The sequence below is a fragment of the Taudactylus pleione genome, unplaced genomic scaffold (assembly GCF_031769625.1).
Source record: "Taudactylus pleione unplaced genomic scaffold, aTauple2 ptg000796l, whole genome shotgun sequence".
Lineage (NCBI taxonomy): Eukaryota > Metazoa > Chordata > Amphibia > Anura > Myobatrachidae > Taudactylus > Taudactylus pleione.
The window spans coordinates 989,959-1,134,137 of NW_028285198.1; the positions used below are offsets into that span (position 1 = coordinate 989,959).

The 144,179-nt window shown below is 48.0% G+C and overlaps 1 protein-coding gene across 2 annotated transcripts; it reads left to right on the forward strand.

Annotated features, from left to right (window-relative positions):
- Nucleotides 1-49,410: 49,410 nt before the first annotated feature.
- Nucleotides 49,411-114,676, forward strand: DDHD1 (DDHD domain containing 1). Of its 2 annotated transcripts, XM_088457963.1 has the most exons (13): nucleotides 49,421-50,315; nucleotides 68,243-68,416; nucleotides 70,312-70,413; nucleotides 73,927-74,055; nucleotides 75,673-75,820; nucleotides 79,977-80,086; nucleotides 83,807-83,913; nucleotides 85,710-85,972; nucleotides 90,849-90,921; nucleotides 92,102-92,251; nucleotides 93,768-94,011; nucleotides 96,552-96,740; nucleotides 113,868-114,676. In XM_088457963.1, exons 1-13 carry the CDS (start codon nucleotides 49,664-49,666, stop codon nucleotides 114,050-114,052), a joined length of 2,526 nt encoding a protein of 841 aa, XP_088314089.1. In that variant the 5' UTR covers nucleotides 49,421-49,663; the 3' UTR covers nucleotides 114,053-114,676. The 2 variants fall into 2 exon arrangements, with proteins under 2 accessions (XP_088314088.1, XP_088314089.1); XM_088457962.1 differs by lacking the exon at nucleotides 70,312-70,413 and having other exon boundaries at nucleotides 49,411-50,315.
- The last annotated feature ends 29,503 nt before the right edge of the window (nucleotides 114,677-144,179 follow it).

A 144,179-nucleotide genomic window follows, 5' to 3' on the forward strand; every position in this document is an offset into this window, starting at 1 on the left:
GAACTTGCTGAAAACTGTGCCAAGCCCCATAGGGCTGCATACAAAATTGAGCAGGTTCAGCTTGAAAGAGGGCCGTGCGAGGCGCGGTGCCGTTGCCGGCATTTGAACTCCCTGGCAATGGCAAAACGCACACAATTTTCACCCCTCGTGGTTAATTGGATTGCCCCCATAGAGTGCATGGTCTGGAGCGTGGCCAATAAGGGAGGGGATTATTGATACCACCTATTGGGATGGTGGTCACGGGATGTATTTATCAGACCGGCGGACGGCATGCTGCCGGTCTGAATCCCAACGCTGAAAGTCCGACACGGGGCGTAAGAAAGGCATCAAAATACTGAAGCCTGTATTGATCCTGATGGCAGAATCCAGAAGGGCGCCAGCCCAAACGAGGTAAGTCCAGGTTAGCTGATTTTTGGGGGGGAGGTTAGGGTTAGGCACCCCTAGGGGGGAGGGTTAGGCACCACTGGAGGGGGGCATTGGGCACTAAGGGGGTAGGGTTAGGTTTAGGCACGAAGGGCAGAGAATTAGGTTAAGGCACTAATGGAGAGGGTTAGGGTGCGGGGTTGGGAGGGTTAGGCTACAAGGGAGGGTTAGGGGGAGTAGGGGAAGTATACGGGATACCGACCATAGGGATGCCGCTGTCGGTATTGAGGAGGCATCTCGACAGCCGGCATCACATACTGAATCCGGTGGTCACAATCGGTGCACAGCAGATGTAAGAGTGAAGCTGCATACACACACAACGATTTTTTGAACGATTATCGTTAAACGATATCGTTTAACGATAATCGTTTGAAAAAATCATTCGCTTTCTGAGTCAAACGATGAACGATTATTGTTCATGCGCGTTCACGTTTGTAGTTCAGTCAGACTTGTCAACTGAACGATTTTCATTAAGGGAATATGCAAAAATAGTTTGTAGTTCATAAAAATCGTTCATTACACTTTAAAAAATCGGACATAATCTATATATCTGTTTGTTATTACCCAGTTTTTGTTCCCAGTCAGCCCCATTCTGGGTCCTCAGCCAACCCCCTTCTGTGTTCCCAACCAGCCCCCATTCTGTGTTCCCAGCCAGCCAGGGGTTTGGTATAAGAGATAGACAGTAATTAACTACATGTGAATTTTTTTCTTTTGATGTAATGTACAATGTTTTGACTCCTGTTTTCTATCTATACTGTTTTGGTGTTCAGAAAAAGAGAAGTGAAGCGCCGTGTACAATTCAGTAAATCATTTATTAACACATAGTATTCCTATAATAGCATAAGGATAAATATAACAAGATGTGATCATACAGACTTTATCAATTACTAAGAACTTATGTAGACATATATAAAAACCATTAAAAATATGTCAGAGCGGTAAATTCTTATAGGATAGTTTGGAATACAGGTCACTGGTAGAATGCGCTGTTAGTATAGCGGGCCGCAATAAATTGAACCAATATAATCCTGTAAAATGGTATTTAAAAATAAAAATTAAAATGCAAGTCAGTGATTAGCTGCACTGTAGAACATAAATGAGTCCACGATATATTATGGCAATATTGCTGAGTAGAAATGGACATCCAAATGTTTACAAAAATAGTTACTGATTGATCATAGTAAATGTCACTATATCAGAGAGTGTAAGAGTGAACAATACTGGTTACTGGAGAGTAATACTTGTGGGGATGAGATGTCAGTAGAAGAATTAATATTCCCAGCAGAAGGTCCGTTTAATGCCTCTCCAAAGGGCTGTTAGAAATTAGCCGATAGATGTATGTCGGCGTTCAGATGAAAGGACCATCTCTACACTGTAAGGAGACGTTCCGTCGTATGGCTCGGACACCTCCGCTCCAGTTCAGTGCGCACTCCCCTATGGTCTGGCACTCTCTGTCCCGCAAGGCACCGATGCTCGGCTGTTTGCCGGTAAAGTAGATATGCGGCTCGCAGATGCCTGGGTGTACGAATAGGCCTGTGGCCGGCGTGTACTCTGCAATAAGCGGTGAGCAGTGGATGATCTTAATGCAGCATGTGGTGGATCTTTGACGCATTTCTCCGGGTAAAGACAAAACTCCCGGTTTCCTCAGAAGGTGTTCCCAGCCAGCCAGCCCCCCTTCTGTGTCCCCAGTCAGCCAGCCCCCCTTCTGTGTCCCGTCAGCCAGCCTCCCATCTGTGTCCCCAGCCAGCCAGCCCAGCTTCTGTGTCCCCAGTCAGCCAGCCCTCTTCTGTGTCCTCTGCCAGCCAGCCCCCCTTCTGTGTTCCCAGCCAGTCAGCCCCCCTTCTGTGTTCCCAGCCAGTCAGCCCCCCTTCTGTGTTCCCAGCCAGTCAGCCCCCCTTCTGTGTCCCCAGCCAGTCAGCCGCCCTTCTGTGTCCCCAGTCAGCCAGCCCCCCTTCTGTGTTCCCAACCAGTCAACCCCCCTTCAGTGTTCCCAGTCAGCCAGCCCCTCTTCTGTGTTCCCAGCAAGTCAGCCCCCCTTCTGTGTCCTCTGCCAGCCTCCCTTCTGTGTCCTCTGCCAGCCCCCCTTCTGTGTCCTCTGCCAGCTCCCCTTCTGTCTCTCCACAGACCACACTAACCTTCTACTTGGCAGCATGGTTCCTCTCTTTCAGTAGTGTGGTGTAACGCCATGACTTCACACGCCGGGTCTCAAATACAAAAAACTTTATTGCATGGCGGAAAAACTATGGCCGGGCTGCAGGGAGGGCAGGTGGCGGGCAGGGAAGAGGACGGGCAGCGGGATTGTGGACAGGCCTTCCCCTCTGTACAGGCCTGGGACTCCAGTCCTGGAAGTCCCCCCCTGATGGCGGCCCTGCATGCAAGACCCCTGGCACAGCTGATTAGGTCTTTGCTCTATATAATGAGGCCCCAGTGCTCAGAGTAAGTGTTATAGTTTTATTGCTATAACCAGACTCTGATATATATATATATATATATATATATACACGCACACGACTTAAACTCGACAAGCAACTCTGAGGGTGTTTATTGCAATAATTAGAACATCAATGTAACATTTATATCCTTTATATAATTCTATAGCATAGCTATACTAAATGCAGGGGTGAAGCCACAGCTGTCAGGAAGGGGAGGGGGGAACATATGATGGCCATTGGACAGCACAGACAGCCAGGGAGACGGGGGGGGAGCATGGGGCAGAGGGGCAAACAGTGGACCTCATAAACAGGCCCACCAAGAGCCGCGGTGGGCCCGGGTAACAGGGGGTGTGGCCTAATCGCTGAAGGCTGTGCGCTGGGGAGGGGAGGGGGCGATCTGGGCCCCCTCAGCCCGGCGCAAAGCCAGGGGGAGTGCGGTCAGTGTGATCGCTCCCCCCCACAGGCATAGGAGACTGCTGTATCTGCTGCTCAGCAGCCACGAGCAGCCTTCCACTGCAACTCAGCACACGCTGTGTGCTGGGCTGCTGGGAGGGAGAGGTGCGCGGCGCCGGGCCCCTCAGGAAGCCCAGGTGATCTGTACCCGCTCCCCCCCCCCTCTCGGCGCCCCTGCTCATAAATGCCAGGGAGACTCTGGGCCAAGTGGCTGCAACACAGTGATGACATCATAACTCTCCAGCCATCAAGGAGGAAACACTGGAGAGATGAATAAGGAGAATTTATTAACAGTTTCTTATATAGCGCAGCATATTCCGTTGCACTTTACAATTGTAAACATTAATAGAACAAAACTGGTTAAATAACAGACAGATATATAGGTAGGAAGGCCCTGCTCGCAAGCCTACAATCTATAGGATGAGAGCTACAAGAAAATGTCTGCCATTCTCCAGGAGCCGGTGCTGACTTACTGTTGATGTGTGCTCCGTTACAATGGACATAACAATATATCAGTCTGTGTGGACTGCGACATGTTTGTGGAACTTGCTAACGGGGTTGAGAGATCCCGAGACAGCCTCATTAAACCTTACTCTAAATGCTAATGGCGTCCTACAGCTATTGTCACGGCGGCAAGGAGTGAAGACAAACCTCCAAGTGTGTGTAGAGGCACCTAACTGGGTGGGTGATACTGGACAGTTTTCTTTAGGACTAATGGAGCTTTAAAGTCCTGTACTCAGATTTATCCACGACCCCATCACAATCTCCAAAACGTTTGATATGAGAGCTGGCAGCCCAGGTATCCTCTTACCTAATCAGTCACTATGTTCAAATGCTTTTTTCGTTTGGATAGACTGCCCCAAGACTGACGCTCTCATTTCCAATGACTGTAGATCTGCCGCGCAGGTTCTTTTTGTAATGCTTAAAATAAATCCACCAGAGATTTCCTTTCGTTTCAAACTATGTGAACTTAAGCCGATGGTTGCATCATCTGACACATGCTGCCCGAGAACCTTTCTTCATAGTGACTCACTGTAAAACAGCCGCTTTTAAACTTAAAAAGGCCCCCGAGCTGCAGACTCATCGTGCACCCACCCCTCTCCTGCCTGCACGGCCGTGTTATTGTTGGATGTGCCAATACTCAATGGATATGACTGAACCACGTTGACTAAATCCTCCACACTTAAGACGTGTGACAGCTGGCCTCCGTGCCCGCCCACCATTGGTCAATACTCATTATGATTTCATCAATCAAATAAGAACCCTCAGCGGGGCCGCGTTTCTTGCTTGCTTAATTGTGTTAATATTTATAAAGCTGGTTCTCATTTTACTTTTTTTTTTTTTTTTTTTTTAACTTGGCAAGATCGTTACAGGCAATGAGATTTCCGTCATGACCAATAAAACGTATTGATCATGAATTATTTCTGTCGCTGTGTGTTATGGAAGCATTTACTGGAAATGGCTTCCATAATTTGGAACAGGCTGGAGTACTGTGCAGGACTCGTGGCCTTACTTTGCAACCATATTGTCTATGAAGTATGATGTCCCATCTTTCTATAGCTCTGCTTTAGGGTACGGACACACGATATCTCTATAGCTGCTGCTTTGAGATGTTCATTTCAAGTCACACGATCACAGAATCCTTTTAAAGATCATAACTTTAAACTGACCGGATTGGAAGGGTCTGAACAGGGAAACCAATCGCACTCTGCACATTACACAATTGCGGCTGTTGTTTGGTCCTCTCTCACTCTCATCTCTCTTCTGCAGTGTGACAAGGGGATTAGCTAGGTCAGGCCTGGACAACCTGTGACTCTCTAGCTGTTGTGAAACTACAAGTCCCAGCATGCCATGCCACAGTTTGGCTATTAGGGAATGCCGAGACTGTGGCAGGGCCTGCTGGGACTTCTCGCCCAAACTGTGTTTAACAGAAAATGAACTGGCTTTGACTTGAAAAACCTAGAGCCAGCCTTAACATTACAATGGTCACTTCAGCACAGAGTATTTCAGCACAACCAAACATTACATGGCGCAAAGTGATGTGAGGCTAATGTCACACTGCAGCTGCTCTCCATACTCAGGGCAGGTCACATAGCCACACCTAATGTCACACTGCAGCTGCTCTCCATACTCAGGGCAGATCACATAACCACACCTAATGTCACACTGCAGCTGCTCTCCACACTCAGGGCAGATCACATAACCACACCTAGTGTCACACTGCAGCTGCTCTCCACACTCAGGGCAGGTCACATAACCACACCTAATGTCACACTGCAGCTGCTCTCCACACTCAGGGCAGATCACATAACCACACCTAATGTCACACTGCAGCTGCTCTCCACACTCAGGGCAGGTCACATAACCACACCTAGTGTCACACTGCAGCTGCTCTTCAGACTCAGGGCAGGTCACATAACCACACCTAATGTCACACTGCAGCTGCTCTCCACACTCAGGGCAGGTCACATAACCACACCTAATGTCACACTGCAGCTGCTCTCCACACTCAGGGCAGGTCACATAACCACACCTAATGTCACACTGCAGCTGCTCTCCACACTCAGGGCAGGTCACATAACCACACCTAATGTCACACTGCAGCTGCTCTCCACACTCAGGGCAGGTCACATAACCACACCTAATGTCACACTGCAGCTGCTCTCCACACTCAGGGCAGGTCACATAACCACACCTAATGTCACACTGCAGCTGCTCTCCACACTCAGGGCAGGTCACATAACCACACCTAATGTCACACTGCAGCTGCTCTCCACACTCAGGGCAGGTCACATAACCACACCTAATGTCACACTGCAGCTGCTCTCCACACTCAGGGCAGGTCACATAACCACACCTAATGTCACACTGCAGCTGCTCTCCACACTCAGGGCAGGTCACATAACCACACCTAATGTCACACTGCAGCTGCTCTCCACACTCAGGGCAGGTCACATAACCACACCTAATGTCACACTGCAGCTGCTCTCCACACTCAGGGCAGGTCACATAACCACACCTAATGTCACACTGCAGCTGCTCTCCACACTCAGGGCAGATCACATAACCACACCTAATGTCACACTGCAGCTGCTCTCCACACTCAGGGCAGGTCACATAACCACACCTAATGTCACATTGCAGCTGCTCTCCACACTCAGGGCAGATCACATAACCACACCTAATGTCACACTGCAGCTGCTCTCCACACTCAGGGCAGATCACATAACCACACCTAATGTCACACTGCAGCTGCTCTCCACACTCAGGGCAGGTCACATAACCACACCTAATGTCACACTACAGCTGCTCTCCACACTCAGGGCAGGTCACATAACCACACCTAATGTCACACTGCAGCTGCTCTCCACACTCAGGGCAGGTCACATAACCACACCTAATGTCACACTGCAGCTGCTCTCCACACTCAGGGCAGGTCACATAACCACACCTAATGTCACACTGCAGCTGCTCTCCACACTCAGGGCAGGTCACATAACCACACCTAATGTCACACTGCAGCTGCTCTCCACACTCAGGGCAGGTCACATAACCACACCTAATGTCACACTGCAGCTGCTCTCCACACTCAGGGCAGATCACATAACCACACCTAATGTCACACTGCAGCTGCTCTCCACACTCAGGGCAGATCACATAACCACACCTAATGTCACACTGCAGCTGCTCTCCACACTCAGGGCAGATCACATAACCACACCTAATGTCACACTGCAGCTGCTCTCCACACTCAGGGCAGGTCACATAACCACACCTAATGTCACACTGCAGCTGCTCTCCACACTCAGGGCAGATCACATAACCACACCTAATGTCACACTGCAGCTGCTCTCCACACTCAGGGCAGATCACATAACCACACCTAATGTCACACTGCAGCTGCTCTCCACACTCAGGGCAGGTCACATAACCACACCTAATGTCACACTGCAGCTGCTCTCCACACTCAGGGCAGGTCACATAACCACACCTAATGTCACACTGCAGCTGCTCTCCACACTCAGGGCAGGTCACATAACCACACCTAATGTCACACTGGATTGTCTATGTATGTTGCCAAAAAAAGACGTTTCTGCAGTGAGGCAACTGATTACCTCAGCGCAGAGTGCAGAGAGAGAGGGCGCCATCTCTCCTTTGTGGGGTGACATCAGGAGGAGCGGCGATGGAAAAAGTAGGGGACATTTTAATATCTCTCACTGTGACTGCATACGCCTCAATACACTTACACTTTGCTCATCATCCTGTAATGGAGGAGCAGCAGCAGTGACCGGGTGACTGGAGTATCGGTGGAGAATTATCAAAAATGAATCCAAGGGGAGGAGCACCAATATGGACTGCCTCAAGCCGAGAGCAACCCAGGTCACCAAACTGACAATGGGCCTGATTCAGAGCCGGTCACTATTTGCGGTCGTTCGTTCAAAAACAAGGGGTGGCTATTCAAATGAACCGTTCGCTCTTTGCGGTCTGTTCACGCCTCTAGGTCTGAACGAGCGAACTAAACTTGCGGTCATTTTTTGGGAAACTACGCCCCCTGGCCGCTCGCATCCTACATCATGTCCGCTATTTATTAGATTAATCGAGTGCATCGACCAGGGTATCAACTGCTCGCTATTCTTGTGGTTGGTTTTTGCTACCACAGTTTTGCGAGCAGTTCTGGCTATAAAATAACCCAGTGACGTGGTCAATGACGCTGCTGTATTAATTATGCACACCCATAAAACGCCCGTTTTGACCTTTAAGCACGCCTGCGATCGGATCTCCACTCCCCGTTTTCAAGCACCTTCCCGTTACCACCCACATATGCCTCCTCCTGTCACTCAAATTATCAGGCATTCGCTATTTTGCGAGCACATGAATTTCGGCCGCACTGACTGGTTCGGGCATGCGTATAACGATCTGTACTCATGCGCAGTTGGGCAAACATCGCTCGGAGCGAACGAGCGGCCGCTTACTGAATCAGGCCCAATGTACAGGCACAGCCCTTGTTAACACCTTAAGTGCACACAAGGCAACATTCTCATAAAATTGGTTTCCACTGTGTGCGGGTGACGGTTACACACTAGGTAACCAAACTAATTCATTCATAAATCGGGACAATACTGCATTGTGATGCTCATTTTGCAAAAAAAAAATCATCAATTTATGAGATTGACCAGTCATGCTTCCGACCAAAAAATGAATTGGTGAATTAGGATTTCAAACATTGGGCCGTATTCAATTAGAAGCGAAAAGTCCATTGCCGGACTTTTCGCCGTCATCGCTGGTTTTGGGTGCGAAAAAGTATCGCGCTCGTCCCCGCTTATCCCCGTATTCAATTACAAATCAGCAAAAACGGGACCCGGCGAAACTAAAATTGGAGAAAAGTTCTGTCAGTTTTTGGGAAATCAGCCTGACACCCCCCAAAAGATGCACTGACATGGGGGAATCACACTGGATACCCCCGAATAGCCCTGCTGAAGCTATTTGGCCACTTTATATGGTCTCAATAGGTGTTATTTTGTGTTTTTTTTTTACAGTGGTGAAGAATAGCATTTTGGAGGGGTTTTTTTGGAGAAAATAACTAGTCCCATCAAATTTGGGGTACATGAAAAGGGTACTAGCAAATTTTGAAGTTGCTAATGTGACGTAAAAAACGTGAAAAATCCACCAGCCGTAACCACCTGGGGCATACTTGGGGACCCCCCTGGAGTCTATTTAGCTCGTTTTTAACTTTGTACCCCAACTTTTGTTTTTTGCGCCCCCAAAATGAAAGTACTTTTTTGGGGTGTTCTTAATTATTTTTTTTGACACAGTTTACCTTTTCGGGGCTGTCCAAAGGGTGCTGGGTGGTTTTCCCACGTTTGCACCCCAAAACCCCAATTCTGCAGTTTTTTCCACCGGCTATTCATAGGCAAAACTTTTTCGCCGGGTCCAGTGCATTGACTTTCCACCTAGGCGAAAAGTATTTGGAATCGAATATGGGGATAAGTTGAAACCGGCGAAAATGACGTCATCGGCGAAAAAGTATCGTGGAAACAGACTTTTTCGCTTCTAACTGAATACGGCCCAATTGTTGGATGTTGTCGATTCATCGCGTGTCGTAGGATCGGAGGATCGTTCATTGTGATCGCTGGAGTATGGGCTGCGTTAGCCGTCCATTTCTAAAGCCTAACTATTAACAGTGGGCAAAAAAACAACTCAAATGAAAAGGAATCAATGCATTGTTATTCCGACGAGAAAAGGTCACGGAAAGAGGTGTCTGTTTACTCCGGGCTAATACAACAACTGACACATTTGCGTTGACAATCCAAAACATTCCGGCTTGGCGTTGCGCAACGACGGCTTTGCGGTGACCCTGGCACATTTCTGGACCTACTGGCTGTTTCACACTAAAGATACTAGATAAATACATTGTGTCATTTTTGAAAGGAAACTGGAGACGGAAATGTCATTTAATACGGGAGCCTGCGAGGCCTGAGGAAGAGAAAAGGGAAGGAGAAGAAAAAAACACATTGTGGATCTAATAAATACAGTATGAGCAATTTAACAAAACATGTCATCGTGTGACAAGGTAGTTATTCTTGCAAGCAGGTGCACGGCAATTTTAGAAATATGAAATCTTCAGAGGATTGCGCGGTACAATCGCTGGCAGCTTGATGGCTTCTGGCAGACGTACAGATGTAATGGTATTTTTTACTTCTTCCCTATTTAAAACCTTCCATCAGTGGGGAGAGGCCGTTGCCAAGACCTAAGAACCGTCTCTGGATACAGGCAGTCTCACATTTACAATCAAGGCACTGTGCCAAGAGTCTGCGAGAGCCGAACTGAAGACAACAACATCGATTCATTAGGTAAAATGAATAAACTCAAAAAAATACTATAACGCTGGGTCAGTAAAGAAAAATAATCATTTGTGTCATGCTCGATTTAGTCTAAAAGTACCGGAAATGTGTTCGGTTCGGACCCCCGGTTTTTCTGACGTGGAGGCAGCCGGTTGGTGGGCTAAACCGATAGTGATGGAAGCTCTGTAGGTACCGATGACATCACAGAGGCGTGTAGTAAGCAGAATGATCTTTTAAAAGTACTTTGGATTAAAAACGGTGCTGCAGGGGATTTACCGGTTTATGACCACTCGCAGTGTATCTACGCCGGGGAGCTTGGCACATGTCTGAGCCAATATAAATGTGTAATAAACATGTTTTTTTCCCTTTCCCCAATCCTTTACTTAGCGTGATAAAATAAAAAATTGCACCAGGCATTGTCTGCCCCCCACGCGTTCTGCCCGACTCTTACCAAAATGCGTGAGCATTGCACAGATTGCACGTCCTCAAAACTTCACACATGGTGCTAGCCCCCAAATACTTCTCCTCACTTCTACTTCTTCTATGGGCATGCTGGTGCTTGTAGATCTTGTAGATTTACAAACTTCAGCAGCATACATAAGAAGTTGATGGCTTCCAGACCTTGCTGCAATTTGTAGTTCCACAACATCACTCATACTTGGACAATACATCGTTACCTTGGCACACACCACAAGAGTATCAGGCGGTGCCCCGGTGCTATCTGCATAATGGAGGGATTACCGTTACAGGTAGAAGGCGAGAGCCCGATTTGATTAGGGAATCCTGGTGGCGCTGACCAGGCTGGTTTCACATCATGACAGAAGACCCTGCCCTCCCTCCCCATTACGGATCCCCCCTGGTTATTGCGTCACCAAACCACCATTTGGTCGCTATGCAACAATTTGTGCAGGCATACTGATTTAAATGGTCAATTTCTATTGAGATTTTTACTTTTTTTTATAATTTGTGATCTGATTTCAGATTCAGTATTTAGAGGTGAGAGCGGCCTCTGACCACAAACATTTATTTAAAGATGAAAATGATATAATCGAGGGTCAACTGCAGTTCTCCATTCCCCCATCCCACTGCGTTTATATCCGGGACTGGAGGATCAATCAGCGTCTTAGTCATTCTGACAGATCCACCTGTGCAAATGACATATCCATGCAGGGTGACAATTATAAATTCATCAGGAGCTGAGGGGCTCCCAACATGTGTCGCTGATATGAGCCCTTGACTCACCGTATAGCAGCGAGGAGGGGAGGCCCCGTATAAGGTGTACACGTCTTGTGTGTAAGTGAATATACTATCATTAGGTATTTCAGAGGAAAAGCTTATGAAAGAACGTCTTGTAACATATAGCACAGAAATACAGTGCCACAGTGGGAGGGAACTGAAATGACAGCTCTCTTTCCTCCAGATAGTTTGCATTCATTCACTTCGGGGGCCTTTCAGAATAAGCTTCTGCAAATGAAGTTTGGCGTGCAAAGAATTTCTGGCTTCCCCGGGAGACCGTAGGTTTTGCTGGGGAGGAGAATTTAGGGAATATCAAAAACATCAAATGTTGTTGTTGCAAATCCTCTAGATTACTATTCTGCATGGTTGTATTATTTATGAACAGTCTCTTTCTATATATAGCTGCTATATATTAATGCAGCTGTGTACAGAGAATAATTGACGATTCACATCCGTCCCTGCCCCAGGGAGCTTACAATCCATAATACCCGTCACACGGACACACGCAAACATAGTACATACACAGGTTAAATATTATCATGAGCCAATTAGCCTGTCAGTATGATTTGGTGAGGATAACACCAGAGCACCCGAATAAAACCCATTGGTGAGAACATACAAACTCCACATAGATAGGTCAGTGGTTGGAATGAAACCACTGTGCCACCGTGATACCAGTTGCTAGAGATCGAATTACATAGTGTACATAAAGGTTATCAGCAGTGGCGTATCTATAATGGGTGCAGTGTGTGCGGGGGGGGTCCCGCACCGCACACCCTGCACCCATATTATTTTAAACGTACCTGTCCGAGGTCCTGCGGCGGGTTTCAGCTGCGGCCATTTTTCCCGGTGTTCTGCTCATGTGCAGTAGACTCCGGAAAACTCTAGTGCCCGGAGTCTACTAATGATCCGGTGGCTGGCCAGCCGCATCAATCGGCTGCCGGCCACCGGGAAGAGAGGAGGGGGCCCCGCACGGGGAGTACACACGGGACCCCTCCTCTCTTAAGATGCCCCTGGTGATCAGGCTCATCTCATGACACTTATAGATAAATCAACAAGATGCTGTCGTAATACCGACCGCGGGGATTCCGGCGTTCAGATTGCCGGCACCGGAATCCCGACACCTGTCAGAATCCCAGCACCGGCATCCCTAAGGTAAGTAGGTTAGGGGAGGCATAGGGGGAGGGTTAGGCACTAAGGGGGGAGGGATAGCTTTAGGTTGTAGGGAGGAGGAGGCAAGGCCTTTCTAGAGAAGAGGGGGGCCCGTGTGCAGTCTCCGACACAGGCCCCCTCCTCTCCATCCAGCGGCAGACTGCGCACTTAACGGTGAATGGCCAGCACCGCACTTATAGTCTCTGGGCACTAGATTGTGCCCAGAGTCTTTAGCGCATACACAAGTCACCAGGAAAATGGCCGCGCCCATTTTCCCTGTACTGCGCATGCACAAACGACTGTAAAATGGCCGTGGCGGGCATTTTCCAGTCGTTTTTACAGGCGCAGACAACGTAGCCGACGTGGGACTCCGGAGAGGTATATTTTATGGGTGTGTGGTGCGGGCCCCCCCTGCCCCGCACCCATTAAAAATACATCCCTGGGGGGAGGTTAGGTTTAGGCACTAGGGGAGAGGTTAGGTTTAGGCACCGGGGAGGGAGGGTTAGGTATAGGCACCGGGAAGGGTGGGTTAGGTATAGGCACCGGGGAGGGAGGGTTAGGTATAGGCACTGGGAAGGGTGGGTTAGGTATAGGCACCGGGGAGGGAGGGTTAGGTATAGGCACTGGGAAGGGTGGGTTAGGTATAGGCACCGTGGAGGGAGGGTTAGGTATAGGCACCGGGGAGGGAGGGTTAGATATAGGCACCGGGGAGGGAGGGTTAGGTTTAGGCACCGGGGAGGGAGGGTTAGGTATAGGCACCGGGGAGGGAGGGTTAGGTTTAGGCACTGGGGAGGGAGGGTTAGGGTTAGGCACCGGGGAGGGTGGGTTAGGGTTAGGCACCGGGGAGGGAGGGTTAGGGTTAGGCACCGGGGAGGGTGGGTTAGGTTTCGGCACTGAGGTGGGAGAGTTAGGGTTAGGCACCGGGGATCCTGTCACGATGCCGCTGCTGGGATCCCGAGAGCTGGCATGACGTACCAAACCCAAATCTACTCCCACTCCTCCTCCCACATCCCTCAGATTAGACATTTTGACTGGAATTTTGTTTGGAAAAAATAAGAACACACAATATTTACTTCCCTGTGCTCTAGTGGGACCTGTAATTCCTGTGAAGCCCCAACTGGAGACCCTCTCTCCAGCTACCACTATCTGGTCCCAATGAGCTGAGATGTTGTCGATGCCCCTCCTCCCTGACCTTCCCATTCATCAGAATAGGAGGGTTACCAGGAGCAGCTTTGACAACCTAGCTGTTAGTTTGGAAAGGTTCTCCTGCATTACGGGGATTGGTCTCTCTGGAACATATGTATGATTTTTTTTTTAATCACCTTCCTTAACTCCACCCAAAATGAGATGTGTAGCTTTCTTGCAACCAGACTTTACATAATGAGACGCACTCAAATGTTAGTCAATTGACTGAAAATATGGGTTCAAATCCCGACAGTGGCTGCCCGACAGAGGAGGAAATCCTGAACGTCCTAAAGATAAGTATCAACAAATCTAATTCTACCCCCTAACCCTTCTTTAGGGTGCCTAAACCTAACCTCCCCTTCCCCGCTGCCTAAACCTAACCTCCCCCGGGGGTGCCTGACCCTAACCCTCCCTCCTCCTAGCCTAACCCTAACCTCCCGGGGGGGGTGCCTAACCCTAAGTCCCCCCCTCCGGGAGCCCTAAATCTAACCCCCCCCGCGGCTTTTTGCTGCGGCGCCGGACATCCGCTCGATCGGGATGCTGGGCGCCGGTCTCCCGTCGTTGGTCAAATGACAGGTGTCTAGACTGAGACGCCTGTCATTCGTCCCTAGTCGGGATTACAGTGTCTGGAAGCCGGCGGTCGGCATTTAGACCGTCGGCTTCCGGACTACATCCCGAAAATTTAAGAGAGCTTATAAACCACATAAATTAAAATATCTTCTTTAAGAAGGAAAAGGTGTATCTGCTGCGCACAGACAAAAGGATTCACGCGCATTCACGGTGGAATAGGCAGCAGGATGGCAGAACCCAAGGGATAGGCGCTGTTGTAGGCAGTGAGGAGGAGATGCTGGTAGAAGCGAGGGAAGGAAAAGCACATGAGGGAAGAGGGCCCTGCTCGTGAGAGCTTACATTTATGAATATATATGGGGAACACAGAGTTCATACAGTACAATCTACCAGATTATACACAGTAGTGAATACACCATAATCCTAGGAAAGCAGTACTGTATAATGTAACATGTATTATAATAGTAATAATAATAATAATAAAGCAATTGATGATGATAATCCTTTCTATATACAACATTAATGCCATCTCTACATATACAGTATGATAGGGGACCCCATACACACCAGCCAATGTCTAAGGGGTCTATTCATTATGTTAATTATCAGGGACCCCAATAATTAACATATTAACTCGCTGCTCCAGCACGGAGATGGCTGATACGAAAATTAGCTGTCTCCGAGAGCGGCTTCAAAGCTCCTTTCGCAGCAGTGACACTATTGCGCGTGAGAGACCAACAGGTCACGCATGTGCACAAGAGCCCCGACTTCCAGTGGAAGGAGCTGGCGAGAGGTGGAGGGATCCATTTTCACAACCCGGGGTTCGTTCACTTAGGGATAGCGAGAAGATTCGAATGCTCCCGCCGTCAAGCTTTGAAAATATTGTCTTTTTGGAGATTGATGAATTCTGTCCCCCTACTAGTGTATGGGGACAGCGGGCCATTCCGGGAGAGGAAGGTAAGCAGGAGATATCTGTGATACTAGTGTATGGGGACAGCGGGCCATTCCGGGAGAGGAAGGTAAGCAGGAGATATCTGTGATACTAGTGTATGGGGACAGCGGGCCATTCCGGCAGAGGAAGGTAAGCAGGAGATATCTGTGATACTAGTGTATGGGGACAGCGGGCCATTCCGGGAGAGACGGGTAAGAGATATCTGTGATACGTGTATGGGGACAGCGAGCCATTCCGGGAGAGGAAGGTAAGTAAAAGATATCTGTGATCATCTGTATGGGGAGAGTGGGCCATTCCGGGAGAGAAAGGTAAGCAGGAGATATCTGTGATACTAGTGTATGGGGACAGCGGGCCATTCCGGGAGATAAAAGTAAGCAGGAGATATCTGTGATACTAGTGTATGGGGACAGCCGGCCATTCCAGGAGAGGAAGGTAAGCAGGAGATATCTGTGATACTAGTGTATGGGGACAGCGGGCCATTCCGGGAGAGGAAGGTAAGCAGGAGATATCTGTGATACTAGTGTATGGGGACAGCGGGCCATTCCGGGAGAGGAAGGTAAGCAGGAGATATCTGTGATACTAGTGTATGGGGACAGCGGGCCATTCCGGCAGAGGAAGGTAATCAGGAGATATCTGTGATACGTGTATGGGGACAGCGAGCCATTCCGGGAGAGGAAGGTAAGTAAAAGATATCTGTGATCATCTGTATGGGGAGAGTGGGCCATTCCGGGAGAGAAAGGTAAGCAGGAGATATCTGTGATACTAGTGTATGGGGACAGCGGGCCATTCCGGGAGATAAAGGTAAGCAGGAGATATCTGTGATACTAGTGTATGGGGACAGCCGGCCATTCCAGGAGAGGAAGGTAAGCAGGAGATATCTGTGATACTAGTGTATGGGGACAGCGGGCCATTCCGGGAGAGGAAGGTAAGCAGGAGATATCTGTGATACTAGTGTATGGGGACAGCGGGCCATTCCGGGAGAGGAAGGTAAGCAGGAGATATCTGTGATACTAGTGTATGGGGACAGCGGGCCATTCCGGCAGAGGAAGGTAATCAGGAGATATCTGTGATACGTGTATGGGGACAGCGAGCCATTCCGGGAGAGGAAGGTAAGTAAAAGATATCTGTGATCATCTGTATGGGGAGAGTGGGCCATTCCGGGAGAGAAAGGTAAGCAGGAGATATCTGTGATACTAGTGTATGGGGACAGCGGGCCATTCCGGGAGATAAAGGTAAGCAGGAGATATCTGTGATACTAGTGTATGGGGACAGCCGGCCATTCCAGGAGAGGAAGGTAAGCAGGAGATATCTGTGATACTAGTGTATGGTGACAGCAGGCCATTCCGGGAGAGACAGGTAAGCAGGAGATATCTGTGATACTAGTGTAGGGGGACAGCGGACCATTCCGGGAGAGACAGGTAAGCAGGAGATATCTGTGATACTAGTGTAGGGGGACAGTGGACCATTCCGGGAGAGACAGGTAAGCAGGAGATATCTGTGATACTAGTGTAGGGGGACAGCGGACCATTCCGGGAGAGACAGGTAAGCAGGAGATATCTGTGATACTAGTGTATGGGGACAGCGGCCATTCCGGGAGAGGAAGGTAAGCAGGAGATATCTGTGATACTAGTGTATGAGGACAGCGGGCCATTCCGGGACAGGATGGTAAGCAGGAGATATCTGTGATACTAGTGTATGGGGACAGCGGCCATTCCAGGAGAGACGGGTAAGCAGGAGATATCTGTGATACTAGTGTATGGGGACAGCGGGCCATTCCTGGAGAGAAAGGTAAGCAGGAGATATCTGTGATACTAGTGTAGGGGGACAGCGGGCCATTCCAGGAGAGATGGGTAAGCAGGAGATATCTGTGATACTAGAGTATGGGGACAGCGGGTCATTCCGGGAGCGGAAGGTAAGTAAAAGATATCTGTGATCATCTGTATGGGGAGAGTGGGCCATTCTGGGAGAGAAAGGTAAGCAGGAGATATCTGTGATACTAGTGTATGGGGACAGCGGGCCATTCCAGGAGAGAAAGGTAAGTAGGAGATATCTGTGATACTAGTGTATGGGGACAGCGGGCCATTCCGGGAGAGGAAGGTAAGTAGGAGATATCTGTGATACTAGTGTATGGGGACAGCGGGCCATTCCAGGAGAGACGGGTAAGTAGGAGATATCTGTGATACTAGTGTATGGGGACAGCGGGCCATTCCTGGAGAGAAAGGTAAGCAGGAGATATCTGTGATACTAGTGTAGGGGGACAGCGGGCCATTCCAGGAGAGACGGGTAAGCAGGAGATATCTGTGATACTAGTGTATGGGGACAGCGAGCCATTCCGGGAGAGGAAGGTAAGCAGGAGATATCTGTGATACTAGTGTATGTGGACAGCGGGCCATTCTGTGAGAGGAAGGCAAGCAGGAGATATCTGTGATACTAGTGTATGGGGAGAGCAGGCCATTCCGGGAGAGAAAGGTAAGAAGGAGATATCTGTGATACTAGTGTATGGAGACAGCGGGCCATTCCAGGAGAGAAAGGTAAGCAGGAGATATCTGTGATACTAGTGTATGGGGACAGCGGGCCATTCCGGGAGAGAAAGGTAAGCAAGAGATATCTGTGATACTAGTGTATGGGTACAGCGGCCATTCCGGGAGAGAAAGGTAAGTAGGAGATATCTGTGATACTAGTGTATGAGGACAGCGGGCCATTCCGGGAGAGGAAGGTAAGTAGGAGATATCTGTGATACTAGTGTATGAGGACAGCGGGCCATTCCGGTTGAGGAAGGTAAGTAGGAGATATCTGTGATACTAGTGTATGGGGACAGCGAGCCATTCCGGGAGAGGAAGGTAAGTAGGAGATATCTGTGATACTAGTGTATGGGGACAGCGGGCCATTCCAGGAGAGACGGGTAAGCAGGAGATATCTGTGATACTAGTGTATGGGGACAGCGGGCCATTCCTGGAGAGAAAGGTAAGCAGGAGATATCTGTGATACTAGTGTAGGGGGACAGCGGGCCATTCCAGGAGAGACGGGTAAGCAGGAGATATCTGTGATACTAGTGTATTGGGACAGCGAGCCATTCCGGGAGAGGAAGGTAAGCAGGAGATATCTGTGATACTAGTGTATGGGGACAGCGGGTCATTCCGGGAGCGGAAGGTAAGTAAAAGATATCTGTGATCATCTGTATGGGGAGAGTGGGCCATTCCGGGAGAGAAAGGTAAGCAGGAGATATCTGTGATCATCTGTATGGGGAGAGTGGGCCATTCCGGGAGAAAGGTAAGCAGGAGATATCTGTGATACTAGTGTATGGGGACAGCGGGCCATTCCAGGAGAGAAAGGCAAGTAGGAGATATCTGTGATACTAGTGTATGGGGACAGATGGCCATTCCGGGAGGGACTAGTGTATGAGGACAGCTGGCCATTCCGGGAGAAAAAGGTAAGTAGGAGATATCTGTGATACTAGTGTATGTGGACAGCGGGCCATTCCGGGAGAGGAAGGTAAGCAGGAGATATCTGTGCTACTAGTGTATGGGGACAGCGGGTCATTCCGGGAGCGGAAGGCAAGCAGGAGATATCTGTGATACTAGTGTATGGGGAGAGCAGGCCCGTCTGTGAGCGGAAGGCAAGCAGGAGATATCTGTGATACTAGTGTATGGGGAGAGCAGGCCATTCCGGGAGAGAAAGGTAAGCAGGAGATATCTGTGATACTAGTGTATGGAGACAGCGGGCCATTCCAGGAGAGAAAGGTAAGCAGGAGATATCTGTGATACTAGTGTATGGGGACAGCGGGCCATTCTGGTAGAGGAAGGTAAGCAGGAGATATCTGTGATACTAGTGTATGGGGACAGCGGGCCATTCCGGGAGAGAAAGGTAAGCAAGAGATATCTGTGATACTAGTGTATGGGTACAGCGGGCCATTCCGGGAGAGGAAGGTAAGTAGGAGATATCTGTGATACTAGTGTATGAGGACAGCGGGCCATTCCGGGAGAGGAAGGTAAGTAGGAGATATCTGTGATACTAGTGTATGGGGACAGCGAGCCATTCCGGGAGAGGAAGGTAAGTAGGAGATATCTGTGATACTAGTGTATGGGGACAGCGGGCCATTCCAGGAGAGACGGGTAAGCAGGAGATATCTGTGATACTAGTGTATGGGGACAGCGGGCCATTCCTGGAGAGAAAGGTAAGCAGGAGATATCTGTGATACTAGTGTAGGGGGACAGCGGGCCATTCCAGGAGAGACGGGTAAGCAGGAGATATCTGTGATACTAGTGTATGGGGACAGCGAGCCATTCCGGGAGAGGAAGGTAAGCAGGAGATATCTGTGATACTAGTGTAGGGGGACAGCGGACCATTCCGGGAGAGACAGGTAAGCAGGAGATATCTGTGATACTAGTGTAGGGGGACAGCGGACCATTCCGGGAGAGACAGGTAAGCAGGAGATATCTGTGATACTAGTGTAGGGGGACAGCGGACCATTCCGGGAGAGACAGGTAAGCAGGAGATATCTGTGATACTAGTGTAGGGGGACAGCGGACCATTCCGGGAGAGACAGGTAAGCAGGAGATATCTGTGATACTAGTGTATGGGGACAGCGGCCATTCCGGGAGAGGAAGGTAAGCAGGAGATATCTGTGATACTAGTGTATGGGGACAGCCGCCATTCCGGGAGAGGAAGGTAAGCAGGAGATATCTGTGATACTAGTGTATGAGGACAGCGGGCCATTCCGGGACAGGATGGTAAGCAGGAGATATCTGTGATACTAGTGTATTGGGACAGCGGCCATTCCAGGAGAGTCGGGTAAGCAGGAGATATCTGTGATACTAATGTATGGGGACAGCGGGCCATTCCAGGAGAGGAAGGTAAGTAGGAGATATCTGTGATACTAGTGTATGGGGACAGCGAGCCATTCCGGGAGAGGAAGGTAAGTAGGAGATATCTGTGATACTAGTGTATGGGGACAGCGGGCCATTCCAGGAGAGATGGGTAAGCAGGAGATATCTGTGATACTAGTGTATGGGGACAGCGGGCCATTCCTGGAGAGAAAGGTAAGCAGGAGATATCTGTGATACTAGTGTAGGGGGACAGCGGGCCATTCCAGGAGAGACGGGTAAGAAGGAGATATCTGTGATACGTGTATGGGGACAGCGAGCCATTCCGGGAGAGGAAGGTAAGCAGGAGATATCTGTGATACTAGTGTATGGGGACAGCGGGTCATTCCGGGAGCGGAAGGTAAGTAAAAGATATCTGTGATCATCTATATGGGGAGAGTGGGCCATTCCGGGAGAGAAAGGTAAGCAGGATATCTGTGATACTAGTGTATGGGGACAGCGGGTCATTCCAGGAGAGAAAGGTAAGTAGGAGATATCTGTGATACTAGTGTATGGGGACAGCTGGCCATTCCGGGAGAGGAAGGTAAGTAGGAGATATCTGTGATACTAGTGTATGGGGACAGCGAGCCATTCCGGGAGAGGAAGGTAAGTAGGAGATATCTGTGATACTAGTGTATGGGGACAGCGGGCCATTCCAGGAGAGATGGGTAAGCAGGAGATATCTGTGATACTAGTGTATGGGGACAGCGGGCCATTCCTGGAGAGAAAGGTAAGCAGGAGATATCTGTGATACTAATGTAAGGGGACAGCGGGCCATTCCAGGAGAGACGGGTAAGCAGGAGATATCTCTGATACTAGTGTATGGGGACAGCGAGCCATGCCGGGAGAGGAAGGTAAGCAGGAGATATCTGTGATACTAGTGTATGGGGACAGCGGGGTCATTCCGGGAGCGGAAGGTAAGTAAAAGATATCTGTGATCATCTGTATGGGGAGAGTGGGCCATTCCGGGAGAGAAAGGTAAGCAGGAGATATCTGTGATACTAGTGTATGGGGACAGCGGGCCATTCCAGGAGAGAAAGGTAAGTAGGAGATATCTGTGATACTAGTGTATGGGGACAGCTGGCCATTCCGGGAGGGACTAGTGTATGAGGACAGCTGGCCATTCCGGGAGAAAAAGGTAAGTAGGAGATATCTGTGATACTAGTGTATGTGGACAGCGGGCCATTCCAGGAGAGGAAGGTAAGCAGGAGATATCTGTGCTACTAGTGTATGGGGACAGCGGGTCATTCCGGGAGCGGAAGGCAAGCAGGAGATATCTGTGATACTAGTGTATGGGTAGAGCAGGCCATTCTGTGAGCGGAAGGCAAGCAGGAGATATCTGTGATACTAGTGTATGGGGAGAGCAGGCCATTCCGGGAGAGAAAGGTAAGCAGGAGATATCTGTGATACTAGTGTAAGGAGACAGCGGGCCATTCCAGGAGAGAAAGGTAAGCAGGAGATATCTGTGATACTAGTGTATGGGGACAGCGGGCCATTCCGGTAGAGGAAGGTAAGCAGGAGATATCTGTGATACTAGTGTATGGGGACAGCGGGCCATTCCGGGAGAGAAAGGTAAGCAAGAGATATCTGTGATACTAGTGTATGGGTACAGCGGCCATTCCGGGAGAGAAAGGTAAGTAGGAGATATCTGTGATACTAGTGTATGAGGACAGCGGGCCATTCCGGGAGAGGAAGGTAAGTAGGAGATATCTGTGATACTAGTGTATGAGGACAGCGGGCCATTCCGGGAGAGGAAGGTAAGTAGGAGATATCTGTGATACTAGTGTATGGGGACAGCGAGCCATTCCGGGAGAGGAAGGTAAGTAGGAGATATCTGTGATACTAGTGTATGGGGACAGCGGGCCATTCCAGGAGAGACGGGGAAGCAGGAGATATCTGTGATACTAGTGTATGGGGACAGCGGGCCATTCCTGGAGAGAAAGGTAAGCAGGAGATATCTGTGATACTAGTGTAGGGGGACAGCGGGCCATTCCAGGAGAGACGGGTAAGCAGGAGATATCTGTGATACTAGTGTATGGGGACAGCGAGCCATTCCGGGAGAGGAAGGTAAGCAGGAGATATCTGTGATACTAGTGTATGGGAACAGCGGGTCATTCCGGGAGCGGAAGGTAAGTAAAAGATATCTGTGATCATCTGTATGGGGAGAGTGGGCCATTCCGGGAGAGAAAGGTAAGCAGGAGATATCTGTGATACTAGTGTATGGGGACAGCGGGCCATTCCAGGAGAGAAAGGTAAGTAGGAGATATCTGTGATACTAGTGTATGGGGACAGCTGGCCATTCCGGGAGGGACTAGTGTATGGGAACAGCGGGCCATTCCGGGAGAGGAAGGTAAGCAGGAGATATCTGTGATACTAGTGTATGGGGACAGCGGGCCATTCCAGGAGAGGAAGGTAAGCAGGAGATATCTGTGATACTAGTGTATGGGGACAGCAGGCCATTCCGGGAGAGAAAGGTAAGCAGGAGATATCTGTGATACTAGTGTATGAGGACAGCGGGCCATTCCGGGAGAGGAAGGTAAGCAGGAGATATCTGTGATACTTGTGTATGGGGACAGCGGCCATTCCGGGAGAGGAAGGTAAGCAGGAGATATCTGTGATACTAGTGTATGAGGACAGCGGGCCATTCCGGGAGAGGAAGGTAAGCAGGAGATATCTGTGATACTAGTGTATGGGGACAGCCGGCCATTTTGGGAGAGGAAGGTAAGTAGGAGATATCTGTGATACTAGTGTATGGGGACAGCGGGCCATTCCGGGAGAGGAAGGTAAGTAGGAGATATCTGTGATACTAGTGTATGGGGACAGCGGGCCATTTTGGGAGAGGAAGGTAAGTAGGAGATATCTGTGATACTAGTGTATAGGGACAGCGGGCCATTCCGGGAGAGGAAGGTAAGTAGGAGATATCTGTGATAATAGTGTATGGGGACAGCGGGCCATTCCGGGAGAGGAAGGTAAGTAGGAGATATCTGTGATACTAGTGTATGGGGACAGCGGGCCAATCCGGGAGAGGAAGGTAAGTAGGAGATATCTGTGATACTAGTGTATGGGGACAGCGGGCCATTCCGGGAGAGGAAGGTAAGCAGGAGATATCTGTGATACTAGTGTATGGGGACAGCGGGCCATTCCGGGAGAGGAAGGTAAGTAGGAGATATCTGTGATACTAGTGTATGGGGACAGCCGGCCTTTCCGGGAGAGAAAGGTAAGCAGGAGATATCTGTGATACTAGTGTATGGGGACAGCGGGCCATTCCGGGAGAGGAAGGTAAGTAGGAGATATCTGTGATACTAGTGTATGGGGACAGCGGCCATTCCGGGAGAGGAAGGTAAGTAGGAGATATCTGTGATACTAGTGTATGGGGACAGCCGGCCTTTCCAGGAGAGGAAGGTAAGCAGGAGATAACTGTGATACTAGTGTATGGGTACAGCGGCCATTCCAGGAGAGAAAGGTAAGTAGGAGATATCTGTGATACTAGTGTATGGGGACAGCGGCCATTCCAGGAGAGAAAATTAAGTAGGAGATATCTGTGATACTAGTGTATGGGAACAGCGGGCCATTCCTGGAGAGAAAGGTAAGTAGGAGATATCTGTGATACTAGCGTATGGGGACAGCCGGCCTTTCCGGGAGAGGAAGGTAAGCATGAGATAACTGTGATACTAGTGTATGGGGACAGCGGGCCATTCCAGGAGAGGAAGGAGGGCTGGAGATATATCTATGAGATCTCCTGCTTTACCTTTTTGATGAATTGGCCGAAAACTTAATTTCTACAATTGCAGATGAAAATTTTAATTTTCATCTGCTTTTATAGAAATTAAGTGATGATGAATAGACCCCTATAAGTCAATGAGAACTGCATTAGGTCTAGTGAAGGCTTCTGTAAAAGAAAAGAAAAGAAAAGCTTTAATTATCTAAGTTATTACTACTGAAATTACTATTAGAACTACATTCTTAGTTTGTAATATGCTATATTTTAAATGTAATTTTCACACATCCCAACCACTAATTTTGATTGGTAGGAGGGTGAATATTGGAGTCGTTTCTACAGAAATAAGCAATGCACCCACGTTCATCCATGTTATTGCTCTACCTGGTACCTGGCTCTCTAGTAGGGTAACAATGTACAATCTGGGGGGGGCATGGTCTGGAACCTGTATGGTCTGGGTGGGGCCCTCAGTGGATAATAGAGAGGTTGGAGGTACAATAGTCATTCTTGAAAACTTGGAGTGACCAAACCCCTCTTCCTCCAATGACATGACAAACCCCACCAGCGCTACATAAAGGAACCACATAGCTACTGTTCCAGCAAGACACATCTAAATATTGGGAGGTATGACTATATGGTGACAGGTCCTCTAAGCCACAAACACCCCCACAGACTGCAACCTGTGGTACTCCAGCTGCTATGGAACTACACATCCCAGCATGCCCTGCTATGGTTTTGCTGTTAGTGAATGCTAATTCTGTGGCATGGCATGTTAGTATGTGTATTTCCCCAGCAGTTGTAGTGTCATAGGTTGCCTACCCCTGTGCTAAACCCCAGCATCAGAATAACTACTTTATGGGAATTTTGTTCTGTTCATGTATAAGGTAAAATAAAAGTCTAAGTTGCTATAGTGAGGGAATACTGCCATCCAGTGGCCGGATCTGGACATTACCTTCTCACACTCCCTAAATGACAAATTTAGGTTCTTGCATTCACCTTTTCAATGACAGTAAGCAAAAAGTAATAAAGAATATTAAAGAGATAATCATGTATCCATATTTACAGAATGGTTACCCCGAGGAACGTTTTACGGGCTGATACGATATTTAGGAGAAAGCAGGTAATCCATTTACAAAGGGCCTGATTCAGAGATGGGAAAGGGATGGGTACGGGATATCGGCGCTCAGGACACCGGCGGTCAGAACCTCCACGCCGGAATCCCGACAGGGTTAGGATACTGACACATGTTGGCAGTGGCGTATCTATAATGGGTGCAGTGCACACCCTGCACTCATATTATTTTAAACTCACCTGTCCGTGGTCCCGCGTCGGGTATCAGCGCAGTTCAGAACACCGGATAATGGTCGCCACAGCCATTTTTAAGGTGATCTGCGCATGAGCAGTAGACTCCAGGCACACTCCTCTGGCCACCGGGGAGAGAAGAGGGGGCCCCGCACGGGGAGTGCACACGGGCCCCTCCTCTCTTAAGATGCCCCTGCTTGTCGGTCCGTATACGGACCCTCCCCCTCTCCCTACCCCTAACCATCCCTGATGCCAGCGCTGGGATTCTGGCAAGTGTCAGGATTCCGGCCCCGGCATTCTGAGCGCCGGATTCCCTGTGGTTTAGATGTCAGTATGGACACACCCCTCCCAAATGTAACTCTCTGCACAGGTTACATCTGCCCCTCCTGTAGTGCAGCATGGTGTTACCAAGATGCCAGGGCTGGCGCTACCATTAGGCAGCTGCCTTGAGCGCCGACCACTGGAGGGTGCTGCTAGTTTCATTATGCGTAGTGCGGACAGCACTACATAGTAACACACACACCAGCTGTGTTAGTTTTAGCAGACTCTCATTGGCTGTTGCTCCCACTGCCGGAGCTGGCCTGGAGCTCACTCATAAGCTCCGCCTTCCGGCTCCCGCAGTGGGTGATGGGAGAGACGTCATGACATCTTTCCCATAGTGCAGAGCGGGAGGACGGAGGAGCAGACGGTGGCGGGCACAGGAAGGGAGATTCAGCAAAGTATAATGTTTAATATCTGTCTGTGTGTCTGTTTTATGTGTACGGGGCAGTGCATAAGGGGGACCACTACTGGGGGGCACTGTATAAGGGACACTGCATCAGGGGGCCAAGTACTGGTGGCACTGCACGGAGGGACCACTACTGGGGGACACTGTATAAGCATACTTGCCTACCCTCCCGATTTGGTCTGGAGCCTCCCGAAAATCGGGTGCTGCTTCCGACCTCCCGGGAAGGCAGGCAATTCTCCCGGCCCCGGCGATGTGTCCGCACCCCCCCGCACTTTTAAGTAAAAACCCCGGCAGCAGGGGGCCGGTGACGCGATTCGCGCTGAATCGCGTCATCGTGGCTCCGCCCCCGGCTGCACAACGCCATTAATCACGGCATTGTGCAGCCAGGGGAAGAGCCACGATGACGCGATAGCGCTGTCACGCCCCATGCTCCGCCCCCAACGCTGCGTCAGGTGCAGGGCCCCGCCCCCTTTGGCCACGTCACGCCCCCAGCTCTGTAAGCCTGACAGCTCCCTCCCGGAAGGAGGGAGCTAAAAGTCGGCAAGCCTGTGTATAAGGGACACTGCATAGGGGGGACCACTACTGGGGGCACTGTATAAGGGGCACTGCATAGGGGGACCACTACTGGGGGCACTGTATAAGGGACACTGCATAAGGGGACCACTACTGGGGGCACTGTATAAGGGGCACTGCATAGGGGGACCACTACTGGGGGCACTGTATAAGGGGCACTGCATAAGGGGACCACTACTGGGGGCACTGTATAAGGGACACTGCATAAGGGGACCACTACTGGGGGCACTGCATAGGGGGACCACTACTGGGGGCACTGTATAAGGGACACTGCATAAGGGGACCACTACTGGGGGCACTGTATAAGGGGCACTGCATAGGGGGACCACTACTGGGGGCACTGTATAAGGGGCACTGCATAGGGGGACCACTACTGGGGGCACTGTATAAGGGACACTGCATAGGGGGGACCACTACTGGGGGCACTGTATAAGGGACACTGCATAAGGGGACCACTACTGGGGGCACTGTATAAGGGGCACTGCATAGGGGGACCACTACTGGGGGCACTGTATAAGGGGCACTGCATAAGGGGACCACTACTGGGGGCACTGCATAAGGGGACCACTACTGGGGGCACTGTATAAGGGGCACTGCATAGGGGGACCACTGCTGGGGGCATTGCATGGGCGGGGGGGCACTGTATAAGGGCTTGTGTAGCTATCTGAGGGAAAGGGGGAAGGGAAAGCTGAAGCTATGCCTAGGGTGCCAAGACTGTAAGTAGCATGTTATAAGAGCCCAGGAGTAGACTTTGGTGTATGCTGAGAAGGAACCAGGATCCCTGGCTAAAGAACAGAAGAGGAAACAAAGAAAACATTCTACTTGTGAAAAAGACCAAAACTAAATAACTAAAAAACGGTTTTAAAGGACATATTCCTTAATTACTGTTTAATAGTATTCATTAACACACGTAACACAGGAGATATCACTGGTATCTCCTGGTTAAGTCCGCCTGCGTTAATTTCCACACACCCCATACATTAGTACATTATTATGGGGATGTAGAAATAAGGCTATTCATCAAATTCCGAAAATTATGTATTTTCGGAATTTGATGGCGTTACTTTACTGTACGCCATTCTCAGGTGGCATACAGGCTCCGTAAGGCTGTAGCGGTGGGATATACTTACCTGCTGTCAGCTGAGCAGGTCCTCCTTCGGCTCCCTCCGTCGCTCCCTGGTCCCTTCTCAGGCTCCGGCTGTGTGTTCTCCCTGTCGCAATGCTGCTGCTGTCAGGCAGCGTCTCCCCTCTTTTCCCCGGTGACACTTGTAAATGCTTCTTCAATTAACTGTTTATTTACTATAACCAGTTATATAAAGCAACACTTGCAAGTGTCACCGGGGAACAGAGGGGAGACACTACCAGCAGCATTGCGGCTGGAGAACATAGTAAAGTTAATAAAATAAAAATAAAAGTCTACAGCCCTCTCTGCCTGGCCGTCCTGTCCCCTTGTAGCGGCTGCAGACCGGGGCTGGGCGGGAGGTCGGGGTCCGCGGCTGCAGCCTTTGACAGCCGCCCACATACAGTAGGTGGGGACTGCGGTGACATAAGATTTTATATTCAATTACCACAGCTGTAATCAGTGCTGCGCATGCACCGCTTTTGTGAACGTAAAGTAATTTATTGCAGAATTGGAATGAATGCCACCTCACACAAACCCCTCTGACATTGGTAACAGCGACATTACTGCTGCCAGCCATCACCCCATATATTTATTTGTCAAATCTCCATTCCATCCAAGGGCAAACCTTAACTTTTGTTTGATAAATTAAATTGCAGTTCGGAAGCTTGCACTCACAGCTCTTAATACATACACTAACAGCTCCTAATACATACACTAACAGCTCCTAATACATGTACTCACAGCTCCTAATACATACACTAACAGCTCCTAATACAAGCACTCACAGCTCCTAATACATACACCCACAGCTCCTAATACATGCACCCACAGCTCCTAATACATGCACCCACAGCTCCTAATACATTCACTCACAGTTCCTAATACATGCACCCACAGCTCCTAATACATGCACCCACAGCTCCTAATACATGCACCCACAGCTCCTAATACATTCACTCACAGCTCCTAATACATGCACCCACAGCTCCTAATACATTCACTCACAGTTCCTAATACATACACTCACAGCTCCAAATACATACACTCACAGCTCCTAATACATGCACTCACAGTTCCTAATACATGCACTCACAGCTCCTAATACATACACTAACAGTTCCGAATACATACACTCACAGTTCCGAATACATACACTCACAGCTCCTAATACATGCACTCACAGCTCCTAATACATGCACTCACAGCTCCTAATACATGCACTCACAGCTCCTAATACATGCACTCACAGCTCCTAATACATGCACTCACAGCTCCTTATACATGCACTCACAGCTCCTTATACATGCACTCACAGCTCCTAATACATGCACTCACATCTCCTAATACATGCACTCACTGCTCCTAATCTAATACATGCACTCACAGCTCCTAATACACGTACTCACTGCTCCTAATACACGTACTCACTGCTCCTAATCTAATACATGCACTCACAGCTCCTAATACACGTACTCACTGCTCCTAATACATGCACTCACTGCTCGTAATACATGCACTCACTGCTCCTAATACATGCACTCACAGCTCCTAATACATGCACTTATAGCTCCTAATACATGCACTTACAGCTCCTAATACATACACCCACAGCTCCTAATACATGCACTCACAGCTCCTGGTGTATGCTCTCACAGCTCCTTATACATGTACTCACAGCTCCTAATACATACACTAACAGCTCCTAATACATACACTAACAGCTCCTAATACATGCACTCACTGCTCCTAATACATACACTCACAGCTCCTAATACATGCACTCACAGCTCCTAATACATACACTAACAGCTCCTAATACATGCACTCACAGCTCCTAATACATACACTAACAGCTCCTAATACATACACTAACAGCTCCTAATACATACACTCACAGCTCCTAATACATGCACTCACAGCTCCTAATACATACACTAACAGCTCCTAATACACACACTCACAGCTCCTAATACACGCACTCACTACTCCTAATACATGCACTCACAGCTCCTAATACAAGCACTCACAGCTCCTAATACATACACTAACAGCTCCTAATACATGCACTCACAGCTCCTAATACAAGCACTCACAGCTCCTAAAACATGCACTAACAGCTCCTAATACATACACTAACAGCTCCTAATACATACACTCACAGCTCCTAATACATACACTCACAGCTCCTAAAACATGCACTAACAGCTCCTAATACATACACTAACAGCTCCTAATACATACACTAACAGCTCCTAATACATACACTCACAGCTCCTAATACATGTACTCACAGCTCCTAATACAAGCACTCACAGCTCCTAAAACATGCACTAACAGCTCCTAATACATACACTAACAGCTCCTAATACATACACTAACAGCTCCTAATACATGTACTCACTGCTCCTAATACATGTACTCACAGCTCCTAATACATACACTAACAGCTCCTAATACATACACTCACAGCTCCTAATACAAGCACTCACAGCTCCTAAAACATGCACTAACAGCTCCTAATACATACACTAACAGCTCCTAATACATACACTAACAGCTCCTAATACATGCACTCACTGCTCCTAATACATGTACTCACAGCTCCTAATACATACACTAACAGCTCCTAATACATGTACTCACAGCTCCTAATACATGTACTCACAGCTCCTGGTGCGTGCACTCACAGCTCCTAATACATGCACTCACAGCTCCTAATACATGCACTCACAGCTCCTGGTGCATGCACTCACAGCTTGTAATACATGCACTCACAGCTCCTGGGGCATACACTTACAGCTCCTAATAAATGCACTCACAGCTACTAATACATACACTAACAGCTCCTAATACAAGCACTCACAGCTCCTAATACATGCACTCACAGCTCCTGGTGCATGCTCTCACAGCTCCTAATACATGTACTCACAGCTCCTGGTGCATGCAGTCACAGCTTGTAATACATGCATTCACAGCTCCTGGTGCATGAACTCACAGCTCCTAATACATGCATTCACAGCTCCTGGTGCATGAACTCACAGCTCCTAATACATGCACTTACAGCTCCTAATACATACACTCACAGCTCCTGGTGCATGAACTAACAGCTCCTAATACATGCACTTACAGCTCCTAATACATACACTCACAGCTCCTGGTGCGTGCACTCACAGCTCCTAATACATGCATTCACAGCTCCTGGTGCATGAACTCACAGCTCGTAATACATGCACCCACAGCTTGTAATACATGCACTCACAGCTCGTAATACATGCACTCACAGCTCCTGGGGCATACACTTACAGCTCCTAATAAATGCACTCACAGCTACTAATACATACACTAACAGCTCCTAATACAAGCACTCACAGCTCCTAATACATGCACTCACAGCTCCTGGTGCATGCTCTCACAGCTCCTAATACATGTACTCACAGCTCCTGGTGCATGCAGTCACAGCTTGTAATACATGCATTCACAGCTCCTGGTGCATGAACTCACAGCTCCTAATACATGCATTCACAGCTCCTGGTGCATGAACTCACAGCTCCTAATACATGCACTTACAGCTCCTAATACATACACTCACAGCTTCTGGTGCATGAACTCACAGCTCCTAATACATGCACTTACAGCTCCTAATACATACACTCACAGCTCCTGGTGCGTGCACTCACAGCTCCTAATACATGCATTCACAGCTCCTGGTGCATGAACTCACAGCTCGTAATACATGCACCCACAGCTTGTAATACATGCACTCACAGCTCGTAATACATGCACTCACAGCTCCTGGTGCATGCACTCACAGCTTGTAATACATGCACTCACAGCTTGTAATACATGCACTCACAGCTCCTGGGGCATACACTTACAGCTCGTAATACATGCACTCACAGCTCCTAATACATGCACTCACAGCTACTAATACAGCTGCTGGTGCATGCACTCACTGCTGCTAATACAGCTCCTGGTACATGCACTCATAGGGGGTCATTCAGAACCACTCGCGAGCGCAAGATGCTCGCAAGCGGGTCGATGTTACCCCAATGCGCATGCGCACGATGGAGGGAGCTCCGTCGTGCGCATGCGCAAGACCCGGATAGCGACAGCCAAGCTGTCGCTCCGGGTCTCGCACCAAAGGGGGCGTGCTGTCGATGGTGACTGACAGCACGCCCCCTTTGGTGGGCATGCCGGGGGCGTGGCTGCCAGACGGAGGCGTCCCCATGGGAACGCCTACCGTCTGGGTCCGGCCCCACTGACATCACTAGTGATGTCAGTGGGAGTGATTTTGGCTCTGATAGAGCCAAAATCACTCCAGGGCTTGTGGTCACCGAGACCCTACCACAGGGTCTCGTTGCAAGCCCGATGGTCGCGATGGTCTTGACCATCGCGACCATCTTTTTGGCCACTCGCATATGCTGTGGGTGGTCACCCACAGCTATGCGAGCAACCAGGAGGCCGCTCCATTTTTAGGTAGGAGGGCACTGATTCAGAGCGAGCGCTCTGGTCAGAGCGTCCGGCTCTGAACCAGGCCCACAGTTCCTTGTACTTGCACTTACAGCTCCTCTCCTGGTACATGCACTCACAGCTCCTGGTACATGCACTCACAGCTTCTTGTACATGCACTCACAGCTCCTGGTACAGCTGTCCACTTTATATGCACTATCACCCAGAACCTACCAATTGTTCTCAATTATATCTATCATCGTAATTTACCATATTACTCGCTTTTCAGACCAATTCTTATGTTTTTTTTTGGGATTTGTTGACCTTTAAATAATATATTTTACAGAAATGGTGGAACCCATATTAGACACTTTAGACAAGAAGAAATAGATAAAGATGATTCGCCAGTCCTCAGTCTCCTGCTCCCAAGAGGTCTGCGGAGCTGGGCACTTGTCTCATCTTAAAAACAAAATACAATAGATTTATTTATTGGAAATCACGTCGCGGTCTGTGATCATGGAAGGGGCTTATTGAATAATACAGTGCGAATGCCACTATATGTAATAATGTTCTGTAACCTATAGCAACCAAGTGTTTGATTTAATTTCTTTTAATCTGTACAAGAAAAAAGCTAGGAACAGATTGGTTGCCATGGGTGACAACAAATTAGCATACAGGGCATCACCACTTAATTCACATAGATACTTTATTATCACCTTTCTATTTGTTTGTTATTATTTATGTCATTTTAATTCTTTCTTATTATATTAACACTTATTGATTATCTTTACACATCTATACTTTACAATTCACTATCACCTTCTTTCCCCTTTTCGTGTGATGCCCCGGGGATGGTACTTGGCTGGATTCTTTTGGGGTGCCCTGCACCTCAGATGTGAACCCCTTAATGTTAGGGACGCCGGTATAGAGGAGCCTTGACGCTGGCCCGGTGCTTAATCATATATTTGCAAATGTATGCAACCAATACCTCTGAATTTCTATTATCATGTAGGATTGAAGTATTTTTTGCTGATATTTTGCAGTGTGCTGGAGGGAAAATCCCTTTTCTTCTGTAAATTAGCATACGTCCCAACGTTGCAGTCACCAGCTCTGTTTGCCCAATATTTGTACTGCTGGCCAAGTGCCCTCAGTAACTGTAGAGTTAATACAGGTGGGCGCTGACTCCTTCAAAGCTGGGAGTCATTGTTTGTCATTCCAATAGTTAGTACATACAGTACAAAGACAATGGTCATTGTTACAATGTTGAATTTATAATAAGAACTCGTGAATATAGCACAGACATGGACAATGAGAATTGTTTACTAACCAATGCAATGCTGAATTTAGAATAGTGGGAGGCAATAAACAATGTTCGACATCCCAAGATAAAGGGACATATTCAATTGGGGGGCGAGTTAAAAATCTTTGCACCCAATTTTGGATTACCGCGGGTATGCGCGCACCCGATACCGCGATATCCAATTTAAAAAAAAAGTGGACAGGGTTTTCAGAACTGAAAACTCTGCGGCGAGTGAAAAAATAAATACAAAAAATTATACTTACATGTCCGGGGGTCTCCGAGGCTCCCGGTGGCCTCCCCTCCATCTGGTCACTGGTGAGGGGGCTGCTGGGAGTCCTGGGGGTGCTAGGAGGCTCCAGGGGTGCTGGGAGATTAACGATTATAGGAAAAATCAGACTTGCTATGGAGGTGCGAGGAAAAATACGTGATTTCACCGTTACCCATTATCAGTCACCTTATTGAATAGCAAAAACCTGCGGCTGTGGTAGAAATCTTGCGCTACTGGTTTTTTTTTCATTTGCACACCCGCAATTAGATATAACTGAATGTTGTAAATTCACATCGCTAGTCCTGGTGATTGCATCTCACACAGAGAAGACAATTTCTAAGCAACTCAGATTGATTTGTCTGTGTAACCATTCCAGGAGTTAATGGACTCTGATTTGTGCAGAGCGAAGGACTGAGTAAGGAGGTTGGTATTCTATTCCTTGCAGCCAATAGGCTGAATTATCAGCTGAGAGCAAGGTTGGAACAGTCTAGTAACAGCCTTGAGGGCTGGGACACTTGGCTGCTTGCGGCTGTAATTGCCTTGAGGGCTGGTGAAGTGTTGCAGCCTCTGGGCTGTGAATAAGATGCGGTCTTTGGCCGTGTAGCAGCCTTGAGACATACATGCCTACCCTCCCGGTTTTCACGGGAGGCTCACGATTTTTCGGGTAACCCCCCGCACCCCCGGAAGGGTAGGCATTTCTCCCGCATTCTGCCCACTTCCTAATGAAGTGGGCAGAATGGGGAGAATTTCCGCGGCGATTGCGGGCCCCTGAGTAGGGGGCGGGGCTTAATAACGCGATACTCCATGAATAGTGTCATTTAGCCCTGCCCCTATTTAAATTTAGGCCAATCGTGAAGGGGTGGGGCTTAATTATGTGACCCGTCAGGCCCCGCCCCCCATCACAGCCCATCTGCTTGTCCTCCCCAGGCTTCTCCCAGGGAGCACAATCAAAAGGCAGGCAACTATGCCTTGAGGGTTGGTAAGCCTTGGCGAGAAGCAGCCTCTGGACTGTGTACTAGATGCGCCCTTTGGGCCGTGCAGCAGCCTTGAGGGCTGGTAAGTCTTAGGCAGGAAGCAGCCACTGGACGATGTACTAGATGTGCCGAAGTGCGGCTTGTGCCGCCGAGTTGACACAAGTAGCAGAATGTAAAGAATAAGAGATATGATATCTCCCAATTCAGGCGCTAAACAGGGCTGAAATTTCTATAGCAGCTGTATGGCTAGGGAGATAGTCAGTCTCCAAACAACAAGGTCAGTACAGAAAAATAACAGCGCTTGATTGAGGAAATAATGATAACGGTCTATCACAATGGATAAAATCATGTATTTTAATAAAATTCAGTATTACAATTGACTAATGTTTATAAAGATAATCATATAAAAGTATAAAACAATTGGAGCACCCCTGTTATATCCACTGAGGGAATAGGTATGATGGAGCTCCTGTTCCTATAATGACCTCCGAAAATGATGAGCCTTAGGAGAAAAAGTGTCCAACTTTGGCTGGTTATAATTACCGTCGATATGGCAATGGGTCCTGTATATGAGCAGATGGCATCATGCATGAAGAAATGAAACACAGGATCCCTCGTGGTCGGAAGAAAACCTTTTGTTGTTCAGGACGTCTCCAATATTTGAGGCTGATGATAAGTGCACTAGTAGCGAATGTGAAAAAAATCAGGAGGTTTGGTCCAGATGGAAGAATCGTTCCTATCAATGGGGGTCATTCAGACCCGCTCGCGAGCAAAGGACGCTCGCAAGCGGGTCGATGTTCCCCCACTGTGCATGCGCACGACAGAGGGAGCTCCGCCGTACGCATGCGCGATACCCGGCGAGTGACGGGCTCTCCGTCGCTCCGGGTCTCGCAGCAAAGGGGGCGTGCTGTCGATGTTGATTGACAGCACGCCCCCTTTGGTGGGCGTGCCGGGGCGTGGCTGCCAGACGGAGGCGTTCCCATGGGAACGCCTACCGTCTGAAGCCAGCCCCACTGACATCAGTAGTGATGTCAGTGGGAGTGATTTTGGCTCTGATAGAGCCAAAATCACTCCAGGGCTTGCGGCAGCGAGACCCTACCGCAGGGTCTCCGTCGCAAGCCCGATGGTCTTGACCATCGCGACCATCATCATGGACGCTCGCTATAGCTGTGGGCGGTCACCCACAGCTATGCGAGCGTCCAAGAGGCCGCTCCATTTTCATGGAGGAGGGCACTGATTCAGAGCGAGCGCTCTGGTCAGAGCGTTCGGCTCTGAATCAGGCCCAATGTCCCATAAAGAGTGGAAATTCAGGGGCGCAGAAAACACCTAACGCGTTTCGCTGTGTTCCCCACAGCTTTATCAAAGGTGGTCTGGGTATTCTAAAACTGAATTTTTATATTATGGCCAGTATGGCTGCTAATTGGCACACCTGAAGCCAAATTAATTACCTGCTTTATTTAGCTTACATTTCATAATATTTCTCAATAGTATAAAGGAGGCAAATCCATTTTCAACGTAATAATATACACTGGTGGCCAAAATTGCAGACACATTTTGAAATTTGAATGATCAACTTCGAATGCTTATAAAAACTGTTTCACTTCACGCAGTGCAATGATTCATTTATCAAATGAAAGGAAATTTAATGCTGAATTCTACACAATAAACAGAGGTCAAATATTTGCATTACAAGGGAAGTTATGCCGTGAAAATAACACTTAGGGTGAAAATCCCTGTGTACTTATGATGTTACTGTCCTATAAGTATTTCGTTGGGTATTCTTCATTTTTCAAGACAGCAGCACAGCGATGTATCATTGAGCCTACCAATGTTTGGAGCTCTTCCTTCTTTTTTATGTGGTGGCATGAGATGCCGCTGTATATTGGCAAATGCACAAAGAAAAAACAGTAAATAGGTACAATAGTATTAGTTGTTTTACGATCTCCCCGGTCATGTGATGTAAATAAAGCACCACATGACCGTCTCGCGGGTAAATCCAGTATTGTATCTCAATATGTAGTTGACAGTGGCCCGCTGACTTACTTAGGAGAACGTGGTGTATATTACACTGCTGGACACTTCCGCCGATCGTCCCGTTGTAGTCTCCAAATGAGGATCGCTTTCAGTACTCATATTAACTTGCGGGTAGTGTACAGCAGTGTTTATAGGATTAGCGAATCATTGTAGCTCTCTCCTAGTCACATGAATGGAGCAAACAAGAGGATTGGTTGGCATAATATAGCTATGGTATTATAGCAACAACAATGAGAAACACGTAGAACACATATATAGAGAAGAAGTTCTGGATAGTACATTTTCCAAAGATACAAAATCCATAATGGTAATAGATTTAAACATTATAGCATATAGGACCTCATTCAGGGTCGGTCATTGCGGCAGCTCGGTCGTAAGGGAAAAGGGGCCGGATATGCAAATGAAGCGCTCGCAAGTTGCGTCGTTAAGATGGGATCGTTAGCTGGACGAGCGAGGGGAGGATGCAGCCGTAAGACTAAAAACACGCCCCCTTCTCGTTCCCAATACACGTCATCTCCGGGCAAATAAGGATTAATCGAGACCATCGGGAACCATCGGAGCTGGTCGTAGAGCTTAAAGGCTGACCATACCTCTCTTAAGCACTACGATCTAGTCAGTGTAAAAACCTTCCATGTCACATGTGCCATGACACTACTTAGTTAATTATGCACTCCCATAAAACGCCGTTTGCATATTCAGGCACGCCTGCGTTCGGATCTCCACTCCCCCGTTCACAAGCACCTTCCCCTGTTACCACCCACAAACGCCTCATTCTGTCACTCAAACTAACGACCTGGCTGTGTTCAAGGAGAGAGAAATTTCTGATCGTAATAGCTAGTTTGCGCACGCGCATTGCGAATTTTACGCATGCGCAGTTTAGCGAACATCGGTAGCGTACGACCGAGCGGCCACAATGACCGACTCTGAATGAGGTCCATAGTGTGAAAACAACCTTGCAGAAATTTGTCATATTAATCACGCGAACAAAAGGAGAAGTTGGCGTAGAGCTGGAATATCATAGTCACAGTATTAATAGGCGTATAGCGCTCCTATATAGGGAACAATAACAGAGCAAATTATACATAATAATATTATCTAAAGGTAAGAACTATATAATAGTTATTGGCCTCAGATATTCAAAATAAGGCACTTTTAACTTTATCAAAGAATATATGTGGAAGACACATTCATTTTTTGAAAGTTTAAAAAATAAAATAAAATAAATAATAACAACAGTGATAATAATAGCAAAAAGCAGACACAATAACCCAGAGGAGTTTACAAAAATGTTAAACATTAGGATATTCAATGGGATCCGTTAACGATTGTTGATGCAAAATAAATTTAAGATGTTTAGAGAAACATGTAATAGATAGATCCCCTTTTTTAAAATGATAAATAAATAAATAAATATACAACTTTCCAGTCTGTCCTCTAGAACGAAAAACACACATGGATGTGAAACAGCAATCAATTGAAAATTAATTCACTAGTTTCTAGTATACGGTTGTCTATCTTACTATATCTTACAACTGAATGCATTATTTTAAAGAGCCACATTTAAATCTACAGAATCATTCAGACCATTGGGATGAAGTGTATTGAGTTTGAACATCCAGTGAATTACTTCTTTACATAGGGTTTTGAGGCGATCTCCTCCCCTATTGGTCACTGGTATATGTTCCAAGCCTATTATTCTAAGGGAACTCGGATCCCCATTGTGGTAATCGTCAAAATGCTTTGAAACACTATGTGTTTGTATTCTTTTAAGGATGTTTCTCCTATGTTCCACAAAACGGGTTTTAATCATCTGCGTGGTCCTACCTACATATAATAAATTACACCCACATGTTAAAACATAGATACAGAATGTTGTATTGCAATTGATGAAGGTTTTTATTTCATATGTTGGTCCTTCATATAATGTTGGAATAGTGGTTGACTTTAGGACATGTTCACAAGTGGTGCACCTGGTGCCATCACATTTGTGAAAGCTTTTAGTTGGCTTAAGCCAAGATAATTTCTGTCCATAATTTGTTGTAGGGGTAGTAGTTTTTAGATAACTAGGAGCTAGGATGTTTTTCAATGATTTGTTCTTTTTGAATATAAAACTTGGTTTCATTGGAATCTGATTCCTTAACATGTTATCCTGTTGGAGAATACTATAGTTCCTTGATATTAGAAGTTTGATTTCTGAACTGTAGTTATGGAATACTGAAATAAAAGCCATATCTCTCTCCTTTCCTTGTTCAGTTTTTAATATTTTTTGTGTTGGTTCTAATAATTTTTCTCTGTTTGTCGACCTAATTTCCTTTAACGCTTTTTCAATATGTCCCCCTGGATAACCTTGTGAGATAAAGGATTCTATCATGTCCCTGGCTTGTTTATCAAAAGTTTCTAGATCAGTGCAATTTCTTCTTAAACAAAGTAATTGCCCTTTGGGAATGTTCTTCTTCCAGGGAAGGTGGTGGTGAAAGTGAGATTGTATGAATTACAATTTAGAGAAGTGATAAAGGAAAGTGCCGATGCTAAATCCCCATCCCAAATAATAAATAAATCATCTATGTAACGGCCATAGAGGACCAGGTGTCCACCGAGCCAGTCCTCAAAGTGACCCATGTAGAGGTTGGCGTAGCTCGGTACAAATCTGGTCCCCATGGCCGTCCCCATTACCTGAAGGTACACCGTGTGGGATGGGGATTTAGCATTGGCACGTTCCTTTATCACTTCTTTAAATTGTAATTCATACAATCTCACTTTCATCCACACCTATCACCCTACTCATGCCAATTTTTTGGACATAACCCTAGATATTACAGAGGGGCAGATCTTGACTTCCAACTATGTCAAGGAAATGGGTTCAAATGCCTACCTTCATTTTAGTAGTGCCCACCACCTTCCCTGGAAGAAGAACATTCCCAAAGGGCAATTACTTCGTTTAAGAAGAAATTGCACTGATCTAGAAACTTTTGCTAAACAAGCCGGGGACATGATCGAATCCTTTATCTCACAAAGTTATCCAGGGGGACTTATTGAAAAAGCGTTAAAGGAAATCAGGTCGACAAACAGAGAAAAATTATTAGAACCAACACAAAAAATATTAAAAACCAAACAAGGAAAGGAGAGAGATATAGCTTTTATTTCAGTATTCAATAGATATAGTTCAGAAATCAAACATATAATATCAAGGAACTATAGTATTCTCCAACAGGATAACGTATTAAGGAATCAGATTCCAATAAAACCAGGTTTTATTTTCAAAAAGAACAAATCATTGAAAAACATCCTAGCTCCTAGTTATCTAAAAACTACGGTACTACCCCTACAAATTATGAACAGAAATGATCTTGGCTTAAGCCAACTAAAGGCTTTCACAAATGTGATGGCACCAGGTGCACCACTTGTGAACATGTCCTAAAGTCAACCACTTTTCCAACATTATATGAAGGACCAACATATGGAATAAAAACCTTCATCAATTGCAATACAACATTCTGTATCTAGGTTTTAACATGTGGGTGTAATTTATTATATGTAGGTAGGACCACGCAGATGATTAAAACCCGTTTTGTGGAACATAGGAGAAACATCCTTAAAAGAATACAAACACATAGTGTTTCAAAGCATTTTGACGATTACCACAATGGGGATCCGAGTTCCCTTAGAATAATAGGCTTGGAACATATACCAGTGACCAATAGGGAAGGAGATCGCTTCAAAACCCTATGTAAAGAAGTAATTCACTGGATGTTCAAACTCAGTACACTTCATCCCAATGGTCTGAATGATTCCGTAGAATTAAATGTCCCTCTTTAAAATAATGCATTCAGTTGTAAGATATAGTAAGATAGACAACCGTATACTAGAAACTAGTGAATTAATTTTCAATTGATTGCTGTTTCACATCCATGTGTGTTTTTCGTTTTAGAGGACAGACTGGAAAGTTGTATATTTATTTATTTATTATTTTAAAAAAGGGGATCTATCTATAACATGTTTCTCTAAACATCTTAAAAATTATTTTGCATCACAATTGTTAACGGATCCTAATGTTTAACATTTTGTAAACTCCTCTGGGTTACTGTGTCTGCTATTTGCTATTATTGTTATCACTATTGTTATTATTTATTTTTATTTTATTTTTTAAACTTTCAAAAAATGAATGTGTCTTCCATATATATTCTTTGATAAAGTTAAAAGTGCCTTATTTTGAATATCTGAGGCCCATCACTATTATATAATACTTACCTTTAGATAATATTATTATGTATAATGTGTTCCCTTATTGTTCCCTATATAGGAGCGCTATATGCCTATTTATACTATGACTGTGATATTCCAGCTCTATGCCAACTTCTCCTTTTGTTCGCGTGATTTCTATGATAAATTTCTGCAAGGTTTTTTTCACACTATATGCTATAATGTTTAAATCTATTATCCAGGGCCGTAGCTAGGGTAGTGCGGCCAGTGCCACGGTACAGGGCACAGCAGGTCAGGGGGGCGCTGTTTGGGCCGGTCAAATTTCTGTTTATTATCATTCTCACTTGTAGCTTCCTCTTCTTTTATCCCCAGCATCTCCTGGCCTCCCCTATCTCTACTCTGGCCCTTCCCCATGAGGCCATGGCCCTCTCTCAGGTGCACTATATTATGTCCCTATTTATCCCCAGCATCTCCTGGCCTCCCCTATCTCTTCCCTGGCCCTTCCCCATGAGGCCATGGCCCTCTCTCAGGTGCACTATATTATGTCCCTATTTATCCCCACTATCTCCTGGCCTCCCCTATCTCTTCCCCATGAGGCCATGGCCCTCTCTCAGGTGCACTATATTATGTCCCTATTTATCCCCAGCATCTCCTGGCCTCTGATATCTCTTCCCTGGCCCTTCCCCATGAGGCCATTCTCCTTTTTTGGGTGCATTATGTCCCTTTGAAAAATGAGGGGGGCGCCAATGCTCTTTCTGGCACAGGGCACCAAAAAGTCTAGTTACGACTCTGCTATTACCATTATGGATTTAGTATCTTTGGAAAATATACTATCCAGAACTTCTTCTCTATATATGTGTTCTACGTGTTTCTCATTGTTGTTGCTATAATACCATAGCTATATTATGCCAACCAATCCTCTTGTTTGCTCCATTCATGTGACTAGGAGAGAGCTACAATGATTCGCTAATCCTATAAACACTGCTGTACACTACCCGGAAGTTAATATGAGCACTGAAAGCGATCCTCATTTGGAGACTACAACGGGACGATCGGGCGGAAGTGTCCAGCAGTGTAATATACACCACGTTCTCCTAAGTAAGTCAGCGGGCCACTGTCAACTACATATTGAGATACAATACTGGATTTACCCGCAAGACGGTCATGTGGTGCTTTATTTACATCACATGACCAGGGAGATCGTAAAACAACTAATACTATTGTACCTATTTACTGTTTTTTCTTTGTGCATTTGCCAATATACGGTATATTATTACATTGAAAATGGATCTGCCTCCTTTATACTATTGAGAAATATTATGAAATGTAAGCTAAATAAAGCAGGTCATTAATTTGGCTTCAGGTGTGCCAATTAGCAGCCATATTGGCCATAATATAAAAATTCAGTGTTACAACACCCAGACCACCTTTGATAAAGCTGTGGGGAACACAGCGAAATGCGTTAGGTGTTTTCTGCACCCCTGAATTTCCACTCTTTATGGGACATTGATAGGAACGATTCTTCCATCTGGACCAGACCTCCTGATTTTTTTTCACCATCGCTACTAGTGCACTTATCGTCAGCCTCAAATATTGGAGACGTCCTGAACAACAAAAGGTTTTCTTCCGACCACGAGGGATCCTGTGTTTCATTTCTTCATGCATGATGCCATCTGCTCATATACAGGACCCATTGCCACATCGACGGTAATTATAACCAGCCAAAGTTGGACACTTTTTCTCCTAAGGCTCATCATTTTCGGAGGTCATTATAGGAACAGGAACTCCATCATACCTATTCCCTCAGTGGATATAACAGGGGTGCTCCAATTGTTTTATACTTTTATATGATTATCTTTATAAACATTAGTCAATTGTAATACTGAATTTTATTAAAATACATGATTTTATCCATTGTAATAGACCGTTATCATTATTTCCTCAATCAAGCACTGTTATTTTTCTGTACTGACACAAGTAGTAGTACACTGGTTTGCGTACTCTCGGTGCAATGGTGCGGCTAGTGCCGCCGAGTTGACACCAGTAGCAGTACACTGGTTGCGTACTCTCGGTGCAATGGTGCGGCTAGTGCCGCCGGGTTGACACCAGTAGCAGTACACTGGTTGCGTACTCTCGGTGCAATGGTGCGGCTAGTGCCGCCGGGTTGACACCAGTAGCAGTACACTGGTTTGCGTACTCTTGGTGTTGCAGTTCATGAATAAGGCTTGTGCCGCCGGGTTGACACAAGCGGAAACTCGCTGGATAGCGTAATTGAGATGCTGAGGTGCGGCACGTGGATGACACAAACAGCAGGAGAGTGGTATGCGGACCTCGCCACCTAGATGATATAAGCAGCAGGAAACTGATATATGGACCGTGCCGCCTGGATGACGCAAACGGCAAAAATCACAGTAAAGCAGATGTGGAGACTGGATACTCGACTGGATACAGTAGATTCACAGCTGAACCGGAAACACGTAGAACGCTATAACCAGCACCTGAGCAGCGCACCAGCAATGCAGAAGAAGGAAGACGCACCAATCCCGTCCCTGTAGAGATAATGTCAGCCAGATGGGAGGACCTACAAGCTGACAGCGTGGCGTCTTCGTCTCCCAGCAACCGGTCTGAGAGAATCTCCATCTACCAGGACGTGACTGCGGCTTGTGACAGTTTGACAGATATCTTAATTTATTTTTAACAAACCACCCTTTGATAGTCTATATAAACTATCACATCAAATTCCATAGCCCTACTATCAGCCGTATTACTTTCAGTTGTTACCATGGTTACTCTTTTTCCACACTTCAACACAGCAGGAAACACGTCTGTAAAACGTGTAAATTATTAACAGGACGCCAAATATAAGAATAAGGAGCTTAGCCAAAGCTGACTCAAGTTATTTCACCCAATCTCCAAACCCTGAGAACCCATTTACAGGATTTGCCCAAGAGACCCAACCTGCTATCTTTTACCCCACTGCAAAAAGCAAACCACTATGAGCTCTACCAAACTCACATTTTGGCATCTATCTTAGCGTTCCCGCTAGGCTGTTTTAGCGGGGCGCGGCGCCCTGCCCTCTTTCTGGAAGGCAAAAAGCGCCCTGCCCTCCAGAAGGAGGGCAAAAAGCACCCTGCCCTAACAGCCTGCGGGAACAGTCTTCACCCGCGGGTCGCAGTGTCCCGCGGGTGAAGAAATGTGCAGTGACCCGGTCACCGCCAGAGAATAGACGCTGGGCGCATGCGCCCGGCATCTATTCTCCCTGTCTGCAGGGCTTGGGGGCTGCCCGGCGTGTCCGTAAGTGCCGGGCACGCCCCCAAGAGTGACGAAGAGGGGACGCGTCTTATAGACACGCCCCCTTTTCGATGACCACGCCCCCTTCTCGGCCTTCGGCGCGCGCACGGACATGCCCTCTCTAGCTCCGGCGCCCTGCCTCCCGCATGAGCTAGAGGGAACTCTATATCTTATGTTCAATTATTTCCATAGGGTCATCGGTATTGTTAAGCTGGGTACACACTAGATGATATATTGTATGGTTTGTCGTTTTGAGGCGAATCGGAACAGGAAATCATCCACATCGTCCAATGTGTACACACTATTGTGTCACTCTTGTGTGATGGGCACTGTCTGAGACGTTCCTGTTATCTTCTGGGCTTTTCTACACTCACGTCAGAGAGGCAGAGGGCTCCCCAAGTCTCAACACAATAAATGACACACAGGACAAAACAGCATGCTATTTTATTTATCTGGATCTCTTCGCAAAATCAGGAACCTTCAGCGTATAGTTAGTATCAACAATTTACTCACTATAGCATTATTTAATATAATTACTGTACCATTTCATATAAATGTACAAACCTTCAAGTAATATAAATATTTTAGCTAAGAACAGATATACATACATAACAAGAGTTCATGAAATCTATATATACTATGCCCCACAATCCTGTGAATCTTCTCTGGCCAGTCTTAAAGCGATGCACAAATCACTCCTTTAAATATTGTTGCAGTTCCTGAATAAATATGTGGCTGACTATTTTAATCAGGGGTTAAAGTGGACAGGAAGGGGGTAAAACTGAGTTCCATCATCTCTAATGGTAAGTGGAACTAGTTCCACCTACACCACGTCCTTGCACAGAAGTCCCACAGACAGAGAGCCACTCACTGTCTCCCTAGGGAGGCTCAATTTCTTCAGAGATACCAGCATATAGGTAAGGAAAACAAGAGATATGGTAAGAACTTACCTTTGTTAACTCTGTTTCTACGAGGTCCATAGGGTCCACAGGGTTGACCTTGGGGTATAGCTGGATTCGGATCCACGGGCACCACGCAGATAGAGTGAGGATAGAGTGACCTGTGTATAGAGGGTAACAGACGCGTATTAGGATAGAGTGACCTGTGTATAGAGGGTAACAGACGCGTATTAGGATAGAGTGACCTGTGTATAGAGGGTAACAGAAGCGTATTATGATAGAGTGACCTGTGTATAGAGGGTAACAGAAGTGTATTAGGGAAGAGTGACCTGTGTATAGGGGGTAACAGAAGTGTATTTGGATAGTGACCTGTGTATAGAGGGTAACAGACGCGTATTAGGATAGAGTGACCAGTGTATAGAGGGTTACAGACATGTATTAGGATAGAGTGACCTGTGTATAGAGGGTAACAGACGTGTATTAGGGAAGAGTGACCTGTGTATAGAGGGTAACAGAAGTGTATTAGGATAGAGTGACCTGTGTATAGAGGGTTACAGACATGTATTAGGATAGAGTGACCTGTGTATAGAGGGTAACAGACGTGTATTAGGGAAGAGTGACCTGTGTATAGAGGGTAACAGAAGTGTATTAGGATAGAGTGACCTGTGTATAGAGGGTAACAGACGTGTAATAGGGAAGAGTGACCTGTGTATAGAGGGTAACAGAAGTGTATTTGGATAGTGACCTGTGTATAGAGGGTAACAGACGCGTATTAGGATAGAGTGACCAGTGTATAGAGGGTTACAGACATGTATTAGGATAGAGTGACCTGTGTATAGAGGGTAACAGAAGTGTATTAGGGAAGAGTGACCTGTGTATAGGGGGTAACAGAAGTGTATTTGGATAGTGACCTGTGTATAGAGGGTAACAGACGTGTATTAGGATAGAGTGACCTATGTATAGAGGGTAACAGAAGTGTATTTGGATAGTGACCTGTGTATAGAGGGTTACAGACATGTATTAGGATAGAGTGACCTGTGTATAGAGGGTAACAGAAGTGTATTAGGGAAGAGTGACCTGTGTATAGGGGGTAACAGAAGTGTATTTGGATAGTGACCTGTGTATAGAGGGTAACAGACGTGTATTAGGATAGAGTGACCTATGTATAGAGGGTAACAGAAGTGTGTTAGGATAGAGTGACCTGTGTATAGAGGGTAACAGAAGTGTGTTAGGATAGAGTGACCTGTGTATAGAGGGTAACAGACATGTATTAGGATAGAGTGACCTGTGTATAGAGCAGCATTTTTCAACCGCTGTGCCGCGGCACACTAGTGTGCCGCGAGCGTTTGTTTAGTGTGCCGCGTGGTCAGATCAACCGGTCAGAGCTGCCGGTCAGATCTGCCATACTGTGATCCGGGCAGTGCTGAGCTCCTCTGGGAGTCTCAGGCGTGCCCGGTCCATCACCTATGCAGACGCGGCGGCGTGGAATCACAGGTCACGCACGCCGCGTCTCTAGTCAGCACCGCGGCCCCTAGAGAAGCCCTGCATGAAGGCCACCAGCACCCCCAGTCAGCCAGCTTGCCTCCCCAGCCAGCACCGCGGCCACCAGCACCGCCAGCCAGCCTGCCTCTCACCAGCAAGCAAGCCAGCCCCGCGGCCACCAACACCGTCAGCCCGCCTGCCTGCCTCACCAGCCAGACAGCTCGCCCCACGGCCACCAGTACAGCGAGCAAGCCCTTCGGCGACCAGCACCCCCAGCCAGCCAGCCTGCCTGCCTGCCTACATGCTGCACCCTGCTGACAGCTCTGGTGACGAGGGACAGTATGCAAAATGTCAATTTATTTTTTATGTGTAGCAATGTGGGCTTTTTTTTCTTTGGGAGCCAGCAATATCTATTTTTTTTTTTTTTCTGTGGGGGCCAATGTATGTGTTTTATTTCTCTGGGGCCAATGTATGTGTGTTTTATTTCTATGGGGGCCAATGTATGTGTGTTTTATTTCTATGGGGGCCAATGTATGTGTGTTTTATTCCTGTGGGAGCCAATGTATGTGCGTTTTATTCCTATGGGGGCCAATGTATGTGCGTTTTATTCCTATGGGGGCCAATGTATGTGCGTTTTATTCCTATGGGGGCCAATGTATGTGCGTTTTATTCCTGTGGGAGCCAATATGTATGTTTTCCATAGGTTGCGCACGCCGCATCGACGAATGGTGTGCCTTGGCAAATTTAATATCTTGCGTACTGTGCCTCGAGTTAAAAAAGGTTGAAAATCACTGGTATAGAGGGTAACAGAAGTGTGTTAGGATAGAGTGACCTGTGTATACAGGGTAACAGACGTGTATTAGGATAGAGTGACCTGTGTATAGAGGGTAACAGACGCGTATTAGGATAGAGTGACCTGTGTATAGAGGGTAACAGACGCGTATTAGGATAGAGTGACCTGTGTATAGAGGATAACAGACGCGTATTAGGATAGAGTGACCTGTGTATAGAGGATAACAGAAGTGTATTAGGATAGAGTGACCTGTGTATAGAGGATAACATAAGTGTGTTAGGATAGAGTGACCTGTGTATAGAGGATAACAGAAGTGTATTAGGGAAGAGTGACCTATGTATAGAGGATAACAGAAGTGTATTAGGATAGAGTGACCTGTGTATAGAGGATAACATAAGTGTGTTAGGATAGAGTGACCTGTGTATAGAGGGTATCAGACGCGTATTAGGATAGAGTGACCTGTGTATAGAGGAGAACAGAAGTGTATTAGGATAGAGTGACCTGTGTATAGAGGGTAACTGACGTGTATTAGGGAAGAGTGACCTGTGTATAGAGGGTAACAGAAGTGTATTAGGGAAGAGTGACCTGTGTATAGAGGGTAACAGAAGTGTATTAGGATAGAGTGACCTGTGTATAGGGGGTATCAGACGCGTATTAGGATAGAGTGACCTGTGTATAGAGGGTAACAGACGTGTATTAGGATAGAGTGACCTGTGTATAGAGGATAACAGAAGTGTATTAGGATAGAGTGACCTGTGTATAGAGGATAACAGAAGTGTGTTAGGATACAGTGACCTGTGTATAGAGGGTAACAGACGTGTGTTAGGATAGAGTGACCTGTGTATAGAGGGTAACAGACGTGTGTTAGGATAGAGTGACCTGTGTATAGAGGGTAACAGAAGTGTATTAGGATAGAGTGACCTGTGTATAGAGGGTAACAGAAGTGTATTAGGATAGAGTGACCTGTGTATAGAGGGTAACAGAAGTGTATTAGGATAGAGTGACCTGTGTATAGAGGGTAACAGAAGTGTATTAGGATAGAGTGACCTGTGTATAGAGGGTATCAGACGCGTATTAGGATAGAGTGACCTGTGTATAGAGGGTAACAGAAGTGTATTAGGATAGAGTGACCTGTGTATAGAGGAGAACAGAAGTGTATTAGGATAGAGTGACCTGTGTATAGAGGGTAACAGAAGTGTATTAGGGAAGAGTGACCTGTGTATAGAGGATAACAGACGTGTATTAGGATAGAGTGACCTGTGTATAGAGGGTAACAGAAGTGTATTAGGATAGAGTGACCTGTGTATAGAGGGTAACTGACGTGTATTAGGATACAGTGACCTGTGTATAGAGGGTAACAGAAGTGTATTAGGATAGAGTGACCTGTGTATAGAGGGTAACAGAAGTGTGTTAGGATAGAGTGACCTGTGTATAGAGGGTAACAGACGTGTGTTAGGATAGAGTGACCTGTGTATAGAGGGTAACAGACGTGTGTTAGGATAGAGTGACCTGTGTATAGAGGGTAACAGAAGTGTATTAGGATAGAGTGACCTGTGTATAGAGGGTAACAGAAGTGTATTAGGATAGAGTGACCTGTGTATAGAGGGTAACAGAAGTGTATTAGGATAGAGTGACCTGTGTATAGAGGGTAACAGAAGTGTATTAGGATAGAGTGACCTGTGTATAGAGGGTATCAGACGCGTATTAGGATAGAGTGACCTGTGTATAGAGGGTAACAGAAGTGTATTAGGATAGAGTGACCTGTGTATAGAGGAGAACAGAAGTGTATTAGGATAGAGTGACCTGTGTATAGAGGGTAACAGAAGTGTATTAGGGAAGAGTGACCTGTGTATAGAGGATAACAGACGTGTATTAGGATAGAGTGACCTGTGTATAGAGGGTAACAGAAGTGTATTAGGATAGAGTGACCTGTGTATAGAGGGTAACTGACGTGTATTAGGATACAGTGACCTGTGTATAGAGGGTAACAGAAGTGTATTAGGATAGAGTGACCTGTGTATAGAGGGTAACAGAAGTGTGTTAGGATAGAGTGACCTGTGTATAGAGGATAACAGACGTGTATTAGGGAAGAGTGACCTGTGTATAGGATAAGTTGGGGGCTATCGCTGTGCGTTGTTCTGTGTTAACATAGCTCTGTGGTGACACTCACAGCAGCACACAGCGCCACACACACAGCAGCAGCCTTCCTTGTGTCACGTGATCCCAGTGTCACGGTTCGGCTGTCATGTGACCGCGGCGGGAACGCGCTGGTGAGCGGAGACAGGGAAGCGGGGGCGCGCGAGGGTACCGGCGCTGGAGCGATCCACACCCCGGAGGCTTCTGACAGTTACCGGCGGCGAGCCGTCCATGCCGGGGGCAGGAGGCCACATGTGTTCCGAGAGACGCCGTGTGTCGCCGGCCGCGGTATGAATCACTCCGGCTACAGGTCACCGCTCAGCCCGGAGAAGAACGGCGAATGCGACTGGGAGCCCGGCGGGTGCTGCGAGGAGGAAGAGGGGGAGGAGGAGGACGGGGAGGCCGCGGGCGAGGGAGCGGCCCGGCTTCATCACCGGCACCGCCGCCGCCACTCGCCCATGTCTCCCCCTGGCAAGAAGCACCTGGGCCTGGAGCTGCACCTGAGCGGCCACAGCTTCCCCCCCGAGCCCGGACTGGCCGGATCCCCTTCCGAGGGCGAGGACGGGGAGTATGAGGCCGGCGGCAGCCTGCTGTTCCCGGAGAGGAGGCGGACCCGCTCCAGCAGCTCCCGGCACCGCTATGAGATCGTGGCGGAGCTGGGCCCGGAGGAGGTGCGATGGTTCTACCGGGAGGAGAAGAAGACCTGGAAGCCGTTCATCGGCTATGACTCCCTGCGTATCGAGCTGGCCTTCCGCCGCCTCGTGGAGATGAGCACCGCCCAGGCGGAGGAGCCGGCCGCGGGGGACGGGCCCGAGGAGCCGGGGGCGGAGCTGGACGTGGTGGTCATTGGGGAGGTGTTGAAGATAGAGCCGGTGTGTGTGCGGAGCGGCCTGTACGAAGTGGACGTGGCCGAGGGGGAGTGCTACCCGGTGTACTGGAACCGTAAGTGCTGCCCTCCCGGACCCTTGTATGGGCCCCTGTATCCCCCTATGCCAGCTGTCAGTCCCAGGGTTCCTGTATCCCCCTATGCCAGCTGCCAGTCCCAGGGCCCCTGTATCCCCCTATGCCAGCTGCCAGTCCCAGGGCCCCTGTATCCCCCTATGCCAGTTGCCAGTCCCAGGGCCCCTGTATCCCCCTATGCCAGCTGTCAGTCCCAGGGTCCCTGTATCCCCCTATGCCAACTGTCAGTCCCAGGGCCCCATATTCCCCTATGCCAGCTGTCCTAGTGCCCCGTATGACCCTATGCCAGATGTCAGTCCCAGGGCCCCATATGACCCTATGCCAAGTGTCAGTCCCAGGGCCCCGTATTCCCCTATGCCAGCTGTCACACGCACACCACCCTGGGGCTCCTGTTTACCTCTCTCTCAACTGTCACTCCCCGGGGCCCCATATGACCCTATGCCATCTGTCACTCGCAGGGCCCGTATACCCCTATGCCATTTGTCACACACACCCCACCTGGAGTTCCTGTTTACTTCTCTCCCAGCTGTCACACCCCAGGGCCCCGTATACCCTTATGCCATCTGTCACCTCCTTGCTCCCTGTGTACTCCTATCCAGACTTTCATACACTAGTGTACCCTTTTCCCAGCTGTCACACCCCGTGGCCCCTGTGTACCTTTATCCCAGCTTTCAGGCCTGGGACCCCAGCTGTTAACCCCCTCTTCACTGAACTCCAGCGTCCCAGCATCCTAGCTGTCATCCCCCAGGGGTTCCCATGTCCCTCTATCCTTCTATCCTGCTCTCCATGGATCCCCATCTCCAGTCATCCCCGACCCTGTATCTCATGCAGTCAATCCACCCCCCCCCCCAGGCCCTCATATCTTCTCCCTAACCCTTCTCTCTTGTCCAGGCCCATTTTCCCTGTCCCACGTATCACTTACATTGTTCTCTTACTTCTGTTACCTATCCTTTCATATCCAGGGTCTAATCCTGTAAGCATAGCCCCTTGTGCCATCATTCCTCTCTAACCTTCTGCTTTTTCCAGCCCTCTCCTTCCTATCTTTCCTCTCTCTGTATTAGGGATACACTCCTCTTTATTATTTTTTGGATGTCCCTGCTACTTATCCTCACTGATGTGACCCGCTGCCTCTCGTCGCCTTTAAGGGTCAGTCGTCTGCATCCTCTTTCATTTTAAAAGCCAACGGCGTTCTCATAGCCTTCTTATAAAGTTAGGGAGTCCAAACACAGGTGTAGTCCCTATACAGAGGGACACCATTCTAGGTCTACAGCTTATGGGGAGCCGGCAGATTTTCCGTGCGATAGAAGCGCTTGGACAGTGACTCCACCTGACCGTGTGTATGTCATTGTTTAACCCTGCAAACGTGGGCCCACGAGTCCCGGACATTTCCATTTCATATTTTCCCTGTACATGTATGGCGGAATCTGTATGAGATCCAGCTAGTGCAGGGGTAGGCTACGTGCAGCACTGCAGCTGCTGTGCACTACACATCCCAGCATGCCCTGTCACCGTTTTGTTGTGTATAGCTCAACAGCAGCTGAAGTGCTGGATGTTGCCTAACCCTGAGCTAGCGCAGTCCCACAAGGGGGCTTCAAACCATCATATCGGAGAATCATCTGAGCATCAGTGTGACATCTTCACTTCTGAGCAGTTGGCTATCCTAAGTGTGGATAGATCGTGTTCATTCCGGCACCTGTCGCAGCCCGTGCAGTTCCTCTTTCCCTGCCTGGGGTGTCGCTCTCTGCTCTGGTGCTTCTAGCACACTCTGGTCTGTATCTCAGCAGTTTGTTGCATCAAGTGAGTGTGCTAGAAGCACCAGAGCCAAGAGCAACACCCGAGGCAGCGAAGAGGAACTGAAGAGGTTGTGACAAGTGCAAGGTGCTAGAACACAAGATAGGGGAGTCAACATTAACCTGGAAGATTCGTGCTGGCCATACACCTGCACGACCAGCATCAGATCCGATTCACCATCCGACTAACCAGAGCTCCCCGGCAGTCCCGGCAGCATGTTTGTTGTATTTCAAAGCACACGATCAGTCGTACGATCGATCATGCGCCTCACACGCTCGTTAGGGAAACAGTCATTGAAATTATTTGAATTGCCGCACGATGGATCGCATGAACAAAATAAATGGCACGATCTTCACACGATACATGGAACATATGGGCTGCACATCTGATCATAAGATCCGATTGTAGGAGCTGCGGGAGCGCACATCGGATCGTATCTTACTAAAACAAATACATGATTTTCACAAGATCCATCCTATGACTCGTCGAAAATCGGGCAATCGACCAGAAATCGTGCAGGTGTATGGCCAGCTTCAGTGTGTTCATCTTGTGGCTACAGAATCACAAGGAAGATTGTCAAACAGCAGAAGCTCGTATTGGCATGAGGAAAATGTGACCCCTGTGAGACGCACAAGCTACTTTGTGACCACCGCTGAGGAGGTAGTTAATTAGTCGACAGTGTAATGTCGACCAAGGAATGCTGACATGATAGCAATGTTATTTCAAGCATTTTAACAGTGTTAACATTATTAATTTAAACCTAATACTTTACCTTCTTGTTTAATGTTATAATGCCAGCACGGCTAAATTGTTTGAAATAACATTACTACCGTGTCTGCATTCTCTGGTCGACATTACACTGTTGACATTTTCAATGTCAACATATTATACAGATCCCCCCCCCCCCCCCAGTCTGTGCCATTACTTTATTGGCATGGGTTCTAAACGGAAAGCTGCCCAGTTTATGACTTTGCATATATGACAGAGGTTCCCAAACTCGGTCCTCAAGGCACCCTAACAGTCCAGGTTTTAAGGTTATTTATTGTTTGACCACAGGTGACTTAATTAGTAAGCGGCCACTCGGTCGTACGCATCCGATGTTTCCAAACCACGCATGTGTACAGTTAGTTGTTCGCATGTGCATACGAGACCTTGCAATCCAAAATGCTGTAGATCGTACGGCTTACGAGCAGGAAGTGGCTTCCGGGAGTTGATTGACATGAAAGGCCGTTTGTGGGTGGTGACGGGGGTGGTGGTCTGAAAACGCAGGCGTTCCTCACCGTTTTCAGGGCGTTTTAGGGGCGTACATAAATTTCCTGCTACGACCGACATAGAAGGCCGGAAGTAGTAAAACGTCACTCTGAGAGCAGGTTAGAGGCCTGGCTGATCGTACAGCTTGAGGTTGGGTATGTGCTCTCTCAAGCCCCAAAGTAGAATCGATACTATCGAATGTGACTGATGTTAGGTGTGATGTTTCTATTTTGTGCCACACAATGCAAGCAGCTAATAATCGATTGTTGTAGCTAATAACACTGCTAATTGGCTTGTAATTGATTCAGTTGCGTTTGCATTAGAGAATAATAACAATACATATATTTCATGGGGATGGCTTATTCTATGCGGTTTTCTGTAAATTTTGGTGTAATTTGCACACAACACAAGCGACCGCAACCATCAGAAGAAAATTAACATACAGCGACTGACAACGATCGACTCGATCGCTAGCTGCTATCACTCGCTAGCTAGAGGAGGTGCATTGTTCACGTATGGGCATCACTTAGGTTGCGACCGACCGGCCGTGCGATCGCTTCCTTTTTCAGTTTTGAGGTCGTTAGGCGTACGACCGAGCGGCCGCTTACGACCGACTCTGAATGAGGTCCTATGTTTGGAAACCTCTGATATATGACCTACAATTGAGTACCCTCTCCTTTCTCCCCAGCTAGCAGAGCTGTGGAGGTCCCATGTTAGGAACACTGCCGTCTGGAAGGTCTAACCAGCCCTGCTGCAATTCTTGTTCACAGGTTAGGGGCGTGCCAGTGGGGGCAAGTCTTCCTAAGCTTCAGGAGCTCTTGGCATTGGACTCCCAAAGTACTGCTGGCGCCAGGTGCCAGGATATCGGATTTTAGATTTGCACATAAGCGTCAGTGAAGCCAATTCTATTATTAATAGATTTTCCCTCTTTGAGACGTTTATGCGACCCTTGTCCCCTCTGTGATATCATGTATCCCCCTCCTAAATTACCACTAGGGGGTACATTTACTAAAGTGACAGTTTTTAGAAGTGAGTTTTAAAAGTGATATTGCCCATAGCAACCAATCAGATTCTAGCTATTATCTTCTAGAAGGTGCTAGTTAAATGTTAAGTAGAATCTGATTGGTTACCATGGGCAATATCACTTTTAAAACTCCCTTCTAAAAACTCTCACTTTAGTAAATTTACCCCTAGCTGTTTAGAAGAAAATAGGGAGGATTATATATATATATATATATATATATATATATATATATATATATATATATATATATATTTATTTATTTATATACATTTTTTTTTTTTTTTTTTTTACTGGGCAATCTGACGTAATTGCCATGGGATATAGAAATAGAGAATATAGCATATTTTCAGTAAGCCAGTGAGTTTCTAGGGCATGTTACCTGCATATGAATCGTCTTTTTTCTTAATTCCTCTGTAATGGACAGTTCTGCTGTTAGAATGGGCTGGAGCATTTCCGATGTCTCTGGGGTCTGTGCCAGAGCTCTGACATTCATCATTCTCCTGCCCCCTCCGTTACATCTGAGTCAACGGGGGCATCTGATGAATCGATGGCTCCAGACACCAGCCCACAGGCCAAATGTCATCATTCTGGGGCTGTAATCTCTAACAAGTAATAAGTACAGAGGATGCACACAAATGACAGCAGTGCGGGCCTGATACGGATGTGACCGCTTATTGAGACCGTGCAGCACCTTCTGTAATAACGCAGCTCGATGCAGTCTGATCGGAGCCTTAGATTTGGGTTAGTTTATCTGTGTCGTGTCTGTGGTCCATTGAGCTGCAGTCACCTAGTGGTGGCCACAGCCCAGACAGAAGGCAGCCGGGGACGTGGCCGTGTGTCCGAGTTCTGTAGTGTGTTTAGAGAACATGGTTTGTTTTCCAAGTTATGGGAACGTTCTGTCCCCACCCCGGTCAGTGGGAGTCTGGAGCTCCTAAAGCTGTTGTCACGGTCCAGGAGAGAATGGCTAATGTGAGGGCGGGTCATTCTCATACAGATGATGTGTTCCATTGGTCTTAATGGATGCTCATTTTCCTTCGCTCCTCAATAAAGCATGTTGGCTTCCAGATCTGTGCTGCGACTAGGACGCACCAGCAAACTGTGCTGATGAATTTGCTATGCGAAGTGCTAAGATGCAGTAACCTCAGCTATTATCCACACCAAGTTCTGTATACTGACTGCCGCATATCACATTAATCCGCTCAGTCTCCAGGTGCAGCCTAGTTCATTCTCTTTGCAACTTAGACGCATTTTCGGCAAAAAAAGACGCCCGATGTCAGCAGTGTTGCACAGCACCTGGCAGCTCGCTCCCGCCAGGCATATCGCACTGCATAGAATATTGAGGCTGGATGTATGAGGACACCTCTGTAATGTCAGGAGAGTCTCACTTGCAGTTTTGTAGTAGAGTCCAGAGCGTGTGGCAGCGGTATACAATCGGGAAGCCTGCTGCCTTAATACCGGCAGCTGGCTTCCCGACTGTCATATCCCGGCGAGGTATAAAATGCCGGGCGTCTAGATGTAGATGCCTGACATGTCGCCGGGAGTGGGGGAGGGTTAGGTTTAAGGCACCCGGGGGGAGGGGGGACTTAGGGTTAGGCACCTCCCTGGGAGGGTTAGGCACCCCCCCAAGGGGACTAAGGTTAGGCAGGGGGGGGGAGGGGGGGATTAGGGTTAGGCACTTGGGGGGGGAGGTTAGGGTTAGGCACCCCTAAGGAGGGTTAGGTTAGTCAATACTTACCTATCAACGATCAGGATTTCCAGCGCTGTCGGGCTTCCGCTGCTGGGAACTCTGCTTTGGTCGGCCAGGCGCTGACGGGAATCGAACCCGAACCCGATTTCATACCGATTCCGTGGCAGCTTATTGGACACGACTCACAGCCCAATCCAGTGCACATGAGGACAGGCTCTGTTTGGCTTGTTGGACAGTGATCTGCTCCACCTGCTGTGTACAGGAGGGGGAGGGGGGGTGAATGCAGGTATCTGTGGGGAGGTTATGAGACACTAAAGGGCTGAGTAGGCAGAGACATTTACCCAATAACAGCAGTTGTTCAAAAGTCTGCAACCCCCTCAGCTGCGATTACTTAGTGTGGCAGCACGTTTGGCATATTGGTCAGCATTACTGCCTCACAGTCCTGAGGTCGGGAGTATAATTCCTAACAATAGACACCTATGTAGAATTTGTATGTTTTCCCTGTGTTAGCATGGTTTTCCTCCAACAATCCAAAACACATTGGTAGGTTAATTGGAGTCTGACAAATGAATTAACCCAGTGATTGTGCTCCACTGGGACAGGGACTGATGAGAACGGCTCACATTGTTTTATCATGATTTTTTGTGTTAGGCCTGTATTCAATTAGGGAGCGAAAAGTCTGTGCTGGACTTTTCGCTCCACATTGGAGCGTTTCTGGGGATAAAGTATCGGGCGCGTGCTCGCTTTATCCCCGTATTCAATTTAAAATGATCGAAAACAAGACTACGAAAAAAAACGGGAATTTTCGGGAAATAATTGTATGACCTCCCTAAAGATGTCCAGACATGGACTGCAGAAGAAAGTCGGGGATTTAAATTGCCGTGGCAGGTGCTTTTTTTTCCCGACAATGAAGAAGTGATGCAGAAGAGCAGTTAGGTTTTTTTTTTTCGTTTTTTTAAGTGGTCCCATCAAATTTGGGGTACATGAAAATGGGTACTAGCATATTTTTTAGTCCCTAAAGTAATTTTTTTCAAATTCTGCAACTATGCACCTGCCGCTAATAGCCTATTCCAGAAAACACATGCCGCTAATAGCCTATTACAGAAAACACATGCCGCTAATAGCCTATTCCGGAAAACACCTGCCGCATACTCGCAGAATAGCCCTGAACCTATTTCCCTATTTTTAAACACTTTTTCCCTTTTTTTTTTTTTTTTTTTTTTATTTACCCCAAATTTTTAAATAATTTTTTTGGGGTGTCCCTATTTTTTTTTTTTTTTTTTTAAACTTTTTTTCTACTTCAGGGTCCATAGGGTATCCACAGGATACCTTGGGGTATAGGTGTGACGTCAGTCGCAGGGCACCAAAGAGTTAAGCTTTCAGCCTCCCAGGATGCACTAGGTCCCACTCCTATACCCCGCCCCCGGGCCAAGGCACCTCAGTTTAGTTTGGTGCCCGGCCGGCGTCGGGTGCACCTGTCGGAGTGGGGGCTAGAAGAGCCCCTGAAGCTTTCTTCAGTGCAGCTGTGGCTGCACATCTGGATGTACAGCATGGACAGTCAGTCCTGACGTCCATGCTGTCTTCCCTACACCCCCGCCGGTACCAGAACGCCGGTACCGATCCGGGAATGCTGGTGAGCATCTGGGGTCACAGCTAGCGGTGACCCCAGATGTTCCGGACCATGGCCGGATCCAAGGGGGACAAAGGTAAGCAGCGGGGTCCCGCGGTGGGTCCCCGCTGGTCACATGGTCCTAAGTCCCCAGGCAGGGAGCTCCCTGGGGACTGGCTGCAGCGTGGAGCCAGGCGACCAACCTGCGCTTCCACTACCCCCTGGGACAGCGGACCGCAGCAGAGCGGTAGCGCTGCGGCGTCCCAGGGGTTAAATGCATGCCAGGGGAGCGCGCCTTCCCTGTCTCACAGCCGGCGCCTCCCCCGCTGCACACAGCCCTCTCTGCATGCTGCCGACTGGTCCTGTGGCAGCGCTCCTCCCCCAGGCCAGCCTCCTCTCTGCTCCTCGGCGGCCATCTTCTCCAGAACGCATGGTGAACGCTGCTGGAAGCGCTGGACGGAAGCATCGTGGTCTGGGTCCCCCCGCATACCTCTCCTCCGCTGTGGTCAGGTCTGTGTATGCAGCGCTGTGTCCTACCAGGCCCTGTGTCTGTGTAGTTGAGTGATCAGCGCTGTTAGTGCAGGAATTGTTATTTCTCTGCATTGTATGTGACTGTGCTAGCGCTGCTGCCTGTAATCTTTTCTTCATCTAAACTGTCAGCTTTATTACTGTCCCTGTTCTTTCTGCTAAAGCCCTTGCGGTGCGGTGCTGCAGGGTGGTCTCTCGCCTATTTAATACTTAATTGGTGAGAGAGGTCACATACGTGGTGCCATCATGTCTGAAAGTGATTTTCCCATCCGGCTACAGTGTACCACGTGCAAAGTACCGTTAGCGGAGGGGGAGGGTAGCGCGGAGGGCCTTTGCCGGCAGTGTTTGTCCATGGCGCGGCCTATTACGGTTACAGCACCGGTACAGGAGCCGCCCTGGGCTTGTTTCGCTCAGGCGTTAACAGCTTTAGTGGGCCAGTTAGCTCCGCAGCCCGCGTTTACTCCGATGGGTTTGTCCCAGCAGTCTGTGGTGTCGTCACCCATGCAGGGGTTCCCACGACAATTGGTGGTACCCCACAGTCTCCCTATTTCCCCGCTCCCGGGTTCTCAGGAGCCAGCGTGGGTTAACTCCCTGACGAGTTCTGTACAGCACTTGTCGGATGTGTTGCAAGGGGAGTCTGTGATGCGGTCTCATAAAAGGCCGGTGGCGTCTCTGTCCGCTCCTTATGAGGATGACGAAGGGACGTCTGATGATGGGGAGATTCTAGACCCTTACGATCAGGAACCTCTCCATACTAAGGACGCTGATGCTAAGTCCAAAGTATATATTCCTGGACTTATTCGGGCGGTCCGCACAGCCTTGGTGATTGAGGACGAAGTTCCCCCAGCGGCTAAATCTAAGTATGCCTTTTTCAAAGATGTGAAGGGCGATGCCACAGTCTTTCCTCTTTCGGGTCAGTTGGTGGACCATTTAGAGGAGGCGTGGAAACAACCTGGCAAAAGATACCAGCCGCAGAGACGCCTGGCGGTGGCTTATCCGTTCGCGGATAATTATTTTGCGAAGTGGGAATCCCCTCCACAGGTGGATTCTCACGTGACCCGTCTTGTCCGTAGTGCCACATTGCCGATGCCATCCATGTCCTCCCTTAAGGATGCTACGGACCGCAAGGTAGAAATCTGCCTGAAGTCCGCTTATTCCCTTGCAGGGGGGGCAGCACGGCCGGCTATGGCCATTTGCTGGGTTGCCAGAGCGATGGAGCGCTGGGCGGATTCATTAGAGGCTTCTTTTGAATCCGACTGTCCGGCCGATCAGGCGGAGTTGATTGGCAATCTCCGTGATTCGGCCACCTACATCAACGAGGCGGCTCTAGACATTAGTACTCTGGTGTCTAGAATTTCTTCAGCAGCGGTAGCTGCTCGTCGCACCTTGTGGCTGCGATCCTGGAAGGCGGACGCAGATTCCAAGAAAGGTCTGGAAGCGTTGCCGTTTACCGGAGAAGTTCTCTTCGGTCCGGATCTGGATAAGATTGTGGCCACGCTGGCGGCAGCCAAATCTGCCTGTCTCCCGTCGGCCGCTGCTCCTTCTGGTTCGGGACCATCGTCCTTTCGGTCATCTAGGGCCCAGGGCAGGCCCAAACCACAGTCGTTTCCTCGACAGGCTGGCCCTAAGAAATCGGTCAAGCCCCGGAAGCAGGCATGGAGTACCAGACGTCCGGCCCCCAAGCCAGATGACAAGCCTGCGGCCTGACGGTCCGGGCCTCCCTTTGGGGGATCCCAGGGTGGGAGGCCGCCTGCTACAGTTCGCCCAGTGTTGGTCGACCACTACGACAGACACTTGGGTTCTGGAGGTGGTTTCTCACGGATACGCCCTCTCCTTCCGGCACAGACCCCCGGCTCGCTTCTTCACCACGGGTCTCCCATCAGACCGGAACAAGGCTACGGAGCTGCGGAAGGTATTGCACACTATGCTCCAGGCTGGAGTTATAGTGGCGGTTCCATTCTCCCAGAGGGGCCAGGGTTTCTATTCAAATCTATTTTTGGTACAGAAACCCAATGGGTCATATCGTCCGATTCTCAACCTCAAAGCACTCAACAAGTCTTTGCGGGTCCCGAAGTTTCGGATGGAGACCCTACGGTCCATCATTCTGGCGCTGGAACCTGGGGACTACTTGGTGTCATTGGACATACAGGACGCTTACCTGCATGTCCCTATTCTTTGGCGCCATCAACAGTTCCTCAGGTTCGCAATCAGCTGCGACCACTTCCAGTTTCGGGCGTTACCTTTTGGCCTGGCAACAGCACCACGTGTTTTCACCAAGGTGATGGCGGTCATGGCGGCTTCTCTGCGGCTGCAGGGAGTCCGCATGTTGCCGTATTTGGACGACCTGTTATTGGTGGCAGGATCTCCAGAGCTCCTGTTACGCCACTTGGACCTGACCATTGCACTGCTGCAACGGCACGGCTGGCTAATCAACTGGCAGAAGTCCACTCTAATCCCGTCTCGGAGGATTCTGCATCTTGGAGCCTTATTGGACTCGGGACAGCAAAGGATCTTCGTGACGGAGGACAAGATCTCTGCTTTACAGTCAAGGGTGCGCAGTTGTCTGCACAGCCGCCGGGTGTCCTTACACTCGGCGATGAGGTTACTGGGCTCCATGGTGTCGGTGTTCGACATGGTGGAATACGCCCAGTTTCACTCCAGACCTCTGCAGCACCTGATCCTGTCCAAGTGGAACGGGCTGACTCAGTCTCTGAAGTCCCAGACGATTGTGCTCACCCAGGAGGTTCGCCTGTCCCTTACGTGGTGGTTACAGACGACCCACCTCAACAAGGGACGTCCGTTCTGGGTTCCAAATTGGGTCCTGTTGACAACGGACGCCAGTCTTCGGGGCTGGGGAGCAGTTTCGGGTCCACACTTGTTCCAGGGCAGGTGGACGCCGACAGAAGCGGAGCTTCCAATAAATATCTTGGAACTCCGTGCGGTCTTCAATGCTCTCCAGCAGGCACAGCGGTTTCTCCAGGGTCGCCCGGTGCAGGTCCAGTCGGACAACGCTACCACCGTGGCCTACATAAACAGGCAAGGAGGAACTCGCAGTCGGGCGGCTCTCGTAGAGGTCTCTCGGATCCTGGTTTGGGCGGAGCGCAATCTTCCGGCCATATCAGCGGTCTTCATCCCGGGAGTGCTCAATTGGGAGGCGGACTTTCTAAGTCGCCAGGACGTTCATCCGGGGGAATGGTCCCTGCACCCGGACGTTTTTCAACTACTGGTGGACAGGTGGGGTCTTCCAGAAATCGACCTCATGGCGTCCCGGCACAACAACAAGTTGCCGGAGTACGGGTCTCGCACAAGAGACGAAGGGGCGTCTCTGGTGGATGCTCTGTCCGTCCGGTGGACGTTCCGGTTCGCATACCTGTTCCCTCCGGTCTCCCTTCTTCCACGGGTAATCCGGAAATTCAAACAGGAAGGAGGGACGCTCCTGTTGATAGTTCCCGCGTGGCCCAGACGGCACTGGTTCTCAGACCTTCAGGGTCTGTCCGTGGACATTCCTCTGCGGTTGCCGCTACGACCGGACCTTCTGTCTCAGGGTCCTTGCCTTCACCCGGACCTGACTCGGCTGTCTTTGACGGCGTGGCTGTTGAGACGGCCATGCTGAGGTCCCGGGGGTTTTCCAGCTCTGTGGTGCGTACCATGTTGCGAGCTCGGAAACCGTCTTCCGCGAGGATATACCATCGCGTGTGGCATACGTTCTTCCAGTGGTGTCGACCGAGAGGTTATGCACCGCGGGAGTTTCGTCTGTCTCGGATTCTCGCCTTCCTGCAAGCGGGACTAGATCATGGGCTTCGCCTTGCTTCTTTGAAGGTACAGGTTTCGGCCCTATCTGTCTGGTTTCACCGTAGGATTGCTACAATCCCGGATGTGCGCACCTTTATGCAGGGTGTTCTCCGCATTCAGCCGCCCTTTGTTCCACCTGTGGCGCCTTGGGATTTGGCTGTGGTCCTGAGGGCTCTCCAAGGACCGCCGTTTGAACCACTGGGCTCAGTGGATCTTAAATGGCTAACAGCTAAGACTGTTTTCCTTCTGGCCATTGCTTCGGCCAGACGTGTTTCTGAGTTAGGGGCTCTTTCTTGTAGACCCCCTTTCTTGGTTTTTTATGGGAACAGGGCAGTGCTCCGCACTCGGCCCGAGTTTCTTCCCAAAGTTGTTTCCCAGTTTCATATTAACGAGGAAATAGTTGTTCCGGCCTTTAACTCACCGGGTCTTTCCGTGGGTGAGGCCTCTTTGGATGTTGTGCGGGCCTTAAGGACTTATGTTGACCGCACTTCTTCGTTTAGGAAGTCGGACGCTTTGTTTGTCCTCTTTGGCTTCCGTAAAAAGGGTTGGCCTGCTTCAAAGCAAACTTTGGCAGCCTGGATCCGTATGGCTATTTCTGAAGCTTATCTTCATGAAGGCCTACCGGTCCCGCCTTCTCTGAAGGCTCATTCCACTAGGTCTGTGGGTCCTTCGTGGGCAGCTCGACGTGGTGCCTCGGCAGTTCAGATCTGCAAGGCTGCTACGTGGTCTTCTGTCCATACCTTCGTGAGGTATTACAGGTTTGACACCTTCGCCTCTCAGGATGCTTCCTTCGGGCGGCGGATTCTCCTTTCTGCACAGGAGCGTCCCCACCCTTAAAGGATACTGCTTTGGGACATCCCCAAGGTATCCTGTGGATACCCTATGGACCCTGAAGTAGAAAATATGAGATATGGTAAGAACTTACCCTTGTTATCTCTATTTCTACGAAGTCCATAGGGTTCCACAGGACTCCCGCCCTGTCGCACCTGTGCTGCAGATGGGCTTTGCTCTGGTCACCGGTTTTCTGTCTCCCTCTGGTGAGAATGTGATTCTTGTATGTGTCCAGATCTTTGTTCTCTCTCTTCCTTCTCCTCCTCCGGCCTATGGCTTGGTAACTAACTGAGGTGCCTTGGCCCGGGGGCGGGGTATAGGAGGGGGACCTAGTGCATCCTGGGAGGCTGAAAGCTTAACTCTTTGGTGCCCTGCGACTGACGTCACACCTATACCCCAAGGTATCCTGTGGAACCCTATGGACTTCGTAGAAATAGAGATAACAAGGGTAAGTTCTTACCATATCTCATATTTTCTGAAGCTTATCTTCATGAAGGCCTACCGGTCCCTCCTTCTCTGAAGGCTCATTCCACTACGTCTGTGGGTCCTTCGTGGGCAGCTCGACGTGGTGCCTCGGCAGTTCAGATCTGCAAGGCTGCTACGTGGTCTTCTGTCCATACCTTCGTGAGGTATTACAGGTTTGACACCTTCGCCTCTCAGGATGCTTCCTTCGGGCGGCGGATTCTCCTTTCTGCACAGGAGCGTCCCCACCCTTAAAGGATACTGCTTTGGGACATCCCCAAGGTATCCTGTGGATACCCTATGGACCCTGAAGTAGAAAATATGAGATATGGTAAGAACTTACCCTTGTCATCTCTATTTCTACGAAGTCCATAGGGTTCCACAGGACTCCCGCCCTGTCGCACCTGTGCTGCAGATGGGCTTTGCTCTGGTCACCGGTTTTCTGTCTCCCTCTGGTGAGAATGTGATTCTTGTATGTGTCCAGATCTTTGTTCTCTCTCTTCCTTCTCCTCCTCCGGCCTATGGCTTGGTAACTAACTGAGGTGCCTTGGCCCGGGGGCGGGGTATAGGAGGGGGACCTAGTGCATCCTGGGAGGCTGAAAGCTTAACTCTTTGGTGCCCTGCGACTGACGTCACACCTATACCCCAAGGTATCCTGTGGAACCCTATGGACTTCGTAGAAATAGAGATAACAAGGGTAAGTTCTTACCATATCTCATATTTTTGACACAGTTTATTTTTAAATGACATTCCCAGGGCTGCAGGCTATTTTTTTTAAGCCTGCACCCCTAAACCCCAATTCTGCACTTTTTTTTCGCCATGTAAAACATGGTGAAAACTTATCCCCGTTTTTTTTTTTTGCTTCAGACTTTTCGAACCTGCGAAAAGTCTTTGAAATTGAATTCGGGGATAATTGAAATAGGCGAAAATGAAAATGACTTTTCGCAGCCTAATTGAATACCCCCCCATAGTGTTCACTCTTGGTCCGGCGCCGGGCAGAGGGTGAGGAAGAAAATGGGGGGGGGTGCTCGGTACTTACAGACATGCTGGGCTGCCCCCAAGCGCTCCCCATTTTCTGTGAATAGATGCCGCACGCGAATGCGCATCGGTGGGTGGGGGCGGCACCCAGCATGTTGTTTTAGTGGGGCACTGACAAAAGGGCAGGGCACATTCTTCCCTTTTGAAATTAGGCAGGGCGCGGCGCAGCGACCTGCTAAAACAACCTAGCGGGAACGCTACAGAATGATGGTTGACCTAATGACAGTCGACCTTTTTACTATTGACATTCATAACATGTCGACCTTGTGCTGTCGGCCCTACTAGTGCGCGATACTATGCCCTTCCTGTGCCTCAAGCGCAGACTGTTAATGCTTGGAGGGCTATGTGGCTGAAAGCTGGATCTGGGGCAGCCAGTCCTGGCTTCTACGCAGAGTTTCTTCTGTACCTTACTGTTGGTTTGTCCGCTGATATATAATAAATCGGGCACGGCGTGGGCATGTTCATATGAGATATTTGTCATTGCTGAGCTATGGCAATGGCACAAAGCGTCCCTTGTCTCCCAGTACAATCTCTGATTTGTGTGCTTGTCTTGTTGTTGAGCATCGGGTCCCCGTCTCCTGCACTGACGGAGGGAGCAGGGTGGTTTGATGGCTGAGGGATGTGATGGTGACACAGAGCAACAGATCATTGGCTTTGGGCCTTGCCCTGAGCTGCATTAGTCTCTCTAAGCCTTATCCCTTTAGCTGAACATGCTCGGACTACCATCATGCTATATATATATATATATATATATATATATATATATATATATATATATATATAGGACTGTTTGCCACTGGGCTTACAATGTCATTTTAAATATTTACACAGTCTACTTAGATTGCAGTGTCACACTCATGAGATCGTGCATGAAGCCGTCACATGGGGATGGTCTCCCTATAGGTCTATCCTCTTATGAAAGGATTACATTTGCTGGTAAAGTAAATGTATTGTCTGAACATCACATTGTGATCTGAAAAAAAACTCTGCAGCCGGGTAAAACCTGTACAGCATCCATACAGCTAAAGGGCTAATTCACCTGCAAACTAAAACCAAAATAAAATACCAGTGTCTGGCCAATCTCCATCAGGCAGGCTCGTAGGGAACTCGCCAATGCCAGCATAGCGCATGTACCCCCTAGTCTTTATCTTTTGAGGACCCTGTTTGGGATGGTGAAGCCCCAGCTCACTGAACTGCCCACTGGTACCAGTGAGAAGGCCACAGGTGGCACTGACATCTGCATACAAGGCCTTGTGGGTGCCATTGTGAGGATCTCCTGATTGGGCCTCCTGGATCACGTGATCTATTGGGCACAGTAAGTATACCTTTGTATTTTACTCCAGGTCACCTTTAACCTTTAATGCAAAGTACCCATGTGACTGGTGCACCATGGGGACAGGTCCTGAGGAAAACTACAGGATCGTGCAGAGGGAAAATTCAGGGCTGTGTGTGAAATAGATCTTCAGCTTGTGATTTGCAGAATTTGCCATTCAAATGAGTTTTGTATAACACATACCTTATTTGTTTACTGGCCATGAATTGCCTAGGATCTTCGTATCTTATTATATCACTTATTACTATTTATACTTTATTAATATGCATACCTTTTTATTATATTCTGTATTCAGCGCATTCTGTACGTCATGTGTTTTGAATTGTGTGTGGATAGAGCAGCCAATGTGTAGTCAATCAGATTGAATGAGTGGTCACAGCAGTACAGAGTATGTCAGGAGATGAGTGATGTGTTAGTGAGGACAGGGCTGCATGTGACAGGATGTGAGGAGGGGAATGGAGGCAGCAGGAAGCCACAGACTGAGAGTTGTATAGTGGGAGGAGCAGGGTCTCCAGCAGCACAGAGTATATAAGGAGATGAGTGATGTGTTAGTGAGGACAGGGCTGCATGTGACAGGGGCAGTGACAGGATGTGAGGAGGGGAATGGAGGCAGCAGGAAGCCACAGACTGAGAGTTGTATAGTGGGAGGAGCAGGGTCTCCAGCAGCACAGAGTATATAAGGAGATGAGTGATGTGTTAGTGAGGACAGGGCTGCATGTGACAGGGGCAGTGACATGATGTGAGGAGGGGAATGGAGGCAGCAGGAAGTAACAGACTGAGAGTTATATAGTGGAAGGAGCAGGGTCCCCAGCAGCACAGAGTATATCAGGAGATGAGTGATGTGTCAGTGAGGACAGCGCTGCATGTGACAGGGGCAGTGACATGATGTGAGGAGGGGAATGGAGGCAGCAGGAAGCCACAGACTGAGAGTTATATAGTGGAAGGAGCAGGGTCCCCAGCAGCACAGAGTATATCAGGACATGATGTGAGGAGGGGAATGGTAGAAGCAGGAAGACACATACAGTTATATACTGGAGAGGAGCAGAGTTATACATTCAACTTGGTTTTTGTAATAAGCAGGAGTAGTGCTCAGCAGTCAATATAACATATATAGGGGTATTCAATATGGGAGCGAAAACTCAGTTTTTGCGTTAATATCGCACATATGACGTCATTATCGCAGGTTTTAGTTTTACACCGTATCCAATTTCAAAGACTTTTCGCAGGTTCGAAAAGTCTTTGATAAAAAACGGGGATAACTTTTCACCATTGAATAGGTGTCGAAAAAAAGTGCAGAATTGGGGTTTAGGGGTGCCTGCACCCCTGGGAATGACATTTAAAAAAGAACTGTGTCAAAAAAAGTTTTAAAAGAAAATAGGGACACCCCAAAAAATTTATTTAAAAATTGGGGTGAAAAAAAAAATGGGAAAAAATTATATAACAATAGGGAAATAGGTTCAGGGCTATTCTGCAAGTATGCGGCAGGTGTTTTGAAGAATAGAATTAATAGCGGCAGGTGCACAAATGCAGAATTTTTAAAAACTTACTTTAGGGACATCAAAATATGCTAGTACCCATTTTCATGTACCCCAAATTTGATGGGACCACTTAAAAAAACGAAAAAAATAACCTAAGTGCTCTTCTGCATCACTTCTTCAATGTCGGGAAAAAACACCTGCTGCGGCTATTTAAATCCCCGACTTTCATTTACAGGCTAAAACGGGGGTACCCATAGTGATCCCCCATGTTTTTACAACTTTAGGGGGGGTCTTACAATTTTTTTAAGGAAAATTTCGTAACTTTACGTAAATCCCACTTCGCAGGCTCCCGTTTTCGCTAGTTTCATATTGAATACGGGGATAAGCGGGCGCGCGCCCGATACTTTATCCCAGGTAAAAGCTCCGATATGAAACGTAAACTTCGACAGCGAAGTTTACGTTTCATATTGAATTCCCCTCATAAGCTCATGTAATAAGCCTGGTGCTTACATTGCAGGAGAAGAGAGGTTAGTGATGAGCTGACAGATGTGACCTCTTTCACATAGGTGTTGAAATACTTTTCAGAAATAGTCATGAATAAATTTTGACAGATTTAAGGAAGACCCTCCTTCCCCGAACTAGTGGTTTTTTCTGTGCTGTATACGCCGGGGAATCCAGCCTATAGAATAACATTTTAGTGAGATTGACCCCATGTGTTGAAGGGAAATCTCTGGATGGATTTCTTCAGGTGACTCCTATCCAGTTCGCTGGTGTTGGCGGTGCTGAATTTCGGTGTTGTGATCTTTGCGTCATTTTCATCCAGCACTGGTATTCTCTTTTTAGTAAAAAAAATAATATATAATAAATCTGAACAGGTCACACATTACGGAATGTTATTTTGTTATTTCTTATGCATTTTATATTTAATTCTGACTTGGTCGGGGCGGCAGCAGTTTATGTACAGAAATAATAACTACACTGAGAACCTTTATTATCAGAGTTATGTTATAAGAAAACCGTAGTCTTTGGGGGAGCATCCGATAACTTATCTGGGTTTCTTTCCACTTTTTCCTTTTCTTCTGAAGAGTCGGATAAAATCCCCGTGATGCGAGGACAGTGGTTCATCGACGGCACCTGGCAGCCCCTAGAAGAGGACGAGAGTAACCTGATAGAACAGGAGCACCTGTCCTGCTTTAGGGGTCATAAGATGCACGACAATTTTGACCTGGAAGTGGCGAAGCCCGTAGACCACAAGGATGGTGAGATTCATCTGGTTATATCCTCATTATGTCTCCACAAAGAACTTGGCTGAAATCTGTTTTTTTTTTTTTTGGGGGGGGGGGGAGGGTTACATCAGCTATTGCTATAATTTTAAAGCATTGCCACCTTTTTTTATAATAACTGTATCTGCTAAATGTGGGGACCTGGCGACCTTTAATCTCGCATCAGCTAATATCCATCGGTAAATAATTAGAACAAGGATCGGATTGAAGCACATTTAAGTGTGTGTAGTCGTCCCATCATCGCAGTGTAAGGAGAGTGTGTAATGACGGCACATCTGGCTGTAGTCTGCCCTACGTTGCTCATGCTCTGAACTGTATCCCTTGTCGCTCTGATTGTGCGTGTGTGTGTGACACAATCCAACGCTCTGGGGTTTCGAGGGATTAGGATAAGTGTGGACTTCTCTGACATGCACGTGGAGCGTTTTCTATCAGTGGCCACCTGCCACGTTTTAGGGTAGGTGGTGAGTAGGGAAGACTGCAGCGTAAGCAGCACGCCAAACTATAATCCTGCTGGTCATTCTGGGGAAAAATCCCTACCAAGTCTAGATTTAATAGTAGAGATATATAGATATATAGGAGTCTATTTATCAAGAAATGAACCAGTGGAGAAGTTGCCCATAGCAACCAATCAGCTTCTACCTATTATTTTATAGACTGTACTTGATAAATGCTACTTGAAAGCTGATTGGTTGCTATGGGCAACTTCTCCACTAGTTCACTTCCGTTCACTGCTTGATAAATAGACTCCCTTAGAGACTGATGTTATGTTTCTGGCTTTCGTACCTTCTAAAAACTGCTTTCAGCTTAGTTTGTTTTTATTTCGTTTTGTTTTTTCATGCTCCTGTCTCTTTTGAATGTTCTAATGTTTATAGTGTCTCACTGCTGTGATTGCTCTATTTCGACGTGAGCGATTAATCACAAATACATGCATCTAGTATATTCTATAAGAGGGGAATCTGACCTGTCATATAGATATATCATTTTGCCTGCTAGATTAGGTCATTTATTTATTTTTTAATTTATCTATTATAAAAAGGTGCATTTTATTTATATTTTAATTAGTATAATTGGCAGCTTCCTGTTCTTGCACACCTAAAAAAAAAATCGTAAAATGTATTCTAAACTAGTGTTCATCCTAGCACCCTGCACCGGTCACACAACCCGTGCAGTTCCTCTTTCCTGCTAGGGATGTTGCTCTCTGCTCTGGTGCTTCTAGCACACTCAGCTGATGCAATAAACGTTTTGAGATACAGACCAGTGTGTGCTAGAAGCTCCAAAACAGAGAGCAACACCTCAGGCAGGAAAGCGGAACTGCACTGGTTGTGACAGGTGCTAGAATGAACACTATATACTATGTCTGCACGGAGCTACTCACATCCTCTTGCCAAGCAAGGTCTACCTCCCTCTCCTTCCCACAGTCGCATGATGCGGGGACATTCGTTCATAGTCCTGGTGGTGACTTGGACATGATGTGCAACTAAATTAAATGAAAATATGTATTTCATTGTTCATCTGTTCCATAAATGGCCTCGCTGCCTGTACGTTACGTCATTCAGGTGGCTTAATGAGCGGAAGCCCCTTGTTCATAGAGAAGAAAATCTGCCCCCAAGATCACAACTCTTCCTGTCGCAATTTACCTGTATACAGGTGACAGTGACGCAAACCTTGCATAGCAAGAGGCGGTAACTTCCTCCAGACGGAGCTAACGCTCCAATTTGAATGAAAATGTAAAGTGATTGAATAAGCAATGTTATGTAAGTGATAGATGTATGCTCTGCAATGACTGCTGTGCTCTCACCTTACTGATATTGTGATTCTTAGAAGGTTTCGCTTCAAAGCCAAAATAAAGTTAACTGTCTTCACTTTGCTAGTTATCTACCACCTTCCTCCCTTCTCCCTCCCTTTCCTGTTCAATTGGAGAGGATATAACGAGAGCACAGGGGCCCCGCGTGCTAAAAGAAAGCGTTACGAAGGTACAGTAACTTAGCCGCCTTGTAGATGACTCTCTGGCTGTAGATGCTGTCACTAGCTAGCACGCCACTGACACTGCCTCTAGAATGACTTAGCTGGCATGCTTCTTCTAGAGCTGGGGTTCCGGTGGCCTTCCAGTTATTACTGTTCTGGACAGACACAAGCAAAGTCTCCGTAATAACATGGCCAGGCCATAACGGTATTGCCTCCTACTACGAATGGTCATAGATTTGTTCCCGTTCAGACTTCACTCGGGATAGTTACATACGGTAGTTACAAGTGCAGCATTTTATACTAGACTGAAAGTGTACAGACTACAGGGAGTTCCGCTCTCAGACGACTTTCAGTTCGTATGGGCACTACTGCAGCTTTTACTAAATAGTTTGCGTTATAGTTCTTGTTTCAGTGTTTCTCACTAAATCCTTTATATCATCGGGGAATGTATGTCCTTTTATAGACGATGAGATTATTTTTACCTTGAATTGTGCTGACCAGGTCTTTGTAATTCCTGGGTCATGTAACCCGGTCATTCTCTGCGGCACTACGGAACGCTTGCTGTTATTTTTTAGCGCTGATATGACCAGTGGTGTTTTAGAAATGAAAGTTGTCCTCCGCGCAATAGAAACGGCGCTCTGTCTCCGATACTCGCATAAAAACAGCGCTTTAACTTTAGCCACGTCATTTAGGCTTTGTAATGCTTACGTCAGTATGCTGATTACAGATAGTACCATAGTCCTCAAGTAACAGGTATTACAGACCTGGGGACACTGGTAATGTGAGGGTTACCATCCTTAGCTTATACCATATATTCCTATTGAACATGTTGCCTTTTCCCATAGCTTTGAGCACCGTTCACTTGTGTATTATCTCCGTTCACAGTGATTGCAAAACCTTGTACACCTTTATTCAGCCATGCTGGCCAGTCCCCCTCTCCGTCCATGTATTCCCTTTATTCAGCCGTGCTGGCCAGTCACCCCCTCCGTCCATGTATTCCCTTTATTCAGCCGTGCTGGCCAGTCATCCTCTCCGTCCATGTATTCCCTTTATTCAGCCGTGCTGGCCAGTCCCCCTCTCCGTCCATATATTCCCTTTATTCAGCCGTGCTGGCCAGTCCCCCTCTCCGTCCATGTATTACTTTTATTCAGCCGTGCTGGCCAGTCACCCCCTCCGTCCATGTATTCCCTTTATTCAGCCGTGCTGGCCAGTCCCCCTCTCCGTCCATGCATTCCCTTTATTCAGCCGTGCTGGCCAGTCACACTCTCCGTCCATGTATTCCCTTTATTCAGCCGTGCTGGCCAGTCATCCTCTCCGTCCATGTATTCCCTTTATTCAGCCGTGCTGGCCAGTCCCCCTCTCCGTCCATGTATTCCCTTTATTCAGCCGTGCTGGCCAGTCCCCCCCCTCCGTCCATGTATTCCCTTTATTCAGCCGTGCTGGCCAGTCATCCTCTCTGTCCATGTATTCCTTTTATTCAGCCGTGCTGGCCAATCACCCCCTCCGTCCATGTATTCCCTTTATTCAGCCATGCTGGCCAGTCACCCTCTCCGTCCATTTATTCCCTTTATTCAGCCGTGCTGGCCAGTCCCCCTCTCCGTCCATGTATTCCCTTTATTCAGCCGTGCTGGCCAGTCCCCCCCCCTCCGTCCATGTATTCCCTTTATTCAGCCGTGCTGGCCAGTCATCCTCTCTGTCCATGTATTCCTTTTATTCAGCCGTGCTGGCCAATCACCCCCTGTATTCCCTTTATTCAGCCGTGCTGGCCAGTCATCCTCTCCGTCCATGTATTCCCTTTATTCAGCCGTGCTGGCCAGTCCCCCTCTCCGTCCATGTATTCCCTTTATTCAGCCGTGCTGGCCAGTCCCCCCTCCGTCCATGTATTCCCTTTATTCAGCCGTGCTGGCCAGTCACCCCCTCCGTCCATGTATTCCTTTTATTCAGCCGTGCTGGCCAGTCACCCCCTCCGTCCATTTATTCCCTTTATTCAGCCGTGCTGGCCAGTCACCCTCTCCGTCCATGTATTCCCTTTATTCAGCCGTGCTGGCCAGTCACCCCCTCCGTCCATGTATTCCCTTTATTCAGCCGTGCTGGCCAGTCCCCCTCTCCGTCCATGTATTCCCTTTATTCAGCCGTGCTGGCCAGTCCCCCTCCGTCCGTGTATTCCCTTTATTCAGCCGTGCTGGCCAGTCATCCTCTCCGTCCATTTATTCCCTTTATTCAGCCGTGCTGGCCAGTCATCCTCTCCGTCCATTTATTCCCTTTATTCAGCCGTGCTGGCCAGTCCCCCTCTCCGTCCATGTATTCCCTTTATTCAGCCGTGCTGGCCAGTCACCCCCTCCGTCCGTGTATTCCCTTTATTCAGCCGTGCTGGCCAGTCACCCCCTCCGTCCGTGTATTCCCTTTATTCAGCCGTGCTGGCCAGTCACCCCCTCCGTTCATGTATTCCCTTTATTCAGCCGTGCTGGCCAGTCACCCTCTCCGTCCATGTATTCCCTTTATTCAGCCGTGCTGGCCAGTCACCCTCTCCGTCCATGTATTCCCTTTATTCAGCCGTGCTGGCCAGTCACCCCCTCCGTTCATGTATTCCCTTTATTCAGCCGTGCTGGCCAGTCACCCTCTCCGTCCATGTATTCCCTTTATTCAGCCGTGCTGGCCAGTCACCCTCTCCGTCCATGTATTCCCTTTATTCAGCCGTGCTGGCCAGTCACCCTCTCCGTCCATGTATTCCCCTTATTCAGCCGTGCTGGCCAGTCACCCTCTCCGTCCATGTATTCCCTTTATTCAGCCGTGCTGGCCAGTCACCCTCTCTGTCCATGTATTCCCTTTATTCAGCCGTGCTGGCCAGTCATCCTCTCCGTTCATGTATTCCCTTTATTCAGCCGTGCTGGCCAGTCATCCTCTCCGTCCATGTATTCCCTTTATTCAGCCGTGCTGGCCAGTCCCCCTCTCCGTCCATGTATTCCCCTTCTCTTCCGCTTTATTCGCTCCCTGACGTCAGCGCTGCGGGCCACAAGCCGGTGAAGCAGTTAGTATGGGGACAGCTAGTGAGCTCGGCTCCTGAACGGATCGGCTACTTCTCCCGTCCATTCCGAAGCTGCATTTACAGCACTGAGCAGGAGAAAGGATCACTCCCGCGGCGCGTTTTCTCTCCCGCGGCGTCAGTACGGACAGCGAGCAGCTGTAGTGCGATGCTGGGGATGTTGGTCAAACATATATGAAGCTTTGCAATCACTTTAGGGAAGTGGTATTGCTAGAAACTACCACCGTTTGTGTACTTATATAGAGCAAAGGATCTGCACATTGCCTGTAAGTGGTACTACCAATAATTTCTACCCAGCAATCCGGTATTAGAGCCGCAGGTTACCCACTGCTACTTTATAATCAATGTGTGACGTGTAACACAGATCTAGTGATAATGTATTGCAGAGTGTAATTATCCCCATTTAAATCTGCAGGAATTATTGCCCCCTGTAGGAGGTTTTGTTCTCTGCCCCTCTAACAGTCTTATTTCCGCACAGCTGTCCACAGTTTAAAGTTAAGTCGCAACCACGTGGACTGGCATGGTGTGGACGAGGTCTATCTCTACAGCGATGCAACTACTTCCAAAATAGCGAGGACTGTTACGCAGAAATTGGGGTTCTCAAAGGGTAAGCTTGTATGTTACCAATGACGATGATAAATTCTAGGTCACTGAGTTATCTGTTGCACCAAACAGCGGCATCCTAAGACAGACTGCTGACATTCTATTCCTCAGTTATCCATAGGAAATGGGGCGTTGTCCTAACTTCATGTTCAGCATTTTGGCTCATAGGAGCTAATGACGTCCCTGAGACAGGACAATCAGTGTAATTGTGAGCTGATTGGTTGCGTTCTCCTGGATGCTGGGTCACTGGTACACCGTAATTCTATCTCTCCTGTCACCGTGTGTCAGTCCTTGCCGGCAGTGTATGTCTAGCTGAGCTCGCCTGCGTTTCCTGCCCTTTGTTCTATATTTACATGACAAAATATTGGGGGAGATGTACTAAGCCTTGTGGGGGGGGGGGGGGGGAGAAAGTGGATGAAGATAAAGTACCAACCAATCAGCTCCTGTCATTTTTCAAACATAGCTTGTAACATGGCAGTTAGGAGCTGGTTGGCTGGTACTTTATCTCTCTACACTTTCACTTTCCAAGACTTAGCGCATAATACAGATCAGTACTAAGATGTACTAACAGCCAGTGCATCAATCTAGTCAGAGGGAATATTGCTCTGTAATAAATGTGTACAGAGCTTCTCTGCTCCCCAGTCCCCACCCCCCAGCTAGAAGTCTGGGTATTTGTAGATGTAAAACATGAAAAGGAAATAAAAGAGAGGCAATATTAATGCAAGGGTAAGAGAGATTGCTAAAAATTGTGGCCCCAAATTGGAACCCTCAGAGTGTAAATACCCTGTAAAAGGTGTGAGGATGGACTCCGGCTGGCCTGAAAGTATCTCATAAACTTTCCCTGACTGCTGCCAAAGTTCCCAGGTCTTCAGAGAAGCACCACAGTCTCAGGTCACCGGAGGCTCATATTGTGCTGCTAAGATACAGACCTGAAGTCAGAGAAGCTTAAACATTGATCCTGGCCACAGGGGCGGTTCTGTCACACTCCTGAGTACACAGCGGCAGCCAATCACAGGCTAAGCCTGGCCAATGGGGTGGTTCTGTGTCTGCCCTGTGTCCCCTGATGACTCTCCTGGGTGGGGGGAGCGAGGTTATACATTGGCTCTCAGGTGAGCTGCTGGATCACATGGAGCCAGGCTAATGCTGGCACCACACACAGCGGCAGCCAATCACAGGCTAAGCCTGGCCAAGGGGGTGGTTCTGTGTCTGCCCTGTGTCCCCTGATGACTCTTCTGGGTGGGGGGGTGAGGTTAGAGATTGGCTCTCAGGTGAGCATCTGGATCACATGGAACACCACCCCACCTGTAGCGGCTGCATTTAGCTCCCCAATACTCCAATATTAATTTCCAGTCTTTTCAGGCCAAAACACACAGGACTTTAGACACTGTTTGGTCGAATATGTCCACATCTGTTATCCAATGCATGGCAGACCTGGAGACCAAACAATTAAGGGTCTTTGCCTGGACATAGCTGACCTGTTATTATAGTAACATTTAATAATGCATAATTTAATGCACTAAAAGGGCTCCCTCATAAAATAAAACAAGCTTTTAATGTTTGAGAAAGGTGTAGTAGAATCCTCCCTTCATACATAGCTGATAATGTGCCTAATGTCTCTTAGCATCGAGCAGCGGGACCCGGCTACATAGAGGCTTTGTTGAAGAAGCTACATATGAGGACAAGCCTGTGGATACCAGTCACATTGTGTTTGTTGTCCACGGTATTGGACAGAAAATGGACCAAGGAAGAATTATCAAAAATACAGCAATGTAAGGCTTTTCCCTTCTGACAGGACAGCAATGTAAGGCTTTTCCCTTCTGACAGTACAGCAGTGTAAGGCTTTCTCTTCTGACAGTACAGCAATGTAAGGCTTTTCCCTTCTGACAGGACAGCAATGTAAGGCTTTCTCTTCTGACAGTACAGCAATGTAAGGCTTTCTCTTCTGACAGTACAGTAATGTAAGGCTTTTCCCTTCTGACAGGACAGCAATGTAAGGCTTTTCCCTTCTGACAGGACAGCAATGTAAGGCTTTTCCCTTCTGACAGTAGAGCAATGTAAGGCTTTTCCCTTCTGACAGTACAGCAATGTAAGGCTTTTCCCTTCTGACAGTACAGCAATGTAAGGCTTTTCTCTTCTGACAGGACAGCAATGTAAGGCTTTTCCCTTCTGACAGGACAGCAATGTAAGGCTTTCTCTTCTGACAGTACAGTAATGTAAGGCTTTTCCCTTCTGACAGTACAGTAGTGTAAGGCTTCTCCCTTCTGACAGGACAGCAGTGTAAGGCTTTTCCCTTCTGACAGGACAGCAGTGTAAGGCTTTTCCCTTCTGACAGTACAGCAATGTAAGGCTTTTCCCTTCTGACAGTACAGCAATGTAAGGCTTTTCCCTTCTGACAGTACAGCAATGTAAGGCTTTTCCCTTCTGACAGGACAGCAATGTAAGGCTTTTCCCTTCTGACAGTACAGCAGTGTAAGGCTTTTCCCTTCTGACAGTACAGCAATGTAAGGCTTTTCCCTTCTGACAGTACAGCAATGTAAGGCTTTTCCCTTCTGACAGTACAGCAATGTAAGGCTTTTTCCTTCTGACAGTACAGCAATGTAAGGCTTTTCTCTTCTGACAGTACAGCAATGTAAGGCTTTTCCCTTCTGACAGTACAGCAATGTAAGGCTTTTCTCTTCTGACAGTACAGCAATGTAAGGCTTTTCCCTTCTGACAGTACAGCAATGTAAGGCTTTTCTCTTCTGACAGTACAGCAATCTAAGGCTTTTCCCTTCTGACAGTAGAGCAATGTAAGGCTTTTCCCTTCTGACAGTAGAGCAATGTAAGGCTTTTCCCTTCTGACAGTACAGCAGTGTAAGGCTTTTCCCTTCTGACAGTACAGCAATGTAAGGCTTTTCCCTTCTGACAGTACAGCAATGTAAGGCTTTTCCTTTCTGACAGTAGAGCAATGTAAGGCTTTTCCCTTCTGACAGGACAGCAATGTAAGGCTTTCTCTTCTGACAGTACAGTAATGTAAGGCTTTTCCCTTCTGACAGTACAGTAGAGCAATGTAAGGCTTTTCCCTTCTGACAGTACAGCAATGTAAGGCTTTTCCCTTCTGACAGTAGAGCAATGTAAGGCTTTTCTCTTCTGACAGTACAGCAATGTAAGGCTTTTCCCTTCTGACAGTACAGTAGAGCAATGTAAGGCTTTTCCCTTCTGACAGTACAGCAATGTAAGGCTTTTCCCTTCTGACAGTAGAGCAATGTAAGGCTTTTCCCTTCTGACAGTACAGCAATGTAAGGCTTTTCCCTTCTGACAGTACAGCAATGTAAGGCTTTTCCCTTCTGACAGTACAGCAATGTAAGGCTTTTCCCTTCTGACAGTACAGCAATGTAAGGCTTTTCCCTTCTGACAGTACAGCAATGTAAGGCTTTTCTCTTCTGACAATACAATGACTCCTAATGGTGTTTATTTAAAATGTGTCTGGGGGGAGGTTTTAATATATTGCACGTTGTCTTAGAACTGATTTAAAATACGTGGTCATCATTCATGTCTTTCCTCTATAACGGTAATTGTCTGTAGTGTGCCTTCCTATTGCCCACTGTCTGCCATAGCTTCACCAGCTGGCCACGCCTACAGCGCTCTCTCCCATATCCCTTGCCACTTGGCCGCGTTCTTGAGCTATTGAGTTATTTTCTATTGCGACATCACATAGAAATAAGACTGACACGGATGGCTCTGGGAAGAGACAATGGGATTATGGGAAAGAGTGATCACTAAACTCTGAGTCACATGGTAACACTTGCAGAGAGAGGAGGTGAAGTCCTATGTCAGGAATATGTTTTATATAATTGTACTTGTAATATTTGCATTAGATTAATACAGTAATGGAAACTATGGGACAGGCTTATAGTGTCTTTAATATAGCAGTATTATGAGGGAGGGGGTGGGGGATGGAAATTGAACCATATGAAGCCCTGTCACAGCAGGTAAGCAGCAGCAGCCCATCGTGCCAGACCAGCATCTCACTTACTGTTTGACTGGCTCCGGGCAGGAGATGGGGAAGCTGTGAGTCTGCAATGCTTGCCTCCAGTGCAGGGTGGGAGGGGGTGGCTGGTATCCTCCTTCCATCAGGGAAAGCTCTGTGTAGTAGGGATAGTCATCGATAGTTTACAAATATCAATGCTTTACTACCAATGGTCAATGGTTTTGCCATCGATGGCAGAGAGCCATTGGTACCTGATGATGATTTTGTTTTTTACTCCCGACATTGCTTAGCCCCGCCCGCTGGTGGCAGGCTAAGCCCCACCTCCTGGCACAAGGTAGATATATGGAAATTGCGCTGGCGTCCACCTAGTTACAGCAGCCTGTTACGTTTAAAACGTGGTACCCCTACCACAAATAGCAAAAATTTTATACAAGTGTGTAAACGTCTCAAAGGTGATATAGGTTCCAAACCAATATTCTTTAAGAGAACAATTACAGTATATAAAGTCCATGTAAGAATGTCCTCTGTGTCCTTTCCTTGCGGTTAGTGTGTCAAAAACGCCGGTCAACAAAAATCTCTTTTATCGACACCTGGAGCAGAGTCCTCTCGATAGTTCAAGTCAATACTTCCCGAATATCCTTCGCAGTTTTACATATCGTCAGATATCCCAAAAAATTAAATAGAAATATATATGGTGCAGTATGTTTTAAACCACCGGAAATGATTCAATCGAAGTTAAAAATTGACAAAATAGTTTTTCATATATTCAAATATATACAAATAATTATGCACAATATTCCAACAGCGTGTTGTTGTGCAGACAGAACACAAGGGATGGAACCGTCCATTGATAGCTTCAAGGATAGGAGCAATGGTATGAGCATAAACGTGGGAGCTCCGGATATCTCCCTATTCGTTTCCAAGATGGAAAAATGGGATATGCGTCCACCTTTCCTAATACCGGACAGCTGTCAGGGTTCCAGCGTCGAAATGGGTACAGGTAAAGCACATACGCCACCAACGCATTTCGTTGAATTTATAATTATCCAGGATGTACTTGATGTCACTTCTGGTTTAAGAGTTTAATAATTTCCCAGACCTTAAATAGTGGGTATGGGACATAGATAAAGACCCACAGCCCTGAGGAAGAATTGGATATAACTTGAAACGCGTTGGTGGCGTATGTGCTTTACCTGTACCCATTTCGATGGTGGAACCCTGATAGCTGTCCGGTATTAGAAACAGTGGACGCATATTTCCATCTGGGAAACGAATAGGAAGATATCCGGAGCTCCGGAATGGATCACCACCTCCTGTTACTGATTTCGCTTCCTATGCCACCACTGTTCATTGTGTGTCTGAAATAGTGATGCCTAGTTCCCTGTACTCATTAGTTGCCTTTTTTATGCCATTTAAACTATATTCAGCCTTTTTGTTTTGCATGACCCAGGTGCATAAATGTAGCATTTGTTTGGCACTGAGCTTGCAGTTGCTGTCACTCTTTGCTATCACTCTAAACCAGAGGTTCTCCAACTCTGTCCTCAGGACCCCACACAGGTCACGTTTTCCAGGTCACCAGCAGGTGCACAGGTGTAGTCATTACTGACACATTTTAAGTTCCACAGGTGGAGATAATTATTTCACATGTGGTTCTGTGAGACCTGCAAAACATGCACTGTGTGGGGTCCTAAGGACTGAGTTTGAGAACCTGTGCACTAAACTACCAAACATTTTCCGTAACTCTCCTCTGCTCTAAGGGTAAGGCAGAGAGTAGGCGAGCATTTGCTAACCACTGCAGGTCCTGGGCATGAGACCACGCCCCTCCCTGCTGGTCTTCCTGCAGGAAGGATGAAAGGGCTTTATTTAGAAAGTTCTCCATTGGTACATCCCCTGGGACACCTGTGATCGCATGCGTCTTTTAGTCTGTGCTTACAGGTGCGCTCTTTGTGTTGCAGGATGAGAGAAACTGCCAGAAAGGTGGAGGAAAAGCACTTTTTCCATCAGACTACAGAGCACGTTGAGTTCCTTCCTGTGGAATGGCGTTCCAAGCTTGCTCTAGATGGAGGTAACGTCTTATTTACCCAGTGTCATGGGGGTAATGAGGGTGAAAATAATATACTGTGCTATGGAGCCAGACGGAGCAAGGACCACACTGACGGTCAATGTAATATTTATATTGTGCAGTGATCTTCTTGCTGATTTAATGCAAGACTAAGCCCATTCCTAGGAACTATATTAATGCAGCATTATAAGTGACGGGATGGGTACGGGATGCCGGCGATCTGGATCCCGGCTATCAAAATCCTGACGCCAGCATCCCGACAGGGTTAGGATACCGACACCTGCCAGCAGGTATCCTAATCCTCCCCCTCTCCCTAACCTTCCCTCCCTGTTGCCTGAATCTAACCTACCCGCACAATTAACCTAACCCTCTCCCGTTATGCCTTACCCTAACCCTTCCCTCAACCCCACTACTTACCTTCAGAAAGCTGGTGGTCGGTATTCTGGCGCTGGTATTGTAAGTGTCGGCATCCCCTGTGCTGTACGTATCCCATTAGTGACAATGTTGCATAGAGTGTTGTACAGAATGCTGACATTCGGAATGTCGGCATGGCGTTTTTCATGCGTGTATGCACTCGCCCCAACACTAACATGAGCTGCTGACATTTTGTCTGCCAACATTGACAATGTGGACATTTTGGCTACATACCTCTTTCAGCAGCTAAGCGGAGCATACAGCTACTCAGTCACTATGTCTCATATCTGTCTATCTAGGTATTTGGTTTTCCCGGACATACACTGGGGGACACTGACCTACACTGGTGACATCAACATACATTGGGGTGTAGGGGTGCGTGTAAGAACTTGGGCACTTTAAGAAGACAGGGAATGACGTCTGAGCCAACAAAGCTATTTTGACAGTAATGTGATTTATTGAAGTGCAGGAAGCATCCACACATTGCGGATGCTACCGTGGATGTACGTTTGCTTTCCTTTTCCATTACAGCAAGGATGACTCTTTGGCAAGAATTGTGGGATTCTATCCAGAATGAAAAATATCTATCGAGGTAATTCCACTTTCCGGTAGTGGACTCTTTGGCTCTAGATTACGAAAGATTATTTCTGAGGCCACGGGCTTCCTCCCTGCCCACATCCCAAGACAAAAATCATGGAATGGCCAGTCGTTCCTATTCCAGAGGTCAGGTTTCCGCACACCGTGGTGGACAGAAGAAAGGAAGGCCAGCTCGTTCTGGTAAAAAGCCACCGTGGTTACAGACTATCTTCTCCTTGTCATGACCATCTGGTTTGCCTCCATCACAGAAAACTGGCTGAGGAATTTCGGATAAGGGCTACATTTTAGAACTTTCCAAGTCTTCAAGAAGCTTCTTTACCACAGGTCTTCCTATAGGCAAAGTGAAAATGGCACTAAATCAGGCAATAGCCTTTCGATTCTGCAGGGGTAATTATCCCTGTACCAAAATATCAGAGAAAGTTGGGTTTATAGTCGAAGCTGTGTCTGGTTCTGGAACCAAATGACACGTTCTGTCTTTTTAATGGTTTTTAAGGACAAATAATCTAAGCTGGTGTCATTCGTTACCAATTTGAAACTGGACAATTGTAACAACAGATGCCTGGGGGTGGTAATCAGTGAACAATGTTTTCAATGACTTTGGACACAGCCAGAATGAATATTACCAATCAATATATTGGAATTCAGAACAGACTTAAATCCCAACTACTAAGAGGAAGTTCAAAAAAGACCCTGACAACGTCACTGCAATAGAACATATCAATCATCCTAGGAGCTCCCTGGCAATGAAGAAACTCAGGGTCTCAGGAATCATTGTGTTGGAGGGAGAGCAGAGTTACAGGGATCTGCGCAGTCTACATTTTGGTTGCGGACAGCTCTCAGTATACAAACTATTCATTCCGGGTCATGGTCTCTTTGTCCACAGGTTTTTCACCAAATTGTCCAAAAGTGAGGTCAACCAGACGTAGACATAATGGCGTCTCGGTTGAACCACAAGGTAAACTGCTATTCTAAGGGAACCAAAAGCAGTTCTAGTTGATACAATGTTTGGTTCCAAGCTTGCCAAGGGTGCTGAAAAAAAGGTCAAGACTGCGATGTACAAACAATCCAGCTCCAGATTGGCCGAGAAGATTGTGGTACTTAGACATACTAAAATTAGCAACCGGTCCTGAGGTGAAGCCAACAAAACGTGGTATCTCCCGTTCCATGTGAACCAGGAAATTCAGCTTCTTAGGAACGTTTAGTTCTCGTTTTTTGTTTTTTTATTTCGTTTTAATAGAACTGCTGATATACGTAAAACAGACAATGCTTTTTGTCCTATATGATGCTCAAAGGAGGGGTCTTTAGCAATCAGGCAGACCACTGCCAGGTGGATTACCTCAGTCATTTGTTTTCCTTATATTGATAATGGATATTTTTTTCCAGACAATGTGAACGCACCCTGCTAGGTCAGCCAGTGTCTCCTGGGCAGTGCGGCCTGGGGTCTCCATGGCTGCTACCTGATCGTCAGCCCACGCTTTTACAAAGTGTTATAGGTTCAACCACTTCGCCTTGAGGGATGCCATGTTTTGGCATAAGGTTTTGCAATCTGTTCCCCCCACCCCCCCCCCCCACCCACAAGGAATGCTTTGGTGCGGGGTCACGGGAGTCCATCTATGTCATTTTTTTTGACATGCTGATGCTTAGTTTATATTTTCATATTCAAGAATGTTATATGTCCTGGTGTTCTCTCCTCTCGTGTCTCCATGGTCTCCCTGCCTGTCCCCTGGGACTGTGTTAGTAACTGACAGCTCTTCAGCTGGGGAGTATAGAGGTGAGGAGCTCAGATGTCATTGGTTATTAAAGTGCCTCTATCTCCTACACGCACCTCCGTACAGTCTCCTCCATCTAACTATCTGGCTTTGTATGTAAATGCAGCTGCTAGCATCCAACAACTTCACCTGTATTGGTCCCTTGACACTTTACTAGTGACACCTGTGGCAGTGTAGCCCTGGGTAAGCAGGCCCACTCCCTGACCTTAAGAAGAATTTTTTTCTTTTTTTTCTTTGAGATTTTTTATTTTTATTTTTAAAAAAATTTTGAAAAGCACGTGAGTGCCGAGTTTGTATGATATTTTTTATTTTTAAAACCGAAAATGTGTTTTTGAAAATTACACAAAGTACAGTGATAGGACACATATAAGGCTGATCACAACATGCCTATAGGACACCAATAAGGGTTCTGTCTAAAACTTATTGTATATCTCACGTCTGCCATATTTATATCACATACAGGTGTTATTCTCTTTTCATTCTAACCTATTAGACCTATTGTGAGTATGAACTGACCGGGATTGTACCTGCAGTATGATTGTATATTTAATACAGTAATGGGGTAGTTCAATTGTTTTTTCGGCGGCTATTTTTTTAGGTCGCCCGACACAGCGATTCTATTGTTGCTCCGTCTGAGAGCGATAGCCACCAGTGCCGGAATTTCTGCCCGCACCCTCCTGAGGGTGCGAGCAGAAATGTGCAAGAAACCTATGGTTGTGGTGCCCTCACCACAGTTTCGGCACCGAAGCCAGGGCTTTAGACGGGTTTAGCCATTTTACAAGGCTAAACCCTCGGTCTAATAGAGCGTGAAGACCGTGATCGTTAATGGGCGCCCAGAACAATTGAATCGCCCCCTATTTATCCTCCTATAGTATATGACGGGGTATATACAGTAACACAGGGTTTGCTTTGCACATGAAGAATATTTGTTTCCTCCCATCAGATACAGTGGATTCCATTACTCCTGACAAGGTGCGCGGAATCCGGGACATGCTAAACAGCAGTGCCATGGACATTATGTACTACACTAGCCCCCTGTACAGGGATGAGGTAAGTGAGGCCATCAGAGAGGAAAGAATGTGCTGGCTCTGGGCTCTGTGTTGCCGATCACTATGGAGAAAGGTTTAAACGCTCCGACGCTCTGGTTTTATGGAACACCTGAGCCGGTTTATTGGGTAGATAATTTGGCTGTTCCGTAGGTTTACGTAAGAAGTGTTAGCGCGTCAGCCTGGTTACCATAGCGGAGACTGCGATTGTCCCTTTCTCCATGATACAGACTGTTGGCACCGAGGACGTACCCCAGATTACTGGCTGTCTAATAAAAGACTGTAGATGTCTAGTCACACCTGTTCTTCTCTCAGCAGCAAGCAGCTGCCTATAAGAGATTTTATTTATGAGCTGAGGGAATATATTATTTTGTGTGACTTCAATTTAAAGGATGGTTCCAGCCAGATAGTACATTATAGGCCGCAGCTGGGAGAGCTGAGCAGGTGTCAGCAACAGGCGCTCGTCCAATCGACGCCAGTATTTGTGTTGCCAATTCCCTGTGCTGTTGGCATGTAGGTGAGGACAGGTAGCGCCTTGGGAAAAGAAGGGGGGGGCTTATTAGCATTCTATTTATTCCTATACATGCCGGCAGGTTGTGGCAGTGTCCGCAACCCGAATTGGGACATCATACATTGATTTTCTACTAAATAACAAAGTAAATAAAAAGAATTGGATTTAAATATTACATCCATCATAATTGTTTTGTAATGCAAAGTTGTCCTCCGCATTATACCCGTACCATTGTTCTCTGTATAGTGCTCCATACACTGTATAGTTAGTTCATCATGTAACTCTGCGTTAACCTGAGTTTGAGACCCAAAAAAACCTGTACACTTCCCAGCTCCCCTTACAGAGACCGCTTTGTTTTATCAAGTACTCCACCTGCCGCTAGTATACTATATAATGCTTTATTCTTCTGCACGCCACTTTTTTTTTTTTTCTTTTTATTGTGTTTCGTTGAAAACAAAAACATTTAAATGTTCTCTTTTATTTTATTATTTTTTTTCAACCGCTATTGTTACAGCTGGAACTTCGGCTCCTCACTATAACGTGAGACATTGTACAAGCTGCTAAATGCTGGAGCTCTGCCTTCATTGCTCTATTCTTTTGTATGGTATTTGTACAGCTAATACAACACTGCTGACAGTCATTACAAGGCACAGGATAATACGTGGCGCAGGCCGGTGTCATTGATGTTTGCTCTTGTTCTGCCAGTTAGACAGAAACAATACAATATCTTATTAAAGAGTATCCGTGTCACCAGCTGATCCTTGTAGCGCATCAATTATTGAGCACTAGGCAGCCCCGTGCCAGATCTTCTTGGAAAGGTCGCACAGAGTCACGGGAACCTCGTACGGATGTTACTGTGTCCCTGACGTGCAATGGTGGCAGCCAGTTCTATACTTAGCCTGTCAATTCACTAAGGACTGGTGATGTTACCGAGGCATGAGGCACAGAGATTAGTCATTAGTTCTTGGTGAATTGATACAGTATGAATAGATGAGTTATTTCTTAAATTCCGAAGACTTATTGTAGGTGAATAATTTAAAACCTGCCCAAGATTTGTTAATGGAAGGCAAAGTAGAGGGGAGTAAAGCTTAGTTTGCTATTTGCCCAATTGGGTGCTGAGTAATACATTAGCCGGACGTGGTCCCCGTGGCAGAGTGTTTTGTGGGTTGTGAGCCCAGGGGGGTACAGTGTTTGGAGTCTGTGATGGAAACTATGATGTGTGTCACTGTTATACCCTTTATAAAAGCATTGGCCATCCTCCTTACCGCGTTTTGTGTTTCGTTTGGCAGCTAGTTAAAGGTCTCCAGCAGGAGCTGAACCGCCTGTACACTCTGTTCTGCTCCCGGAACCCAGAGTTTGAAGACAAAGGGGGCAAAGTGTCCATCGTGTCCCATTCCTTGGGATGCGTGATTACATACGACATCATGACTGGCTGGAATCCGGTTCACCTCTACGAGCAGCTGGAACAGCATGAGGAGGAGGAGGCCGAGGACCAGTGGATTAGTTACGAGGAGCAGCATCTCCTTCGAGAGCTTTTCTTAACCAAGCAACGGTAATGGGATAATCATAGGGAGGACTCGGTCAGCTGTATTTCTGTGTTTCTCCCTTCTTATAATGCTCCCCATCACCATAACTAGTTGTATTCCTCCTTCACTCTATCTGGGGGGCACTGCACAGACTGTGGTTTTAGACCGGAGCTGAGAGGTAGGCACGAAATAGTTGGTACTCCGCCCCCCTGTAATCCCTCCCACCCCATCCAGGTGCCATTTTTATGTTATTTAGTGCTACTGGATTAGGCACAAAGATATGTTAGGGATGGCTAAACAGGGAAGGGCGCGGGGCTACAAGTATTGCGTACGGGGATGGGGCTAAGCTCCATGCCCCCAGCATCTTGAGGTAAGTGAGGATACTTACCCTCTCCTATGGCCGTGTCTCTAACACCTATTCTTCCCCTATCTGGCAAGGGATATTACAGGTCCTCCTGAGCTGGGTCCGTCAGATTAAGGAAAAGGCTCTCTTTGTTTCTTCCTTTTTGATAAGATGCTCTGTCCTAAGCAGGGCAGGCTTTTCAATTTTATGCAAAATCCTCAATGCTATGGAGTGGGTCTTTAGACCTGGAACGGAAGCAGTTTGGTACAGAATATTACTGAACCCAGGATATGAGCGGCTAGCTCCCTTGGTCAGCCAGCCTCTTCACTTTCCAAATAGATGGGACACATTTGTCAGTCCATGAAGTTTTTTTTCCCATCTTTCTGCAGTGACATTTGTGTGCAGAGTGGTTAGCATATGACCTTCATACAGGGTTGCTTAAGTCTCTGGAGCTTCTCTAACTTGTCTTACTTCCATTTGGGTCCTGGGATCATGTCTGGTGCTCTTGTGGAGCAGTGGATCATTTTAATGAGATTGTACTTGTGATTCACTACTACTTTTTAGGAAGACAATACCTGGTCCTCTATTGGCGTAGTGACTGATTAGGGCTGATCTTAGTGGTGGTTCAAGTGAATTTGTACCCAGTTCTACCAGTTTGTTTTCTGGTTCCAGGTTACGGTCTCCAGTCAGACCAGTTTGGGGCCAGGGGTTTGCATCCTTTGGAGTGTTGCTCTAGCAGATAGATCTCTCCCCCCTCTTCTGTTTTATGGGTCTTAGTTGTTCTGCCAGTATAGCTGGAGCACATTTTTCCAATGGTTCCAGTGGAGAGTTTACATTGTTGGGACCATTATTCTGAGCTATGGGTAGTTGGTGGTACTTCCTTCTGGCCTCAGATCCCTAGCCTGTGTTACCAGTTTTATACCGACGGATTCTGTAGGGTTATTAGATCCTTGTGGCTTAGTCTAAGCTCTGTAGGGAGCTTCCTACAATGGTCACAGTCCTTGGCTGAGCAGCGCCCAGATCCTTCACTCAAATTCACTCGCTCTACCAGTCCAAAAAGTGCATGGCTGCCAACCTTTGGTCTGGGAAAGGACTCTTGACGGGACTGGGATGCATTGCCTGTGGGGCTTCAGGTCATCAGTACCTCTTGTCCATTGAGACAGCTTCCCATCCCATCAATGTGCTTGAACTGGAAACAGTCTTGAATGTGCTGTACACTTCCAGTGGGTTCTGCTGGGCAGACACCTTCACATACCTTACAGACTGAGGAGTGTGCTTAATGACCGGATCAGGAGCCACCTGGTCATGGCAGAGACCTCTCGCGTCATACTATTTTGTGAGGGGATTGTATCAGTCATCTTGGCTGTCTTCATCCTAGGGGTGATCGACTGGGTGGCTTACTTCCACAGTCGGCACACGGTTTCCCGGTTTGTGGCAGCTTAATCAGAAGTTATTCTCCTTGATGGTGGACTGATGGGCCCTATGATATCCTAGCTTCCACTTGAATTAGAAACCTCCTTGTTATTGGGTGAAGACCAGGGACCCTCAGACGATGCCTTTGGTGGATGCCATGACCGCCAGAAGGTCCTTTGTCGCCTGGGTTATTTTTTTTCTAGTACTCTCCATGCTGCCACAGGTTCTCTGGCACATCAGGTGTGAGAGAGCTTGTGTTCAACGCTCTGGATTGGCCCAGAAGGGCTTGGTATGCAGTCCCGCTGGCCATGTTGGTGGGAACCTCATTGGTGTCTGGAGATTTTCTAAGTCAAGGACCATTCTGCACCCTGTTGTAACTCATCTGGCCTTTATGGCATGGAATTTGTAGCTTTGAACTTGATGTCCAAGTTGTGTTTCCTGAAGATGTAGCTGGACCATATTTATGGCTCGTTAGCATGCTGCTGTTGACATTTGCCATCGAGTTTGGGGCCCAAACATTGGGTTGTGTGAGTTCACGCCTCCTTTCCTTTTAGGAAGTCCTTTTGGTCCAAATTCTGAAAATTCATGTATCGGCCTTGTCTGCCCTGTTTCTGAAGCAGCTTTAATTCTGGAGGATCGGGCTATTCTCCAGGGTCCACATTCGACCTCCTTATGTTCCTCCTGACCTGACTCTGGTCTTGGTCGCTCTTCCACAGGCCTGTGGAGCCTGCTGAATCAGGTGCAGGTGGAGTTTCATTCTTGGATAGTCTTGTTGTTGCTAGCCAATGCTTTGGACAGGCAGGCCTCTATTTTGGTGACCCTCTCCTTGTTCCCTCTTGTTGGTACTAAATTCGACAGAGTGGTGTTGGGTACCATCCTAAAGTGGTGTCTGGTTTTCTTCTGACCTGGGTGGCTGTGCTGCTGGCCTTCGGAAAGTCTAGTTCTTCTGACTCTGCCTCTCCTCGTCATCTTTAGATGTTTTTTGAGTGTTTGTATCTTTATACGTATCTGACTGTGGTTATTCGTAGATCCGGACGGTCTCTTGGTTCTCTGCTCACAAACGGGGCTGTGGTCTGCCTTCAAATAGGCCATTGCTTGGTGGATTGTCTCTTATCAGACTGGCTTCTGTCTCTTGGGCGTGCCAGTACTGGATTTCATCGTAGCTTACTCTTCTCGGGCTGTGAGTGCTACTTGGGTGGTGCAGCAGAGTTGCCTTGGTTGAGCAGCTGTGCAGGGTGGCTTTATGGTCTTCTGTACGCACTTTCACGTTTTAAGTTTTTTTAGGTTTGTAGCCATGGGCACCCCCCTCTATAAGGCTTCCTTTGGGAAGTCCCACAGTCTGCAGTGTCCCCCCAGATAGGACAAAACAGGATTTTTGTACTTACCGTAAAATCGATTTGTCTCAGTACATCTGTGGGGCCGCTGCCTTCCCTCCCAGATGGTGGTTTTGACTGTGCCTGTTGCACATTGTTCTCCTTTCAGCTTTGTTGGATAAATCACTAAAGTCGGGATGGGGTGGCAGGGTTCCAAGGGGTTTGGGGTTTCACTTGAAATAGCCCCACCCCCACAATGTGACCAGTGCAGCCCCACCTACTTCCCTGGTTGGAATGCTGAGTCCCGCCTCCACACGGGGTTGAAACCGCTGCAGAGCTGGCGACCGATTATGTAAACCAGGGGTATTCAACGTGCGGCCCTCCTGCTGCTGTTGTATACCCCTGCTGTTAGGGCATGCTAAAACTGTGGCAGGGCATGCTGGGATGTGCAGTTCCACAGCAGCTGTGGGGTTGCATGTTGAATACCCCTGGTGTAAACCATTAATGCTCTCCTCCCATTGATGTAGACCACTTATGTTTAGACAGTGGATGGCCATCCCTAATACAAATTTTCGTGCCTTCTACGAAGTCTGGATGGAGTGGGAGGGCTTAGGGGGGGCAGAGTTTCAACTTCAATTGTTTAACGGTTTAGTGCCTACTCCTCAGCTTTCCCTCTAAACCCACAGTTTACAGTGTCCCCCAGATAGACTCAGAGAAATAGATTTTACAATGGGTACAAAGATACTCTCTTTCTGCACTTAGTGTATTTATTTCATTGTATGTGGGTGGCTGGTCTCTGTCACGTTTGCCCGCACACACATGTGCATGAATACGGGAAGGCCGTGACGCCTGGCTTGGGGTATACGGGAGACGGCAATGCGACATAAACTGAACACTGAGGCCTCATTCCCTAAGATGAGCTCTGTGTCTCTGTGGGCGAGAGGAGACGTAATTTATATTCCAAGAGCCAGACAGACCTGGATAATAATATGTAATCGTGCATACACACGTAAAGATTTTCTGTGCAACCATCCAACTAGTTGATGGGTTGGAATGAAAATCTGGTAATGTATGGGAGTAACTGATGATCAGCAATTTGCTCCTAAATGCCGGAAAACAGATGAAAATGGCGTCAGACAAGTTTGTTAAATGTTTGATCTAAACAATTTGTTCAAACAACAGTTTTTGTCCATTTTCCAGTGTTTGGGAGCAAATTGCTGATCATCAGTTACTCCCATACGTTACCAGGTTTTCATTCCAACCAATCAACTAGTTGGATGGTTGGACAGAAAATCTTTACGTGTGTATGCAGCTTTAGTCAACTTATCTAGATATCTAATCTTCTGTATCGAAGAAAACATTATTATAATTATTATTATAATTTGTGTTGCCCCCAGTATATAGCTATATATCTCGTCATTGGCTACTCGATCACTTTCCTGGCGTATGGTCTACGGCGTTTTCTGAGTAATAAGTGTCACTACATCCACAGGTTGTACATCTTGTAGTTAATGAATCTCTGCTAATATTGTTCATGTCCTATTTTGGCAGTGTAGACTGACTGATGCGGGCTGAACGTTTGGTCTATTATTATGTATTTTATGGACCTTATAGAAGGAAATATTGTTAATGTTTTGATATTATATAACCTTGTCACCCCGTATATTCACAAGCAGGTGATATTATTAGTTATATTGGCACCATCCTGTTCTGGGCGTAGGCTTTGCTTGGTAAAAGTGCCATCACCTATCCAGTTTATTTTTCTTTACAGTGTAAATGAGTTGCCAGAAGTGGAATTAAATCTACATTTGTACATTGCCCATTTATTTTTAGGTTAAAAGAACTGGAAGACCGGTTACATGGGCTTAAGAATTCAGTGTCTAATGCCCCCGCCTTAAAATTTAAGGTGAGTAAAGTTCAGGCTTATAGGCGCAGGTATAGTTTAGTTTCTTTTTACATTGGGGCGCACCCAGTTTTGGGAAAAGTTCATCCTTAACCCATCATCTGCCAGGGTATCTCCCAGTAATCGCTATTTCCTCCCGTGCGCCATTGTTTTATATATATATATATATATATATATATATATATATTTTTTATCCTTCAGTCTGGCACTCCCACGATCTTAATAAGGTCCACCGGTGCCCTCTGGAAAAATGTGAACCTTCTTTATACAAACGGGCAGCGCCACTCGGTGTAGCATCAATAGAAAATTGTATTCGTTATATCATGATGTAACGAATACAATTTTCTATTGATACTACGCCGAGTGGCGCTGCCCGTTTGTATAGAGAAGATATATATATTTTATATAAATAAATATACTGTAACTGGGCGGATGCTCCAATTGTCAGTTGAATTGTATCTGTTGCTAGTTTTCGTCTCCTGTCCGTGCTCTGCAGCCGTGTATCTATATTATCAGGCAGAAGTGTTTTTATTTTTGTTGTCCCGTGATGCAGCTGTCATATCCCTGGGCAGCACACGTAAACTACTTCCTGTTCATGTAAAGACCTAACTGAAGAGCACAGAAAGAAGGCAGACAGATGAAGCAATGCCAATGTACATACTGGCAGACACGAGCCATTAACTGAGTCATCAGATGGTGGAAAATCCCTGCAAGGAGCTATAACAACAGCTGGGATGACAAATGGCCATTGCTAATTTGCGTGATATGAAATAATAATGATAATTAGCAGCATTTCTATTTCCACTCTCGGAGCATCTCGAATTTCTTAATGACTTTGATGGGTTTAAAAGCGATTGCTGCATTGAATTGAGTAACAGGGGCCGCGGCTGACAACCAAGTCTTGTTGGATAAGTCATGTAATGTTTCCCGTGTTCTGATCACATGACGACAGTGACGTAGATCTGTTCTCAGTCTGCTCTGTGACTAAATCACAGTGTAAAGTGCAGAACACAGCAGTATATGTAATTATGTTGTATAACTGACCTGTCTGGGAGCTGTAATGGTGAGATCTGCTATGGGCTGTAGCTGTAATGGACAGTTAGTTTGGCTTATGTGTAGCCTCTGTAGCTTGTTCATTTGCACTAACATTTACCTGCACAACCTCTGTTATTCCCATTTTTAGGTTGAGAATTTCTTCTGCATGGGTTCGCCCCTAGCGGTTTTTCTGGCGCTGCGTGGCATCCGTCCTGGGAATCGCGGAACTCAAGATCATATTTTGCCTCGAGCTATTTGTAATCGTTTATTTAATATATTCCACCCCGCAGATCCAGTGGTAAGTGTCTAATTATTACACAGATGGAAAAGAAAACATGTCTGCAGGGGGTTGGGTACGGGATGCTGGTGCTCAGGATCTTAGCGGAAAGAATCTTTAAGTCAGCATCCCGACAGGGTTAGGATACAGACACCTGTCAGTCAGAATCCTCTCCCCTAACCCTCCCTCCCAGCTGCCCAAAACCTAACCCCCCCCCAGTGCCTAAACCTCGCCATTCCCTGCCGCCTAAACCTAACCCTCTCTCCTAGTGCCTAAACCTAACCCTCTCTCCTAGTGCCTAAACCTAACCCTCCCCCCCTGCAGCCTAAACCTAACCCTCCCCCCCTGCAGCCTAAACCTAACCCTCTCCCCTAGTGCCTAAACCTAACCTCCCCCCTAGTGCCTAAACCTAACCTCCCCCCTAGTGCCTAAACCTAACCTCCCCCCTAGTGCCTAAACCTAACCTCACCCCTAGTGCCTAAATCTAACCCTCTCCCCTAGTGCCTAAACCTAACCTCCCACCCCCAGTTCCTAAACATAACCCTCCCCCTAGTGCCTAAACCTAACCCTCTCCCCTAGTGCCTAAACCTAACCCTCTCCCCTAGTGCCTAAACCTAACCCTCTCCCCTAGTGCCTAAACCTAACCCTCTCCCCTAGTGCCTAAACCTAACCCTCTCCCCTAGTGCCTAAACGTAACCCTCAACCCTAGTGCCTAAACCTAACCCTCTCCCCTAGTGCCTAAACCTAACCCTCTCCCCTAGTGCCTAAACCTAACCCTCTCCCCTAGTGCCTAAACCTAACCCTCTCCCCTAGTGCCTAAACCTAACCCTCTCCCCTAGTGCCTAACCCTCCCCCCCTGCAGCCTAAACCTAGCCCTACCCCCCTGCAGCCTAAACCTAACCCTCCCCCCCAGTGCCTAAACCTAACCTCCCCACCCCCTGCAGCCTAAACCTAATAGGCCGTGTGTTAAGGCTATCCATGCTTGTATACAGGTGACTTTATTAGTACCTCGGTCAATTTGATTGAACCATCTCTGCTCAATCATGGATATCCTTCAAACCTGGACTGTTAGTATATCCTTGAGGACTGAGTTTAGGAACCACGACTCTAAATGATACTTTGCCATAGCCGAGCACTGTACTTTGTAGTATACAAATAGCGATGCTGAAGTCCTGCCTCTGTGTCACCTGTGATACCAGCATTGTATCAGACTACAGATCACTGTATGAGGTTTTATTCATATTAATCTGAACATGTTACATTTAGTTTTAGTTCAGGATAAGATAAAACACAGTGATTTCCTCACCTGGGCTTCGGCGTGCTTCCGATTCAGCGGGTCCCCCAATGGGGAGACTTGTGCGGTCTCCCAGTATAACGTACTACGTTAGATGTCCCGGCTGTAGGCAGTCTGCACTTTGTCTATTTTAAAACATTAAAAAATATTGTGATTTTAGTTTTTTAGCCCTGAAACAGTCATAACGCCAAACGTCAGTATCTCATTGGCCGGTTTGTTTCCTATCGTCCTGTTTGTCCTCAGGCCTACAGACTGGAGCCCTTAATACTGAAGCACTACAACAACGTTTCACCCGTCCAGATCCACTCCTCCCACACCACAAACACCGTTCCCTACAAGCAAATGAAACCGTGTCTCATCAACCCATCCAAAGAAACTACCTCAATGTCCGATACCGAAAGCATCCCCAGCCCAAGCACTTCACCGGTCCTGCCTCGGCGACACTATGGCGAGTCCATAACAAATATAGGCAAAGCAAGTATACTAGGTAAAGTCTATGGGAAAGTCGGCTATGTTTCTGCAAGGAATAAATTTAAAGGGACTGCAACTATATATATATTTTTTTAACTTGATCTAATGTATGTACTAATATCTGTAATGTATGTACTAATATCTGTCGTGGACTGTTTCTTTGATGCTAGTATGTTTCCTTACGTAAGACCTTTGTGTGTGTGTGTATAGGAAACCTGTTATGTAGATTACAGACCTGTGTGTGTATATAGGAGACCTGTTATGTAGATTACAGACCTGTGTGTATATAGGAGACCTGTTATGTAGATTACAGACCTGTGTGTATATAGGAGACCTGTTATGTAGATTACAGACCTGTGTGTGTGTATATAGGAGACCTGTTATGGAGATTACAGACCTGTGTGTGTGTATATAGGAGACCTGTTATGTAGATTACAGACCTGTGTGTGTATATAGGAGACCTATTATGTAGATTACAGACCAGTGTGTGTATATAGGAGACCTATTATGTAGATTACAGACCTGTGTGTGTATAGGAGACCTGTTATGTAGATTACAGACCTGTGTGTATATAGGAGACCTGTTATGTAGATTACAGACCTGTGTGTGTATATAGGAGACCTGTTATGGAGATTACAGACCTGTGTGTGTGTATATAGGAGACCTGTTATGTAGATTACAGACCTGTGTGTGTGTATATAGGAGACCTGTTATGTAGATTACAGACCTGTGTGTATATAGGAGACCTATTATGTAGATTACAGACCTGTGTGTGTATATAGGAGACCTGTTATGTAGATTACAGACCTGTGTGTGTATATAGGAGACCTATTATGTAGATTACAGACCAGTGTGTGTATATAGGAGACCTGTTATGTAGATGACAGACCTGTGTGTGTCTATATAGGAGACCTGTTATGTAGATTACAGACCTGTGTGTGTATAGGAGACCTGTTATGTAGGTTACAGACCTGTGTGTATATAGGAGACCTGTTATGTAGATTACAGACCTGTGTGTGTATATAGGAGACCTGTTATGTATATTACAGACCAGTGTGTGTATATAGGAGACCTGTTATGTAGATTACAGACTTGTATGTGTGTGTGTGTGTGTGTGTATAGGAGACCTGTTATGTAGATTACAGACCTGTGTGTGTGTATATAGGAGACCTGTTATGTAGATTACAGACCTGTGTGTGTTTAGGAGACCTGTTATGTAGATTACAGACCTGTGTGTGTGTATATAGGAGACCTGTTATGTAGATTACAGACCTGTGTGTGTGTATATAGGAGACCTGTTATGTAGATTACAGACCTGTGTGTGTGTATATAGGAGACCTGTTATGGAGATTACAGACCTGTGTGTGTGTATATAGGAGACCTGTTATGTAGATTACAGACCTGTGTGTGTGTATATAGGAGACCTGTTATGGAGATTACAGACCTGTGTATATAGGAGACCTATTATGTAGATTACAGACCTGTGTGTGTATATAGGAGACCTGTTATGTAGATTACAGACCTGTGTGTGTGTATATAGGAGACCTGTTATGTAGATTACAGACCTGTGTGTATATATAGGAGATCTGTTATGTAGATTGCAGACCTGTGTGTGTATATAGGAGACCTGTTATGTAGATTACAGACCTGTGTGTGTGTGTATATAGGAGACCTGTTATGGAGATTACAGACCTGTGTATATAGGAGACCTATTATGTAGATTACAGACCTGTGTGTGTATATAGGAGACCTGTTATGTACATTACAGAACTGTATGTATGAGTTCGGTCATCCTTTGTATCCTAGTCTGCAATTGGTGGTCAAGCTCAGAAACCAGTTGCCCCCGTACCACACCGGCGTTCCGCACCTTGTTATGTATATAACATCCCTATAGTCTGACTGCAGAAAACAGCATTTCTGTTTTAGACCTTTGGTCAAGGGACCTCAGTCGTCATGTATAAGATGTATTAGTTATTACGGGACTATAGATTACTAGGGAATCCAGTATTTTACCTTTTATAGCCCTTTTACAGGTCTATAACTAGAGTTCTGAATGTTCATCATTTCATTTCTCATCTTTGTTTGCCCCAAATTAAGGGCTTATCCATATCTTGGTGATTTTTATGCGCTTTTCAAGTTAAGAAGAAAATCAAATATAAAATATAACAAAATTAGTTTTCTTGGCGTTTGTCACCCAATTTTCCCAGGGGTTTGCTGGTTATGTAATACAAAACAGCCAAATGTAATCTTGTTAACCAACATTAAATGCTGGTGGAGGGGTGTGCGACTGGGAGGACCAATTACAAGCACCAATTTTATTTTGTTTTGCAGCTTGTGATTGGACCTTTTCCGCCTCAATTAGTTTTAAGCCTGGGCTATAACAGAATGGATAGGGGCGGGGTAATCCCTAGAAATAGTTCCATTCTACAAGGTGATAGCGCTGCATTAATGTTAACAGAATCCTAAATGTGCAATTCCTGCTTCTGGCCACTAGATGGCAGCCTAGTTTGGGGATTTTGCCTTGCTCTCTCACATCGCAGTTCTTGTGTCGTGTAGGTGCGGCAAGCATCGGGAAAGGTCTCGGTGGGATGTTGTTCTCAAGATTTGCACGTTCTAGTGCAACCACTTCACAAGGTTATGAAGTAAAAGAGGCAGCCGAAGGGGATGAGAAAAAGCCGGTGCAGAGTCAGAGCACCGCGCCCCTGGCTCTCCCGCACAGCGTATCAGGCTCACTGGAGGCCACAGGTGAGACTCTAGCAGTAGGGGAATACACCGGAACCTCTCTATAAGCTAAGCCTGTTCTTATTAAACCGTTACTGAAATGCAAAGGTGATGAAATGCTTGTGTCGGTACTTTGTGTTTGTACATCTGTGCCTTTATCACTGTAAGTTTTTGTGTCATTGCCGCGAAAGTATAATTATTTTGTTAAAGCTTAAAAACGTAGGTAGAGACCATCTGCGCTCCTTGCTACGCCGAGTGTGATGGCCAATCACAGCGTAGTATATTCCCCCATCCTCCGCTCCCTTGCCCCCACCAATAGTGCATACAGACCCTCAGAATGTTTTTCGTTATCATCCTTCCCAGGCGTCCACTCTGGGTTCACTCGTTTGAGTCGACTCCAGTTGCCTGGCCTTGGCGCTGGCATTGCTTATATTTTCCGGTATCCAGTCAGACAAATTTTCTGCGGCAAGCATTTTTTTATGTCGTCCATTTTTGACAACCTTTTTGACCTTGTCGACCATTTGTACACGTTGACCTTTTCACATGTCGACCTTTAGTGTGTCGACCTTTTGTCCCTGTCTACCTATTGTCCCAGTCAACCTATTGACTGTCTAACTTCTGGGGCGGGATGTAATAGAGATGGAGTCTGCCGGAGGTGCGGGGTGTAATAGAGATGGAGTCTGCCGGAGGTGCGGGGTGTAATAGAGATGGAGTCTGCCGGAGGTGCGGGGTGTAATAGAGATGGAGTCTGCCGGAGGTGCGGGGTGTAATAGAGATGGAGTCTGCCGGAGGTGCGGGGTGTAATAGAGATGGAGTCTGCCGGAGGTGCGGGGTGTAATAGAGATGGAGTCTGCCGGAGGTGCGGGGTGTAATAGAGATGGAGTCTGCCGGAGGTGCGGGGTGTAATAGAGATGGAGTCTGCCGGAGGTGCGGGGTGTAATAGAGATGGAGTCTGCCGGAGGTGCGGGGTGTAATAGAGATGGAGTCTGCCGGAGGTGCGGGGTGTAATAGAGATGGAGTCTGCCGGAGGTGCGGGGTGTAATAGAGATGGAGTCTGCCGGAGGTGCGGGGTGTAATAGAGATGGAGTCTGCCGGAGGTGCGGGGTGTAATAGAGATGGAGTCTGCCGGAGGTGCGGGGTGTAATAGAGATGGAGTCTGCCGGAGGTGCGGGGTGTAATAGAGATGGAGTCTGCCGGAGGTGCGGGGTGTAATAGAGATGGAGTCTGCCGGAGGTGCGGGGTGTAATAGAGATGGAGTCTGCCGGAGGTGCGGGGTGTAATAGAGATGGAATCTGCCGGAGGTGCGGGGTGTAATAGAGATGGAGTCTGCCGGAGGTGCGGGGTGTAATAGAGATGGAGTCTGCCGGAGGTGAGGGGTGTAATAGAGATGGAGTCTGCCGGAGGTGCGGGGTGTAATAGAGATGGAGTCTGCCGGAGGTGCGGGATGTAATAGAGATGGAGTATGCCGGAGGTGCGGGATGTAATAGAGATGGAGTATGCCGGAGGTGCGGGATGTAATAGAGATGGAGTATGCCGGAGGTGCGGGGTGTAATAGAGATGGAGTCTGCCGGAGGTGCGGGATGTAATAGAGATGGAGTCTGCCGGAGGTGCGGGGTGTAATAGAGATGGAGTCTGCCGGAGGTGCGGGATGTAATAGAGATGGAGTATGCCGGAGGTGCGGGATGTAATAGAGATGGAGTATGCCGGAGGTGCGGGATGTAATAGAGATGGAGTATGCCGGAGGTGCGGGGTGTAATAGAGATGGAGTCTGCCGGAGGTGCGGGGTGTAATAGAGATGGAGTCTGCCGGAGGTGCGGGGTGTAATCGAGATGGAGTCTGCCGGAGGTGCGGGGTGTAATCGAGATGGAGTCTGCCGGAGGTGCGGGGTGTAATAGAGATGGAGTCTGCCGGAGGTGCGGGGTGTAATAGAGATGGAGTCTGCCGGAGGTGCGGGGTGTAATAGAGATGGAGTCTGCCGAAGGTGCGGGGTGTAATAGAGATGGAGTCTGCCGGAGGTGCGGGGTGTAATAGAGATGGAATCTGCCGGAGGTGCGGGGTGTAATAGAGATGGAGTCTGCCGGAGGTGCGGGGTGTAATAGAGATGGAGTCTGCCGGAGGTGAGGGGTGTAATAGAGATGGAGTCTGCCGGAGGTGCGGGGTGTAATAGAGATGGAGTATGCCGGAGGTGCGGGATGTAATAGAGATGGAGTCTGCCGGAGGTGCGGGATGTAATAGAGATGGAGTATGCCGGAGGTGCGGGATGTAATAGAGATGGAGTATGCCGGAGGTGCGGGATGTAATAGAGATGGAGTATGCCGGAGGTGCGGGGTGTAATAGAGATGGAGTCTGCCGGAGGTGCGGGGTGTAATAGAGATGGAGTCTGCCGGAGGTGCGGGGTGTAATCGAGATGGAGTCTGCCGGAGGTGCGGGGTGTAATAGAGATGGAGTCTGCCGGAGGTGCGGGGTGTAATAGAGATGGAGTCTGCCGGAGGTGCGGGGTGTAATAGAGATGGAGTCTGCCGGAGGTGCGGGGTGTAATAGAGATGGAGTCTGCCGAAGGTGCGGGGTGTAATAGAGATGGAGTCTGCCGGAGGTGCGGGGTGTAATAGAGATGGAATCTGCCGGAGGTGCGGGGTGTAATAGAGATGGAGTCTGCCGGAGGTGAGGGGTGTAATAGAGATGGAGTCTGCCGGAGGTGCGGGGTGTAATAGAGATGGAGTATGCCGGAGGTGCGGGATGTAATAGAGATGGAGTCTGCCGGAGGTGCGGGATGTAATAGAGATGGAGTATGCCGGAGGTGCGGGATGTAATAGAGATGGAGTATGCCGGAGGTGCGGGGTGTAATAGAGATGGAGTCTGCCGGAGGTGAGGGGTGTAATAGAGATGGAGTCTGCCGGAGGTGCGGGGTGTAATAGAGATGGAGTATGCCGGAGGTGCGGGATGTAATAGAGATGGAGTCTGCCGGAGGTGCGGGATGTAATAGAGATGGAGTATGCCGGAGGTGCGGGATGTAATAGAGATGGAGTATGCCGGAGGTGCGGGATGTAATAGAGATGGAGTATGCCGGAGGTGCGGGGTGTAATAGAGATGGAGTCTGCCGGAGGTGCGGGGTGTAATAGAGATGGAGTCTGCCGGAGGTGCGGGGTGTAATCGAGATGGAGTCTGCCGGAGGTGCGGGGTGTAATAGAGATGGAGTCTGCCGGAGGTGCGGGGTGTAATAGAGATGGAGTATGCCGGAGGTGCGGGGTGTAATAGAGATGGAGTCTGCCGGAGGTGAGGGGTGTAATAGAGATGGAGTCTGCCGAAGGTGCGGGGTGTAATAGAGATGGAGTCTGCCGGAGGTGCGGGGTGTAATAGAGATGGAGTCTGCCGGAGGTGCGGGGTGTAATAGAGATGGAGTCTGCCGGAGGTGCGGGGTGTAATAGAGATGGAGTCTGCCGGAGGTGCGGGGTGTAATAGAGATGGAGTCTGCCGGAGGTGCGGGGTGTAATAGAGATGGAGTCTGCCGGAGGTGCGGGGTGTAATAGAGATGGAGTCTGCCGGAGGTGCGGGGTGTAATAGAGATGGAGTCTGCCGGAGGTGCGGGGTGTAATAGAGATGGAGTCTGCCGGAGGTGCGGGGTGTAATAGAGATGGAGTCTGCCGGAGGTGCGGGGTGTAATAGAGATGGAGTCTGCCGGAGGTGCGGGGTGTAATAGAGATGGAGTCTGCCGAAGGTGCGGGGTGTAATAGAGATGGAGTCTGCCGGAGGTGCGGGGTGTAATAGAGATGGAATCTGCCGGAGGTGCGGGGTGTAATAGAGATGGAGTCTGCCGGAGGTGCGGGGTGTAATAGAGATGGAGTCTGCCGGAGGTGCGGGGTGTAATAGAGATGGAGTCTGCCGGAGGTGCGGGGTGTAATCGAGATGGAGTCTGCCGGAGGTGCGGGGTGTAATAGAGATGGAGTCTGCCGGAGGTGCGGGGTGTAATAGAGATGGAGTCTGCCGGAGGTGCGGGGTGTAATAGAGATGGAGTCTGCCGGAGGTGCGGGGTGTAATAGAGATGGAGTCTGCCGAAGGTGCGGGGTGTAATAGAGATGGAGTCTGCCGGAGGTGCGGGGTGTAATAGAGATGGAATCTGCCGGAGGTGCGGGGTGTAATAGAGATGGAGTCTGCCGGAGGTGAGGGGTGTAATAGAGATGGAGTCTGCCGGAGGTGCGGGGTGTAATAGAGATGGAGTATGCCGGAGGTGCGGGATGTAATAGAGATGGAGTCTGCCGGAGGTGCGGGATGTAATAGAGATGGAGTATGCCGGAGGTGCGGGATGTAATAGAGATGGAGTATGCCGGAGGTGCGGGGTGTAATAGAGATGGAGTCTGCCGGAGGTGAGGGGTGTAATAGAGATGGAGTCTGCCGGAGGTGCGGGGTGTAATAGAGATGGAGTATGCCGGAGGTGCGGGATGTAATAGAGATGGAGTCTGCCGGAGGTGCGGGATGTAATAGAGATGGAGTATGCCGGAGGTGCGGGATGTAATAGAGATGGAGTATGCCGGAGGTGCGGGATGTAATAGAGATGGAGTATGCCGGAGGTGCGGGGTGTAATAGAGATGGAGTCTGCCGGAGGTGCGGGGTGTAATAGAGATGGAGTCTGCCGGAGGTGCGGGGTGTAATCGAGATGGAGTCTGCCGGAGGTGCGGGGTGTAATAGAGATGGAGTCTGCCGGAGGTGCGGGGTGTAATAGAGATGGAGTATGCCGGAGGTGCGGGGTGTAATAGAGATGGAGTCTGCCGGAGGTGCGGGGTGTAATAGAGATGGAGTCTGCCGAAGGTGCGGGGTGTAATAGAGATGGAGTCTGCCGGAGGTGCGGGGTGTAATAGAGATGGAATCTGCCGGAGGTGCGGGGTGTAATAGAGATGGAGTCTGCCGGAGGTGAGGGGTGTAATAGAGATGGAGTCTGCCGGAGGTGCGGGGTGTAATAGAGATGGAGTATGCCGGAGGTGCGGGATGTAATAGAGATGGAGTCTGCCGGAGGTGCGGGATGTAATAGAGATGGAGTATGCCGGAGGTGCGGGATGTAATAGAGATGGAGTATGCCGGAGGTGCGGGGTGTAATAGAGATGGAGTCTGCCGGAGGTGAGGGGTGTAATAGAGATGGAGTCTGCCGGAGGTGCGGGGTGTAATAGAGATGGAGTATGCCGGAGGTGCGGGATGTAATAGAGATGGAGTCTGCCGGAGGTGCGGGATGTAATAGAGATGGAGTATGCCGGAGGTGCGGGATGTAATAGAGATGGAGTATGCCGGAGGTGCGGGATGTAATAGAGATGGAGTATGCCGGAGGTGCGGGGTGTAATAGAGATGGAGTCTGCCGGAGGTGCGGGGTGTAATAGAGATGGAGTCTGCCGGAGGTGCGGGGTGTAATCGAGATGGAGTCTGCCGGAGGTGCGGGGTGTAATAGAGATGGAGTCTGCCGGAGGTGCGGGGTGTAATAGAGATGGAGTATGCCGGAGGTGCGGGGTGTAATAGAGATGGAGTCTGCCGGAGGTGCGGGGTGTAATAGAGATGGAGTCTGCCGAAGGTGCGGGGTGTAATAGAGATGGAGTCTGCCGGAGGTGCGGGGTGTAATAGAGATGGAATCTGCCGGAGGTGCGGGGTGTAATAGAGATGGAGTCTGCCGGAGGTGAGGGGTGTAATAGAGATGGAGTCTGCCGGAGGTGCGGGGTGTAATAGAGATGGAGTATGCCGGAGGTGCGGGATGTAATAGAGATGGAGTATGCCGGAGGTGCGGGATGTAATAGAGATGGAGTATGCCGGAGGTGCGGGGTGTAATAGAGATGGAGTCTGCCGGAGGTGCGGGGTGTAATAGAGATGGAGTCTGCCGGAGGTGCGGGGTGTAATAGAGATGGAGTCTGCCGGAGGTGCGGGGTGTAATAGAGATGGAGTATGCCGGAGGTGCGGGGTGTAATAGAGATGGAGTCTGCCGGAGGTGCGGGGTGTAATAGAGATGGAGTCTGCCGGAGGTGCGGGGTGTAATAGAGATGGAGTCTGCCGGAGGTGCGGGGTGTAATAGAGATGGAATCTGCCGGAGGTGCGGGGTGTAATAGAGATGGAGTCTGCCGGAGGTGAGGGGTGTAATAGAGATGGAGTCTGCCGGAGGTGCGGGGTGTAATAGAGATGGAGTATGCCGGAGGTGCGGGATGTAATAGAGATGGAGTATGCCGGAGGTGCGGGATGTAGACTGATCTCGATCGTTTATTAAATTTGCAGTCATTTACTGGGCAAAGCCAGTTCGGTCTTGCCTTGTAAGTGACTGCAACTGTAAAATAAAACGATCAAGATCAGTCTACACCCCGCACCTCCGGCAGACTCCATCTCTATTACACCCCGCACCTCCGGCAGACTCCATCTCTATTACACCCCGCACCTCCGGCAGACTCCATCTCTATTACACCCCGCACCTCCGGCAGACTCCATCTCTATTACACCCCGCACCTCCGGCAGACTCCATCTCTATTACACCCCGCACCTCCGGCAGACTCCATCTCTATTACACCCCGCACCTCCGGCAGACTCCATCTCTATTACACCCCGCACCTCCGGCAGACTCCATCTCTATTACACCCCGCACCTCCGGCAGACTCCATCTCTATTACACCCCGCACCTCCGGCAGACTCCATCTCTATTACACCCCGCACCTCCGGCAGACTCCATCTCTATTGCATCCCGCCCCCGGTGTCTATCTAGACACTATCACCCTCTTTATTGTCTGTTATTCCTCATTTTACTTATTACTATTTCTGACCTAATTCCACCTTCAGGTGGCAGCCTGTATAACACGCACCAGTGATTAGACTAGGGGCAGCCAAAATATGGCCCGCAAAGCAATTCTGCCCGCTGCCTCCCACCACCGGCCATTGACAAGTGGCCCAACCAGTCACTACGGATGAACCGCGGCCGCAGGCAAGAACTGCCAACAGCCAGGTGCAGCTGTGTGCTCCCGGCTCCCCCTTTTAAACAGGCATGATATGACTGGCCGGAAGGTGCAGGCGGCTGTCACTTATTAATTTCCGGCAGTCACATGCTCTCAGCCCCCCCCTATCAGATGCATGATATGACTGGCCGGAAGGTGCAGGCGGCTGTCACTTATTACTTTCCGGCAGTCACATGCTCTCAGCCCCCCCCTATCAGATGCATGATATGACTGGCCGGAAGGTGCAGGCGGCTGTCACTTATTAATTTCCGGCAGTCGCATGCTCTCAGCCCCCCCCCCCCCTATCAGATGCATGATATGACTGCGCGGAAGGTGCAGCGCGGCTGTCACTGATGAATTCCGGACAGTCGCATGCTCTCAGCCCCCCTATCAGATGCATGATATGACTGCCCGGTAGGTGCAGCGCGGCTGTCACTGATTAATTCTTGACAGTCACATGCTCCCACCCCCCCTATCAGATGAGGGGTGTGGGGGATGGGAGAGGGGTGTTTGTGGGTTAGAGCGTAGAAATACTAGTATTTCTACTTCAGGGTCCATAGGGGGTCCACAGGGTTGACCTTGGGGTTATAGCTGGAACAGGATCCATGGGCACCACACAGTTAAGCTTTTAGCTCCCAGGATGCACTTGGGTCCTCCTCTATACCCCGCCCCCGAGCCACAGGCACCTCAGTGTAAGCTGGTGCCCGGCCGGAGTCGGTCACCGCGCAGGGGGGCTGCAGGAGCAGCCCCCAGAAGCTTTTTATTTTAAGTTAGATTTTATTTATTTTAATCTCTTTTTACTACAGACGGCAGCGAAGGGCTTCAGGTAAGCCGCGCGTCGCTGGCTAGCGGCGGCGCGCGGAATGCCTTAAATGCAGTCCTTTAGCCTCCGGTCCTGGGGACAGACCGGAGGCTGCTGGCAGTGGCGGCGGGCCCCCCCCCATAACCCGTGGGACCACTAGACCACCAGGGATAAAGGGGCAAGCGGGAAGCCAGCATCCCTGGGGTTATGGCCAGCCAGGGGAGGAAGCCTTCCCTGTCAGCGGCTCCTCCCCTCAGCTCAGCGCGCCTTTCGGCACGCAGTCTGGCGTCGCTGAGCTGCAGTTACACGGCCACTCCTCCTCTGAGGTCTCCAGCGGCCATTTTCCCAGTGGCAGCGCAGATCTCAGGGAGCACGCGGACCGGTCCCCCTGTGTACCTCTCCCCTGATTAAGGACAGCGTACACAGCACTATAGCCCTCCCAGACACTGAATCTGGGCAGGTTGATTGTAGTGTAAAGGTGCAGTGAGTATATCTTCCTGCATGGTATGTGACTTTTGCTAGTGCTGCCTGTCTGTGCTTATTTTCTACTTACTGTCAGCTTATACCTATCCCTTTACTTCTCCTACAAGCCCTACAGGTGTGTGGGGGAGGGGCGTTTCTACTGACCTCACTTATATAGATCACGTATTTGTGAGGTCCGTCACATACAGTTGTGTGCTACTCAGTGCCATATTGTGGGCTGTTGTTAAGCACACCGGTGAGTGCGTTTTACTTCTACCCTGGTGCCAGATATATAATATATTCTGTCATGTCAGACGAGGAGGTTGAGCGCTCAGTGGCTCCGGTGTTGGCCTCCTGCGGACGCTGTTCTGCAGGAGTAGATAGGGAGGATTTGTCACAGGATGGCCTGTGTAGTCGATGCCAGGTGGCTCCTGGCCCATCCAGACCTTCTCTGGCGCAGGAACCACCGTGGGCGATGTTTTCTCAAGTGCTGGTGTCTATTGCGGACCGTCTGTCGGTCCCGACTGCTCTCCCTACTAGGTCGTTGCCCCAGCCGACCATCCCCCATTCCCCGGGTGTCCCGCAGTTATTGCGGAGTCCTCCTGGGTCTCAGTCGGTGGGTCCCTATGCGGGGTTGCCTATGTATATACAGGCTTCCCCTGTGCCGCAGCAGCCTGTGGTACCTTTTCAGGCCCCTATGGTGACTCCTCCACCCTAGGTGGATGTGCTCTCCAACTCCGTGCAAAATTTGGCGGCCGCTTCCTCGGCTTTTCAGTCAATGTTGCAGACTGACATGCCTTCTAGGATTTCAAAACGCCCACTCATGACACGGGCTGCTCAGGTATCGGACTCAGAGGGTTCCTCAGATGATGGGGAGGTCCCTGATGACACTGACTCGGACGCCTCGGTCCAGGAAATGGATACCAAGTCGTCCATTAATGTGCGAGCACTAGTTAGGGCGGTGCGAGCTATTCTTCTTATAGAGGATGAGGCACCGGTTCCTAAGTCGAAGTTTCCTAGTTTCAAAAAACTAAGGTGGCTTCTGCGGTGTTTCCCCTGTCGGATCAGTTGACGGATCATATGGCGGTAGCTTGGCAGGCGCCCAGTAAGAGATTCCTTCCTCAGAAGCGGTTGGCTTCTAATTACCCCTTCCCTGAGGCACATTGTAAAAAATGGTAAACTCCACCGGCGGTGGATTCCCATGTCACCCGTTTAACTCGGGGCGCCACCTTACCATTACCGTCGATATCCTCGCTGAAGGATCCCACGGACAGGAAAGTTGAGACTTGCTTAAAGTCTATTTACTCCCTCTCCGGGGCGGTGGCCCGACCGTCCATGGCCATCTCCTGGGTGGCCAAGGCCATTGAGGGGTGGGCCAATGCATTGGAAGATACCTTCCCGGACGACGCTCCGGATGTCCAGCGGGCGTTGTTGGGACAAATGAGGGACGCTGCTTCTTACATTGGAGAAGCTTCTTTAGATGCTAGTCTGCTGACCTCGCGGGTATCGGCTGCAGTGGTGTCTGCCCGCCGATCCTTATGGTTGCGGTCCTGGAGAGCGGACTCTGATTCAAAGAAAGGTCTGGAGGCCTTACCTTTCAATGGGGAATTACTATTTGGTCCGGACTTGGACAAAATAGTGGACACCCTGGCTAAATCCAAGTCGGCCTTCCTCCCTTCGGCGGCACTGCCTGCTAAGGTTCGGAGTTCGGCTTTTCGTTCCTTTTGGGTTCAGGGTAAGGCGAAAGGTCAGTCCTTCCCGAGACAGTCTGCGAGTAAGACGGCCTCTAAACCCAAGAAGCAAGCCTGGAGTGCTCGGCGCCCTTCTTCCAAGCAGGAAGATACACCTGCGGCCTGATGGGATGGGCCTCCCTCTGGGGGACCTCAGAGTGGGAGGCCGACTTCTTCTATTTGCCCAGTGCTGGCACAATACCACCACGGATGCCTGGGTTCGAGAAGTGGTCTCCCAGGGGTACGCCCTGTCTTTTCGGCACAGACCACCCCACCAGTTTTTCTGCACAAGTCCTTCTCAGGACAAGACCAAGGCGTTACAGGTTCAGGAGGCTATAGAGTCCTTGCTGAAAGCAGGGGTCATTGTTCCCGTTCCTCTATCACAACGAGGGACGGGGTATTATTAGTCTCTGTTTCTGGTGCAGAAACCCAATGGTTCTCATCGCCCTATCCTCAACTTGAAGTCTCTGAACAAATTCCTCAGAGTTCCCAAGTTCAGGATGGAAACGTTACGTTCCATCATTCTGGCGATGGAACCGGGGGATTACATGGTGTCCCTGGACATCCAGGACGCCTACCTCCATGTTCCGATAGCATCTTCACACCAGCGGTATCTGAGGTTCGCTATCCTTCAACACCACTATCAGTTCCGGGCGCTACCCTTTGGTCTCTCCACGGCACCGAGGGTGTTCACGAAGATTATGGCGGTCATGGCCGCACATCTTCGGAACCAGAATGTACGGCTGCTGCCGTACCTGGACGACCTCCTGTTGCTGGCGAGCTCCCCGGAGGTACTGCTTCAACATCTCCACCTGACGATCGCTTGCCTGCAAGCACACGGGTGGTTGATAAATTGGAAAAAGTCCTCCCTGATTCCATCACAGCGGATGGTTCATTTGGGAGCCCTGCTGGATTCGCGTCAGCAAAGGATCTTCCTGACTCCGGAGAAGGTCGCCTCCCTACAGCTGCGGATACGCAGTTGCCTGAGCCGTTGCCGCCTGTCGGTCCATTCGGCTATGAGAGTTCTGGGGTCCATGGTGTCGAGATTCGACATGGTGGAATTTGCCCAGTTCCATTCCCGGCCCCTGCAGGGGCTGATTCTATCAGAATGGAACGGGTTACCTCACCGGATCCGCTCTCAGGTGCTGGTGTTGTCTCCGGAGGTTCGGCTATCTTTGGCTTGGTGGCTTCAGACAGCTCATCTGGTCGAGGGGCGCCCTTTTTGGATCCCGGACTGGGTCCTGCTCACGACGGATGCCAGTCTCCGGGGTTGTGGGGCAGTGGCCGGCTCTTTGTCGCTTCAGGGTCGTTGGTCAGCGGAAGAAGCACTTCTCCCCATCAACATCCTGGAACTGCGGGCAGTATACAGGGCCCTGCAGTCGTCCGGCCCCGCTCTTCACGGAAGGGCGGTACAGGTGCAGTCCGACAACGCCACCACGGTGGCGTATATCAATCACCAAGGCGGAACTCGCAGTCAGGCAGCGATGTCGGAGGTGTCTCGTATCCTGACTTGGGCGGAGGGTCACATTCCAGCGATCTCGGCGGTCTTCATCCCCGGAGTCCTCAATTGGGAGGCGGACTTCCTCAGCCGTCACGACGTGCATCCCGGGGAATGGTCGCTTCACCCAGAGGTGTTTCAGCTACTCGTGGACAGGTGGGGACTGCCGGAGCTGGACTTGATAGCCTCCCGTCACAATCACAAGTTGCCCGTTTACGGGTCAAGGACAAGAGACGCAGGTGCAAGTCTGGTGGACGCGCTGTCGGTGACATGGACGTTTCACCTGGCGTATCTGTTTCCTCCGATATCCCTGCTTCCTCGGGTTCTGCGGAAATTCAAGCAGGACGGCGGCATGCTCGTGCTGGTAGCTCCGGCGTGGCCCAGACGTCCTTGGTACTCCGATCTCAGGGGCCTCTCCATCGACGCTCCGTACCTTCTTCCTCAGCGTCGGGACCTGTTGTCTCAGGGGCCCTGCCTTTACCCGGATCTGGGTCGGCTGTCTTTGACGGCGTGGCTCTTGAGACAGCCGTCTTGAGGTCTCGGGGCTTCTCCAGTTCGGTTATTGGTACCATGCTCAGGGCACGCAAGCCTGCTTCAGCACGGATTTATCACAGAGTGTGGCACACTTACTTTCAGTGGTGTGAGTCCAGACATTATGATCCTCAGGTGTTCCGAGTTTCTAGGATCTTGGAATTTCTTCAGTCAGGATTGTATCTCGGCTTACGCCTTGCATCTCTGAAGGTTCATGTGTCCGCCTTGTCCGTGTGGTTTCAACGGCGGATTGCAATACTACCAGACGTTCACACCTTTTTCCAAGGTGTTCTCAGGATCCAGCCTCCCTTTGTGCCTCCTGTGGCTCCTTGGGACTTGGCGGTGGTGCTACGGGTCCTGCAGGGTCCTCCGTTTGAGCCTCTTGAGGCGGTGGAGCTCAAGTGGCTGACATTTAAGACGGTTTTTCTCCTGGCAATTGCTTCGGCCAGGAGGGTGTCTGAATTGGGGGCGCTTTCCTGTCGCCCTCCTTTCCTGATTTTTCACCAGGACAGAGCGGTGCTCCGCACTCGTCCTGAGTTTTTGCCCAAAGTGGTCTCGAAGTTCCATATTAATCAGGAACTTGTTGTGCCAGCTTTTCAGTCCCCTGATCTTTCAGCTGGTGAGCCTTCCTTAGATGTGGTCCGGGCGCTTAGAATTTATGTAGACCGGACGGCTTCGGTTAGGAAGTCTGATTCCTTGTTTATCCTCTTTGGTTTTCACAAGAGGGGTTGGCCTGCCAACAAACAAACGTTAGCCCGTTGGCTTCGTTCCGTTATTTGTGAGGCTTATGCACAAGAGGGTTTACCTGTGCCAGCCTCTGTTAAGGCTCATTCCACTCGTTCTGTGGGTCCCTCTTGGGCTGCTAGACGTGGCGCTTCTGCTGTTCAGCTGTGTAAGGCGGCCACTTGGTCTTCTATTCAAACGTTTTTGAGGTTCTATGCGTTTGACACCTTCGCCTCTCAGGATGCTTCCTTTGGGCGCCGGGTGCTCCTTTCAGCACAGGAGCGTCCCCGCCCTTAGTTGAACTGCTTTGGGACATCCCCAAGGTCAACCCTGTGGACCCCCTATGGACCCTGAAGTAGAAAACAAGAGATATGGTAAGAACTTACCTTTGTTATCTCTGTTTCTACGAAGTCCATAGGGTCCACAGGGCGCCCGCCCTGACGCACCTGGCTTCAAATGGGCTGTGTGGCTGGTCACCGGTTTTCCGTCTCCTATTGCTGTGAGTATGGTTTCTTGTGTGTTCCAGTCTTCCTTCTCTCTGTTCCATATTCTCCTCCGGCCTAGGCTGCTTACCAACTGAGGTGCCTGTGGCTCGGGGGCGGGGTATAGAGGAGGACCCAAGTGCATCCTGGGAGCTAAAAGCTTAACTGTGTGGTGCCCATGGATCCTGTTCCAGCTATAACCCCAAGGTCAACCCTGTGGACCCTATGGACTTCGTAGAAACAGAGATAACAAAGGTAAGTTCTTACCATATCTCTTGTTATAATTACATAGAGTCTGAATCTGTGTGGGATATGGCCGCTGTTCCGTGCGGCTACCTGCTTACTACATTATGGAGGTGAGAGAATTTGCCCATGTACCCTAAGAATCAGCGCGACCGCGTGTAGAATCCCATCCCGCCCACTGTTCTTACGTTCGCAGCTGCCATTGTCACTATGGGTGGAAAATATCCACCTCCATCCCTGTTCCTAGTTCTCATGGCAGACATTTAATGCTTATCGTGTAGTATCAGTGTGGATTTTCCAGTTCCGTTTGCCTTATAAAAATCTTTAATAAAAAGATCAGTTATAAAACCTTACTGCATTTATGACCGGTATTGTAAACACAAGATATGTGTGTGGCCCTTGAGTGTTCACTGAGAAGTCTTACGTGGCCCCCAGCTGACACAGCGCTCTCTGTATACACGCGGCATCGCCCCATTGTTCTCCTCAGCCTGTTTCTCTAGTGCAGGAAGTGATCTCAGCCCCTGGACGCTCCCAGCATGGTCTCCCATTAGGACGCTCAGAGCCGCATTGTCTGAGGGAGCAGAGCACTTATACACTGATGGAGAATTAACGCCTCCCGCTTTGAGGCGCTTCCGTTACTGTGCATTGACGACCAGCGGACGTTCTCCATCTGGCTCCTTTGTTAATCTAGTCTGGTGCCCGAGCGACATACGCACAAGTGCTGACCTTCCTATCAGTCACCGGGGCAAGCTATTTATTTTTCTCTTTCCATGGACACAAAATCTAATTCATTCATGGTATAAAAGTAATCTGCATAATTGTTTAAAGAAAATAAATAACATTGTAGTATAATAATCCTATAACCACAGTGACCATAGCATCTGGGAAGAGAAGATTTTACTGCGTGGCCATCATGTCACCAGCTCTGTTGTATGGGGTGGTCACCTGTGGGGGTCACTTTGTACTTATGTACTGTGTGGGGCACAGGCTGGAATGGGGATTTGGGGTCATTGTTGCTTGTGTACTGTGTGGGGTACAAACTGGTATGGCATCATTGGCACTTGTATGTGGAGGTTGTTGGTGCTTGTGTACTGTGTGGGGTACAGGCTGGAATGGCGAGTGGGGCCATTGGTGCCTGTGTACTCTGTGGGGCACAGGCTGGAATGGCGGGTGGGGTTATTGGTGCTTTTGTACTGTGTGGGATCACAAGCTGGAATGGCGGGTGGAGTTGTTGGTGCTTTTGTACTGTGTAGGGCACAGGCTGCAATGGCGGGTGGGGTTATTGGTGCTTTTGTACTGTATGGGGCACAGGCTGGAATGGCGGGTGGGGTCATTGGTGCTTGTGTACTGTTTGGGGCACAGGCTGGTATGGGGTCATTGGCGCTTATATGTAGGGGTTGTTGGTGCTTTTGTATTGTGTGGGGCATAGTTTGGAATGGCAGGTGGAATCATTGGTGCTTGTGTCCTGTGTGGGGTACGGGCCGGAATGGCGGCTGGGGTCATTGGTGCTTTTGTACTGTGTGGGGCACAGGCTGGAATGGTGGGTGGGGTCATTGGTGCTTTTGTACTGTGTGGGGCACAGGCTGGAATGGTGGGTGGGGTCATTGGTGCTTTTGTACTGTGTGGGCACAGGCTGGCATCAGTGTTTGAGTACTGTGGGCACAGGCTATCATGGGGCATTGATGCCTGTGTATTGCGTTGGCAGGGCTGTGATTTTGGCTTACTGATGAAGGTATAGTGGGCACAGGATGGTATGGTTTTAGTCACATCTTGTTATACTGTCCCAATGTGTAATGTCATTTGCATAATATCCCTAATCCCACCGGTGGGTTCATTATATGTATTATTAATTTTTCCTTCCAAAACAGCTGACTCCTCAGGGGGGAATTCAGTGCAGCACGTTTATCGCCTGAGGCTATTCAATTAGACTCCCTTTTTCAGCTGAACCCCTTTTAACGAGTGTCAAACAGGGGCGTTAACTGCCATTAACGGGTGTTAACATATAACTCTATGAACTGTTCACAGACTTTGAGTTAACTGAGTGTTTTCCCCCATTAACGATATACTTATCGGGGATTTCTGTTCAGCTCTCATGAGACCTCAAAAGAAATCCCCGTAAAGGCGGGGGTCCTGTAGCACCCGGTAACAGAGCTAATTGAATTCCGCCCTAAGCATTGGTTCTGGCTCCCAGATTCTAGAGAAACGTTTCCAGCTCTGGGGTCATTTATACCTCGTAGACCCCCGAGCCCATCTCCGTTTTATTTGTTTCCCCCATAAAGACAATGAAGATAGTGATCAGTAAATGACTGTCTTTTCTTACACATGTTTTAATTGCTAAAGCACCGCATTACATCATCAAGAAATGTATAGTCCCATTCAGATGGCATACTGGTAACGACATACGGGGACACTTGCAGAGAATAGGGACAGTCAGTTAGACAACTAACCATTAGACATCATATCGGTAAATATCTGAGAAACCACTCGGAGGTAACGCAATCCCCGTAGTTAGATACAAAGTAAATGAAATAGCATAAACACTGTGATGGATATGTGTAAGTGTAGGGGAGCTGTGCGGAGATCCCCACAACCTTAAAATGAGTCACATGGTCATCGGGAATCACTGATTAAACATCGAGTAGGATGGGGAGGATCATCGGACAGCAGACGATGGTCATACTGTAATGTATGTGTGAGGGAATCTGATTAAACATCAAGTAGGATGGGGAGGATCATCGAACAGCAGACGATGGTCATACCGTAATGTATGTGTGAGGGAATCTGATTAAACATCAAGTAGGATGGGGAGGATCATCGAACAGCAGACGATGGTCATACCGTAATGTATGTGTGAGGGAATCTCTGATTAAACATCGAGTAGGATGGGGAGGATCATCGGAGAGCAGACGATGGTCATACTGTAATGTATGTGTGAGGGAATCTGATTAAACATCGAGTAGGATGGGGAGGATCATCGGACAGCATACGATGGTCATACTGTAATGTATGTGTGAGGGAACCTGATTAAACATCGAGTAGGATGGGGAGGATCATCGGACAGCAGACGATGGTCATACCGTAATGTATGTGTGAGGGAATCTGATTAAACATCGAGTAGGATGGGGAGGATCATCGGACAGCAGACGATGGTCATACCGTAATGTATGTGTGAGGGAATCTCTGATTTCTCATTTGGAAATCAGGCAGAAGAGTAATTACATAGCTTCCAGCAGTCTACTGTTCTGAGAGCCTCACAATGCAGCAATAGACATCGCATCAGGGAACCATTGAGTAGGAGCCCTTCAATCATCTCTGTATAGTGCTAGGTGGTGGCAGTGTGTTATTCGGATTTGGGGGGGGGGGTTCTTAGCAGTGCTGCAATTCTGTGCTACGTGTAGATTGCTGACAGTATTTCCCCTGCATGCAGAAAACTACACAGGATAATTAGCATTTGCACCAGTGCACGAGACTCGTAAAGGTTTGCTCATGTCAGTGTGATTCTGGGAAGGAGCTGCAATGTGAGTGGTTACATAAACATTAACTGGTGGCGGCAGCAACCGTAACGGCGGAGCCAGTAACGCGTTAGAGCGTTCCGCATTCTGCAATCGCATAAGTTGCATCAAAAACTATTTTATTTCCATAAAGAAAAGTTTCTCTCATTTCCGTTGTTCCCCGTTTTCTACAGAAACTGCCTAAATGTTATATTTTTTTTCTCCCTCCCCCTTAATTATTTTAGTGGATCTGGAGCACCGGATTGATTTTGAGCTTCGAGAGGGTCTGGTGGAGAGCAGATACTGGTCAGCGATGACTTCCCACACGGCGTACTGGTCCTCCATGGACGTGGCCCTCTTTCTACTGACTTTCTTGTACAAGGAAGGCCAGCTGGACGATGAAGACAAACTAGGTGTAGATGAACTGTAGAGACTTTCCCCATGGGGGCTTTAGGAACCACTGGATCTAACTGGACGTTTAGCTGGTGATGAAATGCAGATTGTCTGAGGAATGGAGGTTTTGGTTCTCGAGCATGTTTGGATGTTTAGTTTCTAGAGAGCACCACTGATTATTTCCTTATTAACCCCCCCCCTTCCCATCCCCTCCCCCCCTGTACAATACAGCAATAGAGTACATCACTATGTAACCTGTTGTATGGATGTGCAAGTGCCTAATCTCATCAAAGTCTCTTTAGGTGATCTTCAGTCCTTGTGGGAAGAGGCTGCCACGTGGCTCGGAGATGGTGGCGTAAGGAGGGACCTCACTCAAGTCTGCATTACAGGAGCGTGTTCTACTTACCCAGAAATAATAAAAAACAAACCAAGACAGCTTCAGACTAGTGTGACCCAATTCTGAATAATACCTCTCATATTTCTCATTTCAGTTACTAACTTTTTCTACTTGTTTCTTTTGGTCCGAGAACCACATTCATTTTCTACATTTTTCTGCGTTTCTTTCCCTAAATACATATCTTTGTACTAAAAGAACTGTGGACACTGGCGCACTCAGTAATATTTTCATTACAAAAAAAATAAATATTTGTGGTTTCACATACATCGTGTGTAGCGAGTTATTTCAATGTAAAAATGTAGAAAATGCGCCAGCGAGCAGCACAGGCGGGGTTAGTGCTCTGCGCAGACTGGGTATCCGTCCGCAGCAAGAATGCCAAATGCACAGTGCTTAAATAATCACACGCTGTGTGCACTGGTATTCCATCTCCTGTACTGATGGGATCTAACCAGCAAGGAACAACTGTATGCTAGTTACTTATAGTGCTGGATGGGTCTGTGCTACAAACCAGAAGTTCCTGGATGCACAGTTGGGCAGGTAACAAAACATTTGCATGTCCCCCAAACACCATTTTAAGTACGGATTGAATCATCAGATTATCTGCTTTAGGGATACGTAATTAACTTCTAATGTGATCCTATTCCCAGAGTATAGTGCTGCGAGCGTACTAACGTGAGCCTCTTCCCAGAGTATAATGCTGCGAGCATACTAACGTGAGCCTCTTCCCAGAGTATAGTGCTGCGAGCGTACTAATGTGATCCTATTCCCAGAGTATAGTGCTGCGAGCGTACTAATGTGATCCTATTCCCAGAGTATAGTGCTGCGAGCATACTAATGTGAGCCTCTTCCCAGAGTATAGTGCTGCGAGCGTACTAATGTGATCCTATTCCCAGAGTATAGTGCTGCGAGCGTACTAACGTGAGCCTCTTCCCAGAGTATAGTGCTGCGAGCGTACTAACGTGAGCCTCTTCCCAGAGTATAGTGCTGCGAGCATACTAACGTGAGCCTGCTCCCAGTGTATAGTACTGCAAGCGTGCTAAAGTGAGCCTCTTGCCAGTGTATAGTGCTGTGAGCATACTAACGTGAGCCTCTTCCCAGTGTATAGTACTGCGAGCGTGCTAAAGTGAGCCTCTTGCCAGTGTATAGTACTGCGAGCGTGCTAAAGTGAGCCTCTTGCCAGTGTATAGTGCTGCGAGCGTGCTAAAGTGAGCCTCTTGCCAGTGTATAGTGCTGCGAGCATACTAACATGAGCCTCTTCCCAGCGTATAGTACTGCAAGCATACTAACGTGAGCCTCTACCCAGCGTATAGTACTGCAAGCATACTAACGTGAGCCTCTTCCCAGCGTATAGTACTGCAAGCATACTAACATGAGCCTCTTCCCAGTGTATAGTACTGCGAGCAAGCTAACGTGAGCCTCTTGCCAGTGTATAGTACTGCGAGCATACTAACGTGAGCCTCTTCCCAGCGTATAGTACTGCAAGCATACTAACGTGAGCCTCTTCCCAGCGTATAGTACTGCAAGCATACTAACGTGAGCCTCTTCCCAGCGTATAGTACTGCGAGCAAACTAACGTGAGCCTCTTCCCAGTGTATAGTACTGCGAGCATACTAACGTGAGCCTCTTCCCAGTGTAAAGTACTGCGAGCATACTAATGTGAGCCTCTTCCCAGTGTATAGTGCTGCGAGCGTACTAAGGTGAGCCTCTTGCCAGTGTATAGTGCTGCGAGCTTGCAAACGTGAGCCTCTTGCCAGTGTATAGTACTGCGAGCATACTAAGGTGAGCCTCTTGCCAGTGTATAGTACTGCGAGCATGCTAACGTGAGCCTCTTCCCAGCGTATAGTACTGCAAGCATACTAACGTGAGCCTCTTTCCAGCGTATAGTACTGCAAGCATACTAACGTGAGCCTCTTCCCAGCGTATAGTACTGCAAGCAAACTAACGTGAGCCTCTTCCCAGCGTATAGTACTGTGAGCATACTAACGTGAGCCTCTTCCCAGCGTATAGTACTGTGAGCATACTAACGTGAGCCTCTTCCCAGTGTAAAGTACTGCGAGCATACTAACGTGAGCCTCTTCCCAGTGTATAGTGCTGCGAACGTACTAAGGTGAGCCTCTTGCCAGTGTATAGTGCTGCGAGCTTGCTAACGTGAGCCTCTTGCCAGTGTATAGTACTGCGAGCATGCTAACGTGAGCCTCTTCCCAGTGTATAGTACTGCGAGCGTGCTAAAGTGAGCCTCTTCCCAGTGTATAGTGCTGCGAACGTACTAAGGTGAGCCTCTTGCCAGTGTATAGTGCTGCGAGCTTGCTAACGAGCCTCTTGCCAGTGTATAGTACTGCGAGCATACTAAGGTGAGCTTCTTGCCAGTGTATAGTACTGCGAGCATGCTAACGTGAGCCTCTTCCCAGTGTATAGTACTGCGAGCGTGCTAAAGTGAGCCTCTTCCCAGTGTATAGTGCTGCGAGCGTGCTAAAGTGAGCCTCTTGCCAGTGTATAGTACTGCGAGCATACTAATGTGAGCCTCTTCCCAGTGTAAAGTACTGCGAGCATACTAACGTGAGCCTCTTCCCAGCGTATAGTACTGCGAGCATACTAACGTGAGCCTCTTCCCAGCGTATAGTACTGCAAGCAAACTAACATGAGCCTCTTCCCAGTGTATAGTACTGTGAGCAAGCTAACGTGAGCCTCTTCCCAGTGTATACTACTGCGAGCATACTAACGTGAGCCTCTTCCCAGTGTAAAGTACTGCGAGCATACTAATGTGAGCCTCTTCCCAGTGTATAGTGCTGCGAGCGTACTAAGGTGAGCCTCTTGCCAGTGTATAGTGCTGCGAGCTTGCTAACGTGAGCCTCTTGCCAGTGTATAGTACTGCGAGCATACTAAGGTGAGCCTCTTCCCAGCGTATAGTACTGCAAGCATACTAACGTGAGCCTCTTCCCAGCGTATAGTACTGCAAGCATACTAACGTGAGCCTCTTCCCAGCGTATAGTACTGCAAGCATACTAACGTGAGCCTCTTCCCAGCGTATAGTACTGCAGGCAAACTAACATGAGCCTCTTCCCAGTGTATAGTACTGTGAGCAAGCTAACGTGAGCCTCTTCCCAGTGTATAGTACTGCGAGCATGCTAACGTGAGCCTCTTCCCAGTGTATAGTACTGCGAGCATACTAAGGTGAGCCTCTTCCCAGTGTAAATGACTGCGAGCATACTAACGTGAGCCTCTTCCCAGTGTATAGTACTGCGAGCGTGCTAAAGTGAGCCTCTTCCCAGTGTATAGTGCTGCGAGCGTGCTAACGTGAGCCTCTTCCCAGTGTATAGTACTGCGAGCATGCTAACGTGAGCTTCTTCCCAGTGTATAGTACTGCGAGCATACTAAGGTGAGCCTCTTCCCAGTGTAAAGTACTGCGAGCATACTAAGGTGAGCCTCTTCCCAGTGTATAGTGCTGCGAGCGTGCTAAAGTGAGCCTCTTCCCAGTGTATAGTGCTGCGAGCGTGCTAAAGTGAGCCTCTTGCCAGTGTATAGTGCTGCGAGCTTGCTAACGTGAGCCTCTTGCCAGTGTATAGTACTGCGAGCATACTAAGGTGATCCTCTTGCCAGTGTATAGTGCTGCGAGCGTACTAAGGTGAGCCTCTTGCCAGTGTATAGTACTGCGAGCATGCTAACGTGAGCCTCTTGCCAGTGTATAGTACTGCAAGCATACTAAGGTGAGCCTCTTGCCAGAGTATAGTACTGCAAGCATACTAAGGTGAGCCTCTTGCCAGTGTATAGTACTGCAAGCGTACTAAGGTGAGCCTCCTGCCAGTGTATTGTACTGCAAGCATACTAAGGTGAGCCTCTTCCCAGTGTATAGTACTGCAAGCATACTAACGTGAGCCTCTTCCCAGCGTATAGTACTGCAAGCAAACTAACGTGAGCCTCTTCCCAGTGTATAGTACTGTGAGCAAGCTAACGTGAGCCTCTTCCCAGTGTATAGTACTGCGAGCATACTAACGTGAGCCTCTTCCCAGTGTAAAGTACTGCGAGCATACTAATGTGAGCCTCTTCCCAGTGTATAGTGCTGCGAGCGTACTAAGGTGAGCCTCTTGCCAGTGTATAGTGCTGCGAGCTTGCTAACGTGAGCCTCTTGCCAGTGTATAGTACTGCGAGCATACTAAGGTGAGCCTCTTGCCAGTGTATAGTACTGCGAGCATGCTAACGTGAGCCTCTTCCCAGCGTATAGTACTGCAAGCATACTAACGTGAGCCTTTTTCCAGCGTATAGTACTGCAAGCATACTAACGTGAGCCTCTTCCCAGCGTATAGTACTACAAGCAAACTAACATGAGCCTCTTCCCAGTGTATAGTACTGTGAGCAAACTAACGTGAGCCTCTTCCCAGTGTATAGTACTGCGAGCATACTAACGTGAGCCTCTTCCCAGTGTAAAGTACTGCGAGCATACTAACGTGAGCCTCTTCCCAGTGTATAGTGCTGCGAACGTACTAAGGTGAGCCTCTTGCCAGTGTATAGTGCTGCGAGCTTGCTAACGTGAGCCTCTTGCCAGTGTATAGTACTGCGAGCATACTAAGGTGAGCTTCTTGCCAGTGTATAGTACTGCGAGCATGCTAACGTGAGCCTCTTCCCAGTGTATAGTACTGCGAGCATACTAAGGTGAGCTTCTTGCCAGTGTATAGTACTGCGAGCATACTAAGGTGAGCCTCTTCCCAGTGTATAGTACTTTGAGCAAGCTAACGTGAGCCTCTTCCCAGTGTATAGTACTGCGAGCATGCTAACGTGAGCCTCTTCCCAGCGTATAGTACTGCAAGCAAACTAACATGAGCCTCTTCCCAGCGTATAGTACTGTGAGCAAGCTAACGTGAGCCTCTTCCCAGTGTATAGTACTGCGAGCATGCTAACGTGAGCCTCTTCCCAGTGTATAGTACTGCGAGCATACTAAGGTGAGCCTCTTCCCAGTGTAAAGTACTGCGAGCATACTAACGTGAGCCTCTTCCCAGTGTATAGTACTGCGAGCGTGCTAAAGTGAGCCTCTTCCCAGTGTATAGTACTGCGAGCGTGCTAACGTGAGCCTCTTCCCAGTGTATAGTGCTGCGAGCTTGCTAACGTGAGCCTCTTGCCAGTGTATAGTACTGCGAGCATACTTAGGTGATCCTCTTGCCAGTGTATAGTGCTGTGAGCGTACTAAGGTGAGCCTCTTGCCAGTGTATAGTACTGCGAGCATGCTAACGTGAGCCTCTTGCCAGTGTATAGTACTGCAAGCATACTAAGGTGAGCCTCTTGCCAGAGTATAGTACTGCAAGCATACTAAGGTGAGCCTCTTGCCAGTGTAAAGTACTGCGAGCATACTAAGGTGAGCCTCTTCCCAGTGTATAGTACTGCGAGCGTGCTAAAGTGAGCCTCTTCCCAGTGTATAGTGCTGCGAGCGTGCTAAAGTGAGCCTCTTGCCAGTGTATAGTGCTGCGAGCGTGCTAAAGTGAGCCTCTTGCCAGTGTATAGTGCTGCGAGCTTGCTAATGTGAGCCTCTTGCCAGTGTATAGTACTGCGAGCATACTAAGGTGATCCTCTTGCCAGTGTATAGTGCTGCGAGCGTACTAAGGTGAGCCTCTTGCCAGTGTATAGTACTGCGAGCATGCTAACGTGAGCCTCTTGCCAGTGTATAGTACTGCAAGCATACTAAGGTGAGCCTCTTGCCAGAGTATAGTACTGCAAGCATACTAAGGTGAGCCTCTTGCCAGTGTATAGTACTGCAAGCGTACTAAGGTGAGCCTCCTGCCATTGTATTGTACTGCAAGCATACTAAGGTGAGCCTCTTCCCAGTGTATAGTACTGCAAGCATACTAATGTGAGCCTCTTCCCAGTGTATAGTTGGGATGCCGTCAATATCCCAATGGTTGGGATGCTGGGGCTTAGAATACCGGTGTCGGAATCCCGACACCTATTAGAATCCCGGCATCATCATCGTGAAGATAAGTTGCCAGTTAATGTTGGGCCCCAAGGGGGGAGGTTTAGGGAGGGGGGATTAGGGTTAGGCACTATTGGGGAGGTTAGGTTTAGGCACGGGGGAGAAAGGGTTAGGGTGTGGGGAGGGGAAATTAGGGTTAGGCACTAGGGGAAGGTTAGGTTTAGGCACTGGGGAGGAAGGGAGAGGGTTAGGGTGTGGGGAGGGGATTAGGGTTAGGCACTAGGGGGGAGGTTAGGTTTAGGCACTGGGGAGGAAGGGAGAGGGTTAGGGTGTGGGGAGGGGATTACGGTTAGGCACTAGCGGGGAGGTTAGGTTTAGGCACTGGGGAGGGAGGGGGAGGGTTAGTGTGTGGGGAGGGGGGATTAGGATTAGGCACTGGGGAGGAAGGGGGAGGGTTAGGATACTGACCAACAACTGTCTGTATCCTAACCCTAGCGCCGGCATCCCGTACCCAACCTGTATAGTTGTGCAAAGGCCAATTTGCAGAACTATCGTTATCTTTGGCCAATGCTTACTATGCAGAACCATGTCTAACTTAGGCTATGGTTGCTGTGCAGGGCCATGTACAGTATATCTTAGGCCAGCGGTTCCCAACCACGGTCCTCAAGGCACACTAACAGTCCAGGTTTTAGGGATAGCCATACTTGAACACAAGTGACTTAAATAGTACCTCAGTTATTTTGATTACACCATCTGTGCACAATCATGGATATCACTAAAACCAGGACTGTTAAGCTGGCCACACATTAGACCAACTTTCATCCAACCATCCAACTAGTTGATTGGTTGGAATGAAAATCTGGTAATGTATGGGAGTAACTGATGATCAGCAATTTGCTCCTAAATGCCAGAAAACAGATGAAAATGTTGTCAGACAAGTTTGTTAAATGATTGATCTAAACAATTTGTTCAAACAACAGTTTTTGTCCATTTTCCGGTGTTTGGGAGCAAATTGCTGATTGTCATTTGCTGTCATACCTTACCAGATTTTCATTCCAACCAATCAACTAGTTGGATGGTTGGATGTAAGTTGGTCTAGTGTGTGGCCAGCTTTAGTGTGCCTCGAGGACCGAGGATGGGAATCACTGTCTTAGGCTAAGGTTACTGTGCAGAGCCATCTTTATCTTGGGTCAAGGCTTAATAGGCAGAACTTCATCTATCTTAAGTCAAGGCTAATGGGCAGATCCATGTGTCTCTTGGACCGGGGCTAATGGGCAGAGCCATGTGTCTCTTTGACCGGGGCTAATGGGCAGAGCCATGTGTCTCTTGATCCAAGGATAATAAAGCCCTGATGGCGTGAAGACAGGTAAAACGGGTGTGGGGGGCTGTTCTGTACTGGGAGGGGGAGCTAGTACTGGGGGCACTGCATAAGGGGCACAACTACAAGGGGCATTGCATAAGGTGCATTACTATTCGGGGCATTGCATTAGGGGCATGACCACAGTGGATATTGTATAAGGGGCACTACTGTGTGTTATAACCTGAATAAGTGACACTACTATGTGGTGTAATGTGTATAAGATTGTGCTGCTGTGTGGTGTAATTTGAATTGGGGATACTGGGCCTGATTCAGACCCGCTCGCAAGCCGGTCGATGGTTGGGCAGTGCGAACGGGCGAGCCCCGGAGCGTGTGATAACTTCACTCGCTCGGGGCTCGCAGCAAAACGAGGCAGCTGTCGATGTTGATCGACAGCTCGCCCCGTTTCGTAGGCGGTTCGGGGGGTGGCTGCACAAACGGAGGTGTTCCCGAAGGAACGCCTGCCGTTTGTGGGCGGCCCTACTGACATCACGTGTGATGTCAGTAGTGAACTTCCTGCTGTATTAGAGCTGGAAGTTCGCAAGCCCGATGGTCACGATAATTGCAACCATCGCCAGGCCGCCCGCACAAGCTGTGGTTACCCACAGCTATGCGAGCGGCCTGGAGCCAGATTTTTTTATTTTTTTTTTTAAATCCGGCCTGTTTCAGAGCGAGCGCCTCTGAATCAGGACCATTATGTGTGATTTTGGCAGGACAGACCTCACACCCCCTTTTGCATGCCACGCCCCTTTTTTCTGGCACGCTGGATCATGAAAGGTTTTTAGCTTTAAAAGTAGATCGCAGAGTCCAAACATCTGGCCACCCCTGGTGTATGCACTTGCAGAACCCGGTACCCCACCGGGTGCCGCCGCTTACGAGGCCAGTACACACTAGGCACCGTCCAGTGTGTACCGGCCTTTACACTCTATAAAATAACAATTTATCAAAATGTAACAAAATGACGTATAGCAATACTATATCAAAAAATAACCCAAAGCCGTGATGTGCAACAGGTCGCCATTTGAGCCTTCACTTGTGGCCACTAGCTCCTTTGTGTTTTGCTACTGCGCACGTGCGAACCAAAGTGTCCGATAGCAATCGCAATGGTGTACGTCGTCGCTAACACTTGACATGGTGTTTGGGATCCCTGGGTGCTTTCGGGTGGAGACTGTGAGGTGACCTGAAGTGATCATAAAAGGGGCTGTCTCATGGGGGTCCTTTGGGAGTGTCCCAGGGCTGTCTGGGAACGCTGCTACTGCAAATGATGGTGCGATCACTGTCGGTGTCTTTACAAACTCTATCGCAAATGCACAGACCACTCAGCCTGAAAGTGGGCGTCTCCCCGCTGTGCGCCCCACCCCAGCGTCCTGCACAATGGGAAGGCTGAGATTTGCTTGTGCCCCCAACCGCTACTGCGACAGCATTACCAACCATCTCTGAATCACGCCCTGTGCCCCTACAAATGTCTGTGCAATGTGTCTGCGCTACGAGTCCACGATTGTGTTTCATCTGAAGTATTTTAGCTTAAGTCTTCAATAAAACTTCTCCTGAAATGTGCACATGAAGTCAGTGTCTAGTAACCAGCAGGGGTCCGTCATCCCAGCTAGGGGGCGCTGCAGTAAACTGCTGGGTAGAGCTCCTCCTACGCTTAGCATATGAAACAAATTAGAAGCACATGCTACAATTACAGATGGGAACATTCCAAGCATCACATACAGTCATAACAGAAACGTCTCCATGCTTTGCTAGGACTACTGTTCGCCACCTAGTCCAAAATCCCCAATCCCACGCATGGAGGGATACCATGACCCATAAAGTTAGAATTAAAAAATAAATTAAACATCCAGATGGGGCTCATTTTATATACAGACTTCCCCAGCGTTATCAGAACTATGGATAACATAACATGCGCTAACCGTGGCTGGTATTCGGTTACTAGACTCTCACCTACTTTCGCTCTCTGTGTATTGATATTAGTAGCTGCACCCAGGATTTTCTATTAATGACCGTCACCAGGTGCAATCCTGGGAAGCCTTGGTACAGTATCTTACAGGTATGGATGCACACACCAGTAATGATATGCAAAAGGAAACATGATTTTATTATTCTGGAGCTCCATGCGGGCTGGAGCAATGTCTAATCCTTATAAAGAAATGGTTTATCACCAATACATATGCAAACAGTTAATACATGGGGTTTCTGTATGAAGCAGTGAAACGCTTTGAGTTGTTGCCCATAGCAACCAATCAACGCCTACCTATTATTTTATAGACTGTACTTGATAAATGCTACTTCAAAGCTGATTGGTTGCTATGGGCAACTTCTTCACTGGTCACTTCTCACACTTTTCACTGCTTGACCATCGCGACCATCATTTTGGCCGCTCGCTATAGCTGTGGGTGGTCACCTCCAGGAAGCCGCTCCAAAAAGGAGAAGGGACGGCCCTGATTCAGAGCGAGCGCTCTGTCAGAGCATCTGGCTCTGAATCAGGGCCTCTGTTTGCTCACTATAAGAACTTAACTCATTACTTGCTAATAATTGTGCTGGCTTTATGGTTTCCTCAAAACATACTGTATTCTGTGCCAATTTCAGTTTATCTCTTAGAATTAATGTCTTATACCTTAGTTCTTTTTAGTTCTTTGCCTAGCCTGTCATCTGTCATCTAATACAGTTTACTTTAAGATTCCATTTCTTCCCCATTAAATCTACACTTTTCCTCCGCTCAATAATAAACTTTGGTAATTGTGCAGACACCTTTTCCTCCTCTGTACTTTTACTTCTCTGCAAATCTCCTGTACTTTCTCTCACATTCATACTTTATTCCTACATCTAGTTTACATCCCCCTATTCACCTCAGTCACACCATTACCATGTTTTCTTCCACCTTCCCCTCCACTCAGTGTCTACCTAATCCTTTGCTCTGCCCCCTTAATCCACCTTTATAATTTCCCCCTTGTCTCCTCCACCTCCTCCTTCCTTTATCTCCCCTTCTCTGACTGCCCTCCTCCCTCTCCTCTCCCATTATTCCATTTTCATTCTCTTCTACCCCTCCTGGGTCCTACTACCCCACCGCTAATCCCTCCTCTCCATGTAACTCCAGCCACATCTCATTCGACTCCCTCCCTGCCCACCACCTACAGATTCCCTGCCCAGCACTGGTGCCCGCACAATCACTCCACTACATTCATCTCGGTCACCCAAATTAATCTCACCTTCTCGTTACAGCAGCCCTGATAATCCCATTCACATCTCTCCCACAAACACTGTCCCCTCTATCCTGTGCCCTCTGGAGTGCCTCTGAAATAAACTCGTTCCCACCCATGACTTTTTCATCTCCAAAAACTTGCGTCTCCTAGCCATTACTGAAACCTGGATTTCACCCTCTGACACCACTTCTCCTGCAGCTCTCTCCTCTGGGGGCCTCACCTTCTCACACACACCCCCAGCCTGGGGGTCACCATGGTGGTGGTGTGGGAGTCCTTCTACTCCCAGGTTACTCCTACCCTCTGAACCATCCCTTATTTTCTCTACATTTGAGGTTCATGCCATACGCCTCTTCCAACCATTTACTGTCACCCTAGCCCTCCCTCTAATTTCCTTGAGAACTTTGCTTCCTGGCTCCCTCACTTTCTCCTCTGACCTTCCTGCCATTATCCTAGGTGACTTCAATAATCCAATTTATATTCCCACAGAATCTTCTGCCTCCAAACTCCTCACCCTCACATCTTCATTTGGTCTCTCCCAATGGACCTCCTCACACTCCCATGTGAGTGGGCATTCGCTTGACCTAGTTTTCACTCACCATTGTGATATTCTGATTACTCCAATTCCCCCTCTCTGACCATCACCTTCTCTCTTTTAACCTATCCCTCTCTCCTTCCCCTCCTCTACCTCCTAAGGCCACCATCACTAAGCGTAACATTGAGGCTATTGACAGATTATTTTTCTTCCCTGCTTGACTCACTTCTCCCCCCCTATCCTGTCTCTCTCCTGCCCTGAACAAGCCACTTCCCTATACAATGCCTCCCTTACTTCTGCTCTGGACTCTGTTGCTCCGGCGATCACTACTCACCCTCGCAGATCTACACCTCAACCCTGGCATTACAAATGCACCAGATACATGCAAAAATGTTCACGAACCGCCGAGCAACAGTGGAGAAGATCACGCTCTAAGGCAGATTTTCTCCATTTCAAATTTATGCTCTCACCCTACAGTGCTGCCCTTTTCCTCTCTAAACAGTCATATTTCATGAACCTCATCTCCCAGTCCTCAAATCCCCAGCGTCTCTTCACCACCTTCAACTCCATCCTCTGTCCTTCCCCTCCTTGCTCTCTGCCCTTGACTTTGCTATCTATTTTACATCTAAAATTGATTCCATATGTCAGGACATCATATCCCACCAGTCCTCCAGCTCTACATTCTACATCTCCTCCTTTACCGATCATCCCTCCCCATCCATTTTTCCATCTCTGACATCCTTCTCACCTGTATCTTGAGAGGAAGTCATGTCCCTCATCCGGCCCTTCTCTTTGCTATCTCTTCCTGGATGTCAAAGTGATTTCTTAAACTTAATATGACTAAGACTGAGCTGATCATTTTCCCACCCTCCAACATAACCTCACTTCCCACTATTTATTTATCAATTGATGGCACAACTATCTTCTCTAGCCCCAAAGTGCGCTGTCTTGGAGTTATCCTGGACTCCTCCCTCTCCTTCAAACCACATATCCAGAACCTCTTGCAGTCCTATCATTTCCATCTTAAAAATATTTCCAAGATTAGACCCTTTCTCACCCAGTATGCCACTAAAACCCTCATACACTCACTGGTCATCTCCAGATTGGACTACTGTAACCTCCTCCTATCTGGCCTCCCCAACTCCCATGTCTCTCCACTCCAATCTGTTCTCAATGCTGCTGCTTGGCTCATCTTCCTCTCCAAACGCTCTACATCTGCCTCCCCTTCCCTTTCACAAAGTCCTCCCCTAATCCTCTCCCATTTACATCTCTGACCTCTTCTCCTTTCACTCTCCTGTCTGCCCTCTTCGTTCAACAAATGCATGCCACCTCTCATGCCACTCCCGCCTCCAAGATTTTGCCCGCGCTGCTCCCCACCTTTGGAAATCCCTCCCTCTCCCTATCGGACTCTCCACCTCTCTACAATCCTTCAAACGGGCTCTCAAGACTCACTACTTCATCATAGCCTTCCAGCTCTCATCCTAACTTGCTACTACTTGCTCCTTCCTCCCTGTCTACCCCATCTGTGTCACACCTGTTTGTCTGCCCCTCCCCCTTTAGAATGTAAGCTCTTACGAGCAGGGCCCTCTACCCTCTTGTGCTTCTCCGTACTTTACTTTCATCTACTTCTTACTCCGTACTAGGGCACCTAACACTTGGTTGCTTATGCTCTGCTGCTTATCTGGGTGTTATGGTCGCTAATGTAGCAATGTCTGTTATCCATGTTCCTTGTCCTGTATTGTATTGTATTGTATTGTAAATCACTGGTCAACCTATTTGTTTATGTTCTGTGTAAGGCGCTGCGGAACACTTGTGGCGCCATATAAATAATGATAATAATTCTTTCTTCTATTTATATTGGGTGTAAGTTACATCCACTAGTTATTATTAACAACAAAAAACATGTTTTTCGGAACAAAAATAATCGTAACAATCTGCCCCGTAAGTTGTTACGGGGTTGGAGCAAATTGTTACTTATAAATTTAATCTATACACATTTTTAATATGAAACGCTTTCATTAGAAAACTTTGGGCCTGATTCAGACCCACTCGCGAGCGGCTGTACGCTCGCAAGTGGGTCGATGGTCTGCACTGAGCATGCGCACGACGGAGGGAGCTCCGTCGTGCGCATGCGCCAGACACGACGAGCGAAGGACTTTCCTTCGCTCGTTGTGTCCGATCAAAGGGGGCGTGCTGTCAATGTTGATTGACAGCACGCCCCCTTTGGTGGGCGTGCCGGGGGCGTTCCCACGGGAACGCCTCCCATCAGAAGCCGGCCCACTGACATCACTAGTGATGTCAGTGGGAGTGATTTTGGCTCTGATAGAGCCAAAATCACTCCGGAGCTTGCGGTTGAAAACCTCAACCGCAGGCTCCGGCTCGCAATTTCGATGGTCGCGATGGTCAAAATGCACGCTCGTATAGCCTGTGGGTGGTGACCCACAGCTATACGAGCGTCCAGGAGGACGCTCCATGAAAAAGGAGCCCGGCCCTCATGCAGAGCGTGCGCTCTGCTCAGAGCGTACGGCTCTGAATGAGGGCCTTTGTACGTTTATCACAAAATCACATTTGGCGTATATTTGGTATATAGCCTGATGACCATGGCAGACATCGCTCTTTCATCTTCACGGCTGCTTTCTGATTCGCAATTAGTGCAAGTAAATGCTGCTGCATCACCTCTTAGGCCAGCAACGTTAGCCCACCCTTTACATGTAATACACTGCACCCACTCCTGGCCAGGTGTAGGCAGCAGCTCTGCTCTGTCCATGTAGCTCCGCCCCCTGCTCACATGGAAGCCCCTCTCTGGGTAACAAAAAAAAAAGGCCTGCTGCTCAAATACAGCGGGGAGAGGGGGCCAGCCTGCTGTGCCGCTCCCAGCAAGTGGCGCCTCTAGGCATGTGCCTCACGTGCCTAGTGGGAAATCCGCCACTGACTGTGGGGCACGTTGTTACAAGTAACAACTTGCCCCAAGTGACGTCAGATAACCAAGATCGCCATAGTTCGATTTCCGTGCTGCAATTCACGATTATAACAATGATAATAAATACACTAATGGTCTGTGATTCTAACACAATAAATTATTTTTTGATTCATTTCACATCAGTGTCCTTTTTTATTTATTATACATTTTATATGTTTATTGATTTATTACTATTTTTTATGCATTGATACAGATATATTATATAGTATTGAATTGATATATTTATTTATTGATTGTTCTATGGCATAATTGGTTTTTTACCCAACACACACTTTTAATTCTCTCTATTTATATGATAGGTGATTCATAATTTTTAACACATTTGGCATATGGCCATCTATATTACTATAATTGTGTATAGTTATTGAATTGGGTTGTCCACAGCGCTGTTAATTTAAAAAAAATATATTTTTGTTTTTCACTTCTGGTTTGCAACCTTTAAACAGCAGCGTGGTATTATACCCTTTGTCATTATATTATAACAGTTATCCTAATTTCAGCACCTGTGACTATAACCTTTTTTTCACAATGAATAATAAACCCTACCCTTTAACAGTCCAGTCAAGATACGACTTCAAATCTAGGTGAAAAATATTACTTTGGAACAAGAAAAATTAGTTCTTTTACATAAACGCGTCTGCGTTGGCGTCGTTTCACTGACGGTATCATGTTCATACTAGTTCGCAGTCGCACGAGGTGTGATGGGGGCGTGGTTTTAGATTCATTATAACAAGTAGCTCCGCCTTCCCCTACTGTGTCAAATAAGTAATACTCACTACACCCTCCATATCCTGTGCACCTCCAAACTAATTTCTTTTTTTTTTCTTCCTAACAATTCCCTACTGTCTACTATCCTCCCAACTACCCCTCACCCAAATTCCAATACAGAACTACAACACAGTACTAGGTGCTGGTACCATCATATGGTAAGTATAGCCTAATGGTATATCTGTGCACATCAAAATATGTCCATATGTCAGTTAATACCCCAATACAGCTAGGGACACACTGGAACGATGTCGGGACAATTTGCTGTTTTGTAATGACATATCGCCTACATTGCTGTGTGTACGCATGATAGCGCACTTCCACGGTCGACAGGTTTGATGCGCTGCAAGTCAAACCTAGTGATACCGCTAGCGGGCAGTGCATTGTTAATGAATTACGTAACGGTGATCGTTCCGTTGTTCATTCAAGTCGTCCAGTGTGGACGCACAATCACTTTTCAATGCCCGTCGCTCCAGTGTCTACCCAGCTTAAGGGGTCTAGTTACTAAGCAGTGTTAGGAGACAGAGTGAAAAGTGATAAGGTACCCGCCAATCAGCTCCCAGCTGTCACTTTTCAAACACAGCCTGTGAGATGACAGTTGGGAGCTGATTGGCTGGCACCTTATCACTTTTACTCTGTCTCCTAACACTGCTTAGTAAATAGACCCCTAAGGGCTCTATTTATTAACATTATTTTTACTAAAATAAAGTGAAAAAGGGTGTTTTCACACCCTTTTCACATTATTTTAGTTTCACCTATAGTTATTACAGGGCAATTGGAGTAGAATTAGTAAAATTCTACTCCAACCCCTAGGTATCACTTATTTTTAGTAAGCAGATCGCATTTCCCATAATTGTAATGGGAAATGTGATCCGACCAGAGTTCCTAAAAATAAATTGTAAAAAAATATCGGGGAAAGCCCTGTGATAACAACGCCACCTGGAGGTGATTGCTGTGAAAAAAAGAAAAAAAAAAATTGAAAACTTTTTTTTTTTGTTTACTTACCTGAATCCAGGGACCGGTGATCGGTCCTTCTCCGGTCAGCTGGTCTCCCACAGTGCACTGCGGCCCGGTCATCAGGTGATCGGGCCCCAGTGCAGTATGGGAGATCACCTGATCGGGAAGCCCGGAGAAGATCACCGGAGGCCAGGAGGATGCAGGTAAGTGTAATTGAAGGGAGGGGGGTGTCGCGGGGGGGGGGGGGCTTAGCGTCGGTGGGAGGTAGCAGCGACGGTGGGTCAGCGCATGCGCGGGCTCTTAGTCACGGTATTTTTCCGAAAATACCGCGACTAGAGTGCGGATGGGATCCGCAGGGACAGAGCTTTATCGCAAGCTCTGTCCCTGCAAGGGATTTATAGTAAATCCCTGTGATATTGCCTGAATTCGCAATGCGAATTCACTCGGTAATATCACACTACAATCCGCATTCAATATGCGGATTGTAGTAAATAGAGCCCTAAGTGTTTAATATTGGAGATTGCTCATATTAATAGGGTTTGTAGTATCAGTAAGGTTTACAGACTCTGGGGTCCATTAATCGTTAAATAGTTCTGGCTTATTCCCTTAATACACCTGTTTTCCTGGGGTAACCTCAAATATTTAGTATCACACCCATGTATGAAGGAGGGACTACAGCAGATATCTTCGATACCCGCTGTGATCCCTCCATTCCTGCAGACAGCCGCTTCCCCCATAGGTTTCTATGTGGGATGCGATGCTGCCAGATTTACCAACATCCAGAATGAAATTTACCAGGAGAGGGTTCCATAGGTACCCTCCCCGGCAATGGTGGCCCCGCATGTGCAGTCAGCGGAACTGTGCATGCGCAGTAGTCCCGACAGTACTCCAGGCACATCACAGGGACGGGCTCCTTTTGCAGCCCCTGTATGTGTCGGTTGATACATTCCAGCGCTATGATCGCATCTTTCAATGTGATCATGTGCGGTAATACCACTAGCGCACGCAGGGGGGGGGTTTCTGAGTGTCTAGAAAAACTCTATTCTGCTTCAGTGACTTATCTGTCAGTGCCAGGCTCCAGGACAATATATACTATTATTCATTTTCATATATACAGTATATATGTGTGTATATGTATGTGTGTGTGTATATATATATATATATATATATATATATATATATGGAAACCCCCCTTAAAAGCCCTATGTTTGCCCCTGAATACCATGCCCAGCTCTCATTGTAAATGCAGTCATTAATAAATGGACCCCTCTGTGAGATAAGGTTTCAGCTGCTCTTTAGTTCTTGTACTGTACGAGACGGAGTGGGGATGGCGGGGTGAGACAGAGCAAGGGGCGATGGGGGCAAAGCTTTAAATAGAGAGGGGCAGGGCCAGACGGGCAGTGGGCGGAGCTGGAAGCAGAAGTTGAGGAGTGACGGGTTCCTTTACTAATGCTATAAATAAATTATAAAATTTATTAAATTGTAATATTAAACAGCATAGGTGTTTGGCTCCTATACAAGCTGTAACCGGATTTCCTATGTAATGCATGCCGGTATTTGCCTTCGTTGTTAAATGGGGTCCACTTTCTGGTTTCTTTTGTTTTTACCTGGATTTATGTCCTTATTATGTATAATCCAATTGGCAGTAATATACTACAGTTAATGCACCTTTATTACCAGCGGCGTATTATAAGTTCTGTCACCATACACCGTAATACTCAGTCATGTGACGCAAGTTTCGGGCTCCAATGCGTCCCAATCCTCCCCTCCCAATTTAAACAGTTTAGTTCCCAATTCTTATTAATAGTTTAAACTCCTGATGAACCTAAATGTAAGGGATGTCCCTATGACTGTCTCACCCTATTACAAAACATTTTAACAGCACAGTAGGTGGTGGACTTAGGACTCGCACCCACTGGCGTCTGTTTGCGTTAGAAAAGGCTAGTAACACGTCAGTGCCATGCGGTTCCTATGCGTTTGATGTGCGCTGTATGCTAGTAGGTAGAGTTTGCAATATTTTTATACATAAAACCTGGTTTAGAACCGCACCTGTATGTAGAATTGGTCACATCTACACGTGTTCGCCAACATTGACTTCAGTTGCGCCAAATAGCTCTTCTCTGCGCGCCAGGTCCCAGGCAACTCGGCTGAGCATTTCTTCCTCTAAAAATGTGCGTCTTATTTGTACAAATAAATCAATACGCAGCAACAAAACTACTTCCCAGGATTACACTGGTGAATGTCATGTGCGATATTTGTACATCTGTGAGCGAATGGGTCCAAATCGGTATATGAAGAGCAACTATGTACCGGCCACGGCATTTTCTCACGCCAAGTTCCATTACCAAATGGCCAGCCAATGTTACATACATAACAGGATCATAGAGTTGGCAGCAGCCGGCAAGCCCAATTCACCAACCAAGCTTATTGGTAAATCAGTCTTATTATTAGCCTTGTATAAGATGTGTAGAATGGCGCTCTGGTTCAAGTCACAAGTGATATTGCACCGTAGTGCAAAGATGGAGTCCGGTTAGTGCTAACAGGTGTGACACTTAAATCCCTCTGGTGAAGGTGGCAGTAGTCTTCCCGTGTTCCTGAATGGCAGTCAGGGTGAATGTGATCTGGAAATAGGGTATGGAAAGAACATGCGCCTGATAGTGTAGTAATTCAAAATGTTTTTAGCACGTGCTGGAATATAAATGTGCGTACCAGAAAATAAAACTTTTAACGCTTGTCTGTGGATTTTTTGCTGGGACCTCATATGGTGGGGTACACTCACAGCTTCAGGGTGACCAGAAACCTTAAATAGGATTGGCTCGCATTGAGCCAAAATAAGCACATATAGGGGGTCATTCAGACCCGCTCGCGAGCGGGTCGATGTTCCCCACTGCGCATGCGCACGACGGAGGGAGCTCCGTAGTGCGCATGCGTGAGACCCGGGGAGTGACGGGCTTTCCATCGCTCCGGGTCTCGCACCAAAGGGGGCGTGCTGTCGATGTTGATTGACAGCACGCCCCCTTTGGTGGGCGTGCCGGGGGCGTGCCTGCCAGACGGAGGCGTTCCCATGGGAACACCTACCGTCTGAAGCCGGCCCCACTGACATCACTAGTGATGTCAGTGGGAGTGATTTTGGCTCTGATAGAGCCAAAATCACTCCAGGGCTTGTGGCAGCGAGACCCTACCGCAGGGTCTCCGTCGCAAGTCCGATGGTCGCGATGGTCAAGACCATCGCGACCATCTTTTTGGCCGCTCGCACACAGCTATACGAGCGGCCAGGAGGCCGCTCCATTTTCATGGAGGAGGGCCCTGATTCAGAGCGAGCGCTCTGGTCAGAGCGTCCGGCTCTAAATCAGGCCCACAGTACATACGGATACAGGGTACACAAAGAGTTAAAAAACACATAAGTAAGATAATGAGGTGCTTATCTGAATAATCAGGCTTATTGATATCGGTTTATAACTGTAGCGGAATAAAAAAAAACAATTTGCTCTCATAATTAGAACATTTTGAGCTTAATGTAAGCATGGAACTTACATGTCGGTCCTAGCTGTACTTCTTCTGGGCTCTTGGCATGCCACTGATAACTTCTGTATTCTACAGCGCTCCCAGTGCATATGTTAATCTCAGGACAGGCTTTGTAGAATTGCTATATAGATCTGATGGAGGGTCTTAAACAAATCTATGAGGGCATCAGAATGGTGGTAGGTGTAGGCACTAGGGGGGGAGGCAGGGGCGTCTTAACAGAGGAGGGGTCCTGTGTGCACTCCCCGTGGGGGGCCTCCTCCCCTCCCCCCGGTGGTGGGTAGCCGACTGACGCGGCTGGCCAGCCCCCGGAGTATTAGTAGACTCCAGGCACTAGAGTGTGCCCAGAGTCTACTGCGCATGCGTAGAACACCTGAAAAATGGCCGCGATGGCCCTTTTCCCGTGTTCTGAGCAGCGCCGACGCGGGACCACGGACGGGTAAGTTAAAAAAAATATGGGTGCTGGGTGTGCGGTGCGGGCCCCCCTGGACACGAGGGCCCATGTGCCCCGCACACACTGCACCCATTATAGATACGCCACTGGGGGGAGGGTTAGGGGTAAGGTGCATACACACACAACGATGTAAGTAATGAACGATTTTTGTTGAACGATTTTTGTTCAGTTTTTCCCTTGAAAAAGTGAACGAAAATCATTTTACAAAGTAGTTGGTTTTACTTTACTTAATAACCAATTTTCTGTGTGTTGAAGGAAAAATGTTGCAACTTCTATTGAAAATCGTTCAGTTGGCCTGTCTGACTGAACGATAATCGTTCATCGTTTATAGTTTTACATTGAACGATTTTTTGAACGATAACGACGTCGTTATAGTTAAATAGTTCAAAAAATCGTTGCGTGTGTACGCACCTTTAGACTTACCTTGTTCCTTATGGGTGTCGGTATTCTGACCAGCGCCATTCCGACCGCCAGGATCTCATACCCAACCCCAATACACAGCAATATAAATAAATGAACGATAATACATTTTAATGTAGCACTTCTGGCGTCAGCCATTAAACTAAACCTACATTTAAGAGTGTGAATTTAATGCACTCAATAAAAGCCTTACCAGCAGTGGCCCTCATTCAGAGCCGCTCGTTAGCGGCAGTACGCTCGTTCCGAGCGATGTTTGCACATCTGCGCATGCGTACGGTTTTTAGTACGCATGCGCGAACCAGTCAGTGCGGCCGAAAATCGTTGGTACGCAATATAGCGAGGGCCTGCTATTTTGAGTGACAGAATGAGGCGTATGTGGGTGGTAACAGGGGAAGGTGCTTGAAAATGGGGAGTGGAGATCCGAACGCAGGCGTGCTTAAAGGTCAAAACGGGCGTTTTATGGGTGTGCATATTTAAAATAGCAGCGTCATTGACCACGTCACTGGGTTATTTTATAGCCAGAACTGCTCGCAAATTTGTGGTAGCAAACACCAACCACAAGAATAGCGAGCAGTTCATACGCTGGTCGATGTACTCGATTAATCTAATAAATAGCGGACATGACGTAGGATGCGAGCGGCCAGGGGGCGTTTTTAACAAATAAACGAGCGTATGTTTTGCTCGCTCGTTCAGACTTAGAGGTGTGAACAGACTGCAATGTGCGTACGGATCATTTGAATAGCCACCCCTTGTTTTTAAACGAGCGACCACAAATAGCGAACGGCTCTGAATCAGGCCCAGTGTTCACACATTTACATTTAGTGGGAGTCTTGAAGTTGTCAAGTTTTTTTTATTATTATAAATAATTAAGCCGGATCCCCCCCCCATCCTCTCCTCCTCCTACAGATATTGATTGCTCTCCAGGCTGATGTTTTCCTATGCTTGCATACATACCAGTAGTAAGGAATGCATCGCCTCCAGTTTACACAGCTGGTTTATATCTGTGCACTACAAGTCCTGGAAACATTTCCTCCATAGATCTATGTGTTGAGTGCTGGAATAGCACAAATATTTCTCTATATGAGCCATGATATAGTATCCCGCTGCACAATATGTGGTCATTTGCAGTGCAGTAAGTTACACCAGTGGCTGCCTCTAGGTTATATTTATATAACACCACTCAAACTGTGTCCTGTGTTAACTGTTTCCATGGTTACAGGTTATTCACAACTTGTTCAATGGCAGACACAGTGGGCCTGATTCAGACCCGCTCAAGGACCGCTGAGCGCCCGCAAGCGGGTCGATGGTGCCCTAGTGCGCATGCGTACGACGGAGGGAGCTCCATCGTGCGCATGCGCAAGACCAGGATAGCGACAGCCAAGCTGTCGCTCCGGGTCTCGCACCAAAGGGGGCGTGCTGTCGATGGTGACTGACAGCACGCCCCCTTTGGTGGGCGTGTCGGGGGCGTGGCTGCCAGACGGAGGCGTTCCCATGGGTCCGGCCCCACTGACATCACTAGTGATGTCAGTGGGAGTGATGTCAGTGGGAGTGATTTTGGCTCTGATAGAGCCAAAATCACTCCAGGGCTTGCGGTCACCGAGACCCTACCGCAGGGTCTCGTCTCAAACCCAATGGTCGCGATGGTCTTGACCATCGCGACCATCATCATGGACGCTCGCATAAGCTGTGGGTGGTAACCCACAGCTATGCGAGCGTCCAGGAGGATGCTCCAAAATAAAAATAAAATGCCCTGATTCAGAACGGGCGCTCGTTCAGAGCGTCCGGCTCTGAATCAGGCCCTGTGTTTCTAATACTGGGCATACACTATACAATTATCTGTCAGATATCTGTCCAATCTGGCTGGTTGGAATGAAAATCTGGTAATGTATGGGAGCAAATGACAATCGTCCATTTGCTCACAAAAACTGGAAAACAGACAAAAATGGTAATTCAGACAAATTGGTTAAAACATATGAATTTAAGGAATTCGAACATTTGTTGTTTTTTTTCGTCAGTTTTCCAGTGTTTAAAACCATATGGTCGACTGTAATTTGCTCCCCATATGAGGATGCCGCTCTTATGGTTCCCCATAAGGTGTTATGTAATCTATCAGTGGCAAACACAGGATTTTTAGAGGGGGGTTTCCAAATGCTTGATTTTAGAGTGAGTGTGGCCAGTCCATGAAGAGGGCATAATTAGCACTTATCCAGCTTTAATATGCGTCAAACACCGATTATTGTGCTTCATTAATTCCAGCATATCCAGGACCAGTGATCACAGTAAAGCCGCAGACACACTAGACGATATTCATGAACGATATGGACGATAACATTATCGTTCAACGATATATCGTTCAGTGTGTATGCAGTGAACGACCAACTGGCCGTTAACGATGTCTTCTGTCATCCGTACATGCAGGCCGATCTGACAATATCGTCAAGAACTGCCTGTTCAGAGGTGTGGCGGGATGACTTCACTGAAAGATAGCTTAAAAGATATCTGTCAGTGTGTACACCCAATATTGTTTATCCTGAACTACAGAAAGTTCAAGAGAAATCTATCACCAATATCATTCATACAGCACATTCAGTGGGGCAGATGTACGAAGCTCTGGAAAGTGATAAAGTACAGAGTGATAAACGACCAACCAATCAGCTCACAACTGTCATGTTACAGGCTGTGTTTGAAAAATGACAGGTGGGAGCGGATTGGTTGGTCATTTATCACTCTGCACTTTATCACTTTCCACAGCTTCATACATCTGCCCCATTGTCTAGTGTGTATGAGCCATTAAATGCTCATACAGGCCATCCTGCCTGAGCTGAATGTTTTTATTTCAGATGTAGGTTCCATTCCAGAGCATGGGAGCAGAAGAGGAGACTGGGGGAGCAGCAGAAGAACCCAGCACTGCCCTGTACATTATATGTACATTTTGGTCTTCTTATACACTGTATTAATAATTAACACTATTGATGGTCTATAGCAATGCACCCCTAAAGGTGCATATCCACTACCCGGTTACACAGAGCGATTGAACGATAACGACATCGTTATCGTTCAATTGCTCATTAATCGGGAACAAATCTGGCAGCAAAATGTTGGCAACGACCAGCGATGCGTGTTCAGGTTGATCATGTTCGGGGATGAGGGAGGGCGCCTACACTGAATGATATATCGTTCGGTGAGGGCACTCTGCAGTGTAGTGAACGACTGAACGATATCATTATCATTCAGTCTTTTCACTGTCGGGAACTGGATACCAGCCTTTACAGTGCATGTTTTCCAGATCTCCTAGTTGGTGCACATGTGTAAATGGAAAACCCACTGCATTTGCCTATGCCTAGAGCAGAGGTTCCCAAACGCGGTCCTCAAGGCTCCCCAACAGTGCAGGTATTAGAGATATACATGATTGAGCACAGGTGCCTTAATTAGTACCTCAGTCAAGTTGATTTAAACACCTGTGCTCAACCATGGATAGCTCTAAAAGCTGAACTGTTGGGGAGCCTTGAGGACCACGTTTGGGAACCTCTAGCTTAGCGAATAGGGATTCATATGCAAGACTGTTGTTTGTGGACTACAGCTCTGCCTTTAATACTGTTGTACCATCCATACTTGTTGCGAAGCTACAGGCAATTGGTTTTGACGTGTCTATTTGTAAAGCTGCATACACACACAACGATTTTTTTAATGATTATCGTTAAACGATATTGTTTAACGATAATTGATGGCAAAAATCGTTCACTTTCTGAGTCAAATGATGAACGATTATCGTTCATGCGCATTCACGTTTGTAGTTTGTCGTTTGTAGTTTGTCGTTCAGTCAGACTTGTCAACTCAACGATTTTCATTAAGGGAATATGCAAAAATCGTTTGTAGTTCATAAAAATCGTTCATGACATTTAGTAAATGAGCAACTTTAGTAAACGATTTTAGTAAATTTTTTCAAGGGAAAAAATCGTTTACTCAAATCGTTCATTAAAAAAATCGTTGTGTGTGTATGCAGCTAAATTGGTTGTTGGATTTTTTGACCGACCGTTGGCAGCCGGTTAGGTTAGGGGAATTGCTCTCATCTCCAACTATTGTGAACATAGGAGTACCCCAAGGTTGTGTACTGAGCCCTTTACTTTACTTCTTGTAAACATCGGACTGTGGGACTGATTCAGACCCGCTTGCAAGCGCTGAGTGCTTGCAAGCTGGTCGATGTTGGGCCAGTGCGCATGCGCACGACGGAGCCGGCTCCGTCGTGCACATGCGCGAGACCCGGATAGCGACGGACAAACCGTCGCTCCGGGTCTCGTACCAAAGGGGGAATGCTGTCAATGTTGAGTGACAGCATGCCCCCTTTGGTGGGCGTGCCGGGGGTGTGGCTGCCCAGACGGAGGCGTTCCCATGGGAACGCCTACCATCTGGGGCCAGCCCCACTGACATCACAAGTGATGTCAGTGGGAGTGCTCTCGGCTCTGATAGAGCCGAAAGCAGTCCAGGGCTTGCGGCAACGAGACCCTACCACAAGGGTCTCGTCGCAAGCCCGATGGTCTTGACCATCACGACCATCTTCCTGGCCGCTCGCTATAGCTGTGGGTGAAAAAAATTAAGAAGGAAGGCCCTGATTCAGAGCGAGCGCTCTGTCAGAGCGTCCGGCTCTGAATCAGGGCCTGTGTGTCTAGTTCAGAATCTAATTGTATCGTAACATTTGCTGATTACACCACAATAGTGGATTTGATCAGTGATGGAGATGATGACAGCTATAGGGTGGAGGTGGATCAACTCATTAAGTGGAGTAAGGATATTAAGTTGCTGCTGAATAATAAAAAAACCAAGGAGGTAGTAGTAGATTTTAGAAGGACTAGGAAAATGGGTCAGAGGTTGAGAGGGGTTAGTGGATTCAAGTTTTTAGGAATTAACTTTTCTGATGACCTATCGTGGTCGTCACATAACTCATCAGTGGTGGGGAAGGCTCAGCAACTTATTTTCTTCCTAAGGAAACTTAGAGCAAGTGGTGTATCTAGGCCAGTGATTCCCAACCTCGGTCCTCAAGGCACACTAACAGTCCTGGTTTTAGTGATATCCATGATTGTGCACAGATGGTTTAATCAAAATAACTGAGGTACTAATTAAGTCACTTGTGCTCAAGTATGGCTATCCCTAAAACCTGGACTGTTAGTGTGCCTTGAGAACCGTGGTTGGGAACCCCTGATCTAGGCCATTACTTGTAATTTTTTATTGTTGTATAAATGAGAGTCTTGTAACGTAGTCCATTACTGTTTGGTATGGCAACTGCAAATGTACGGACAGAGGGCCTGATTCAGACCTGGTCGCAAGCGCTGAGCGCTCGCAACCGGGTCGATGGTGGCCCAGAGCACATGCACACGACGGAGCCGCATAGCGACGAGCAATCAGTCGCTCCGGGTCTAGCACCAAAGGGGGCGTACTGTCGATGTTGCGTGACAGCACGCCCCCTTTGGTGGGCGGGCTGGGGGTGTGAAATTTATGCTGAAAGGTGTGTTTCAAAAGCAAATAAGATTTTTGCTGATTTTAGCCACCTGTCATTCTCTGTTCTCTTTATTGCCTTCTGGTAAGCGTTTTAAGTGTATTGGGCGTCGAACTAGTAGGCTCCGGAACAGTCTTTATCCTGCCGCAATTATTAGTTTAAATTCTTGATTTTTATTGTACTTTTTATCTAAATGTGAGTTTCTTGCATCACAATTTCGCACATACATTTGTATTGTGGATGTGATAATAAATTATTGATTGATTGATAAGGCTGACAGGAGCATTCTGGGGAAATAAATAGATTAGAGGGAAGAGAAGACAACTATGGAAACTTTACTGACTCATGAGCTCTACAAGCACATTTACCAATACCACCTGAGAAACCAGGTAAAGACTTAATAAAAACATTATTACACATTTATTACTTAATATTTATACAAGATAAATACAGAGGAAGAATAAAATATATATTTGGCTTTTTTTGCATGTGATGTGTTCTGGGTGCGACTTCTCTTATACAAGGTGAATGACTAATCTGTCAGTAACGTACTGAGCTCAGCGTGGCCTTCGCACTAATTAAAGGCAATACATTTATTCCATTACAAACATATGGATGAAACATGTTTTTCCAGATGAGTGGAAGCAGGATTTCCTATTAAGAGATGTAACATTATTAAATATTGGATATTTTTCATCAAATAAGTATCACTTGTGTCTTAACATATTATTGAGCACAGGCATAAACATAACTATTATAGTGATCATAATAGATCTTATATTATATTTAGGTGTGGCATGATGTTATTCTTTCCTTATATTGAGGAGAGTCAGATATCACTGAATTTGTTGTAATTTCTAAAGATATTAGGGGACTATTTATTAAGTTGCCAGCCTCCCAGCCCCTCAGCTAATACACAGACTTCATTTCTCTAGAGCAGTGGTTCTCAAACTCGGTCCTCAGGACCCCCACACAGTTCACGTTTTGCAGGTCACCCAGCAGGTGCACAGGTGTATTCATTACTCACTGACACATTTTAAAAGATCCACAGTTGGAGCTAATTATTTCACTAATTCTGTGAGGAGACCTGGAAAACATGCACTGTTTGGGGGTCCTGAGGACCGAGTTTGAGAACCTGTGCTCTAGAGCAAGTGTGACAGACTGTCAGTCACTTTGTAGCTGCCATGTTAGAGAAACATTTGCTGCAGAGGAGGGAAGGGCAGCATGGTGGGCTGTGGACATAAAGGATAATTATACAAGACATCAACAATGTAATCTGGTCCCAGATGAGGACTTGCCTGACGTCTAAAGCTGGGTCACAATGACAGATATATTGGCCAATCAATTTATTGGCCAATATATCTGCTGCCCGTCAGCCAGTGTGCACCCGCGATATATGTCGGTGAACGACGTCATTCACAGACAGATCGCATTGGCTGTGCTGCACAGCCTGGTGAACAGATATATCTGTCCATCGGCAAGTGTGTACGGGTGGTCTGCAGACCGCTCGTACACACACAGCGGCAGCCGCGGGGAGGGGGAAAGGGACACGCGGCCAGACACAGGTGATGGCCGGTCAGTGTATATGAACGGCCATTGTCTGCAGATATATCTGTATAGTGTGTACCCAGCATAAGTGATGAAATGTGACAAAATCATTTTAACACTTGAAAACAAAACGACTGGCCACATGCATGTAGAACAGGGGTCTTCAAACTTGGCCCTCCAGCTGCTGTGGAACTACACATCCCAGAACGCACTGCCACCTTTTTGATATAACAGCATGCTAAAACTATGTGCAGTGCATGCTGGGATGTGTAGTTCCACAGCATCTGGAGGGCCAAGTTTGAAGACCCCTGATGTAGAACAAATAAACCTATTTTAAATGATAGAAATATGTGATACATTACAAACCACACAACTGTACATTTTATTAAGCAGTGCACACTTAGATAAATAGAACAAGACAATTCATTTGTCTTACTAACAAACACTTTAAAATACAGTTTGAATGCAGACTATCACCAGACGCAGTATTCAGGCTATAGATAGTCAGTTAAAAGGACGACAATGTCTAGATAGACATCAGATGTTAGACAGGCAATAGGTCGACAGGTACAAATGGTCAACATGGTCAAAAGGTCGTCACAAAAATGGTCGACATATTTTTATTATTATTTATTTTTTTGGGTTAGGCACTTACTGGAATGTTATGGTTAGGCACTAGGAGGGATGGTTAGGGTTAGGCACTTACGCCAATGGTTAGGTACTTACCCAAACAGTTAGGGTTAGGCACTAGGAGGGTTAGACACTAATAGAGATGGTTAGGGTTAGGCACTTACCAGAGGGTTAGGCACTTACCCAAACAGTTAGGGTTAGGCACTAGGAGGGTTAGGCACTAGGAGAGATGGTTAGGGTTAGGCATTTACCGGTGGGTTAGGCACTAGGAGAGATGGTTAGGCACTTACCCAAACAGTTAGGGTTAGGCACTAGGAGGGTTAGACACTAATAGAGATGGCTAGGGTTAGGCACTAGGAGAGATGGTTAGGCACTTACCCAGACAGTTAGGGTTAGGCACTTGGAGGGACAGTTACTGTAGGGTTAGGCACTTGGAGGGACAGTTACTGTAGGGTTAGGCACTTGGAGGGACAGTTACTGTAGGGTTAGGCACTTGGAGGGACAGTTAGGGTTAGGCACTTGGAGGGACAGTTACTGTAGGGTTAGGCACTTGGAGGGACAGTTACTGTAGGATTAGTCACTTGGAGGGGCAGTTAGGGTTAGGCACTTGGAGGGACAGTTAGGGTTATCCACTTGGAGGGACAATTATGGTTAGGCACTTGGAGGGACAGTTAAGGTTAGGCACTTGGAGGGACAGTTAGGGATAGGCACTTGGAGGGACAGTTAGGGTTAGGCATTTGGAGGGACAGTTACTGTAGGGTTATGCACTTGGAGGGACAGTTACTGTAGGGTTATGCACTTGGAGGGACAGTTAGGGTTAGTCACTTGGAGGGGCAGTTAGGGTTAGCCACTTGGAGGGACAGTTAGGGTTAGGCACCAAGAGGGACAGTTACTGTAGGGTTAGGCACTTGGAGGGACAGTTAGGGTTAGACACTTGGAGGGACAGTTACTGTAGGGTTAGGCACTTGGAGGGACAGTTACTGTAGGGTTAGGCACTTGGAGGGACAGTTAGGGTTAGGCACTTGGAGGGACAATTAGGGTTAGGCACTAGGAGGGACAGTTAAGGTTAGGTACTTGGAGGGACAGTTAGGGATAGGCACTTGGAGGGACAGTTAGGGTTAGGCACTTGGAGGGACAGTTACTGTATGGTTAGGCACTTGGAGGGACAGTTACTGTAGGGTTAGTCACTTGGAGGGGCAGTTAGGGTTGGGCACTTGGAGGGACAGTTAGGGTTAGGCACTTGGAGGGACAATTAGGGTTGGGCACTTGGAGGGACAGTTAAGGTTAGGCACTTGGAGGGACAGTTAGGGATAGGCACTTGGAGGGACAGTTACTGTAGGGTTAGGCACTTGGAGGGACAGTTAGGGTTAGGTGCTTGGAGGGACAGTTAGGGTTAGGCACTTGGAGGGACAGTTACTGTAGGGTTAGGCACTTGGAGGGACAGTTACTGTAGGGTTAGTCACTTGGAGGGGCAGTTAGGGTTAGGCACCAGGAGGGACAGTTACTGTAGGGTTAGGCACTTGGAGGGACAGTTAGGGTCAGGCACTTGGAGGGGCAGTTAGGGTCAGGCACTTGGAGGGACAGTTACTGTAGGGTTAGGCACTTGGAGGGACAGTTACTGTAGGGTTAGGCACTTGGAGGGACAGTTAGGGTTAGGCACTTGGAGGGACAGTTACTGTAGGGTTAGGCACTTGGAGGGGCAGTTAGGGTTAGGCACCAGGAGGGACAGTTACTGTAGGGTTAGGCACTTGGAGGGACAGTTAGGGTTAGGCACTTGGAGGGACAGTTATGGTTAGGTACTTGGAGGGACAGTTAAGGTTAGGCACTTGGAGGGACAGTTAGGCTTAGGCACTTGGAGGGACAGTTAAGGTTAGGCACTTGGAGGGGCAGTTAGGGTCAGGCACTTGGAGGGACAGTTAGGGTTAGACACTTGGAGGGACAGTCACTGTAGGGTTAGGCACTTGGAGGGACAGTTAGGGTTAGGCACTTGGAGGGACAGTTAAGGT

Bases quoted from the DNA above. Each gene is read 5' to 3' on its own strand.
- DDHD1 (XM_088457963.1), top strand. From the start codon at position 49,664: ATGAATCACTCCGGCTACAGGTCACCGCTCAGCCCGGAGAAGAACGGC. The intron at 70,414-73,926 runs GTACAGTAACTT...ATTTCCGCACAG, and splicing joins TAAAAGAAAGCGTTACGAAG to CTGTCCACAGTTTAAAGTTA. The intron at 74,056-75,672 runs GTAAGCTTGTAT...AATGTCTCTTAG, and splicing joins GAAATTGGGGTTCTCAAAGG to CATCGAGCAGCGGGACCCGG.